This window comes from Rana temporaria, chromosome 1, assembly GCF_905171775.1.
Source record: "Rana temporaria chromosome 1, aRanTem1.1, whole genome shotgun sequence".
Classification (NCBI taxonomy): Eukaryota; Metazoa; Chordata; class Amphibia; order Anura; family Ranidae; genus Rana; species Rana temporaria.
Genome location: NC_053489.1, coordinates 103,769,209 through 103,906,322, shown reverse-complemented (window position 1 = coordinate 103,906,322; position 137,114 = coordinate 103,769,209). Strand labels below are relative to the sequence as shown.

General features: G+C 42.7%; 3 protein-coding genes across 4 annotated transcripts; 1 reads left to right on the top strand and 2 right to left on the bottom strand.

Moving 5' to 3' along the window:
* Nucleotides 1–12,688: 12,688 nt before the first annotated feature.
* LOC120929951 (low-density lipoprotein receptor class A domain-containing protein 1-like) lies at nt 12,689–41,209 on the bottom strand. The gene is made up of 7 exons (XM_040341449.1): nt 40,564–41,209; nt 30,150–30,208; nt 28,179–28,245; nt 23,058–23,177; nt 20,002–20,145; nt 15,868–15,990; nt 12,689–13,021 (listed from the first exon to the last, which is right to left on the bottom strand). The coding sequence occupies exons 2-7, from the start codon at nt 30,180–30,182 to the stop codon at nt 12,885–12,887; spliced, it is 624 nt and encodes a 207-aa protein (XP_040197383.1). The 5' UTR covers nt 30,183–30,208; nt 40,564–41,209; the 3' UTR covers nt 12,689–12,884.
* Nucleotides 41,210–71,490: 30,281 nt separating this feature from the next.
* Nucleotides 71,491–98,686, bottom strand: ANKRA2 (ankyrin repeat family A member 2). Of its 2 annotated transcripts, none has more exons than XM_040341447.1 (9): nt 98,509–98,686; nt 94,992–95,353; nt 93,875–94,033; nt 89,225–89,290; nt 88,694–88,791; nt 85,960–86,085; nt 80,859–80,925; nt 75,130–75,210; nt 71,491–71,563 (listed from the first exon to the last, which is right to left on the bottom strand). In XM_040341447.1, exons 2-9 carry the CDS (start codon nt 95,275–95,277, stop codon nt 71,508–71,510), a joined length of 939 nt encoding a protein of 312 aa, XP_040197381.1. In that variant the 5' UTR covers nt 95,278–95,353; nt 98,509–98,686; the 3' UTR covers nt 71,491–71,507. The 2 variants fall into 2 exon arrangements, with proteins under 2 accessions (XP_040197381.1, XP_040197382.1); XM_040341448.1 differs by having other exon boundaries at nt 98,560–98,686.
* Nucleotides 98,687–98,782: 96 nt separating this feature from the next.
* UTP15 (UTP15 small subunit processome component) lies at nt 98,783–136,354 on the top strand. The gene is made up of 13 exons (XM_040341446.1): nt 98,783–98,895; nt 104,095–104,251; nt 105,731–105,823; nt 111,408–111,592; nt 113,940–114,118; nt 115,207–115,332; nt 118,085–118,220; nt 121,868–121,952; nt 123,170–123,322; nt 124,796–124,897; nt 126,750–126,883; nt 135,809–135,867; nt 135,964–136,354. Exons 2-13 carry the CDS (start codon nt 104,162–104,164, stop codon nt 136,191–136,193), a joined length of 1,572 nt encoding a protein of 523 aa, XP_040197380.1. The 5' UTR covers nt 98,783–98,895; nt 104,095–104,161; the 3' UTR covers nt 136,194–136,354.
* The last annotated feature ends 760 nt before the right edge of the window (nt 136,355–137,114 follow it).

Below are 137,114 nucleotides of genomic sequence, written 5' to 3'. Positions count from 1 at the left end.
GTCTAGCTGTCTTACTTTGACACTTTTCTCAACTTTCCTTTCAGGACAACCTTGGAGAGAGCGCATCTCCGCCTTTTCATTAGGAAACACATGCTGATCCTTTAAAACCCTCCTCTTCCACCATGGCCTCAGTTATTGTGTTTCCTCCACCATGTTGGAAGTACATGTTGTGGGCCAGAGGAGCTGCGCTCTCTCCAAGGGGAGAGGCGTGGGCTTACCTTTTCTCTGAGTTTTCTGCCTGGTGTGCAGCGGCCATCCCAGTCCGTCCCCCCCCCCCCCCTGTGGCGAATGGGGGGGTGTTCCGGAGTCCTCCAGCCTTTCCATGCTCAGATATCTTTTCCTATCAAAGGAGACAGGAACAACAAGCGCCCAGAGGCGATTTAGTTCGCATGTGCCGCGCTATATAAGTTTTTTTTCATTCATTCATTCAGTGGTAGCCAAGGCTCTGCAGGAAGTCAGCGCTGTAGAGCCCAGGGTCCGCAGACTTGGGCTCAGGTGGCCTTTAAAGGAGCCTGTGCTGCAGGGTCCGAGTTAAACTTTTCTCGGTTCCCTGTCAGCTTGCACTTGTGGTGGTGATTTGTTATGGTGTTTTCCTTTGGTTTGGTGGTTTTCTTTCTTTTAAAAAATAAATAAAAAATTGTTAAGTGGGACATCTCTCCTCTTTATGTTTTCTTCAGGAAAAACTGAAAACAAAAAAACCACCAACTCAAAGGAAGTGTCCTTCCTGAAAGAACCCTCTTAGGGATACATGGCAGAAGGCAATGTGCAGAACCTGTATCAGGGAGCTGGTGGAGGAAGAGACATCCCAGCAATATAAGGATTTGTTTTCCTCGGTGCGAGAACTCACAAGTTCTGAGTTCAGTTAAATCCATGTTGGTTCACAGCCCAGCAGTACAATCTGAACCCCAGCAATCACCACCCAGCCCAAAAGCCTCCACCTCTTAGTCAGAATTTGGAGATTCAGGGGGTGAAGGGACAAGTACTCTTCGCTCAGTCAGAGATTCAGATGAGGAGGAAGAGGGTAGCAGAAGTTCCAGATACAAAGTCTCTTTAGACGAAGTGGACGATCTGCTGAGTGCAATTTATACTACACTTGAAATTCAAGAAAAAAGGTACAATTTTTCTCTTCACGGCAATGTACCAGGGGCTGGATGATTCCAGACACAAAGTGTTCCCAGTCCACAAAGTAGTATCGGATCAAATTAAAGAGTGGAAAGATCCAGGAAGGGGGGTCCTTTCTTTTCTAAAAGCCTAAAGAGATTTCCCTTTGAAGATAAGGATTCCGAAGTCTGGAATAAAAAGCCACGAGTAGATGCGGCTTTCTCTCAGGTGTCACGACGCACGGATCTTGCGTTTGAGGACATGGGGGTATTGAAGGATGCCATGGATAAAAGGGTGGACTCCCTGCTGAAAAAAGCATGGGATTCTACGCCACTCAGTTTTAAACCTGCTATGGCTTCCACAGTGGTGGCAAGAAACTTGGAGTGCTGGGTGGAAGAACTGATGAGCTATGTAGAAGCATGCACACAAAAAATATATATTGGAATCTTTTCCCCTGATTTTAAAATCAATCAGGTACATGGCTGGTGCATCAGCTGAATCAATCAAGATGGCAGCTAGATCTTTTGCCTCAGTAAATTCAACATGGCGTGCAGTCTGGCTTAAAACCTGGACAGGAGACATGGCCTCTAAAATCAAACTCTGCAGTAAATTCAGGCAGGCAGGCAGTCTGGCTTAAAACCCGGACAGGAGACATGGCCTCTAAAATCAAACTCTGCGGTTTACCCTTTTCGGGGGATTTACTTTTTGGGCCAGATCTAGAAAACGTTTTGGACAGAACAGCCGACAAAAAGGCTTTTCCTGACAAAAAAGAACCTGTTAAGAATTTTTGTGCTTTTCAACAAACCTACAAAAATAGAACAAAAAACGCTGGGTTCCACAAGGGTAGAATTCTTTTCAAACCCCAAAAGACAATCTGACTCCAGTGGGGGGAAGATTGTCCGCTTTCTTTTTTCAGTGGAACCAATTGGCCAAAAGTCCCTTTGTAAAAAAAAAAACATTATTGCACAAGGGTACAACCTGGAGTTCTCAGAATGCCCTCCATGCAGGTTTTATGTAACAGCCCTGCCAAGGGATCAGGAAAATCTGATACAACAGGAAATTATTATCCAGGTCCCAAAACAGGAGGGAAAAGGGTTTTACTCCCACATTTTTCTAGTAAAGAAGCCCTCAGGCAAATTTCGCCTAATTCTGAACCTGAAAACCCTGAACAAGTCCATAAGGTACAAGCACTTCTGCATGGACACTATCCACTCCATAACGAAGCTGTTAACACCGAACTGCTTCATGGCTTCTCTGGATCTAAGAGATGCTTACCTACACGTACCAATAGCTCAGGCCTCCTGAAGGTTTCTTCGCCTGGCAATCAATCTAGGGACTTCAGTTTTGGCATCTACAATTCAGGGCTCTGCCGTTCGGCCTTTCGTCCTCCCCCAGGATTTTCACAAAGGAGATGGCGGAAGCCTTGGAACCTCTAAAGCTGAGGGGGGTCTCGGTTGTTCCATATTTGGACGACTTCCTGTTTTTTGCAGATTCAAAAGATCAGCTGGTGGCAAATCTTCTGGTGTCCCAGTCTCATCTCAAGAACCTAGGGTGGCTATTGAATCTAGAAAAGTCAAACCTAGACCCTGCACAGGAGACAAGGTTTCTTGGTTACACCATCAATTCAGTCCTCCAGAAGGTTTCTCCCTCAGGAAAAGATAGAGAAAATCGTTACCGCAGTGAGTCAGATCCAGACAAATCTCTGTGTCAATACGGACAGCCATGGCAGTTCTAGGCCAGCTCACGGCTTCAATTCCTGCCGTCCAATGGGCGAGATTACATTCCAGACCCCTACAGAGGAACATCCTACAAGTGTGGTCTCACCAGGAATCACTGGAAAAACATTTCAAACCAACATCAAGAGTAAAACGGGCCCTCTGGTGGTGGAGAGATCTTTCCAATCTGACAAAGGGTCTCATGAGTTCTTCCTTCGGACAAGCGCCTGACAACAGACGCAAGTTCGTGGGGATGGGGAGCTCACCTGGACGGGCAAACCGCACAAGGGTCTTGGTCCAAAGTGGAGGCAAGGAGGTTTTCAAATTGGCGGGAACTAAAAGCCATTTTTATGGGTCTCCTGGCTTTTCAACAGATGCTGAAGGGTCGTCATGTACAAATCTTGTCAGACAACACAACAGCTGTAGCCTATGTGACCAAACAAGGCGGGACCAGGAGCCAAGGTTTGATGGAACTAGCCAACCAGTTATTGTCCTGGGCGGAGCAAAACGTGACCTCTCTGTCAGCGATTCACCTAAAGGGGTCCCAAAATCTGTTGGCAGACCTGAGCAGGAGAGTAGTAGAAGCAGAATGGAGTCTAAATCAGGAGATATTCAACATGATCTCCAAGGAATGGGGGCATCCTCAAGTGGACCTTTTTTCCAGCCAACAAAATTCAAAGGTCCAGGAGTTCTTTTCTCTCCACAGAGAGGACCAGGCGATAGGCATAGATGCTCTAGCCCATCCTTGGGATTACCAGCTGTGCTACGCTTCCCCCCCCCCTTTCCCCTAATCCCGTTGGTCCTAAGGAAATTCAGGGAAGAAAAAACAAACCTAATTCTGATTGCTCCCTTTTGGCCAAAAAGGCCTTGGTTCGCAACCGTATTGAATCTGGCCGTAAAACCTCAGTGGAAGTTACCGTCCAGGAAGGACCTTCTAACACAGGGCTCTGTGTGTCATCCAGAAACAGACAGGTTACACCTAAGTGCTTGGTTTCTGAAGAAGACATTCTGAAAAACAAAGGTTTGTCCGACAAAGTAGTAAGAACTCTACTGTCTAGTAGGAAGGAGGTAACGAGATTTATTTACCTAAAAGTATGGAAGAAATATAATTCTTGGTGTTCTTCCAAAGATTTTCAAACCAAGAGTGTGGTTTCAGTTCTAGAATTTCTCCATGAGGGAATGGAAAAGGGACTTGCAGCCAGTACCTTAAAAACGCAGGTAGCGGCTCTTTCTGTTTATTTTGAAAAAACTCTGTCCAGGGAACCCTTGATTTCTATTTTTTTTTTTTTTTTTTTAGGGCACTAGCTCGAAATAGACCAGTGACCCTCAAACGTTTTCCCAGTTGGGACTTAACAGTTGTTTTACAAGGATTAACGGGAGCTCCGTTTGAACCTTTAGAAGATACTTTGAAAAATGTATTTCTCAAAACAGTTTTTTTGGTGGCCATTACTTCAGCAAGAAGAGTTGGTGAGCTCCAAGCTCTGGCCATTACTGAACCTTTTCTAAGAATATTTTCAGACCGAGTGATCCTTCAGACGGATCCCGCCTTTCTTCCAAAAGTGTCATCAAAATTCCATCGGTCGCAGGAAATAGTTTTACCCACTTTTTCTTCAAACCCTTCTAACGCTGGAGAAGAAGCATTTCATTCTTTAGATGTAAAAAGGTGTCTGTTGCAGTTTCTTTCAGTCACCAGATAATTCAGAAAATCAAATCATAATTTCAGGTCCCCGTAGAGGGGAAAAAGTGTCCAAAAGTACGCTAGGAAGGTGGCTTAAACTCGCAATTACAGAAGCCTATAAAGCCAAAGGAGTTGTGCCTCCCTCAGCTATTGTTGCACACTCAATAAGATCAACTGCAGTCTCTTGGGCCGAAAGGGTCGGTGCTACACCAAGCAGATTTGCAAGGCTGCCACCTGGTCCAACTACTCAACGTTCCTAAGACACTAGGTTGGACCTATTGTCTGCCGCAGGTCAAGCCTTTGGCAGAAAGGTACTGCAGGCAGTAGTCCCACCCTAGGGTAAGTTACTTGTTTATCCTCTCCAAGGTTGTCCTGAAAGGCAAGTTGAGAAAGACTTAGTTAGACTTACCGGTGACGGTATTTCTAAGAGCCTTTCAGGACATGTTCTCTCACCCCCCCCCCCCTTCTCCTGTGGCATGCTCGGATAAGGGCCTGGTATGCATTTTTTTTGGGGGGGGGAGCAATTTTAAATGAATTTTTTTTCCTCTAGAAATTTTAATTAAATTTTGCTGCAATATTGTTATAAACATGGGAAAGAAATGCTACTTTACAGGCAGACTGAAACCCCCCCCATCCACGATATTTAAATGAATGTTTCACTTTAACCACTTAAGACCCGGACCTTTAGGCAGCTAAAGGACCCGGCCAGGTTTTGCGATTCGGCATTGCGTAGCTTTAACAGACAATTGCGCTGTCGTGCGACGTGGCTCCCAAACAAAATTGGCGTCCTTTTTTTCCCCACAAATAGAGCTTTCTTTTGGTGATATTTGATCACCTCTGCGGTTTTTATTTTTTGCGCTATAAACAAAAATAGAGCGTCAATTTTATTTTTTGCGCTATAAACAAAAATAGAGCGTCAATTTTGAAAAAAAAAAACAATTCTTTTTACTTTTTTCTATAATAAATAACCCCCCAAAAATATATAAAACATTATTTTTTTCCCTCAGTTTAGGCCAATACGTATTCTTCTACCTATTTTTGGTAAAAAAAATCGCAATAAGCATTTATCGATTGGTTTGCGCAAAATTTATAGCGTTTACAAAAAAGGGGATAGTTTTATTGTATTTTTATTGATTTTTTTTTTTTTTTACTACTAATGGCAGCGATCAGCGAATGTTTTTTTTCGTGACTGCGACATTACGGCGGACACTTCGGACAATATTGACACATTTTTGGGACCATTGTCATTTTCACAGCAAAAAATGCTTTTAAAATGCATTGTTTACTGTGAAAATGACAATTGCAGTTTGGGAGTTAACCACAAGGGGGCGCTGATAGGGTTATGTATGACCTCATTTGTGTTTCTAACTGTAGGGGGGTGTGGCTGTAGGTCTGATGTCTTCAATTGTGGTTCCCTATAAAAGGGAACACACGATCGATGTCAGCGCCACAGTGAAGAACGGGGAAGCCATGCCATTCTTCCGACGTATATCGGCGTGAATGGGTCCTTAAGTGGTTAAGCATTATTAAAATCACGACTCCTGAAAAAAACAACTTTCTTTTTTGGATTGATACAGTCCCCAGGACCCCAAACACTCTTTATGGTAACTTGCATATAAGCCTTTAAAATTAACACTTAATTTTTCACGTTCGTGTCCCATAGACTTTAACAGTGTTAGCACAAATGTTTTCTGTTTGCATGTTCTGGTGCAAACCGAGGAGGGGGGGTGTTCGGCTCATCCCTACTAGTGACTATGACTATGGTCCAGCTGCCTTGAGATCATTGATCAGATTATCCCAGGTAGTTCTGGGCTGATGCCTCACCATTCTCCTGATCATTGAAACTCCACAAGGTGAGAGCTTGCACGGAGCTCCAGACCGAGGGAGATTGACAGATATTTTGAGTTTCTTTCATTTGCGAATAATGACACCAACTGTCACCCTTTCTCCAAGCTGCTTGGCGATGGTCTTTTAGTCCATTTCTGCCTTGTGTAAAGCCTCGTATACACAATCGGATTTTCCGCAGACAAAGCCTTGGACTTTTGTCTGAAGGGGGTTGGCCAAAATCTTGTCTTGCATACAAACGGCACACAATTGTCGGCCAACAAACATGAACGTAGTTACGTACTACATAGTTTTTAAGCTCTTTAGCGCCACCCTTTGGACACCTGCTAATGTTGTGTTTTGAGCATTGCTTCCGAGCATACATGTACTTTTGGACTTTTGTACACACGCATGAAAAATCCGACAACGGACCTTTGTTCGCGGAAATTTTAAAGCCTACAGTCCAATATTTGTCTGGAAAATCCGACAATTGTACGATGGAGCATACAAACGGTCGGATTTTCCACCAACAACCTGTCATCGCACAATTCCTGTCAGAAAATCTGATCATGTCTACAATCTTGTCCCTGACATCCTTGGACAGCTCCTTGGTCTTGGCCATGGTGGAGAAATCTGATTAATTTCTTCTGTGGACAGGTGTCTCTTATACAGGTAACAAGCTGAAATCAGGAGTGCTCCTAATCTCGGCTTGTTACCTGTAGAGAAAAGACACCTAGGAGCCAGAAATCTTGCTGATAGAGGTTTAAATACTTATTTTACTCATTGAAATACAAATCAATTTATAACTTTTTTTGTGTTTTTCTGGAGATTTTTGTTCTGTCTCTCACTGTTGAAATAAACCTACCATTAAAAGTATAGACTGATCGTTTCTTTGTCAGTGGGCAAACGTACGAAATCGGCAGGGGATCAAATACTTTTCCCCTCTCACTGTAAGTATTAGGGGGCGCTGCACACAGAAGGCTTTTTATTTTAATGCATATAATGCCTTAAAGGGGTTGTAAACCCTTGTGTTTTTTTCACCTTAATGCATCCTATGCATTAAGGTGAAAAAACACCCGGCAGTGTCACTGCCCCCCCCCCCCCCGTTTTACTTACCTGAGCCCCGAGTTTCCCTCGGCGGAGACACGCTGTCCCTCTCAATGGAGTCCTGGCTCTTAATTGGATAGATTAATAGTGGCACAGCCATTGGTTCCCGCTGCTGTCAATCAAATCCAATGATGCTGGCACCGGGGGGTGGGTCCGAGTCATACATTTGGCGGCTATGGGCACTGAATTAATGCGCCCGGTAACCCCCCCCGGGAGAGTGCTTCTCCTAGGGGGCTATCTGATGTGGGAAGGAGCCGCCGAGGGACCCTAGAAGACGGTGTTTGGGGCCACTCTGTGCAAAACGAACTGCACAGTGGAGGTAAGTATGACATGTTTGTTTAAAAAAAAAAAAAGAACAATCAAACCTTTAGAGCCGGTTCACACAGGGGTGGCACGACTTCGGGGGCGACTCGGCCAGGCGACCTGAAGACGACTTCCAAGGCAACTTGCAAAATGACTTCTGTATAGAAGTCAATGCAAATCGCCCCGAAGTCGTACAAGAACCTTTTTCTAAGTCGGAGCGACTTGCGTCCCTCCTATTAGAACAGTTCTATTCACTAGAATGGGACGCGACTTGTCAGGCGGCTGCGTCGCCTGACGAGTCGCCCCAGTGTGAACCGGGTCTTACAATCACTGAAGACAAAAATCCTTCTGCCTTTAGAAAACCACTTTAATAGTGTTGTAAACATTGGGGGTTGTTAACTCAATGGTAAATGCGTTTTTCAGCGAGTCCACAGCAGTCAGATGTTAGGTTTGAGGGCATGGCAGCCCATTTTTATTTAAAAGGCAAAAATAAAGAGTTCCCACGCAGGGTTCTTCTCCAGTAATGTTCATAGAACCAAAATACCAAGCCTTCTGGCTCCCAGGCTCACTCAGCCTTGCAGTACCTGCTATACCTGGCCCAGTCCTGGCCTCAACAGGATTCTCCAGCTTACTGACTTCCGGACTTCTTCCAGCCCCCTTGGACTCGCTAGCCACCTTAGGTCTACCAGCCTTCCCAGTCCGCCAGGCACAAAGTCCCCCCACACCAGAGATGTAGTCTTCCAGGGCAGACAGCTTTCCACACACACTGTGTTGAGCCAGCTGCACACACTCCACCTTCCTCTCCACTCTGTTCTCACCAGTCCCTGATTATATTGGCTGTTTTCACCTGAGCACCCAACCTGCTGGCTATTCCCAAGACCTGGACACAGGGCCGGAGATCCCATCCCGCCCAAGTCTCTGCAGGATCTCCAAACCACACAGCCCCATTCAAACTTAGCAAAACCCGGAGAAAGCTGCCAAAACAGCTTTCTCCGTTTTAAAGTTATGCTGTGAAGTTTTGCAGTCCACTGACATGCAGACTCTGTGTCCGTTTTTGCTGCGTTTTTATGGTGACCGGGACCCTGACTATTACAGTTAGGGTTGCCACCTCATCCCTTTAAAACAGAACACATATGAATTACACAGGTTCTGTGGCTGATTAAGGTGGTAATTGAACTCAAGTGGAGCCTTATCTAAATCAAATTAGCCTCAGAACCTGTGTAATTCATATGTGTTCTGTTTTAAAGGGATGAGGTGGCAACCCTAATTACAGTGTATATAGGTATATATTGAAAATGGAAGATTATTGGTAATTTTATGTCATTACCGTATTTATCGGCGTATACCGCACACTTTTTTGCCCTGAAAATCAGGACAAAATCGTGGGTGCGCGATATACGCCGATACCCGCTTCTCGCGCTGTGTTTGAACCACTGCGCCGGCATATATCGAGCACAGTACACTCAGGTATAGTCAGGCAGGCTCGGCTCCTCTCACGGTCACGTCCTGTACGTCCTTTACGCGAGAGGAGCTGAGCCTGCCTGACTATACCCGAGTGTACTGCGCTCGTATATGCCGGCGCAGTGGTTCAAACTCAGCGCGGGAAGCGGGGATCAAGCAGGGAGGACACCACGATGGCCGCAGAAGGACGCCGGACCGGATGAGGCCGCCGATGGACGATGGGCAAGACACGATGGACGACGGGCAGGACACCGACGAGGGGCATCCAAACTGTAATTTTTTTTTTTTCATTAATTTTTCTTCAAGTTCGGGGGTGCGCGCTATACACCGGGGCGCGCAATAGGCCGATAAATACGGTACTTGCTTTCCTTTTAAATTGTGTGCATTTGCTTATTTTTTTTTCTCTGAAAGGCTAAACACTTAGGCCCCTTTCACACGTGCGGACCGTATGTCCGCTTTTTCATCCATCCGTTTGCAGATGAAAAAGGGACCTACATTGATCCCTATGAGATTGCGTCTGTCAGCGGATGAACATCCGCTGACACCCGATCTCGTCCGCCTCCGCAATGATCCGATTCTGCAGACGGAAGAAAACCCTATTTTTGTCCAGGTTATCTTCTACCATGCTGACATACCAAAGCAGACCTGGCTGTGTAAAGTAGTTTGTGAAATACGTAAAAACCTTACATGTGTATCTGTCATAAACCCACCTTTTGTCAAGTTTTTAATTCATTTTGATTTAGTAAGAATCTTTCATTCTCCTTGGCATGCAGGGCATGTGATAAGATTTCTCTTCTCAGACCCTAGCTTACGTTATCCACACTTTAAAAATGTATTTTAGCCCAAGAACAAACATTTAGTACATTTCAGTGCGAGTCCTTACAATTGGTGATTGCTTTAGTGTTTTGGTCTTTTTAGGTCTCTTCCCTTGGGGAACAAAACACTTTCTATTTTCTGTGTGAATATTTACAGTTGCAAGAAAAAGTATGTGAACCCCTTTGGAATGATATGGATTTCTGCACAAATTGGTCATAAATGTGATCTGATCTTCATCTAAGTCACAGCAATAGACAATCACAGTCTGCTTAAACTAATAACACACAAAGAATTAAATGTTACCATGTTTTTATTGAACACACCATTAAAAAATTGGTTTCTTTAACCACTTAAGACCCAGACCAATATACAGGTAAAAGACCTGGCCCCTTTTTGCGATTCGGCACTGCGTCGCTTTAACAGACAATTGCGTGGTCGTGCGACGTGGCTCCCAAACAAAATTGGTGTCCTTTTTTTCCCACAAATAGTGCTTTCTTTTGGTGGTATTTGATCACCTCTGCCGTTTTTATTTTTTGCACTATAAACAAAAATAGAGCAACAATTTAAAAAAAAAAATGCAATATTTTTTACTTTTTGCTATAATAAATATCCTCAAAAAATATTAAAAAAAAAAAATGTTTTCCTCAGTTTAGGCCGATACGTATTCTTCTACATATTTTTGGTAAAAGAAATCGCAATAAGCGTTTAATGATTGGTTTGCGCAAAATGTATAGCATTTACAAAATAGGGTATAGTTTTATGGCATTTTTATAAAAAACATTTTTTTACTACTAATGGCGGCGATCAGCGATTTTTTTCTGTGACTGCGACATTTTGGCGGACACATCGGACACTTTTGACACATTTTTGGGACCAGTCATTTTCACAGCGAAAAGTGCTATAAAAATGCACTGATTACTATGAAAATGACAATGGCAGTAAAGGGGTTAACCACCAGGGGGGCGCTAAGGGCTTAAGTGTGCCCTAAGGGAGTGATTCTTACTGTAGGGGGGCGTGGCTGGACGTGTGACGTCACTGATCGTCGTTCCCTATAACAGGCAACAGACGATCAGTGACAAGCCACAGAGAAGAACGGGGAAGGTGTGTTTTCACTCACCTCTCCCCGTTCTTCAGTTCCTGTGACCCGATCGCGGGACACCGGCGGCGATCGGGTCTGCGGGTCCCGCGGGCGTGGTCACGGAGGACATAACCGGGTCGCAAGCGCACCGCCGCCGGCGCGTTTGCGGCCCACGGCTGGGCATCTTAAAGGGGACATACCGATATGCCCATGTGCCCAGCCGTGCATTATGCCGACGTAAATAGTCGTGTGGCGGTCCTTAAGCGGTTAACATTTGATTTTGGAATGAATATAATTTCCTGAACAAAAACCATATACAGTGTTGGAAATTTGTTTGTTTGAGAAAAAATTTCCATTCCGTTTCTTTGAATTTTCTCATCAAGGCAGTGAAAAACGAATGTTAATATGAACCCATTACCAATTCAAAAATCGAGTGGCTGGAAAAAATGTTTAGACATTTCTGATAATGTATGGCCAGCTTAAAGCTGGGTACGCACTAAACAAGAATTGCCTGAAAACAGTCAGTTCAGCAGGAACTGGCTGACTTTCGTCCTGTGTGTATAGCTGTCTGCTCTACAGATGCTGGTCTTCCAACCGACTTCTGTTGAGCAGGCGTACTGGAAGACCAGCATCCGATCAGCACTGGCAGCCAATGGCTGCTAAGGGATAATTGGTGTGTTTTGGAAGAGGGCTGTCTTCCTGTCAGAATACAATAGCACAGCTGGGGAGATCGCAGCACTAACATCACTTTTTATTTTGTTTGTGTATTGAATGAAAAAAAAACAAAAAACTTTGTGTATCCAGCTTAAGATCAAACAAATACTCAAAAAAACATGTAATTTTAGGCAGATAAAGCTTTATACAAGTCTGAATGACCTTGTTTGTATTCTCTATTGATCCTGAAAAAGGAAGTAAACCCTTGTTATTTAATTTTTTTAAATACCTTGCACAGCATACTAGCTCATTATGATCAACTTACCTGAGAACAAAGCCCCCAAAGTTCTCCGCGCCCTCCGCCGCCACCGCCATGTCTCCGGCGATTTTCTTCCTGTAATCGCCGCTCCGGTGCAGTGATTGGCCCGGAGCGGCGATGATGTCATTCCTGCGAATGTGCACGGGAGCCGTCAAACACGGCATTGCCGTGTTTATGACAGCTTTTGTTAGTGCGCCTGCACGCAGTTTGCGTCGTAGACAACGGTCCTGTCATTCAGCGAATATCTCCTAAACCGTGCAGGTTTAGGAGATATTGCTAACACCTACAGGTTAGCCTTACTCTAGGCTTACCTGTAGGTGTAACTTGCAAAAGTGGGTTTACAACCCCTTTAAAGGGATTCACACTTGTGAATGGGGCCATTTGCAGTTAGCTGCAGGAGACCCAGCAGGGTCAGAGGTAAGCCCCATAGGTTGATATTCTGTCTCTATCATTTAAAATACACGTATGATAAAAATTATAGACCCTTCATTTCTTTGTAAGTAGGCAAACTTACAAAATCTGCAGGGGATAAAATTATTTTCTCCACTGTAGGTACATTGGGAAACATCTTTCCAGCGGTTTGCAAATCTGTGTATTCTTGACAAATTTTGAATAGGTAGATTGTCTTTATGTATGCATCTTGACACTCAATTATTAATGTTCACATTGTTATAGAGTACTTAGTAATGCAGGTCCAAAATCCCACTGCCCTAGTACAAAACTGTTCTTAATACTGGGCTATGTTTGGAGAAGCAATCATTGACCCCGTCTTCTCCCCATTGTTTGGGGGTTGCAGATACCTTCCGTAGATTCTCATTAGGCTCGATATCATCTGCAAGATATTTCATCACTCCAGTCTATACAGTCTTGGATAGTGTCATTGCAACGTGTTCTTGGAATACAGTCGCAGTCAGCAAAGAATACAGTGTTACATCTCCATCCTGGACAAGCAGGGCAGCGGAGAGCTGAAAATAAATTTATAAATAGATGTAAGATCAAATGATTTGCAACAAAGAAAATTGGTTAACTTATAATATAAAATAAAATCTTACTTTCCACCTATGCAAAAGAAAACAATACTGAACATGATCCTCTTCATGATTAATGATCCAGTCCACAGAGCCCGGGCAGGAAGGATGGCGCGGAGGAAGGTGGATGGAGCAGTAGGCTCCGCCTCCAGGAGATGTAGTGAGTGCGACCAGTCTGGACAATCACCGCCTGAGTTTTTATCACGGGAGCAGCTTTAAGACACAGCACTGGTGGGGGGAGACGTGACATGCTGCCAGCGGGCCGTCGCGGCCCACCGGGCATATGCCCGGTATGCCCTATGGCCAGTCCGGGCCTGCACAGCACTGCTGGGGGGAGACGTGACATGCTGCCCACGTGCCGCCGCGGCCCGCCAGTCCGGGCCTGCATCCAGTCCAGAGAGCCCAGGCAGGAAGGATGGCGCAGAGGAAGATGGGCGGAGCATTGGGCTCCGCCTCCGGCAGTTGTAGTGAGTGCAACCAGTCTGGACAATCACTGCCCAAGTTTTTATCACGTGGGCAGCTTTAAGACACAGCAATGCTGGGGGGAGACATGACATGCTGCCCGCGGGCCACCAGCGGCCCACGGGCCGCCACGGCCCACCTAGCATATGCCCGGTATGCCCTATGGCCAGTCCGGACCTGCTACTGGGACAGATCTGGGATCACTTCTAACTTCTATCTCTTACTGCAGTGCTGGTGGCTAATTAACTACACTTTTGGCGAGTTGATTGATCAACCTTATGCCGGGTACACACGATCATTTTTCGGGTCGTAAAAAAATTCGTTTTTTTTAATGTCATTTAAAACGATCGTGTGTGGGCTTCAGAGCATTTTTCGGGTTCTGAAAAACGGGCAAAAAAAATATTCGAACATGCTCTATTTTTTCACAACGTTTTTAACGTTGTCGTTTTTCGGGTTGTAAAAAATGCGCGCATGCTCAAAAGCAAGTTATGAGACGGGAGCGCTCGTTCTGGTAAAACTACCGTTCTTAATGGAGTAAGCACATTCATCACGCTGTAACAGACAGAAAAGGGCGAATCGTCTTTTACTAACACAAAATCAGCTAAAGCAGCCCAAAGAAACTTCCCCTTTATAGTGCCGTCGTACGTGTTGTACGTCACGCTTTGCTAGAGCATTTTTTTTAACGAGTCCAACGCGGTGACGTAAAACACAACGACGCGCTGAGAAAAATTAAGTTCAATGCTTCCAAGCATGCGTCATGGTTCTGAGCATGCACAGGTTTTTAACCGATGCTTTTGCATACTAACCGTCGGTTTTGACCTAGACCTTTGCGGTAATATCGTGTGACATAAAAAACGACCACTAGTTTATTGTCTGGGGATATCTGCTTTTAGGAAATATATAATGTTTGGGGGTTTTGTGTATTCTTCAGGCCTAAAATGATTTTTTAAACATGTATGCTAAAATGGCTCTGGCTAAGAAAAGGTAAATTAACATGGATGACAAAAGTGGGAGTTGGGAGGAGGCAGGGAAGAGGGAGAGTGTGGCAAAGTTGCTCCACCATGGGCCTCTGGGTTATACTTGCCCCTGGGGCAAAATATGCCAGTCAGCCCCTGCCAGGGTTTCTGGAGGGCCACATTGTCCTCCCCCCACCCCTGTGATCATGAAAAATCTTAGACTGTTTTCCTTGATCCATCACTTTTCCACGCTCTATGGGCCACTTGACTGGACTTGCCCCCCAGGCCTAAGGCTGACAGCCCTCCCCTGGGTACACCCACTGTGTAAACTTTGGTTATGTCGGTACTGTGCTGCTCACTGTTCTTGATGGTGGAGGCTCTGACAAGGGGAGGCAAAAACCTGCCTCCACCAGGAGTCCCAGCACAGAACAAGGCATGGTGGGTCAGTAACAGGAAATATCAAGGAAGACCACAGGACATGCTGGTGACCAGTACTTTGCACTCTACGGGCCAGATTCTCGTACATTTGCGGCAGCGCAACGTAACCCGTTTATGTTACACTGCAGCAAGTTTTCAGTGTAAGTGCCTGATCCACAAAGCACTTACCTGTAAACTTGCGGCGGTGTATCGTAAACACGTCCGGCGCAAGCCTGCCCAATTTAAATGGGGCGTCTACCATTTAATTTAGGTGCGCTCCAGCGCCGGACGTCCTGCGCATGCTCAGTTTCGAAATTCCCGCCGTGCTTTGCGCGATGTGACCTCATTTTTTTAGAACGGCGACATGCGTAGCGTCCATTCGTATTCCCGGATGTCTTACACCAAAACAAAAAAAAAATTGAATTTCGACCTGGGAACGGCGGCCATACTTTAACATGGCTCGACTAAAGTTAAGCCATGATAAAGCAGGTGTAAATTTGCGACGGGAAAAAATTACTAGCGTCGACGTAACGAACGCGAAAACCGTCGTGGATCGCCGTAAATGCTCATTAGCATACCCGACGCAGGAAAACGACGCAAACTCCACCCAGCGGCGGCCGAAGTATTGCATCCTAAGATCCGACAGTGTAAGTCAATTACACCTGTCGGATCTTAGGGCTATCTATGCGGAAATGATTCTATGAATCAGCCGCATAGATAGGACAGGAGATACGACGGTGTATCAGGAGATACGCCGTTGTATCTCCTCTCTGAATCTGGCCCTACATGCCTTTTTTTAGGCACATCTTCCTGAGTTCAACACCTCTTTAAAGTGTCTAGTCTAGTCTAAACACTCTTTTGAGCTTACTCAGCAATAAAAATATAATTCAAGTTTAATTTACTTTGCCCAACTTTGTTAATAAGTAATTCATTCAGTGTATACTATACCTGATTCATCAGAACAATCCCCACAGTCATTTTTGTTGTCACACAGTTTATCAGTATATGTCCACATTTTACCGTTTACACATCTGAATACCAATCCTTCTGGGAGGTTGTTAGGTAAATTGCCTGTGAGGTTTAAAAAACAAGATTAAAAGATAAAGGAGGAAAGCATTCAATATTTATAAAAAAAAGTGTTTAAATATAATAGTATTAATGATAACACTTAAAACAAAAATCTAACATTTCTCTTCCGTTCATGGACGGACACAGCAGCATCTTGACCTTAGGGTATTATCCTCCTTCTAGGAGATTGACTAGGTAGAAAAACAGCATGTTAAGTGTTAAACACTCCACACAGTACAGTACCTCCCAGGGGGCGGTTCCCCTGGGTACATCCCCCACTCTCTGCTCTGCAGCCTCAGTTTTTTTCTGCCTAGCAAAGGAGAATGACATGGCTCCTCTGGGCCCATGTGGCCTGAGGATTTTTTTGCAGTTTTCTTGCTTTTCTTTTTTGCTTTTTCTGCATTTTTGGATCCTGAGACCTTTGATCAACTGCCCACTGGGTGACAGGCTGGATCCTCGATCCTTGTAGTTCCCCCAGTTTGGCCATCGAGCGTGTGCCGGCCTTTTAGTTATGTGCTGGGCCGTCCAGTGCCGTCCTGGTTGCTCCAGGGGTGGCCGGTGAGCTATATGCTCCAGGGCACACATATGACCGGGCTCTATGTCTGTGTCACAGTGTGCCGGGCCGACAGCCATGCCGTAACTGCACGGACAATGTTTCTGTCCGGGATGCCTCCAGCCGGTGGTCGCAGGATGGGTAAGAAGCAGTCCCCTTGCTTTGGCAGGGCAATCCTGGGGAGGTCGATTGTGGGTCCGCCCTGCTTTCCTCTCTCCCTTCCTCTCCCTCCTTTCCCCACGTTCTGGGTGGCGGGGTCGGCCGTGAAGTGGGGGGTCCGCCTGGGGGGGGCTCCTTTCCGTTGCTGGGGGATGTGTCTGCTTTCCGGGGGTGCTGTTTTGCTGCAGTGTGTGCGGGGGGGGTCCTGCCCGGGGTACTGGGTGTTTGCTGCTGTGTATGGTGTTTTTAGTATTACAATCGCGGCCGCTATTGAAAGCCAGGTGCTGAGGGACCGAGGTCTGTCGGATTCGGTGATCTCTACCATGCTGCGAGCGCGGAAGTCTACTTCCCGGAAGATTTACCATCGTACGTGGAAGGCTTACATCTCTATGTGTGAGGAGATGAATTGGCACCCCCGTGCATACGTGATGTCCCGGATTCTGCTGTTCTTACAGCGTGGAGTGGATCAGGCTCTCGCCTTAAGTACGATTAAGGAGCAGGTTTCGGCCTTGGGTGTTTTCTTTCAGCGACCCTTGGCGGCGCACTCTCTGGTGCGTACGTTTGTGCAGGGGGTTCGGCATGTGGCTCCTCCGGTACGTCCTCCACTGCCTCCATGGGACTTGAATTTAGTCCTCTCGGTGCTTCAAAAGCCTCCGTTTGAGGGCATTAGGGAGATCCCTTTATTGACTCTTTCCCAGAAGGTGTTTTTTCTGGTGGCAATTACATCGGTCAGACGGGTGTCTGAATTAGCGGCCTTGTCTTGCAAGGCTTCTTACTTGGTCATTCACAGGGATAAGGTGGTGCTGCGTCCGCAGCCGTTGTTCCTTCCTAAGGTTGTTTCGGCCTTTCTCATTAAAGAGGACATTGTTCTCCCATCCTTGTGTCCTCGGCCGGCGAACCCAAAAGAGGCTGCTTGCATTCCTTGGACGTGGTTCGAGCCCTACGGATGTACCTATCTACTACGGCTCCGTTTTGGAGGTCAGATTCACTGTTCGTGTTGGTCTGGCGGCCACCTTTTCTAAGTGGATCAGGCAGGTCGTGCTTCAGACCTATGCTCTAAGGGGGCGAGCACCCCCCTTCCCCGTTACGACGCATTCGCCCAGGGCAATTGGTGCCTCTTGGGCTTTTCGCCATCCGGCGTCCGTTTTACAGGTGTGTAAGGCAACAACTTGGTCGTCAGTCCACACCTTCTCGAAGTTTTACAAGGTGTATGTGAGTGCATCCTCAGATGCTTCCTTCGGCCACAAGGTTTTGCAGGCGGCTGTTTAAGGTTGAAGTTCCTTCGTTGAGGAGCTCTGGTTTGTTTGGGGTGAAGTTGGTTAGCTGTGTTTTCCCACCCCTCGAATTTTTTGACACTGCTTGAGAAAGGAAGAAAAAATAGGATTTTTGTACTCTCCGTAAAATCCATTTCTCTGAGTTCATGGACGGACAAAGCACCCACCCCTCCTTTGTTTGTACTGCTTGTTGACGAACTGAGACTGCAGAGCAGAGAGTGGGGGATGTACCCGGGGGAACCGCCCCCTGGGAGATACTGTACTGTGTGGAGTGTTTAACACTTAACATGCTGTTTTTCTGCCTAGTAAATCTCCTAGAAGGAGGATAACACCCTAAGGTCAAGATGCTGCTGTGTCCGTTCATGAACTCAGAGAAATGGATTTTACAGTGAGTACAAAAATCCTATTTTTCTGTATTTTACTTAGTCACATAAATATGACATATAGCATGTTAATATTTTATGGTCTTCTATCCTGCCAGTATGTAGAGTCTGTTTATTACATATTAAATTATTTCAGCAGTTTACAGAACTCAGCTGTGACTCGTCCCCTTTCAGAGAGTTCAGTGAAAGGGTCAAAACAGACAAAGTGAGATGCAAAGCAAGCTTCCTTATTGTGGTGTTCCTACTGGTCTGTGTTTATGGGCTTCAGGTCGCTTCAAATGGGTTTTGTATTTCCATATAAGTCTATGGAAATGCAAATTGCACTTAAAGCAGGTCAAATGCAGATCAGAATGAGATCTACTGCAGGTATCTATCAATAAATTCTGAATGATCTCAGAAGTGTTGTAAACTGATTACGAACTGAATGCCATCAACACAATCTTGATAGCTAACCTATAGCACTTTGAGAATCCTTTGTCATGTATTAAATGTTTATTTGTAAAGCAAGGAATATATATATTCAAAAACATATAAACACTGAAAAAAACAACTAAAGTAAGTAATTAAAATTAACACTTTAGTTTAAGTAGTTGTAAAGGCTGAAGTTTTTTTTTATGCATGAAGGTAAAAAAACCTTCTCTGTGAGAGTACCTTTACAGAATGTATTTTGATCTCAGGAAGCTGAGTGGGGTGTTTTTCTCACCAACAAGCTACTCGCCTCATCTTACAGAGGCAGCTTGTGAATGAGCTCACACGAGTGCCCCATAGCAAGCAGCTTGCTATTGGGGCATTTGGCAAGGGGAGGGGCCAGGAGCGCCAGCGGGGGACCCGAGAAGAGGAGGATCGGAGGTGCTCTGTGCAAAACCAGTGCACAGAGCATGTAAGTATAACATGTTTATTTTTAGCGAGCCTTTAATATCCCTTTAAATGTGTGCAACACCGTCCATAAAAATGGTAAGCCAATGCATAAACAAGGTGAGGCGATTAATCACGTCTAACAGTAAACCATCCTGGTATCTGGTCATATAAATGAAGAAATAAGCAAGCACACCTTGGTGGGGGCCATTGGTAGATTCTCAATAATGTCCGTCTAGCTCAATGTGGGCACTCTGCCTGTGGCACATCTATACAAAAATATTATCAATGCCATAGTTTCCCTTCTGTATTCTACACACTAGTTTTTGTTGCAGCTCCACGTTCAGGTTTTACTATAAATTGATTCTGTTGATAAACAGATATATTTATGTTTCTGTAAAAGTGAAGTTTTACTTATTACAGGGGTGCCATAGAGAGTGACTGTGGCTATTAAAGGGCTAGTGCTGCAATAGAGACTCTCCCAATTTGTACAGGTACAACACAGCCATGAGTGATAGGATTATAATATGATCTAGGGTCTTTCCTACATATGACATACAGCTGCTGGGCTACACTGCTTCAATATTTTAACTGTATTTATTAGAAATGACCAATCATCATCAAAGGTTCTTTGACAGGCTTCCTAGCTGGACTTTAACCCAATTCCTTCCAGCGTATCAGTGCACATTTTTACAATTTGCATTATTACATGCCTTGGATCTGTTTTCTTCACTTAAACACATAAGATTAGTACATTGTCATTGTTTAAAATGTAATCTTTAAAACATACTACAATATGTTCTAGATTCATCTTCTCCATTGGCGCAATCCACCTGCCCGTCACAAAGTGCTGATGGTCCTATACAAGTTCTTCGGTCATCACACAGGAAGCCAGCCTTACCAAGGGAGGTTCTGCACTCTCGAGTATATACATCTGAAAAAAGATGATATGTGATTGTCATAAACCAGTAATCACATACACACATACTGTATCTATTTTTATTATAATTATTATTAATACTATTGTTACATAATGCTAACACTATCAAAACATCAGTTTGCAGTATTTAGTTCAGCCATATATCAGATTTCGACCTGTGTTCGGTCAATTCATCATCACATGAATATCCAAGCATATATTATTTTATCTTTCTTGTTGCCCTCCTTAATTTTAATGTTTTTTTTGGTGACAGATACATTTTTCACCTTAAAATACTAAAGGCCTGTACTATAAGCGTATGGGAGGCCCAAAGCTCTTGCTTTGTCTTGAGCCCCTAGTCTCCCTTTTTCTATCTCTAAATTTCTCCTCCTCACATCTGAGCTTCCTGTCACAAAATTCTTCCTGAACAACAATTACAGTGGAACCTTGGATTACGAGCACAATCTGTTCCAGGAGAATGCTCGTAATCCAAAGTACTTGCATATCAAAGCGAGTTTCCCCATTGAAGTCAATGGAAACGAAAATAATTTGTTCTGCATTGACTTCAATGGCATGCAATACCGCATGTGGCCAGAGGCACTGGAGAGCCTCAGAAACGGCCAGAAAGGCCCGAGGACAGTTCGGCTGACCTCTGCAAACCTCGGAAAGACTCCGTTTACAAGCCTTTCCGAGGTTTGCCGAGGTCAGACGAACTGTCCTCTGGCCTTTCCGGCCGTTTCCGAATGGCGCCGATCGTCGCCATTCGGCTCCGGCACCCCCCCCACTCCAGTGAAGGCCAAATGCGGTACTGCAGGCACCATTAGCTTGAATTCTGCTCATTTTGCGAGACAACACTTGCAAACTGAGTCCGTTTGAAAAAAGTTGCTCGTCTTTCAAAAAGCTTGTTAACGGAGTTTCTCGTAAACCGAGGTTCCACTGTACAGCGTACTTCTGAGAATAAAAAATAACCTAATTAGCTAATGATAGTGTAATAATCATGTCTGCCACCTGTATGGAGGGTAAGCTCTCTGCTCTGTTATTGTACTGATTCAATCTTTTATTAATGATTCTCAAATACTTAAGACAACATTTTTGAATTCAGCTTTTTTTTACTTTTTTTTGGGTGTGTGGGTCTCCATTTAAACTTTTTTAGTGTTTGTGAAGGATTTTTCTATCAGATCTACGGGACCGTAATCTTGCTTGCCTTTGGGGGTGTAAGATAAGTTTCACCTCCTCTGCTCTCAGAAGTCCATACTCCTCTAGGATATGAAGCTGTGGTAGACCTGTTCACACTCACCACCAGGATTGTAAATTTAGGATGTTCATGAATAACAAAAACTCCCTTTGATTGCTAAACACACATGTCACAGACACAGTAAGAGTATGCCCGCAATCATGTGCTGGTGCGGTGCACATGATTGCGGGCATATTCTGAGGCCGCATACACACGATCGGTCAAAACCGATGAAAACGGACTGAAGGACCGTTTTCATCAGTCCAAACCGATTGTGTGTGGGCCCCATCGGCCAGTTAACCTTCGGTCAAAAAAATTAGAACTTGCTTTAAAATTGAACTGACTGAGGTGACCAGCACTTTCTTAATGAAAAAATGGCAGATAATTTTTTTTTTTTTTTCATCTGCCATTTTTTCACAGTGACACAGTGAGGCTGCAATTGATATTTGTTTTGGTAGTCAGAGAAGGCAAGCATGGCTCAATAACACACAAACGTTTTTTTTGTGTGTGTTATTGAGCCATGCTTGCCTTCTCTGACTACCAAAAAAAACATTAATTGCAGCCTCACTGTGCCATCACATGCAGCCACTGTGCCCATCAAACGCAGCCACTGTGCCCATCAAATGCAGCCACTGTGCCCATCAAACGCAGCCACTGTGCCCATCACATGCAGCCACTGTGCCATCACATGCAGCCACTGTGCCACTGCCAACACATGTCGCCACTGTGCCCATCAAACGCAGCCACTGTGCCCATCATGTAAATGTAATACATACAATTATTGAAAAAAAAATTGAAATAGGGGGAAAACAAAGAAAAGTCATTTTCGGTTTCAGACTGAATTTTTTTTTATTTCGGTTTCGTTTCGGTTCTGAAATTTCCATTTCGGTGCACCCCTAGTCAAAACCGATCGTTAGTATGCAAAAGCATCAGTTAAAAACCCGCGCATGCTCAAAATCAAGTCGACGCATGCTTGGACCGTTCTCATCGGATGGACTGATCGTGTGTACGCGGCCTTACTGTGACACGTGTGTTTAGCATTTAAAGGGAGTTTTTTCAATATGATAACATAGCTCTTTGATCTAATCATAACATTCTAATTACATCAGTACATCACATGCAGACAGCCAAACTGTGGCAAGGTATATTAACTCCTCAATCACACGGACGTATTTAATTGTACACCTGTGCGAGGAACCTAGGGATTCACAGGTGGTATGAGCATCCATTGCAGGCAGTCCCATTCATGTCAATTGGGATACAGTGTCTGTACGGACACAACAACTGCTACCAAATGATAGCTGTGTGGGTGGATGGCCCCAAACGCACACTGCCTGCATTCTGGGCCGTGCACCCACACAGCTGTCAAATTGGCAGCAGCAGCTGCGTCCTTGCAGCTGCTGTGACCCAATTGACATGAATGGGACTGTCCGCACGGGGATGCATGGTACCTCTGTGCATCCTTGCCCAGGCGTATGCTTCAGTACACCATTCTGAATGAGACCTGACACTTTAAAATAGCTAGTAAGCTATAGATTTACCCTAGTTCCCCCTACTGTCTGGAGTTGAAATGTCATAAATAGCAGAAGTCATAAAAAAATTGAGTTGTGCTTTCTCGCAATTGCACCTTTATATGTTGGGCGTGATGTCCTGACTACCTTTTTTGAAAAGACAAATAATACAGTTTGCTTACTTCCATTCTTTGGAATTCCAAAGATGACTCCCAATGTGATAAAGGCGGAGATTGCTCCAAGGGTGAGCAGCACCATTCCACTGATACAGAAACATTTCCTCTTGAAACAACAGGTGCAGTCTGTAAAATATGCCATTCATTCCATTAGACATTAGTTACAAAGGTTACTTTTTTCCATGTTCCTGTTATCTGAGATGCTTGATGGTTAACACAGGTAATGGAAAATAGGAAATTGTTTTAATGTAGATTAGATCATATGATAAGCAAAATAAGCAAATGGAATGCTGGCTATAATTTGTTTTTATGCAGGTTCAAACAATTACCTAAATACAAGTGACATGTCAAGGTACATCAAAATTATTCATATGCAAACACCAATCTTTAAAATATATTACCAAACGATCATTAAATGTGCTCAAAGACGTTGGATGACGTCTTTTGATCTGTCCAATCAACTGGTTTAGGTGACAAGCTATTGTTTGGTGTGTCATCAAAACTGTCTAAAGCTATTTGTATCATATCTGCAATATAATGTCTATAGCCAGTTTTAAGCTGGCCACAAAACATAATAATTGAAAAATCGTATTTAGAACTAAAAATCAAATAATAAAGGGGAACGCACAGAATACCAATGTGTAAAAATTAAAACGTGTAAATCAGGCAAAATAAAACATGAAACAATAGTTAATTTCTCTATGTGCAATCTTCAATAGTAAATACATCCATCAATGTCTTCTCCAAATGCAATACCACCACATACTAGATTGGAGCTACCCGGTTAATGCCCCATTCACACTTCAGCGTTTTGTAGCTGGAAGTTCAGAATTCAGCCAGGAACTCGATCGGAGCCGTATTCTGCCGAGAAACCCGGTCGTGTGTACACTTTTGGCCGAGGAAACCGACGAGGATCTCGTCGGGCCAAATAGAGAACATGTTCTCTATTTCCTCGTTAGTCAATGAGGAAACTTGGCTCGCCGAGATCCTCGGCGGCTTCACAAGTAACTCGACGAGCAAAACAATGTGTTTTGCCCGTCGAGTTTCTCGGACGTGTGTACGGGGCCTATGAGCTCAGACACATGTAGGTGGATGCTGAAAGCTACATGAGTCTATTTGGAAGCAGATTTGAGAATTTTTGGCCCCATAGGCTTCAATGGGAATACCAGAAAGTGCCTGAATTGAGCATTTCCAAGCATTTTTTCAGGAATATATCAGGCATTTTGAACATGTCAGAGCTGGTCTTCTCCTCCTAGTGTTTTCCATTGGCTGAAAACAAGAATGCCTGAAGCTTGAATACACATGTAAGGGCTCTTTCACATGGGCGGCCCGTTCAGGTCCGCCTGCCAGTTTTTTAGGCGGACCTGAACGGGCGCTCCGTGCTCCTCTATGGAGCCACGGATGTCAGCGGTGACATGCCCACTGACATCCGACCCGCTCCGATCCGCCAAAGTGTGACGGAGGAAAAACCTACTTTTCCATCCGTCTGGCAGATCGGATCGGGTAAACACGGACAGACGGTCCGTGTTCATCCGATCCCCCATAGGGGAGAGCGGAGAAAAGACAGGGCAGTCCCTGCACAGTGTGTGGGGACCGCCTGTCCTCCGCCGGCTCAGCGGGGATCAACGGAGCGATCCCCGCTGAGCAAGCGGAGGTTTACGGGGTGGATCATTACTGATCCGCCCCATGTGAAAGGGGCTTAAGGTGCTTGTAATATGATTCTAAAACACTTGTTTTAGCCATAAAGCACTCAGTAATCCCCTCTCCATGGATTTCAAATTGCTTCTCTCTATTTTCTTAAACTCTGTATAGATGGAGATCCCACTGACAAATCAGTACATTATTGTTGTACTGGTATAGAGATTTGTACTGCACTGAAAAAAGGAAAGAGGCCGCAAAACATAAACTGGTAACAGATCACAGCCACAATCCAAAACATCCAAAGTGTCACATAATATTGGGCCTTCACCAGTGAGGTAGATTTAATAAAACTGTATAAAATCTGGTGCAGCTGTGCACGGTAGCCAATCAGCTTCTACCTTGTTCAACTAAGTTTTGACAAAAAAATCTGAAAGCTGATTGATTTCAATTCAGAGTTGCACCAGATTTTGTAAATCAACCCCAGTGTGTCCTCAAAAGCTTACTGGTGCATTTCATGTCCTGGAGTATTAAGCGATACCAATCAATGATTTATTTGTTAGTTAGCTTGCACATAATGATATGGATTATTGTTTCAGGTTTGATTTTGTTTGGTTTGCACATTTTATTTTTACATGTTATTGTGTGCGCTGTCTTTTATAAAATCTCTTTTAGATTTACTAATAGCTGTGTAGTGTCACGGACCCTCTGATTGGACATAAATTGACTGTTTGGGTAATCCATTGTTTTTAAAAGTTAAAGCCATGTATATAAAAAATGTACAATCAGGATGTAAAATGTGGCATCTTTAAAAATATAGCCAACTATAGTCTAAAAAGTATATTTTTTTAAAGTGCAAACTTAAATTTAAAGTGCAAACTTAATTATAAGAAATGTCCCATTACCCTAATAACAGAGTCACTTAAAGCGCTCTTAAAATATGATTTTTATTTATTTCCTTACAGTCGTTAAAATTAAGAATCTTTGAGGACAACCTAAGTTGGCCAATACATCGACAGAAATTGCCTTGGTTTGGGTAGCTGGAGGTAAAAAGTCAACCAATGCTTCATACTGAATCTTTTCAATAAAAAATTCCTGCCTGAAGGTGCCTATTGACATTAGAGCACTTACAGTCAGATCAAGGAATGTTCATACGTATAGTATGTAGGTCTCCCCAGTGCCCAAGAAAATTAACCATAATATTTTTTTTCCGTTAATAATTATTGTTTTCCTCTGTAGCAGCCATTTGCCTATAGTGCCGAACCTTATCTCTCAATAGGCAGAATTAAAGGCTAAGTTCAATAATGCAATCAATGCAATAATGTACATTTTTTGCAAAAAAAAAAAAGCTTTCCATTTATTCTACACACGCTTAATTCACTGTCCTCATGTCTGTTGGAAAACACGTATCTGTTACTGCTGCCTTACTTCCTGGACAGACCTTAGGTCATGACTCAGGAAGAAGTTGACCAGCTGACCTCATTAGCACACACCCTGCATCATCCACCCTCAGCTGGTCAACTCCTTCCTGTGTCATGACCTAAGGTCTGTCCAAAAAGTAAGGCAGAAGTAACGGATACGTGTTTTCCAACAGACATGAGGACAGTGAATTAAGCGTGTGTAGAATAAATGGAAAGCTTTTTTTTTTTTGCAAAAGAAGTACATTATTGCAATGATTGCATTGATTTTTGACTCCTCTGTAGTTCTGCTGCAAACTGATTGTGCCAATCTGCTCAGACCAGTGGCGGCTGGTGCTCAAAATTTTTGGGGGGGCGCAAACAAATGAAAAAAAAAAAAAGACAATTGCAGCCTCACTGTGCCCATCAAAGGCAGCCACTGTGCCCATCAAATGCAGCCACTGTGCCATACCATCAATTGTCGCCACTGTGCCATCAATTGTCGCCACTGTGCCATCAATTGTCACCACTGTGCCATCAATTGTCACCACTGTGCCATGCCAAATGCAGCCACTGGGCAATGCCATCAATTGTTACCACTGTGCCCACATCAATTATCACCACTGTGCCCACATCAATTGTCGCCACTGTGCCCACATCAATTGTCGCCACTGTGCCCACATCAATTGCCGCCACTGTGCCCACATCAATTGTAGCCACTGTGCCCACATTAATTGTCCCCACTGTGCCCACATCAATTGTAGCCACTGTGCCCACATCAATCGTCCCCACTGTGCCCACATCAATTGTCCCCACATCAATTGTCCCCACTGTGCCCACATCAATTGTCCCCACTGTGCCCTGTAAAATGCTGCCAGTCAGTCTGCGGATAAATGGGGAAAATCTATGCAGGAGGATTTGTTTCATCTCTGTGTAGCGCCTGAGGCTAGTAACTTTAGTGGGTATATCTGAGGGCTTACAAACATTTAAGGGTCTGGGTTGCATTTTAACTTCTCTCCCAGTGCAAAGCAGATGATTAAAGTGTCATTAATCTATTAGATCTAGTGATTACAGCAGCTTCTTGCCTTACAACAGCAATCTACAATTCCATAAAGCAAGGGTTGTTCCTTAATAAGCAAAGGAGAAAACAAGTAAAAAGCCATAGAAAACAATTAGCCATCATTTTTCATTCTCCAGGTGACCCCAAACTGATGAAAGTAAAATGTGCCTGTAAATGTCCCCGCCCTGGCACTTACCTTTCTGGGGTTTCGCCATGCTCCTTCCACGGTCCCTCGATGTCTTCTGCCGCCCTCAATGACGCTTCAGCCAATCAGGTTACTGATAACCAGAATCAGCGAACCTGATTGGCTGAGACGGCTGTCAGTCTTATCCAAGGGACGTAGCCCACCTACGTTCCCTGGATAAGACATCCGGGAGCTGAAGGGCTGTACTCGGAAAGCCTATCAGAGCCAGCGACTTCCGCACAGCCAACCAGCTGCCGTTATTCACATAGCCGGCGCCCAATGTCCAGGTATCTGAATAGGCTGGCCACAATAAACATACACTCATGCAATGCATGAGTGTATGTTATTTGCGCGGCGCTGCAAAACGAAATTTTAAAAGCCTTAAAGGGCCCGTTTTTTTTTTCTTATGACTACAGGAGGGGGGGGGGGCGGCGCCCGGGCGCCCCCTATGGACGGGCCGCCACTGGCTCAGACTATGATAAAATATTCTCTGGCAGGCTCATCATGTAAATGGTCCCATCTCTGCAGATGTTGAGCAAGGATGCTAATTGTAGATATATAAAATGCAGATTATCTCAGACAACCTTCTACTGTTCTTTGTTTATCACACAAAGATAGGCAAGCCAGACTTTGGAGGTCAACATCATTTAATCATCTGTTAATAATATATCCAAATAGCTTAAAGAGCATCATTAGGTGACCGTATTTCTGCATTATAGCTCTTCCAGGATTGGAAGGATGCGGCTACATGCATGTGTACTGCCATGCTTCCTATGCTAGGTCTGCATTTTAGCATGTGTATGTTGCTTTCTGTGCTACATGCAAATAGAAATTCTGGAATATTTTACCTCTGTCATGCTGAAATGTCACAGATCTTCTGGAATCAAATGTTGACACTGAGAAGGTGTCATAATCCTGTTAGGGATGCAACAAGTAAAAGTTTAGTGAACAAATTTAACATGGAAACCAATGCTGGTTTACAGTATAATCCTGTTTCATAGGTTTGAAAGTTACAGCATAACATAAAATTTATTCAGGAAAGAAATTTAAAGCTATCAGATACTTGTAGCGGCTGGGAAGCTGCAAAGAAAAGGGCTACCAGATAGGTAAGTATAGAACTTCTTCTATCACAGTATGTAGGTATACATGTGCTGCCAGTGTCACTGTTAGCTTTACTGATGCAACGGGTAAAATAATACATGACACTGCCCAGATGGATATTGAAATATTTGGATGTTTGGACTGTCAGTTCTCCATACCCATAACCAGTGAGATGCATCAGGGCCTGCAATGCTAGATAGATTCCAGATAGCAAGGATAACTTGCCACAAATTTGTGGCAGTGTTAAATTTTAAGTCTGTTAAAGGGTCACTAAAGGAAAAAAATTTTTTAGCTGAAATGACTGTTTACAGGGTATAGAGACATAATAGTTAACTGATTCCTTTTAAAAATGATTAAACATAGATAAAAAACAATCATATAATGTGCCTACAGTTTAGTTTAGTTTAGTTTTTGCTGTTGTTTCCTGGTTCTCTGATGTACAGAACCAGAGAGCCAATAGAGGGCAGTGATGGTTTGTAAAACGAAACTGGATTGGTGCTGAGGGGTTTTAGACACACAGTAATCACACCTCCTTGATTAGTCACCACAGAGAGAAATCTCCCAGTACTGTGGTGATCAGGAAACAGACAACCAGGAAGTGTCCAGAACAGAGAGGAATTACAGCAACATCAAAGCAAAAATGAACAATGAGGACATGAAACCAGGACTGCAGTAAGGTAAAGGAAGCTATTTAGCTAAAAAAAAAAATCCTTTAGTGACCCTTTAACTTGCCGCACATTTTCACTGGCAAGTTGTACACTTGCAGAGCACTTGAATCACAAGTTCTAGTTCACACCTTTCCAATTTGTAGCAAGAGCAAAGTTGCAGTGGTGGGTCTACAGCAAGAACTCTGCTAGTCAACAGCATTAGAATTCAGCCACAGTGACCCCTGTGGTGGGATGACTATTACACAACATAACTGAACCAGAACTTGCAGTAGACTTGCAGAATGTTTTCAAAGAAAGTTGATCTTGAGTCATGCAATCCGGACTTAGACCCTTTTCACACTGAGGAGTTTTTCAGGTGGTTTAGCGCTAAAAATAGCGCCTAAATAGCGCCTGAAAAACGACTGCCCTGCAGTCTCAGTGTGAAAGCCTGAGTGCTTTTACACTGAGACGATGCGCTGGCGGGACCGCTCCAAAAGTCCTGCTAGCAGCATCTTTGGAGCGGTGTGTTTACGGCTCCTTCCCATCGAAAACAATGGGAAACTGCGGCTATACCGCTGGCAATGCGCCTCTGCACAGGTGCATTGCCGGCGGTTTTAACCCTTTTTCGACCACTACCAGGGGTTAAAACCGCACCGCCAGCGGCCGAATACCGCCGCAATTCCGCGACAATTCAGACGGTATAGCGCCGCGAAAAATAGCGGCGCTATACCGCCACCGCACCTCCCGCCCCAGTGTAAAAGGGGCCTTACTGCAATTGTGCAACAAACTTGTGAAGCCTGGCAAGTCTAGCAATTTGGGATTGTCATTTACACATTATTTCTTGTCCATTTGTATATAAGGACTCCTGGAAAGCATTCTTATTCATGTTCAGTAAATGAGTGAGTAGTGAAGCTTTTGGAATAACAAACAGCTAATTAGAACATCAGGAGTCTGAGAACTACATCCTCAGCTATCAGGACAGTCTTAGGTCCTCCATCATTATGGGTTCAGTACAATTTCCATGGGGTTTGGAATGCTCCAGATGTTTTCTGTCGTACATGTATATCTTACCTGGCGCTCCGGGTGCACTCTGTTTAATGGCATTATACAACTGGCTCCAGGCTGGTACTCTAGGACAGCAATTGAAATAAATAGACATTGAATTACTATTTGCAGTCCTATTCTTTCTCTGGTTTACATAACTGACTTGTTTTTTATGACTAAGAAAAACCACAATGGAAAGACAAACATCACATTGTACCCAGACAATACAAATGTGACTTGGAGATATTGTTTTCATTGTAAATGCCATTGTGAAATGGTTGTGGTCAGGTATGCATATATCATCACTGACAGAAATCAGATCAACACAGCACAGGCAGAAACACGATTGAGGGCAATACAGGGAACTCAGGAAATGTATACGTAGTGGAAAGCACCATGTAAAATTAATTGGATCTTGTTTAATCAGCTAATATTTACTTATTGGACACCTCAGTCTGTGTTACACACTAATAGATATATAATTGCTCCACAAACCTAGAATTTCTACAACTGCCAACTTCTAATTTCTTGTTTATGCATGGTTCATTTCCTAACTGATACTTTGCTACCAAAACTCTACAGAAACCTTAAGAGCCGGTTCACACAGGGGCGGCACGACTTCGGGGGCGACTCGGCCAGGCGACCTGAAAACGACTTCCAAGGCGATTTGCAAAATTACTTCTGTATAGAAGTCAATGCAAATCGCCCCGAGTCGCCCCCGAAGTAGTACAAGAACCTTTTTCTAAGTCGGAGCGACTTGCGTCGCTCCTATTAGAACGGTTCTATTCACTACAATGGGACGCGACTTGTCAGGCGGCTGTGTCGCCTGACGAGTCGCGCCAGTGTGAACCGGGTCTAAAGGGTAAGGAAACGTTCCCACAAAGTGGGGTTGCTCTGAGGCCCGTGACTGGCTTCTTAATCCAACATTAAGGCTTGTGCAGTTTGGCTCTATAGACTTCCATGGGCTTGGTAGACAGAAAGGGGCCAATACTTATACCATCCCTATAGAAGTCTATGGGGCTAAACTACAGACATCAAATCAAGACATCGGCGTAAGAATGTAAGCAATGCTGCAAAGCTCAGAGTGATATTTGGGTAAGTATAAATATTATAAGGGGGGGGGCGAGTTAGACCCACCTGGAGGGTGGCAAAAGGGTAAGGAGATTTTATGGGAACGTTTTCTTACCCTTTCAAGCAGGGCTCCAAATACACTATTAAAATGCATATATTGGAGCTGTTTTCCATTCATTCCAGAGACATACACAGCACCATCAATCAGCACAGCCAAGCTTAAGGCCTCGTACACAAGACCGAGAAACTCGTCGTAAAAGAAACATCGTTTTCCTCGATGAGTTCCTTGTCAGGCTTGTTGAGAATCTTGTCAAGCTTTCTTTGCGTACACACTGTTAAGACAAAATCTCGTCGTTCTCAAATGCGGTGACGTACAACACGTACAACGGCACTATAAAGGGGAAGTTTGATTCCACTGGCACAACCCTTGGGGCTGCTTTTGCTAATCTCATGTTACTGCGTGTTAAGTAAACGTTTGGTAAGAGACGATTTGCGCTTTTCAGTCTGTTACAGAGTGACGAATGTGCTATCTCCATTACGAACGCTACTTTTACCGAAGGTGCGCTCCCTTCTCATACTTTATTCTGAGCATGCGCAGGTTTCTAAGCATACACACGAACGTGTTTCTCGTTGTAAACCAGCCCGACGAGAAACACGACGAGGAAATTGAGACTGCCGACGAGAAAAAAGAGAACTTGTTCTCTTTTTTTCTCGTCGAGATCCACAACAGTTTTCTCGATAAAAAGCATACACACGACCGTTTTCCTCGGCAAAAAAGCTCTGCCACCAAGTTTCTTGATGGATTTTGTCGAGGAAAACGGTCGTGTACGAGGCATGAGACCTGATTTTTCTCTACTGCAGTTTAGCAACATAGCAATGTTACCTCCCTGTCCCTGGACTGTGACTGGACAGAGAATAAGGAACACTAGACTGATGAGGTTATCCCTCTGCTGTCTCTTGCTGCATTTAAAAAAAAAACGCTTAGACCCCTTTTACACTGAGGCAGTTTTCAGGCCTTTTAGCACTAAAAATAGTGCCTGAAAAGCACCCGAAAACTGCCTCCCATTCATTTGATTGGGTGCTTTCACACTGGGGCGGTACACTTGCAGGGTGGTAGAAAAAGTCCTGAAGCAGCATCTTTGGGACCTGTTTGGGGCTCTGTAAAATGCGCTCAAAAAATGCCCCTGCCCATTAAAATGAATGGGCAGCACTTTCCGAAGTGCCTTAAAAGCGATTCGAAAGCACCGCAAAACACCCCAAAAGCGACCCACTAGTTCCCTAAAAGCGCTGCTAAAGCACCGCAAAAACGACCGGCGCACAAGGGACAAATCTCACTGAAGGTAAGTAATGTCCCTGTGCTGATTTTTTTTATTTTTTTTGTTTTAAGGCTTTAAAGTGTTCACTTTTGGTGCCAATTTGGGATAATGGAAGGCCCACTTGTTCACAATGGGATGGGTCATGCAATATTAACAGACAGAATTCCCATTTTGTGATTAATGTAAAATATTTCAGCCAATGCACTGGAATCGCAATGACATTCACAGAAGACATTGGCCCAGATTCTTAAACGAGATACGACGGCGTATCTCCAGATACGCCGTCGTATCTCTAGGTTGCGCGGTCGTATCTATGCGCCTGATTCTTAGAATCAGTTACGCATAGATTTCCCTTACATCCGACAGGTGTAACTGTGTTACACCGTCGTATCGTAAATGCATATTCGTCGAATTCCGCGTCAAGCAAATTAGGTAGATACGCAAATTCCCGAACGTACGCCCGGCCGACGCAGTAAAGTTACGCCGTTTACGTTAGGCTTTTCCCGGCGTATAGTTGCCCCTGCTATATGGTGGCATTAGTGCGGCGTAACAATGTTAAGTATGGCCGTCGTTCCCGCGTCGAAATTTGAAAAAGCTACGTCGTTTGCGTAAATCGTCCGTGAATGGGGCTGGACGTCATTTACATTCACGTCGAAACCAATGACGTCCTTGCGGCGTACTTTGGAGCAATGCACACTGGGAAATTCCACGGACGGCGCATGCGCCATTCGGGAAAAACGTCAATCACGTCGGGTCACAGTACATTTACATAAAACACGCCCCCCTGATCCAAATTTGAATTAGGCGGGCTTACGCCGGCCGATTTACGCTACGCCGCAACTTACGGAGCAAGGGCTTTGAGAATACAGCACTTGCCCATGTAAGTTGCGGAGGCGTAAGGTAAATCAGATACGTTACGCCCGCACAATTTTACGCGGAGGTACGAGAATCTGGCCCATTGTTTATGTTGATGTGTACTTCTACTGAGAGCTTGACTGTAATTTACTTTCCTGAAGAAGCGGTCCAAGTCCCATGAAACGTAACTGCGTCAGAAGTCGCAGCAAGCAAGTCTTTACCCAACCCTACAAGGGATGATGATCCAGTATTTTACTGTGTAGCACCTTAATACTATTTCATATATGTGATTTTTTGTCATGTTATGTCATTGTATTTTTTATGTTTTAAACAAAATTGTAATACAATACATTTTTTATATATTTTTTTCAAATTCATTGTTACCGTTAAAGTCCTTTAGTTAGCTTATAGAGTCTTTTTGTGTAATGCATAAAGTAGTTATACATCATATTAACATAAACTTGATAATTCATAAATAAGTCAATATTTATCTAAATCATTGTTATATTTTTAGCATGCTTTAAAGAATAGGATTTACATTCCCTATGTTGCAGTACTTATACCTTGCAATCTACATTTCTTTTTTCTCTATTACTGGATGCTGGACAATAGCACATGTTCAAGATTTAAAAGTTTTTCAGCAATATTTGGGGAGTAAGGCAAATAAGAAAAACTGTGTATAGGTGGGACATTTATAACATGTTGAGTTTCTTGCTACTGGTTTCTTGCTTCCTCCTCCTTGGGTCAGGTAATAGCCTCCTATGGCTTCCAATACCATCTCTATGCTGACGACTTCCAAATCTATCTCTCTACTCCTCAGCTCACTCCTTCAGTCTCCTCACGTATAAATAATTTACTCTCAGATATATCAGCCTGGATGCCACACCTCTTACTCAAACTCAATCTATCCAAAACTGAGCTCATGATTTTTTTCTCCCCCACGTGCCTCTGCCCCTGATCTCTCTGACAAAATAAATAGCACTACTATCAGCCCGTCCCCGCATGCCAAGGTTCTAGGTGTAACCTTGGACTCTGAACTATCCTTTTCAGCCCCACATCTAAACAATTTCCAAATCTTGCCGTCTCAACCGCGGCAACCGCGGCAATATGTCCAAACTACGACCCTTCCTAACCAATGACACCACTCCTAGTTCACTCCTTGATCTACTCCCGCCTCGACAACTGCAACTCCCTCCTCACTTCAGGTTCTCTGCTAATTTTGACTTTTATAGCGGATACAGCTCAGAGTTTCGGGATATATCTTTTCCCCGCTTTCCCTTTCTTTCTCATACCCTACACCTCCCTACCCTCCTTTTTTTTTTCCTTACCTATCCTCCTCCCGTACCTTTATAAGATTATAGTAATCTTACCGGTAGACTCACCGCACTTTCAGGCCATATGTGTTGAGCATTGTTTTTTCCTGTTTTCTACACCACTGTTTATAGTGGTCTACTGGTTAATTGATTTAAAATTACTTGGTTATTTATTTCTACATTTCTTAATGATATCTACCTGACTATGCTTATGTAATACATGTTCTTTTAGTGTCCTTCCGATCCTAATGTATACTTGTACACTCAATGGAAATATGTTATTCTCTGCCTATGTTTAATTGATATGTTTTAAAAATGCTTGAAACTTAAAAAAAAACTGATTCAACACAAATTGTATGCAATCAGGCAGGCCCTTGCACTACATAATTGAAGGTAAATCTAAAGGAAATTGAACAAGCAAATTGTATAATGTATGGCCAGCTTTAGGTTTGGTACCTCTTTCTCAATTTCAATCTTCCTTCATGAGTGCATACATGTCACGTGGGTATGTTTCTGATACACTGTATTTCATTATCTTCATATAACAGTCTTTTGGAATCAGGTGTTACCACTCCTTCAACCTTCACTGATCATAGAGCAACAGTTAACTTGACACTGATGATTACAACACCTTTCAGGCCATTATCCAAGTTCTTAGCAGGGTCCGATGTCAGTGTTAGTCTTTGACAAAATATAAAGCAGCTTTGAACTTGAGTTAAAAGCTTAGAGAGATGTTGTAACCATTATTTCTAAGTGCTTGAGAATAATTACTGATTGTGCAATGACATTTCACTTGTGACTCCGTCCCCTAAATACTTATAATACAGCCAGGCTGGTGTACACATACATTAGTGTTTTTCCTCTGACCTAATTTTGGCAAGCATTTATTACAAATTTGCAATAAGGAGCCTAAACTGTATCTTATAGCAGCGTACACTTGCGGTTATTGTTCTCTACCTATAGCTTGCATCACAAGCAAAGAAATTGCAGCTCCAGGCTGTTGTCTTTCTCTCAGGAACCGAGGGTGTCGGCAATGCACGTAGCAATTTGAACAAAGCATGTGTTGGACAGTCGCACTCCAAACCAACGTAGCTTTATTTTAAAATAGGAAACAAACACTACAAGCCACAGCAACTGAACTCAGGACAGTTGACGCATTTTACTCTACACTTAGTGTTTACTCATAGTGTCAGCTGTCCTGAGATCCGTTGCTGTGGCTTGTAGTGTTTTTTTTCTATTTTAAATAAAAGCTACGTTGCTTTGGAGTGCGGCTGTCCAACACATCCTTTATTCTTATAGCTTGCATCACATTGCTTTGTTTTTATCCTTCCACGCAAACCGATCTGAAACTGACCTCAAAATCATCTTAGACCGAAAATAAATGTAAGCCATCTTTCTGCATCTGACTTGTTTCTTTGGTACAGGCTCCGCCATCCGCCGAATCACAGGAACAGTTATCAGGGCCGGCGCTACCACTAGGCGGATTAGGCATGGCCAGTCACCTACTCATCCCCGCTGGATGTAACCTCTAGAGCGGTGCATTGCGGTCCCTGTGCGGTGTGTCTTTAGGAGTGTGCACTGTACTGGAGCGGTCCGGAGGAGAGGGAATGTCTGCTGGCGGGGATAGTGCAGGGGCGCGGGGAGGGAACTTTCACATCAACATGCAGTACACTGATAGATCCCTCCCCCGGCTCCCACAGCGGCAGAGTTGTTCGGCGGCTCAGGGCTCTAGCAATACACACCAAACTGAGCATGTGCAGCCTGATTCCATAAACTCAGTGTTATCATGAAATTGTTAGGGGACAGTGGAAGGAGGGGAGGATCAGAAAGACCAGGATCAAACAGCATGTTTACACAATGCTTAGGATTAACCCCTTAGTTTCCACAGAGAGTACTGTACTTGATTCTTTTTTTTTATTTACACTAATAGTTAATTTTCCAGGCCAGCTTTTGGAGGTCTCTGCCCTTCAAATATAACTAAAGGCAACATTTTGTTTTGTTTGTTTTGAATAAGGTGGAGAGGGATTAGAACGCCTGTCATTTCTATTACTGTCTGTGCCCCTGTTAAGGAGATTCATCCTCTCTATTTGTCCTGTTTACCATTATCATTGAAAGTGAAAGTAAAGAAAATCTCAAATTTTGGGTTGTCCCCAGAAAAGTAATAGAAGGGAAATCTTCCAATGGGGATACTAGTTCTGGGGGCCCCAAGAGATTCCCTTCATTTGCAGGGATTACCTCTCACTTCCTGTTTTGGCCATGGGATAGAAAGTGAAAGGAAATCTCTGAAATGGGAAATCTGACAGGGGTTATAACCCTCCCTTACTCTATCCAAAAAGAAAAAAAGTTTTACCTATAGTTCTACTTTTAGTACTGCCTAGGCCTAGAAGAAGGGGGTAAGACCCACTGAAAGCTTGTTGTTAAAAAGTAACTGTTGGTACAAAAAAAAATGTGTGCAGTACTGAACTGTGTTGTTACATATGCACTAATACAGCTACAACCACTGTACACGTCAATATACAAGAAAATTTGAAAATACCCACCCTGAACTGAGTTACAGGTATTCACAATGTGTGAGTGGCTTCCTAAGATTGAATTACCACCTTACAATTTCTTTTTATCGTGTCTTTCTAGTTATAGGACTTAAAGTTGATGTAAATCCGATTCATGAAATTTAAGCTGGGCACATATATCTGCAGTGTTTTCTTATCTCTCTTCAAAGCACTATGTCCCATAACTGTCTCTTGCTCCGTTCTTCTGTTATAAGCCTGATAACTCCTGACAACTTCTCTTACACATATGATAAAAGCAGCTGGCGTTTTGTGTTGGGGAGGATGCTATAAATAGATTAGCACAGAGCTAAACGAATTAACAAACAGAGACGAAAGTCTCTACCTATGAGAAGAGGGGGTGTGTGCCTTTCCTCCAATCAGCTGTCTTGGCTGTATGCCCAGGCTGCAGTGCTAACCAGGAAGAGAAAATCTCCTAACACGATCTGAACTTTCTAAACAGTATATAAAGTTGAAGACAACAGATATACATTTAAAACTTATGTAGGAGGATTTGTTTCATCACTGTGTATCACCTGAAGCTGTTCACTTCACTAGGTATATGCGAGGGTTTACATCCACTTCAAACCGATTAACCTATTGATAGGTAGACATCAGAAAGCAATACAACCCACAATGCCTACACATTTGTGAATCAGGTAAAAGGTGGATTTTTGAGCATTTAGTTCAGGTCCCTTTTTAGATAATATAGGAAAGGGATTATCAATTGAATCATAATGGATCAAGATCTAACAGCTCCATATATTTTTTTTATTAGGGTAATTTCTAATTAAACATATGCAATAACGTAAGAATATTTGAAGGAAAAATGTTCCTGCTAACAAACACTAAAATACACAAATAAAATAAAACAATACAAAATATAATATAGCACTTCACAGACTGAACAACTACGTCAGAATTAATGCTTAAGAAAATCCTACTACATATGGACTGACTCAAACAGCTCCTAATTTAATTGTCTGCAAACTGTCAGAAGACCAAAATTTAAAGCATAGGAAATGTGGCTAGGGTCAGTGTCACTACTGGTAGCACGAGGCGATACTTGGACCCTATAAAGGTTGCACAGGCAGTCCAATTCCTCCAGGATGGCACATCAATACGTGCCATTGCCAGTAGGTTTGCTGTGTCTTCCAGTCTCTCAAGAGCATGGAGAAGATTCCAGGAGACAGGCAGTTACTCTGGGAGAGCTGGACAGAGTCGTAGAAGGTCCTTAACCCATCAGCAGGATCGGTATCTGCTCCTTTGTGCAAGGAGGAACAGGATGAGCACTGCCAGAGCCCTATAAAATGACCTCCAGCAGGCCACTGGTGTGAATGTCTCTGACCAAACAATCAGAAACAGACTTCATGGGGGTGGCCTGAGGGCCCGACCTCCTCTAGTGTGCTCTGTGCTCACTGCCGGACACTGTGGAGCTCGATTGGCATTTTCCATTGAACACCAGAATTGGCAGGTCTGCCACTGGTGCCCCATGCTTTTCACAGATGAGAGCAGGTTCACCCTGAGCATATGTGACAGACGTAAAAGGGTCTGCAGAAGCCGCATAGAACTTTATGCTGCCTGTAACATCGTTCAGCATGACCGGTTTTGTGGTGGGTCAGTAATGGTCTGGGGAGGCATGGAGGGACACACAGACCTCTACAGGCTACACAATGGCACCCTGACTGCCATTAGGTATCGGGATGAAATCCTTGGATCCATTGTCAGACCCTACGCTGGTGCAGTGGGTCCTGGGTTCCTCCTGGTGCACGACAATGCCCGGCCTCATGTAGCGAGAGCATGCAGCCAGTTCCTGGAGGATGAAGAAATCGACCTGACCTAAATCCAAAAGAACACCTCTGGGACATTATGTTTCGGGCCATCCGGTGCTGCCAGATTGCACCTCAGTCTGTTCAGGAGCTCAGTGATGCTCTGGTCCAGATGAGAGGAAATACCCCAGGACACCATCCGTCGTCTCATTAGGAGCATGCCCTGATGTTGTCAGGCATGCATACAAGCACTTGGGGGGCATACAAACTACTAAGGACCATTTTGAGTTGTTGCAATGAAATTTCAGCAAAATGGACTAGCTTGCTGCATCATTTTTTCACTTAAATTTTTGGGGTGTCTTCGAATTCAGCCCTCTGTAGGTGGATAATTTTCATTTCGATCAAATGATGTGTCATCCTTTCATTCCTAACACATTACCCAGTCCATATCAGTATATATATCCAGCATGAGATTTTTGCCCGTTGAGATCTGATATGTTTTCAAAGTGTTCCTTTAATTTTTTTGAGCAGTATATATATATATATATATATATATATATATATATATAGATAGAGAGAGAGAGTAGTTAAAGGATATTGTATATCGTATTGAAAGGGGTAGTAAAGGAGGTAATAGTTTTTGTGTACAATGAAATTATAATAACAGGTAAATTATAAATTTAAAATAAATGAACAATAAAGATATGGCCTGATAATGGAGATTAAAAGGTTTAATGTTATAAGGATGTTAGCTTGTTTCCTTGCTATAGGTAGACAAGTGAGATTTATACATAAGCTTTAGTAAACTCATGAATCTCCAAACAGGAAGCACAGATAATGCACATGTATATCTGAAAAAAGGCAAAAAACTAATTTTTAAATTCTGGGTATTCCCAAGGATGGGTTTTCGATTAATGATCTTTATAAATCTTTCTATTGCTAACTTAAAAGATGCAAAGGGAGAAATTTAGGGCATAGAAGATCATGAACTTTGACTGACTGTGAGTAGCTACAATTCAGATTAAAAAAAGCAAAAAGAACATAAAATAAGCAAATTAAAGAAAAACAATTTGAAAAAATAAAAAGTAAAAGCTTGTGATGAAAAACATAATTTTCCCAGTTGTACAGGGTTCCAAAATAGGAGTGAAATAAAATTATAAGGCCATATAGTAAAAGCCAGTTTTTCTCCCAGTTGTTTGTTAAGATGACAGTCAAAGACCAGTAAGGTAAATAAAAATGGCAGACTGATGAATATCTGGTGGTCTTTACAAGGCATTTATTAAATATTATTATATTGGCATCAATAATATAATTGAATACATTAATAATAAATTAATAACAATAACATACATTTAAAAGAATTGCCAGACAATTTCCATATTAAGTGGAAATGAATACAAGTGGCAATGCACATAATTACTATTTAATAGAAGTGTGATGGAAGTGAATACTGTTCAATAAGAATAATTACAATTAATAAAAAGAAGGCTCACAAATTAGCTGTAACACAAGCGTATCACCCAGTTTACAGTCAATTTAGTAAAGTACATAACAATATTTACTGTACTTACAGACAAAGCACTTCTGGCTCTATTCTGTGCAGCATATGCTGGTTGCTGGCATGTCAGTGATATTAATGTGAACTGAACCTGAATGCCGTTTTATCCGCATTCTATTCTACAATGGTGCCAAGCTCCACCTTTTTCTTTATTCACTCCCTGTACCTGATCTAAAGAAAAAAAATCCATTCATAATTCTGTTTAATTGGCTGCCCCAGCAACCAGGCCACGTATTCAGTTCCAGTAAACTCTGTCTTTTAGAATTATGTTATTTTCAGATTGTAATTTAGCATGACAAATGCGCATAACGTCAGAAAATATATATTCTCTCTGACAAAAAACAACAACTGCACCTAGAATCCTCATAGTTGGCAGGAAACTTGGATTTGATAACTAGGTTTGAAGAAGAAATTCTTTTGAAAAACAACAGTAGAGGGACAATTTATGAATGTAGAGCAGCACACCATAGAAAGGGCATTGGAAGGCTGTATGACATATTAAAAACCTATATCAGCAGTTATTAGTAGATAATGCTTCACCTGCTGGATGACACACGGGGGACATGGGGACACTGCAATGAAAGCCATGGATGGTGGTTTCCTCAATGAAATGGTATAATGTGTTCACCTATATTACTGTTTCAAATCAGAGAAAATATAAAAAAAATCTAATTTGGGATTTTTGAGGCAATGAAAAAAAAAAAATGAACTTTTATATAAGAAATTTTATTTTAAACATATAAACATTATAGAAAAAGATTCATAGAAAAATCCAACACGTTGAAGATATTGTGCAAATATTAAAACATTACATACAATATGAAATAAAAGTGGTACTTTTTGGTGACCACCAGTAGATGAACCAATGTTTACGAGTAGAGGGGTATCTGTCTAATGTTTCAAATCATGTCAAGAACTGTGTAACTTAACCACTTGCCTACCGCCACACGCCTATTTACGTCGACAGAATGGCACGGGCAGGCAGATTGGAGTACAGGCAAGTCCCTTTAAATCTGCCGCCCAGTGCGCGCGCCACGTCCCTAGCGAGTGTGGCCGTGGGTCCAGGGAACTCGATGTTCCCAGGAGTCCGTTGATTGCGGTCGGCAAAGGGCAGAACAGGGAAATGCCTTTGTAAACAAGGCATTCCCTATTCTGTCTAGTGACACTGCTTCATGACGACACACGGTGGATTCCGAAACGCATAGAGGCTTCTGGGTAAACGTTGGACGTCACACGTCACTTCCTGCCGCTGACCCGCACGGTTACTGAGGCATGGAGTGCACGCCAGCCGAGGGGATCCATACACTATGGAGCGTCTTTCACTCTGTACTGCTAGAAAGACTTGGTGCCGGTGCATTGCCACGAAATGAGATTTGCCATCGGATGAGATGGTCCGCCTCCATCACATCCTATTGGCTCACTCCTGTCACGTGACATATTTAAACGTCAAGTATCGACGCGAACATCAGTCTCAGCTAGGCTATCATTGGGAGAGGATCTCCTCTCCCTGTGATAGCTGAAGCTGCACGGAGCTCATGGGCTTCTATGAGAAATCTTGTTTAGCTTGACAAGGTACTGGGGCAGACCATAGATGCCAATGTTAAATGTTACTGGAGCCGTGCCATGTCAAGCAGTCCAAGATTTTCCATAGACACCAATGTTAAATGTTACGGAAGCAGTGACATGTCAAGCTGACTAAGATCTCCCAGGAGCCAATACAAAACCGGAAATGACGTTCGGCGCCGCGGCCCCTAAAGGAGGAAGTGAAATTAGATACAGGCCTAAATCAGGTAAGTGAACAGAAAACATTTAAATAAATTGCCAATTTATTAGTGCTGCATGGTGAGGAGTAGGGATGAGCTTCGAGTTCGAGTCAAACTCATGTTCGTCTCGAACATTGCCTGTTCGGCGAACAACGAACAATTAGGGGTGTTCGCGGCAAATTCGAAAAGCCGCAGAACACCCTGTTAAAGTCTATGGGAGAAATCTAAAGTGTTAATTTTAAAGGCCAATATGCAATTTATTGTCCTAAAAAGTGTTTGGGGACCTGGGTCCTGTCCCAGGAAACATGTATCAATGCAAAAAAAAGTTTTAAAAACGTCCGTTTATTCAGGAGCAGTGAATTTAATAATGCTAAAAGTGAAACAATAAAAGTGTAATATTACTTTAAATTTCGTACCTAGGGGGGGTGTAAAGTCAGCATGTGAAAAAGCGCATGTTTCCCGTACATAGAACTGTCCCTGCACAAAGTGTCATTTCTGAAAGAAAAAAAGGCATTTAAAACTGGCTTTGCGGCTCTAATGAATTGTTGGCTCTGGCAATTCAGAGATGATTCATTCATAAAAAATAAAAATAAAAAAGCTGGGGGTCCCCCCAAATTCCATTAACAGGCCCTTCAGGTCTGATATGGATATTAAGGGGAACCCCGCCGTCAATTTAAAAAAAAAATGACGTGGAGTTCCCCCCAAATATCCATACCAGACCCTTCAGGTCTGGTGTGGATTTTAAGGGGAACTCCACCCCAAATTAAAAAAAAAATGGCGTGGAGTTCCCCCAAAAATCCACACCAGACCCTTATCTGAGCACGTTAACCTGGCCGGCCGCAGAAAAGAGGGGGGGACAGAGTGCGGCCCCCCCCTCTCCTGAACCGCACCAGACCACATGCCCTCAACATGGGGAGGATGTCCCCATGTTGATGGGGACAAGGGCCTCATCCCCACAACCCTTGCCCAGTGGTTGTGGGGGTCTGCGGGCGGGGGGCTTATCAGAATCTGGAAGACCCCTTTAACAAAGGGGACCCCCAGATCCTGCCCCCCCACATGTGAATTGGTAATGGGGTACACTGTACCTCTACCATTTCATGAAGGAAGTGTAAATAGTTAAAAAAAAAACACACAGACACCGTAGAAAAAAATGATTTATTAATAATAAAAAAAAAATAATCCAGCGATGTGACGGACGGGTGATCAGCGGTTCCGGTCCAGTGATGAGAAGATCCATCCGTTCAGAGCGCAGCAGGCGAGCTCCTCTCTCCGCTGGACACAGCCCAGCGGAATGACGCGCTGGAGCTGACATTTCTTATATAGGGGAAGCGGCCACCCGTCACGTGACCCCGTCCCCTCTGACACACCCTCGTACGTCACTGGGAAAGCCCGGGCCGAGAGTGGATTCACATCGCTGGATTTTCTATTTATTTTTTTATTAATAAAGGATTTTTTTCTACGGTGTCCGTGTGTTTTTTTTTAACTATTTACACTTCCTTCGTGAAATGGTAGAGGTACAGTGTACCCCATTACCAATTCACATAGGGGGGGCCAGGATCTGGGGGTCCCCTTTGTTAAAGGGGTCTTCCAGATTCTGATAAGCCCCCCGCCCGCAGACCCCCACAACCACCGGGCAAGGGTTGTGGGGATGAGGCCCTTGTCCCCATCAACATGGGGACATCCTCCCCATGTTGAGGGCATGTGGCCTGGTGCGGTTCAGTAGAGGGGGGGCGCACTCTGTCCCCCCTCTTTTCTGCGGCCGGCCAGGTTAACGTGCTCGGATAAGGGTCTGGTGTGGATTTTTGGGGGAACTCCACACCATTTTTTTTTTAATTTGGGGTGGAGTTCCCCTTAAAATCCACACCAGACCTGAAGGGTCTGGTATGGATATTTGGGGGGAACCCCACGTCATTTTTTTTTAAATTGACGGCGGAGTTCCCCTTAATATCCATATCAGACCTGAAGGGCCTGTTAATGGAATTTGGGGGGACCCCCAGCTTTTTTATTTTTATTTTTTATGAATGAATCATCTCTGTAATTGCCAGAGCCGCCAATTCATTAGAGCCGCAAAGCCGGTTTTAAATGCCTTTTTTCCTTTCAGAAATGACACTTTGTGCAGGGACAGTTCTATGTACGGGAAACATGCGCTTTTTCACATGCTGACTTTACACCCCCCCTACCCCCTGCTCCTGAAAAAACTTCAGTTTTTAAAACTTTTTTTTGCATTGATACATGTTTCCTGGGACAGGACACAGGTCCCCAAACACTTTTTAGGACAATAACTTGCATATTAGCCTTTAAAATTAACACTTTAGATTTCAAATGTTCGAGTCCCATAGACTTTAACAGGGTTCGAAAGTTCACACAAACATTTGGTGTGTTCGCAAGTTCTGATGCGAACCGAACAGGGGGGTGTTCGGCTCATCCTTAGTGAGGAGTGAAAAATGTGGGTGGAACGCTTTCAGGAGAAGAAAACTATTTCCAAGAGCAATCTCCCTACAAAACTTCAGAAGATTAAAAAGATCTAAACACATCTTCCAATTTATTTACTGAAGATTTCTAATCAGATCATCTAATCAGAGCAGTCATTCTGCCCAAGAGAAGCGTCCATCTCTTTTCGCTTGCTAAAGCCTTTTTTCATGGGGCACCTACAAACACCTAAGACTCAGGAAGGGCCACTGTAGATAGAAAAAATAAGCCCATCAAGCAGTTAAATACAGACAGTAATGCCATGTGCTCTGAGGCCTTACTCAGCCTGGACTGCAGGTCTGGTCTTTGATTTAAAGAGTTCCTCTATTTTACACATGGCATGGCATGGGGTCCCATGGTGCTAAAGCAGAATGGACAGACGGTTCTGTGACCCCCATGCCATGCCATGTGTAAAATAGAGGAACTTTTTAAAACACTGACCAGACCTGCAGTGAATCATCAAATATTATAAAGACTTTGGGCACACTCTACAGAAAACTTCTATTTACAATATAGATTAGCAAACAGTGACATACCTTGAGGAACAGGACATGAAGAAGTCAGCCTCGGGAAGAGCAAACTGGGGATGTCATAAAATCACATTCTAATTCACTTTTATATACAAGCAGCACCCAGTGGCAGGAAGGGAGAAGTGCACGTCTAAAGGGAAGCCAGGGGTGCTGTACATTTTAAAACACTGGGAAGGGAAGCAGATGTGGCACTGGCTGCGTGCCGCTGATGATTTTCAGCCTGATTTGTGGGCAGCACAGGGGCTTAACGGGTGGCTCTGCTTTGGGCCCCCAACAGTGACAGGGCCCTGGGCAGCTGTCCCTGTTTGCCCTATGGTAAAGACGGCCCTGCCCTCTGTTATATAACATTTTGTGTCCCAGTGTCCATGCTGTATAAAAAATATGCTGATTTCTAGCTTATATCAGAGTGACGCCTGGCGCTCACGTGACTCCTCAACTCTCTCCTCTCCCAGGCTGACAACTACAGTGGGTGGGGCCAAGAACTCCCGCTGATGTCACCAAGGGAGGAGGGGAGGAGAGAGAAGAAAAACGAGCGGCCACGTGACCGTGGGAAGACACTATGATATAAAGGTAGAAATCTGCATCTTTTTTATACAGCACAGACACTGGGACACGTATTGATTTAACAGAGGGGATGGGATGAATTTACTCTAGTTATTATAGCAGTAAGAGGGGAGAGGTGGACACTGTCATGAGCTGACAGGAAGGGAGGGGGAGAGGAGGACAGAGGAGAGCTGCGGATGACGGAGGCACGTAAACTGACCACAGTGTCAGCAGCGCTCAGCAGCCATGATAAACCGTGGTCAGTTTACAGGGGGGAGGGCAGAGCCAGGCAGGATTAGACAGATATTTTAGGTTATACAGGGGGCAAAATTACACAGCACAAGCACTGTGGTGTATAACATTCTTTAAAAATATTTAAAGTGGATGTAAACCCTCCATACACCCAGTGAAATTAACAGCCTCAGATGATACACAGGGATGAACCAAATCCTCCTACATATGTTTTACATGCATATCTGCTGTCTTCACATTTATATACTGTTTAGAAAATTCAGATTGTGTTAGGAAATTTTCTCTTCCTGTTTAACACAAAGTGTAATGTCTGGGCATACAGCCAAGATACCTAAAATTGCTGATTGGAGGAAAGGCACACACCCCCTCTCATCATAGACTCTCAGAGGTGTTTTGTAACAGCTCCATGCTAATTTATTTTAGCAACCTCCCCTGACAGAAGTTTCAGGCTGCTTTTATCTGATGTGTCCGCGAATTTGTCAGGAGTTATCAGGCTGATAATAGAGGAACAGTTCAGGAGAGAGCTACAGGACTTAGCTCTTTGAATAGAGATAACAAAACACTGCAGATAAATGTGCCCAACTCAAATTTCATGAATTGGGTTTACATCCAGTTTAAGGTAACAACCGCTTTACCAAAAGCACTTTTCAGGTCAGCAGAATTCTGATAAAAAGATACTAATAGGTAGATTCAGAGAGAAGTGCCTAAACCTGCGGCGGCGTAGCTTAGCCTGTTTAGGCTACGCCGCCGTAAGTTAGCTAGGCAAGTACATGATTCTCAATGTACTTGCCTAATATACGGCGGCGTAGTCTAAAGCGGGCGGGCGTAAGGGCGCCGAATTCAAATGTCTTGGAGGGGGGCGTGATTGATGGCAATGAGGCTTCACCTCACGTTTTTTACATTTCTTTTAACTGTGCATGCACCGGGCGCCTACATTTCCCAGTGTGCATTGCGGCTACGTACGCCGCACGGGCCTATTGATTTCGACGTGGACGTAAACGACGTAAATCCCGATTCGCGGACGACTTACGCAAACGACGTAAAAAATTTGAATCTCGCGGCGGGAACGGCGCCCATACTTTAACATTGTTATTCCACCTAATAGATGGAATAACTTTAGGCCTGCTAATGCCTTACGGAAACGGCGTAAATCGACTGCGGCGGCCGGGCGTACGTTCGTGAATTGGCTTATCAACTCATTTACATATTCTACGCCGACCGCAATGGAAGCGCCACCTAGCGGCCATCCAAAATATTGCAATCTAAGATAGGACGGCGCAAGCTATCATAGATATGTTTAAGCGTATCTCTGTTTGAACATACGCTTAAACATAAGTCGGCGTAGATTCTGAGTTAGGTCTAACTCTACCTATAAGAGCAAATTTGTACCTCCAGATGATTTGGCACAATTGATACGTACATTAAGACAATTAGAAATGATGTATGACATCTTATGAATGTAGCGCCTGTGTACTTTTCAGTACAGGTGCTATGTCGGATTTAGTTGGGGGATGAGAGAAATACCTTGCTCTCATCCGTGTTGATCTGTTAAATTGGGTTTCTGTCAGCCCTGGGCTGTCCTGTGGTGTCAGAGTGTGTTCCAAGGATACCTTCCCATCTTTGGATAGCAGTTGGCGCCAGAGGGGTCCAGGCGGAGCGCCCTTCTCCAGCAGCCAATGAGAGGAGTGTTTCCCTCGCGGGGCATGCTGGGGGAGGGTATTTCTGTGACGGACGCCATTGTGTGGGGTTTTTCGCCCGTTCCTGGTTCCAGGTGCGGCACCCACCTTTAGGGTGTGCGCACATCACGGGCCCCGGCGATATGGCCTACCAGGCCGGGGCGCACGTGCCACGCAGAGTTCCTGACTCTGGGCCCTCATGGCCTGGAGCGACTAATGCTGCCAAGGGGCCCCAGTGACTTACTGGGTCCCCTACCTCTTATTAAGAAGATCCCAAGCGAGTTGTGCTGTTCGGTGGGGAGTCGGTCTGAGGTGAACCCGGAGGCAGGTGATCCAATAGGGCTCAAACGATCCATCGGGGATCTGGGTGACCGGACACTGACAGGTTGTATGATGCAAACTGTCAGTCGGTGACCCCAAGCTAACAAGTCTACCTGAGGAAGATTTAGGCGAAATTGTGTTTACTGGGAGGATTCGCTCTATCGTCCATGTTCATGAGTATTGGGCCTGTGGCAGAGACCCCATTACTAATCCTGTCGGTGTCAGAGACTTGTTCCTTCCCAGAAGTTCTGAGTGACTCCCTGTGAGAGGGACCTGTCCAGGGGCACTACACCCACTCCGGCTGGAGTGGCGACGAAGCAAAAGCTATTATCCTGAAGCAGGACTGCTTCGCTTATCTAAAGGCCTGAATCTGCCAGTTCTCTCCTTTCACCAACCTATTCTATCTACCTTGAGTTGACTGTTGGTCATGTTGGACCAGTAATAAAAGCACAGAAAACGTCACCTTGCTGTTTGGACATTCCATCATTCGCTCTCATCACCATCCTCTCCTTCATCATCATCCCTAGACACATCACAGAGGTAACATAATCATGCCATCCCAAATCTAACCAGCGGCTCCTGAGGGGGTAGCGCTACATGAATAATAACTGTGCTTTCTCTAATCCAACTAACGAAAGAGCTGCCATTTCCTCATTGAGCAATGATAAAGAATTTATCTTCAAACAGTGGATAAAGGAAGTGATATAATAGTCCTTGATGATTCTGAATAGTGCCCTGTTGAAGAATGAAACCACACATACCAGGGTCTTCTCTCCGGCCCTAGAAACTCTATATGTGATAAGATCTGGTGTATCACGCAGAATCGCAGATCACTTTGGCCAACCAATGAATTTCAGATGATGTGGTAAAATATTTGGATGTTTAATATCCAATTTTTCCAGCTATTTATGGGGTTCCCAAAGTTCATAAAGGACTAAATGCATTAAAACGCCATCCAATAATTTCTGTAGCTAGAAGCAGAGCCACTCTCTCTAATTATGCTGATCAGTGATCACCAATGTCACCAGGAATGAAAGAGAGGTTTAAACCAAAGTTGGAGTTGCCACCAGAACAGGAATTGAGTCGAAATCTTCAAATAGAGACACTTGTTCCAGTGACAACTGTCTAAAAGGAGACTTCCCTCACATTGGAAAAACATCCTGCCACTTAAAGCGGAAGTCCGGCCAAAAAAAAATATTAAAAGCCAGCAGCTACAAATACTGCAGCTGCTGACTTTTAATATTAGGACACTTACCTGTCCTGGAGTCCAGCGTCGTCCGCAGCAGAGGACGAGCGATCGCTCGTCACTCTGCTGCCCCCCCGCCATCCACTGTGAGGGAACCAGGAAGTGAAGCGCCGATTGGCTCCCGCTGTGTGCTGGGAGCCGAGTGTTCCCAGCACACAACAGGGGGGCGACGGGATGTGATGCAATGCCCGTCTTTTGCCCGTAGCGTGTGGTCGGAAGTGGGTGCAAATACCTGTCTTTAGACAGGTATCTGCACGCACCTCCCCCCTGAAAGGTGTCAAATGTGACACCGGAGGGGGGGAGGGTTCCAATCAGCGCGAGTTCCACTTTAGGGTGGAGCTCCACTTTAAGTCTACAAGGCCAGAAGTGAACAGATGCCTCCCTAAGAAAACACAGATGGCAAAAAAAAAGACAGGGGTTTTTAGACCCCGTCTATCACATAAAATCCCAATAAAAATGTTAGTTTATTTTTGTCACAATGTGAATAAATATTGTTTTTGCAGTGTTTTTGGAATGTAACTTCATATCTTGGCCATTCTGAATAAAGATGGGCAGTTGGATTGTGCACAGAAATTTGACTGATAATCAGACCCCAACTAATCACTAAAAGCGAAGGTCCACCTAACAAAAATATATTAAAAGCCAGCAACTACAATTACTGCAGCTGCTGACTTTTAATAAATGGACACTTACCTGTCCATGGAATCCAAGCAATCGCTCGTCTCTTGGTTGCCCCCTCCACCATCCTCGGTGAGGGAATCCGGAAGTGAAGCATTGCGGCTTCACTGCCCGGTTCCCTACTGCGCATGCACAAGTCGCTCAGCGCATCCTCACTGGTCCCCGCTGTCTCCTGGGAAGTGTGTGTTTCCAAGAAAACGGCAGGGGGGATGGGCATGACTCCCGTGGGAGTCTATTTCCGGAAGTGGGTGCAAATATCTGTATTATACAGGTATCAGCTCCCCCCTGAAAGATGCCAAATGTGACACTGGAGGGGAGGAGGGTTCCAAAAAGAGGAGGTTCACTTCATGTGTGGACCTCCGCTTTAAAGGCTGGTTTAACATATCACACTATACTGTATGTTACTTAGCATTATGGTGCAAGGCATTAAAGCAGAACTTCACTTAAAAGTGAAAGTTCACACTCTTTCTCCTTCTCCACCCCCTCCAGGTACCAAACTCACACTTCCACTTTCCTTGCCTATGTGAGAATTATGTAAGCTTAACCCCCCTCCACCCGCAACCTCCAAGGACGCACGACATGTCCCAGGAGGTTGTTGGACCATTCTGAAAGCGTAATGCCGCGTACACACAATAATTTTTCGGCATGAAAAAAAACGTTGTTTTTCAAAAACGTCATTTAAAATGATCGTGTGTGGGCTTCACATCATTTTTCAGGTTCTGAAAAACGACAAAAAAAAAAATTCGAACATGCTGCATTTCTAAACGTCGTTTTAAACTATGTCGTTTTTCGGGTTGTAAAAAATGATCGTGTGTGGGCTAAAATGACGTAAAAAACCCACGCATGCTCAGAAGCAAGTTATGAGACGGGAGCGCTCGTTCTGGTAAAATTACCGTTCATAATGGAGTAAGCACATTCATCACGCTGTAACAGACAGAAAAGCGCAAATCGTCTTTTACTAACATGGAATCAGCTAAAGCAGCCCAAAGGCGAATGGAACTTCCCCTTTATAGTGCCGTCGTACGTGTTGTACGTCACCGCGCTTTGCTAGATAATTTTTTTAAAACAATGGTGTGTGGGCAACGTCGTTTTAAAGCGGGGGTTCACCCAAAAATAAATTTTTAACATTACATTCAGCCGAGTTGTCCTAATGACAATCGGCTGTTTTTCTTTTTTTTCGTACATACCATATTTTCACCGCCGCTTCCGGGTATGTCTTCTGCGGGACTGGGCGTTCCTAATTGATTGACAGGCTTCCGACCGTCGCATACTACATGTCACGAGTTGCCGAAAGAAGCCGGACTGCGAGTCGGCTCTATACGGCGCCTGCGCAGCGACGTTCGGCTTCTTTCGGCAACTCGTGATGCGCAGTATGCGACGGTCGGAAGCCTGTCAATCAATTAGGAACGCCCAGTCCCGCAGAAGACATACCCGGAAGCGGCGGTGAAAATACAGTATGTACGAAAAAAAAAAAAAAAAAAACAGCCGATCGTCATTAGGACAACTTGGCTGAATGTAATGTTAAAAATTTATTTTTTGGGTGAACCTTCGCTTTAATGATGAAGTTGGGAAAATGTCGTTTTTTGGACATGCTGAAAAATGATCGTGTGTACGCGGCATAACCCTTTTTGAACATGTGCAGTTGGGATCCGGCTGTGAAACAGCAGGAAGTCACAGTTTGTTTCCCACATACATGTTGTAGCGCTGGGTATCCGAACACTGGTGAAGAACAAGTCTGGGTGAAGACAGCACTAAACTCCTGGATTGGTCAGTGTCTTTTTGTTAAAAGTCGGCAACTATAGTATTTGTAGCTGCTGACTTTCTTTTTCAAAAAGATAATCTATTGATTTTGAATGGGCTGGTGGCACGCTTTAATCCGTCAAGAGCCCATTTACACCATTTTGTATGACTGCACTAAAACATGTTCATAAAGCCTCAAACTGCAGGAAGATAGTTTCCATTGTAACCTATGAAGCTCCTCCCATTGGTTGATTGCATATATTACAGTGTGTGCACCTTTCTACAAAAACAAGTGTGCTTTATTTTGAATGGTAACAGACTGAGGGCCAGATTCACATAGGTTAGCAGATCTTTAGATCCGCGTAACCTATGTGATTTAAGATCCGCCGCCGCAAGTTTTTGAGGCAAGTGGGTAATTCACAAAGCACTTACCTCAAAACTTGCGGCAGCGTATCGTAAATCCCCCGGCGGAATTCAAATTCCGTGGCTAGGGGGATTGTACTATTCAAATCAGGCGCGTTCCCGCAACGATCAAATAGCGCATGTGCCGTCCGCAAATTTACCCAGCGTGCATTGCGCTAAATGACGTCACAAGGACGTCATTGGTTTCTTACCAAATCTCTAAATGGCGTCCAGCCCCATTCACGGACGAGTTACGCAAACGACGTAAATTTTTTAAATCGCGACGCGGGAACGACGGCCATACTTAACATTGGCTGCGCCTCATAGACCCAGGGGTAACTATCCGCCAGAAAAAGCCGAACGCAAACGATGTAAAAAAAAAAAAAACGCCGGGCGGTCGTTCGTTTCTGAATCGGCGTATCTCCTCATTTGCATATTCGTCGCGTAAATAAACCGAAACGCCACCTAGCAGCCGGCCTTAAAATTGCAGCCTAAGATCCGACGGTGTAACACCTGTTACACCTGTCGGATCTTAGGCATATCTATGCGTAACTGATTCTATGAATCAGTCGCATAGATACCACCGACGAAACTCAGAGATACGACGGTGTATCAGGAGATACACCGTCGTATCTCTATGTGAATCTGGCCCTGAGAATGCAATAATATGACTGAAAGCACACTCATTAGAAAATGTTTTGCATTATTATTGCATTCTGTCTGTTACCATTCAAAGTCCAACATTTCATATTTTTGCAGGGAGGATGCATGTGCGTTGCCGTTGGTGCATTACCTGCTAATGTAAAACGAATGGCATCACAATACACCACTGCACATGCATTACTGTACATTGCGGTAACTCATTTTTACTGCACATTACAATGACACACCAATGTGAAGGCTGATTTAAAGCGGGGGTTCACCCTTAGAGGGCACTTTTCCCCCTTAGATTCCTGCTCGTTATTACTAGGGGAATCGGTTATTTATTTTAAAATATGTGCAGTACTTACCCGTTTACGAGACGCATCCTCTCCGTCGCTTCCGGGTATGGGCTTCGGGAATGGGCGTTCCTTCTTGATTGACAGGTTTCCGAGAGGCTTCCGACGGTCGCATCCATCGCGTCACGATTTTCCGAAAGAAGCCGAACGTCGGTGCGCAGGCGCAGTATAGACCCGCACCGACGTTCGGCTTCTTTCGGCTACGAGTGACGCGATGGATGCGACCGTCGGAAGCCTTTCGGAAGACTGTCAATCAAGAAGGAACGCCCGCTCCCGAAGACCCATACCCGGAAGCGACGGAAGAAGATGCAGCTCGAAAACGGGTAAGTACTGCACATATTTTAATATAAATAGCCGATTCCCCTAGACCGAACGAGCAGGAAGCTAAGGGGAGATTTTTTTATTTTTTTTAAATGGGTGAACTCCCGCTTTAAGCTCACTATGTAACATCAAAGTGCTTTAACCTAGAGCAAGCAATGAGAAATTATTTTTTATTATACAGGATATATATAGCGCCAACTGTTTGTGCAGTGCTACAATATGAGGGCAGACAGTACAGTTACAATACAGTTTAATACAGGAGGAATCAGGTGGCCCTCTGATTATAGTACTTGAAATCTAATGGCTTCTGCACCATTTTTCATTGCTATAGGTTTCTACAAGCTTTATTAATTATGACTTTTATATTTATTTATGTAGCCACCTGATTAATATAAAATTGCTCCGTTTAAAGAGTTAATAATGTAGTAGCCTTTGCAAAAGGGACTAGAGATTTGGTAAGATGGTAAAGGATGTAGCAATAAGTCAATCAAAGCCTTTGGCTAAACCTCCCAAACTCTTTTTGTTCCCACACAAAGGCACTTTCCTTGCAATGACTAGCCTTTCATTATGTAATCCAAAAACAAAACAGTCAACGCAAACAACATATATAAAGTACATTTTCCCAGAAAACGTTGATTCAGAAGTTTCAATACTTTCTTAATCACTGACCCGCACAAAGTATACAGATTGGGTATTCTTACTTGCACTTGCTGCATGCTTGTTCAGTGACTCAAAACTCTGCTTGATTAAAAGGAGAAGTATAGGGATATTAAAATAAAAAATAAAAACCTGTACATACGTACCTCAATGTTGCAGCGTTGATGTGATGATGCAGCTATTCCCCATTGGCTCTAAGATGGAGAACTAAGTAATCAAATGACTGCAGATCGCTCTGCCCTCCAGGGCTATCTGCAGCTCTGGACTGGAGAGGGGGCGGGCATACTTTGGACAGACTTCTCTTTTAAAAAAACTGCCTCACATTTTAAGAAGCAGATCTACAGTGAAAGCTTACCAGTTGATCTTGGCACAGGTTATCTTTGAACTACACATGAGCACGAGTTAATTTGTAGCCTGAACCATCTAGCTACTCAAGTGAGATAAGGCCAGTGATGAAGGTACACTAAGTATAATCATACATTCTTGGCCAATCAGATCAGGTGACCACTGTCTAATGCCTGTGGTTGGCATTATGTTTTATTTGTCTTGTACTGAAGCAGTTAGGATATAAAAGAAAACAGGTTTATTCTAAGGAGTAAATTGTTTACCATTTTGTACAGTGTACGGGCAGATTGGTTTTTATCTAGTACAACCAAAAATCCCAGCCAGTACTGGAGCCTGCCAATTGCCTGGCTTCCATTAGCAAAGGAAGCTGTCTGGGCAGAATCTCTTAAAAGTTGAAGTCCAGTCTTATCTTGAGTCTTCCATGATTTTACAGGCTCTTCATCTGTACGAAGACTGCTGTGATTTACGACACACTGAGAGTCTCCTTCAGAACGATACCAGGCCACATGCCTTCAACAAGGACCCCATGTTTTTGCTGATGTGGACAAGGGCCTCCAGCAAACCTACGCAAAAGTCGACATCAAAATTCCATATCAGATTATTGTTTGAGCATGCAGCCTGGCAGTGTGTGACACCTTGAACCATACCAGACAAAATGCCCTTAACATCAGGGTGGGGGTGGGCCCTGCCACATGATGATTTTGTTGCTGTCATAACCCGGTATCCTTTTCTTCAGCGAGCGGTCCGGTTTCCAATAAAAGTGGTCTCTACGACAGATTCGCCACAAGATCACTTTTATCAGGGCCATGCTCCGGTCGTCTCTGCCACTTACCAGAACTGCCGCTAGCGGCAGAGACGATCTGGTCCTCTTCCCTGCTTGGCTGGCTGCTGAGTGAGGGGAAGATGGCCCCCACTCGGCTCCATAGCATAGACTGGCGGAAGCAATGTCAAACGTCCCTTCCACCCAATGCTCTTACTGTAAATATATATTGTAAATATGAGATTAGAGGTCTTTTTGACCCCAGATCTTATATTTAAAAAGGTCTTGTCATGCTTTTTTTCTATTACAAGGGATGTTTACATTGCGAGAGCAATAATTCTAGTCCTACACCTCCTCTGCAACTTAAAACTTGTAACCTGTAAAAAAAAATGTAATGTAGCCTATGCAGTTTTTTAAGGGTAAAAGTTTGTCGCCATTCCACGAGCCTGTGCAGTTTTGAAGCTTAACATTTTTTTTATCAATTTACTCGGCGTAACATAATCTTTCACAATATCAAAGACATTGGGCTAACTTTACTGCTGTCTTATTTTTTAATTAAAAAAAGTGTATTTTTTCCCCAAAAAAGTGTGCTTGTAAGACAGCTGCGTAAATAATTATTCTCTAGGGTGTTAAAAAAAACAATATATAATGTTTGGGGGTTCTAAGTAATTTTCGAGCAAAAACTTGTGAACACGAAATCTCAAAAAGAGGCTCAGTCCTTAAGTGGTTAAGTTCTCTAGATTTGTTGGTCTCCTTAAATCCCAATCTTTTCATTTCAGTACAGAAAAATGAACTATTCATCATGATACATCACAAACATATTACAACACTGGTGCTAGGATTATGCCTCTTAAACGCATGAGAACATAATACTAAAAACTAACACGGACATTTACAATCTGTTTAAGTTTATTAGCAACAAAATCATCAGGAAACGATTAGCGATGATCAGAATAAACAATCCATTATACTTGAGAAGTGAATGGTTTATAAGAGTGTGAATGGGATTTCAGTTAAGGTTTATTGCACCTCCAAAAGTAACATCAGCACACCTGTAAAATTCCCTCTGTGTAGGAGTCTGTCTTCATCGCGGTTTGCTTTGTGTTTGTTGGGTTGGTGTTGTTATAAGTACTTATTAATGCTTCACTGACTGGCGAGAGACATAAGGAATGAAATATAATGAAGTGTTCTTACGCGTGTTCCTAACATGCCCAATAAGGGTGTATCTGTCCATTGCATCCGTTACCCTTTTGAATAGTCTTTGTAAACACTTGCAATGTATTTTTTTGTGCCAGATTGGCAAGTGATTTTCCATCAGAACCTTAAGGCTCATACACACTATAAGAAAATTGGGCAAACATTTTGGTCCAAAGAATTTTCATACGATTTTCGCATAATGTGTACACAACTTTGACAGCCGATTCCAACTTTTCATACGAAAATTCCGGAAGGGACAAACTCAACATTTTTTTTCTCATACGGAAACAGAAAGAAAGATTTTTGTTGAATGTGTACGGTTTTCATACGATCTTTGTACAAGAAAATGTTGAAAAGAAAGACTGTGCATGATCAGAAACAATAAACAACAAAAAAAGCCTTCGTCGCAAGAGAATTTTTCTGTAAAACAAGGAAAATTGGCTGAACGTTTGCCCGATTTTCTTAAAGTGTGTACCCAACTTAATAGATGCAGAATTATATACACTGTATTATAAAAATGTGACCCTAAATCCTGCTAGCTGTACACATATATGTGGTCTCTCCGAAGTGGATCTTGATTCGTAGGGCCGCATATATGCGTAGTTGTGTTTGTGCTGGGAACACGCTGCACAGCACAGAGACTGAACTGTTACTGAGAGGCCCGGGTCCCATACTAATACTCAGGATTTGGGAGGTCCAGTTCCCAATAAACTGATCGCTGTGTCAGGAAGTTTAAATGATTAATGAGAACAGCAATGCCAATTATTTAACTAATCAATATACAACAGTGCCTCCGGCATAGGTGTGCGCAGCCTATTGCATTAGGGTGGGCACCCAAAAGCTCAAACACATACTACCGATCACTCACGATGAAAGGGAAGGGGCCAGTAAGTTACATATTTACTGGCCCCTTCCCCCACTCATCCTAAAACATCCCTGCAGCAACAGCCAGAGGGAGAGGAGAGTAGGAAAGCCAGCAGCGCTGCAAGGGGACGGTGGGGGGGAACCTAGGCAGTAGAGCAGGGGTGTCAAACTTAATTTCATTGTGGGCCGCATCAGCATTATGATTGCCCTTAAAAGGTTCAGTTGTATCTGTAAGATTAGATGTCCAGCGCATGCCCTCCCCTTACATTAGATGTCAAGAGCCACCCCACCATCAGAAGTTGAGTCCCCCACTCTCCCTTACATCAGAGTGCATCCCCCTTTCCTTATGCTGCTGCTGGGAAGAAGCTGGATGCATTGCTTGAAAGCAGAAAGTAAGGGTCTGGAAAAGGACCAGAGGAGGGCTGGAGCTCTCCTGCAGCTGCAGGAGAGGTGCGAGTGTCCCGTGAAATGGCCTGGAAAGCCGGATTCGGCCCATGGGCCTTGTGTTTGACACTTGTGCAGTAGAGGGAATCTGTGCTGCACAGGGTGATTAGGGTGTGCCTGGGCACAGCTGGCACACCCTGTGCGCACGCCTATGGTCTGTTTAAATCTGTGAGATTTTTTTTAACACAACACAATTAAATCAATGAAAGTATGGATTACGGAACAATAAAATAAATAATTTGTTCACTGTCAAGTCACTGACAATCACACACACACACATATATATATATATATATATATATATATATATATATATATATATATATATATATATATATATATATATATATATATATATATATATATATGTCCGATTTATCGCAATACCATTAAATCAATGTCACGTTGTTAACACAGCTCAATTTATTTACTTGATTTGTTCAATGAAGATGACACCAATAAATAGAATTTAGTGGCACATACACTAAACTATGAATGTGTAATTCATAGTTTAGTTCTATTCAGTTAAATTCAGAAGCGAGATTTTTTTTGCAGAGTAGGTATTAAATTATACCTTACCAACAAAGATAGTTGTGGTGGAGAATAGGACCACACCCAGGGATTTGCAAGGACGCTTATCTGATGAACCTTAGGGAGTGTTCGGAGGGCTTCCAAGAGATTGATTGATGGGCGTCTGATCGAGAGATTGTTCAGATCAAAAGAGCATGTGTGTGTCTGAGAGAGTGTCTTATGGTTATTGAGAGCGTGATCTTTGCGTTGAGAAAGTGCTGATCCAGATGAGAGTGCATGTTTTTCCCACGTTGAACTTCACAAGTTGTGTATGATAGACTGGTGGTACTAAATCCTATGTATTGGTGTCATCTTCACTGAAGAAATCAAGTAATTCAGTTGAGCTGTGTCAGCATAGGTAGTACCATAGACTCGGTCTTCACATACTGATGCAAGGAATTTAGGAAAGGGGAGGGGGCGGTGGGGACTGATTGGGGGGGGGGGGACCTTTTTGTCTGCCGGTATAGTCCAAATTGCTTGTATTCTGAGACAGTGGTGATGGTGCCTACTGAATAAAAAAAATGAGCGCCTTGATTTACCCCAAGACTAAATCTATAGTTAAATCAATAACACGTTGCTTCAACAGTAATTAATCTAACGGTATTTCTGTATTGCGATAAATCGGATATATATGTGATTGTTAGTGACTTGACAGTGAACAAATCGTTATTGATTCTATTGTTATGTAATCCATACTTTCACTGATAATTTTATTGTGTTAAAAAAATCTCACAGATTTAAACAGAAGATTAATCAAGCCAGTGTGGGTTATCTTTACTAATTTATTTTATGCCAATTAGCACGCCGGAAGGCCAGAGGCACTGTTGTATATTGATCAGTTAAATACGTGGTATTGCTGTTCTCATTAATTGTTTAAACTTGCTGACAGCGATTACTTGGTTGGGAACTGGACCTCACGGTTCCCGATTGTTTGTTAGTATGGGATCAAGGGCTCTCAGTGACGGTTCGGATTTGACAACAAAACTTTCGTGTTTTTTTTATTTTTTTATTCATGAAAGTGTTTTGTTTTTACCCAAAAAATTGTGTTTGAAATACCGCTGCGCAAAAGTAAAACCTTGGATTGCGAGCATAATTCATTCCATAATCCAAAAGCACATGAATATCAAAGCAAATTTTCTCACAAGAAATAATGCATTCGTTCCACAACCATTTATTCATTAAGTCCTTTAGTCTATATAAAAAGATTATATACATTTTACCAGGATTGTGCAACCATTAAATGTCCATCCACAAAGGGATTAGAAGCAAACATCAAGCAGGAGCTACAGAGTATAAAAGAGAAGAGAGGCGCCTCTAAGTGTAACAATATGGTTACGTTTAATAAAAAGGTACAACATTTAGCAACTCACATGGTTGAGGATTACAAGAGGCACATCTAAGTATGCAGGCATCCGTGGTAAAGTGATCCACATAGACCAGGGATATGCAATTAGCGGACCTCCAGCTGTTATAAAACTACAAGTCCCATCATGCCTCTGCCTCTGGGTGTCATGCTTGTTGCTTTCAGAGACTTGCTATGCCTCATGGGACTTGTAGTTCTGCAACAGCTGGAGGTCCGCTAATTGCTTATCCCTGACATAGACCGTCCTCACCGCTGTCAGTCTGCAATTGTGACCAGGAAGACTACCCTGCAGTAGAGCGATCTGAAAGTGAGGCTTGAACTGCGCGTGGAAGTGATGACATCAATGGCGGAGAGAACGGTCTATGTGGACAGTTTTACCCTGGATGCCTTCATACTTGGATGTCCGTTTTAATCTTCAACCATTCGAGTTTCTAAATGTTGCACCTTCATTAAATGTAACCATATTGCTACATTTAGAGGCGCCTCTCTTTTATTTTATTCTCAGTTGTGACATGACGCTACTCTTATATCAAGACATTGCTTGTATATCAAGTCAAAATGTATTAAAAAATGTTGCTTGTCTTTCAAAATGCTCTCAAACCAAGTTACTCTCAAACCAATGTTTTACTATACTGTGTGACATAAAAATTGCAACACCTACCATTTTTTCTATAGGGTCTCTGTTTTCTATTGTAAAAGGTATGTGTATGACCATAGATATGCCTGTAAGGTGATGTCTATCTCTCAGATATGCGATACGGGTACACTCATCCATGTGAACACAAATAACCATTGATGTACCAGCCCCATCATATATCACCATATCCACAAAAGCTTCTCTCCTAAATCAAGACTGCATTGACACAAGGCATACCTCATCCCTTGTGGGGTGAGAAATTACGAGAGTAGCTTTTTTGTGGATATGGTGATATACAGGCATACCCCACTTTTAAGTACACAATGGGGTTTATTTACTAAATCTGGAAAGTGCAAAATCAGGCTCACTTCTGCATAGAAACCAATGAGCTTCTAACCTCAGCTTGTTCAACAAAGTTTTGGTAATAAAACCTGGAAGCTCATTGGATTCTGTGCAGACGTGAGCCTGATTTTGCACTTTCCAGCTTTAGTAAATAAACCCCATTGTGTACTTAAAAGTGGGGTATGCCTGTATGGGGCTCGTCCATCAGTGCTTATTTGTGTCCACATGGATAAGTGTACCTGTATCACATATCAGAGATGGACATCACCTTATAGGCATATCTATGGTCATACACATACCTTTTTTACGATTTACAATACATTTTTTAGACATGTGCCATTTGGTGCACAGGGTAGCACACCCCTGTCTAGTTGTTTTTGATTGTTGTCACAGTGAATGTCATTAACACAGGCACTTGTAGATTTGTAATTAATTGTTCTTGCATAGCAAGATCACTTGTTACAGTACCTTGCGAAAGTATTCGGCCCCCTTGAACTTTGCGACCTTTTGCCACATTTCAGGCTTCAAAAAAAAGAAAATTACAGTTTTATATCTTTTATGTTTGAAGAATCAACAAGTGGGACACAATCATGAAGTGGAACGAAATTTATTGGATATTTCAAACTTTTTTAACAAACAAAAAACTGAAAAATTGGGCGTGCAAAATTATTCAGCCCCCTTAAAGAGTCACTAAAGGATTTTTTTTTTAGCTAAATAGCTTGCTTTACCTTACTGCAGTCCTGGTTTTATGTCCTCATTGTTCCATATTTTCTTTGATGTTGCTGTAATTCCTCTCTGTTCTGGACACTTCCTGGTTGTCTGTTTCCTGATCACCACAGTACTGGGAGATTTCTCACTGTGGTCACCAATCAAGGAGGTGTGATTACTGTGTGTCTAAAACCCCTCAGCACCAATCAGTTTCGTTTTCCAAACCATCAATGCTCTCTGGCTCTGTACATCAGAGAACCAGGAAACAACAGCAAAAACGAGACTAAACTGCAGATACATTATATGATTGTTTTTTTTTTTATCTATTTTTAATCATTTTTAAAAGGAATCAGTTAACTATTATGTCTTTATACCCTGTAAACAGTCATTTCAGCAAAAAAAAAAAAAAAAATTCCTTTAGTGACCCTTTAAGTTAATACTTTGTAGCGCCACCTTTTGCTGCGATTACAGCTGTAAGTTGCTTGGGGTATGTCTCTATCAGTTTTGCACATCGAGAGACTGAAATTTTTGCCCATTCCTCCTTGCAAAACAGCTCGAGCTCAGTGAGGTTGGATGGAGAGCGTTTGTGAACAGCAGTTTTCAGTTCTTTCCACAGATTCTCGATTGGATTCAGGTCTGGACTTTGACTTGGCCATTCTAACACCTGGATATGTTTATTTGTGAACCATTCCATTGTAGATTTTGCTTTATGTTTTGGATCATTGTCTTGTTGGAAGACAAATCTCCGTCCCAGTCTCAGGTCTTTTGCAGACTCCATCAGGTTTTCTTCCAGAATGGTCCTGTATTTGGCTCCATCCATCTTCCCATCAATTTTAACCATCTTCCCAGTCCCTGCTGAAGAAAAGCAGGCCCAAACCATGATGCTGCCACCACCATGTTTCACAGTGGGGATGGTGTGTTCAGGGTGATGAGCTGTGTTGCTTTTACGCCAAACATAACGTTTTGCATTGTTGCCAAAAAGTTCGATTTTGGTTTCATCTGACCAGAGCACCTTCTTCCACATGTTTGGTGTGCCTCCCAGGTGGCTTGTGGCAAACTTTAAACAACACTTTTTATAGATATCTTTAAGAAATGGCTTTCTTCTTGCCACTCTTCCATAAAGGCCAGATTTGTGCAGTATACAACTGATTGTTGTCATATGGACAGAGTCTCCCACCTCAGCTGTAGATCTCTGCAGTTCATCCAGAGTGATCATGGGCCTCTTGGCTGCATCTCTGATCAGTCTTCTCCTTGTATGAGCTGAAAGTTTAGAGGTACGGCCAGGTCTTCGTAGATTTGCAGTGGTCTGATACTCCTTCCATTTCAATATTATCGCTTGTACAGTGCTCCTTGGGATGTTTAAAGCTTGGGAAATCTTTTTGTATCCAAATCCAGCTTTAAACTACTCCACAACAGTATCTCGGACCTGCCTGGTGTGTTCCTTGTTCTTCATGATGCTCTCTGCGCTTTAAACGGACCTCTGAGACTATCACAGTGCAGGTGCATTTATACGGAGACTTGATTACACACAGGTGGATTCTATTTATCATCATTAGTCATTTAGGTCAACATTGGATCATTCAGAGATCCTCACTGAACTTCTGGAGAGAGTTTGCTGCACTGAAAGTAAAGGGGCTGAATAATTTTGCACGCCCAATTTTTCAGTTTTTTATTTGTTAAAAAAGTTTGAAATATCCAATAAATTTCGTTCCACTTCATGATTGTATCCCACTATTGTATCCCACTTGTTGTTGATTCTTCAAAAAAAATTACAGTTTTATATCTTTATGTTTGAAGCCTGAAATGTGGCAAATGGTCGCAAAGTTCAAGGGGGCCGAATACTTTCGCAAGGCACTGTATCTCACATATATATATTATTATTATTCTTATTATAGCCAAATTTACCACCCTAACTCCTCCCACAGCTTTTACACTACATAGACAAGTAATATACCAAATCGTTCACGAAATATAGTCGTTTTTGCAGCAACAATTGTCCCATAAGAATGAATGGCGAAACTAGAGTGTGAGCTGACAAAAACTGAAAGATCAGGACATGATTTCTAAACTGCCACCACTCTCTCATTTTTAAGCCCACCTACACAAATCTTATATAAAAAAAAAAGGCCAGCTATCCCTGCTGCCACTACATGTGTCCACGGCTAAGCTATAGTCCTGGACAGTTTTTTACATTATGACCATTTGTTTTCAACTCACGGCGTCAATTGAAATTCATTGAAATTACACTGTAGACACCTAAAATTTGAAGGGCAATATCTAAACTGCGACTGTGCCTTCAATTTTAATATTTAGAGACATACTATGCATCAAAATGTAGGTCTGGGTCTTGTGATTCTCACAATATAAAGCTCTTGGGATTAATAGTTTTTAAAATACGACCGTTTAAAGAATGATAAGTATTTAGGAGAGGCAAAATACTCTGGACTGTGCTTAGAACCTGCATAAACATTGGTTTCCTGGCAACGCTGAGGGGAATTGTAGCTCCTCCCACACAGCTCTGAGGGGAATTGTAGCTCCTCCCACACAGCTCTGAGGGGAATTGTAGCTCCTCCCACACAGCTCTGAGGGGAATTGTAGCTCCTCCCACACAGCTCTGAGGGGAATTGTAGCTCCTCCCACACAGCTCTGAGGGGAATTATAGCTCAATGTTCAAAAATAGAGTGGGTCCTCCCCCATGGAGGCAAGAACACTTCACACAATTTCCCCAGAAATTGTAGCTTTTCTAGTTTCAATAATGTGTTTTTTCTGGGACCTGGCCTCGGTCTAATTTATTAGACCCCCTTTCACACTGAGGCGCTTTTCAGACATTTTAGCACTAAAAATATATATTATATCTATTAAGTGCCTCTCGTATCTCCCCAGTGTGAAAGCCCAAGTGCTTGCAGGACGGGGTAAAAAAAAGTCCTGCAAGCAGCATTTCTGGGGCATATGGGAGTGCTGTAAACACCACTCCTGCACCACCCTTATCCATTGAAATGAATGGGCAGCACTTCTGAAGTGCACGAAAGGTGCTTTGGAAGCACCACAACACTGGCTTTCAACCTATTCTTCAGCCGCTAGCAGGGGTTAAAAGCGCCCCGCTAGCGGCCAAAAAGCATTGCTAAACTAGCGGTGCTTTACTGCTAACCCGACTCCCCAGTGTGAAAGGAGTCTTAAGAAGGCGGGCTTGCTTGAAAAAGATGGATTATGATTTTCTCTCTAGAAGGTAGCCAGTTGTTCTCCAACGAGACACCTACTAGATCTACAGAGTACTGATTTTCTTGAAAAAGATAGATTTTGACAAGATCTTTCTAGAAGCTAGCCAGATGTTCTCCAACGAGACACCTACTATATCTAAAGAAACAATACTGAACATCCACATTGACGTCACCGCGTCCCCCGGACCAATAGGAGAGAGGAGCGGGGCCCCGCGCATGCACAGTAGGGTTCCCGGCGTGAAGCCAACAGGCTACACTGCCGGGTTCCCTTACCCGCAATGGTGGCGGCAGCTCTCGACAGCTGATGGAAACATCAGCTGCGGTGTCGACATCGAGGAACTCAAGGACAGGTAAGTGTCATATTATTAAAAATCCAGCAGCTGCAGTATGTATAGCTGCTGGCTTTAATTATTTTTTTGGCCGGAACACCACTTTAAGAGAGAAGCTTTTTTGTGGATATGGCAATATATGGGGCTCATCCATGAGGTTATTTGTATCCACATGGATGAGTGTTCCCGTTTCGTTTATCTGAGAGATAGACATCACCTTACAGGCATATCTATGGTCATACACATACCTTTTCCGAAAAAAGTTAGCTTACCCTTGTCTAAAAAAATAGAGAGTTTTAGGGGGTTCCAAGTAATTTTCTAGAAAAAAAGTAGATTTTTATATGCAAGAGCAAAGTGACCCGGATGGGAAGTAGTTAAGAAAAATAACAAACATTCCTTTATAGACCATTAAACTTCTAGAAATATACACATAGATAAAATGCTTGGGTCATACAAGTGCAGTTTATTCAGGTTTGTAAACATACACACAGAGTAGTAGGTCATATACATTATATATATTGTATACACACACACACACACACACACACACACACACACACACACACCAAATTATAAAGCAGTCATATATATCTATATATACACACACTTTACCAACAATGAATTGTTAGGTCTTCTTCAGCTTGTACCAAAGCAGTGTACAGAACCCTTGTACAATGCATTTGCAGAGCTTTTGGCAAGCTTTTCTTGAAGCCTTTTAGGAGTAGTTCAAAATAGCATTTGGGGGGGGCGGCAAAACCCTGTGGTTGTGCTGTGCTTATACTGATCCCCCAACCACTACCCAGTTTAGCTGTAAAGGAAGGGGTGTACACATGCCATAGCCGAGATGCCTTGCTTTGTGGTCGTGGCCGAGATGCCTTGCTGTATGGCTGAGATGCCTTGCTTTGTAACCATGCCAGGAATTTTACCCCCTGTCGCTTTCAGGTGAATGGGGCCACTAAGGTTGCACTGATGCAGCATTCAAGGGGTTAGAGCCAATGGTGAGGAGGCACAAAAGCACAGTTAACTAGGAACTGCTCAGGTTCAAGCAGCTAGCAATCACAGGGAAAAGGTAGGAAATGGGAGTGACTTGCTTTCTTTCAGTGGATGCAAGGAGACTTATCCAGAGTGAGAAGAGAGAGAAGCGTGCGCACACACAAGTGGCTCCATGGGTCCCTGCAAATGGACAGGTTCCTTGTACATGGAAGGGGAGAGGAAATAAGCGAAGAAGCAGCAAAAGACTTTAAGGCATATCAATAGCATTTGAAAAAAAAAAAAAAAAAAAAAAAAAACGTATAAACATTTGGGCTTTAAAATCATTTTATACTTCAGTTTGGGAATGTTAAGGACAGTTCTTAATGGGAATGCTGACTGTCATTTTAAACAAGCTGCCAGTAGGCTTCAGTATGCTCCAGCACAACTCGAAGCTTGTTGAAAGCCTGCTAGCAGCTTGTTGAAAGCATGCTTAGCTCTAAAACGCAAGGTCATCATAGGCGTTGATGAAACTCTGTGTACCCTTTATTCCATTTTGACATCAATTTATGTGTGGTTCTAATGGCATTAAGCCCCATTCATATCATAGTGTTTTGTAGCTCCAAGCATCAAAATACTTAACATCCAATATGCCATGCTTTTCAATTGTGCCTATTCACACCCGAGTATGGCTGCACTTGTAGACTTAGCTTAGAAGTAGCTTGGAAAAATTACATGAGCTTCTTTTGAGCTACAAGCATCGAGTATTTTCCACTCCAATAGGCTTTAATTGAAAAGCCTGAATTTTTTTTTCCCATTGACCACAAACAATTACCGTATTTATCGGCGTATAACGCGCACTTTTTTCCCCCTTAAAAATAGGGGAAAATCGTGGGTGCGCGTTATACGCCGATCACCTGTCTGAGCGCCGCCTCCGACATTCACCGAGCGCAATACACTCGGCTATGCTCGGCTCCGCTCACGGTCACGCCCTGTGCCGCCTCCTAACCTTTATGCGAGAGGAGCCGAGCGTTGCCGAACATAGCCGAGTGTACTGCGCTCGGTATATGTCGGCGGCGGCGCTCAGAGACAGCGCGGGAGAATCGAGGAGGACACCACAAAGGCCGAAGACGGACGCCGAAATGGACAAGGCCGCCGATGGACGCCGGGAAAGACAACGAAGAGGCTATACGCCGATGCGCGCTATACCCAGATAAATACGGTATACATCACCTCTGTAGTCTCAAGGGCTACCAACGAGTCTAAATGGCTCGGCTCCCGCAGGAAACAGCTGTCCGATGCTTGGTATAGCACAGACAAAAATATAACAAAATTAGAATGTGGTGATGTGCCTCCATCCCTTCATAACATCTCCATACAGCCAATTTTTTTGTTCTGGGGACTTTAAATGAGGCATTGCACATACGACCAATGAAGAGCTAGTTAGCAACATTGTTGTTTAATACGTGAATAAATATTGTACGCAAAAAAAGGATAAAATGGTAACAAGCCGATTTGTAGTGAATCCATATTATTGCATTTCATACACAATTAAATATTTAATTATATATGAAATGCAAGAATATGGATTCACTACAAATCGGCTTGTTACCATTTTATCCTCTTTTTGCGTTCAATATTTATTCACGTATTAAACAACAATGTTGGAAACTAGGTATTCATTGATAGTATGGGCTGCGTTTTATTTAAAGTCTCAGGACAAATAGATTGGTTGTACACAGGCAAAAATAAGACTGCAATGCAAGGAACAGTTATAATAAATATAGGATAACTAAGGGTTTGTTCACACTAGTGGTTGAGAGGCGGCTGAACCGCATTTTACCACCCCTCAATTGCGCCCCCACCCCTTTAGCTGTAGAGGCAGTGGCCAGATGTGTACAAATGCCACAGCCACAATGGCTTGCTTCATGGCGGGTCAGGAATTGTACACCCAGCTGATTTCGGCAGGCGTAATGCCCGCCAAGCATGACCCAGTCAAGTGAATGGGGCTGCTTTGCAAGCACCCCACATTGCACCAGTTCAGGGTAATACAATGCTTCCTCCCTGCCTGTCACATGCTCACTAAAGAGCGATAAGAACATGGAATGCTCTTCAGAAATCAAAGCGTGTGTGAACAGGTCCTAAGTGTCTGGTGACATCAGAGCACAATGCACTAAAGGAATAATTAAGCAGGTTTTTACTGAAGCATTCGTTTTCTTTTTTTAAATTGGAGTTATGCTTTAAAGGCTGGAACAAAGTTGCTTGCCAAAAGCTTTTCAAGAGCTTGCTGTACACACTGCTCTTGTACAAGCTGAAGCTCATGGGAAACAAAACCCAAGGAAAAAGCATGTGGGGCATATAAAAAACAAAACAAAAAAAGGATGTACATTGCACAGAAATATTTCCCATATTTAATTGGCTTACTAAATATGTACTATTCACTTACCACAATAACACATTCAGGCTTCAAAAAAAAGTGCATGTCTAGAATTCTAACATATTCAAGTAACCCTTGTGCAAAATCCAAATAAATAATATAATAAATGAATTATTTACATCAATTGCAAAAATTAAAACAAAAAAAAGATAAATACTCCCAAGAAAAATCTACCCACAAATGTGATCTCTGCTTCAGAAGGAACTCGTCAGAACAAAAAAGCAGAGACTGCCATTGCTGACATGTTCATGAAATTCTGGAGATGCACCGTCTAGTCTTTTACCAAAAGGGGTTCGCAGACCCAGAACAAGCAATTGTCCCGACACATCACTGGCTGGAATTGGGCTTAAAGGACAGATAAGGATTACCGCTCTGGAGCCTTCATCTTAAAGAAAAATGAAGCAATAGGGACTCCCAAACTTCTCTCCTGATACCAGTGGTAAGTGGTATTCCTGGATCTGATGAGCTGTCAGTATTACTGGCTTTTGGTTTGTATGGAGAGGAAGAGGGAGAGGGAGAGAAGTGGAAAATCTAACAGTTAATGCAAGCCAATTCCATTAGAAAGTGTATCTATGGTTAAAGTGAAAATCATACATTCATTTTCACATTGTATTTAAATTTTTTCTAGCCGACTCCTTTTAAGCCGGTGTAAAGGTTTGAATCTGTTCAGCAGGGACTGGCCGAGATTCAAACTGTGTATAGGCAGGCTAAATGTATCCAAGTTGATTGATCAATTAACTTAGGTACAAGCAGCCTGCCAGATTTTACATGTGATTATTGCTAGTGGCTATTATATCCGCTAGCAATAATCACTGTGTACTCCCTGCAGGGACAGCTTGCTCCACCTATGGCCGGCCTTATTATCACCAATCATGAGGATTGTAAATTGACCTTGTGAAGATCCCCACAGATTTACCTTGAATTCAGTGACACACATTCACTATACCCTGCGAGTATGCATTGCAGTATCACAGAATTCACAGAGTCTGCCTTCTGAACAAAAGAGGTGCTGAGAGGAGAATTTTCAGGCGGTGGAGTCAGCAGCCTGCAGCCAGGTTTATAGGAGTATGCTAGAAATAATTGAAATTCGATGTAAAAGTTAAAACATCATTTTACATTTTGATCAGATACACTTTAAAAACAAGCTTGACCACTGCGATGGAAACCCCGTTTCCCTGTTAAGGAGCAGCTCGCCATAGGCAATGAAACCCATCACTGTCCATATAAAAGATAAAATGAAGAGGTTTGGGTAAACTTAAAGCTGAACTCTATTCAGATAACAAATTCATCTTATGTTTACGTCACAAAAAGCAATTCTCTGGAAGTTTTAGAGATTCCATGTACAGTTTCCTATGCTGCTACTTTTACTTCCCACGACTTGGTAAAAGCAGTTTTAGTTGTCATGCCATCTTCTTTTATAAAAGTGAAAGATCTAGGACAGTAGGATTACTGTTAAATTCTTGTGGGAGAACTCGTTTGGTGACTCAATCTGGCAGCACATCTACTCAATGCAGAAGTATACATATAGTATATAGTTTATATATACTTTACTGATCAATAGAGGTGAAAGCACACAGAGCCGATTTGTGCATAGAACATAAACTACCTATATCCCTGGATCTACAGATCCTTTAGACATGGGTTTTTCACTGAATGTAATCTCTACCGTTGTCATAATATATGTGATTTGATGACAAAATATTGTGAAAGGTTCACTTTAAATGGGCTTTAGCTGGTAGTTACAAATGGAAAGGATAACTGCATTGTTAAATAACACTAAAGTACATTAATGTAATTCTGTACCTTGTTTGCGTACCAACATTGCTTACAGGGATGGTGCAGTGTTTATATCCTCTGTCACATCAGATATTAACATGACCAGACAGTCCACTCCAAAAGAAAGTGGAGGTGGGGTAGAGTATGTGTCATACTGACTCTTATTCATAATTAGAATACAGACCCCACTAAATCAACAGTCAATCTCCATGTGGGTGCTCATTCTCTATGATGATGTATGGAAAGCCAGTCCTGCACCAACCCCATATTGCTTGGTCAGTGGTTGAGAGACTTTACTGATAGATGTGATCACGGTACTGGATTAGGTTTACAGTTTTTGTGCAGTAACACTTCCATTGCTTCAGGCTTGCTGTGGTTTCAGCCATCCATTCAATATGAATGTACTCATTAACTATAGGACTATGTGTGATGACTGAAATGTGCTGAAGGCATTAGAATGCACATATGTGAAACATGAAATGCACACAGTATCAGCATTCCTGCAGCCTTATAACCCTTATTGTCTTTAGATATATATATATGGAGAGATTAACACAACTGATAAGAGTAGACACTACCTTCATACTACTATACTTCATGAAATGTCACATTTAAATAAAGGTAAAGTAGAATTCAAGTCAAATACTAACTACATTTAAAGTGGCTTCCACCTACATTATAAGCCCTATTCTAACTACCATGTAAAGGAAAGATGTCTATACTTAGGCAGACCGTACACGGTTCAAATCTCGGCCGGTTCAGCACGAATCGTGTATGGGCAGGCTGAATGTACCAAGTTCATCGATCGATCAAATTGGATACAACCAGCATGCCAGGTTTTACCTACAATCATCACTAGCAGCTGCAATCAATAATCACTGTCTTCTCCCGGCAGGAACGGCTTCCCCTGCCCTCCCCCGCTAGGAGAAGACAAAGGCCCGGCAGAAGTGATTCTCACATCAAAACGGTCTGTGTTGATGGGGAATCAAGCAAATTTATGGGTGCAGGAAAGAAATTTGCTTCATGTATGGCCGGCCCTACTTATTTTGAGGGTGCTCCGGTCTGGTCACATGATCCCTTTAGCGGCCGGCTTCAGTGAAGAGGAGAGATCAGCAACAGAGCCTGAGCAATGACATCACCCATAGGTTTACTATGGGGCATCCGTTGTCGGCGGTCCCTCCTCTATAATGAAGCTGCCGCTGGGAGCCAATCATATGACCAGACTAGAGCAGCTTCAGAATAGGTAAGTACAGACATCTTTCATTTGCAGGGTAGTTAGAATAGGCTTAGAATGGGGGTGGAAACTGGTTTAGGTATAGTTAGTAAATGACTGGAATGCCACTCTAAACAAATAAAACAGTACTGAAGAACACAAACTCAAAATGTTAGGTACAATGGTCCATTATTCCTTTATACTTTGGAGAAGCTGAAGGAGATGATTCTCAATGACTTGCTGAACTGGAAGAATAAAAAGAGAAAGACAAAGTATTAGGACATTTGTAGAATTTTTTTGTTCAGAAATAATAATAATAAAAAAAAAAAGTGTTTATTTTTTGAAGAAAAGGAGAGAAGAAGGGGAAGTCTTCCAAAGTCCTATAGCACACTGATAATTTTAGGAAAAACTGAAATGGAAGGCGCACACCTAGCGCATTACCAGAGATAATTTAATAATATATATTTTTTTTTGTGACATAAGAGATATCAGATAAAATGGTGGTGTAAAAAGGTATATATGGTATCCCAAAGATAGGTGGATGCTGCCTTCCTCAGTTGGGGTAATCCGAAAGGAACTAAAAGAAAAACGGAAATGGAAGATGCGCACACCTAGTGCATTACCAGAGATAATTAATAAAAAATGTTGGTACTCACAAAAATGCAACTGACAAAAGGCCATAAACACAGTGCATGGACATGCACAGAACACGGGTGCAACCAACGCGTTTCGGGGGCGCACCCCCGTCCTCAGTGCTAGCCTAGCTCTGAGGAAGGGGGTGCGACCCCGAAACGCATTAGAGGTACCCCGTGTTCTGTGCATGTCCATGCACAGTGTTTATGGCCTTTTGTCAGTTGCATTTTTGTGAGTACCCACATTTATACCAACATTTTTTATTATTAAAATTATCTCTGGTAATGCACTAAGTCCATTTCCGTTTTTATTGTAGTTCCTTTTGGATTACCCCAACTGAGGAAGGTAGCATCCACCTAGCTTTGGTATACCATATATACCTTTTACACCACCATTTTATCTGATATCTCTTATGTCACACCTTGGAAGACCTATTCGCGCTGAAAGTGACTGTTTTTTTTGTATTTAAACTGATAATTTTGTAGCAGCTGTGCACAAACAGTGTCTCTTTAGGCAATATTTTGTGTCTGTCGCCATGCCTATGCAAGGCAAAGTGACAGTGTGCCTCCAAACATCCATACTTTTTTTTATTTATTTTTTATTTAGTGGTATGCGACATACAATGAAATGGTAGCTTCACAGAATATGTTGTACAAACAAAGTAGCATACATATGAACACCGGGTAGTGGTATCTGAACAAAAGATAATAACACAGAAAAAAACTCTGTAAGTATACAAGATACCCAGATACCTAGGAGGTGTAAGACTAGGGCTTTGCCTTGACGGGACAACTGATCACTTACAATACACTAGGGATTAGCCCCGGTACCTATGGAGAATTCGGGTATCCGTGCATGGGGGGGGGGAAGAGTACAATGGGGTGGCCAACTGGGGTTGAGACATTTCAAGTTTGGAGTTAAATGGAAAAAGTGAGTTTAGGAAAGAAAGGAAAAGAGAGTGGGGGAGGGGAATTCATCTATTCTTCTTCTACTCACCTTACCTGTGCTCTCTTGCAGCTCCTTGCTCTTCTGCACTCTGTGAGAATATAGTGAATCTTTAGTGAAAAAAATAGTAGCGCTCTGTTTCATAAAACAGTACCAGTAAAGTGATTATATTAAAATAACATAAATAAACACATACAAATTAACAAGTGGAAGTGAATTAATAGTGCATGTGAATGATCCATTAACATATAAAGAAAGTTGAAAAGAAAATAAATTCATTTAAAAGTGTCCATAAATCACACCAATCTTCAAGTGATTAAGCAGTGATTGATCAACGAATAGTGTCTTTCTTGAAGAAATCTTGATACAAACCTTCCACCACAACTCACCAAAACAATATGCCTCACATTCACATGTTCGGCACAATAGCTTGATTACCCACCCGGGTTGATAGACAATTCCAACGGTGATCACAAATCAATCAAATCCACATGAAAAAATAAATAAAATGCTTCCAATGGTGAAGTATGTAAAACCAATTTATTAAAAAGTGCTCACAAATCCTCACTCATTGTACTCACATGTTATAAAATTCACACAGACACTTCAATCAAAAAAGTTCTCTAATGAAGGAGACTTGCAGTAACATGTGAGTACAATGAGTGAGGATTTGTGAGCACTTTTTAATAAATTGGTTTTACATTCTTCACCATTGGAAGCATTTTATTTATTTTTTCATGTGGATTTGATTGATTTGTGATCACCGTTGGAGTTGTCTATCAACCCGGGTGAGTTATCAAGCTTTTGTGCTGAACATGTGAATGTGAGGCATATTGTTTTGGTGAGTTTTTTCCTTTGGGAGTGGATTCACACGCACATGAGGTGTGGTGGAAAGTTTGTATCAAGATTTCTTCAAGAAAGATACCATTCATTGATCAATCACTTGAAGATTGGTGTGATTTATGGACACTTTTATATGAATTTCTTTTCTTTTCAACTTTCTTTATATGTTTATGGATCATTCACATGCACTATTAATTCACTTTCACTTGTTAATTTTTATGTGTTTATTTATGTTATTTTAATATAATCACTTTACTAGTTTTATGAAACAGAGCGCTACTATGTTTTTCACAAAAGAGTCACTATATACATTTCTATTTAAGTAGCAGCTGTAGGTAATCAAGTTTATCCTGTGCGCAGTGGTGGTTTAGAAAGTTACTAGGGGGCGTTAATTAGCTTTGTTTACCAGCGCTTACTCTGTGAGAATAGCCAGCACCTCCATATATATAGAAGCATGTGACTTGCTCCCCTATAATAATTCCCAAGCCTAGCAGCCAATTACTAGGCCAGAATGCAGTAATGTGATGGGGAGTAATGTCAACATTCACTCAGCTCACTGCTACAGGCAATTTGATCGCCAGCTGCAAAAGAAACTGCAAGGCAGTGCAGGTAAGGCAAATACATGTGGGATGGGGATGTCCTTTGCAGAGGCACTGCCACTTTGTCCTGCACAGGAAAGGTGACAGTTGGGTGGATTTACTAAAACTGAAAAGTGCAAAATCTGGTGAAGCTCTGCATAGAAACCAATCAGCTTCCAGGTTTCTTGTCAAAGCTTAATTAACCACTTGACAACCGAGCCTATTTTGGCACTTCCTTTGGCACTCTCCTTCATGTAAAAATCACAATTTTTTTTGCTAGAAAATTAATCAATACCCCCAAACATTATATATATATATATATTTTTTTTTAGCAGACACCCTAGGAAATAAAATGGTGGTCATTGCAACTTTTTTTCCTCGCACGGTATTTGCGCAATCATTTTTCAAACACCTTTTTTTTAGGGAAAAAACAGTTTCATGAATTAAAAAATAACAAAACAGTAAAGTTAGCCCAATTTTTAGTGGTTGATGCTAATGCTTTGTAAGAAAACAAGAGCCAGAAAAGTCCTGAACTATATGGCCCAAGACAAAATTACAATATTAACAGATATTTAACAATATTTATATAGACCTGCCCTCTTGTGATATTTATAACTTTTTTTTTATTGACTTTATTTTTTATTGGAGTGTGACGATATATATTTTCGCAATATTTACATGTTTAGATATTGTCAACATAATGCCTGATGCCTTGCTGCATGTGGTAGGAAATACAATCACTATTAAGTACACATTTTGGATGGAGTTGGGCATGAACCTAGGGCACTGTTTGCTGTAAGTACACAACTTACCACTCCTGTGGCCAAGAGCTACAGACAGGTCCATGGAGTTGTATCCAGAGTCTGTCTCAATGGTTGGATCTGCTCCATTTTCTGCCAAATACAAGTCATTGTTACATTACACCATCATAAAGAACTGCTCTTAGTCAAACATGCTTTTCTAGCAAGGTATTTACTTTATGCGTTTGCATTATCTGAGTCATAAACATTACACAATTGATTCAAGGAACCAGAATCAGGACAAGTATAAGGCCTTAGTCACAATATGTGCCCAAAACTTCTAACTGCCATTATCTTATTTATGGGCAACTTCATTTTCACTTGGTATGCAAAAAAAAAAACTCTGTCAGTGATATATGTAGCGCTACCCCCGAAGGAGCCTCTGTTTGATTTGGGACCAGCCTACCAAATTACCCTGGCAGTGTCTAGGGGTGTAACTGTGAGAATAGCAGCAGTGAGTGGAGGTCCAGACATCCAATAAAGAGTTTTCAATGCTTTATTGTCCAGGACAAACACGGCCAACATCAACACACATTGGGAAGGTTAAGGTTGATGAAGGAAGAAAAAGAACCATGCGGTATCAAGCCTGGATATAGAACAGAGCAATCAACACTGCTCTGTATAGAACCAACTTTGCTACACGTCGCCACTCTGTTTGGAGTGGGTAAAGTGCCCCCGGACAGACACCTATGATAGGCCTGGCAGCCGGAGCGCCACTTCTGGAAAATACTGGGAGGAACAGGTCTCTCACACAGATCCGACTCTGGGGCCCCTGCCACGGCCCAATTTCAATAGAAGACTTGGGTGAATAAGGAAAAGAGAATCCTCCCAGTAGACTTTTCTATAAAGGGTCCCCGGATGACAGCAAGCATACCTGTCAGTGGTCCGGACACCCGATCCCAGACTGGAATTCTGTCAACAGGCCTTGGAACCCAGTGAAACGCTGAGGTCCCTTCTCTCATCAGGATGAGGTTCGATGCAGAGGTAAGCTCTGGCCAGGTGGGCTGCGCGGCCGGGGTCCATGGATGCGCGTACCCTGAAGGTGGGTACCGCACCTGGAACATGGACCCAGTGAAGACTCCCGAACACATGACCCCTGTCCCAGATATATCCTCCCCCAGCATGCCTCGCGAGGCATAAACTCCTCCAATTGGCTGCTGGGGAAGAATCGCTCCGCCAGAACCCCTCTGGCGCCAACTGTCAGCCAGAGGTGGCATTGCACCCCCTGACCACAGACTGACCCAGTGGACTTTCTGGAACGACAGAAGTCCCCAAATTTAAGTAAACACTGAATGGGAGCAAGGTAACTCTCCCACTCCCCACTAACTTTAGGCGTAGTGCCCATGCTGAAAGCAAGAGGGGGCTACATATAAATAATGCAACAACTCGCCAGTCCATCAACCTTTGGGAAGCTGTCCCAATTCATGTTGCTTGTTCCTGGTAATTCAGATAATACATGAAGTATGGACAAGAATAAGATATGTGCTCTTGAAATATATTGCTTCGCAATAGGAAGAAAATAAATCATAACCAGATTTCAACCTCCTCCCAGTAGAAGTCTTCAATCCATTTCCCTTTCATGACCAGAGATTATTGAAGCTTAGATGCCCAGACAAAATATAGCTGTGCCAGTTACCTGGACTATACCTGTATAAGGAATTGTGCATTAAGGTCTTATAGAGGTGTATTGCAGACGCTAAGTGGCTAAGGTAGAAGTGTAGTTTTCTAAAACGGTCTTCTGTAAACAAAAGTAGCAAATACAATTTTGCTCCAATTGTTAGAACACAGGAATAATTCACTGTAAGCCAGCCTAGCACTTTCTGCCAAGGTATGAGCCCACCTTACTGAAAGAATGCCTGGTTCTGAAGGATGTAAACACTATGCCATACCCATTAAGGCTGGCTGTTAATGAAGCCCTTATACAGATACCAGCATTCATGTTCTTTCGCTTATAAAAGCCAAATTCCACCTAAAAAAAAAATTATTTGATTTTAGTCAATAGTGGATTTTTTTTTTTACTAGAGACTTAAGAGACAGCTCTTCCCTCACCACTCTGCAGCAGCTGATCCTATCGGGGAGGGACGGCTTAGAGAGAGCTTCTAACCCCTTATCTATGGTGTCTTTAAAGACCGGGACCTCATAAACTGGGACTGTCAGGGTCTTATTTAAGTAACAAATAGCTGGGATGAGTCCCATTTGTTGTACAATTCCTCCTCCATGGGGTGCTGGTGAGCAAAAAACGTTTCAGAAATGAGAACACTTTCTCTGGATAAGCCCAATCAGCAAACATCAAGGTTCGCTGTAAAGGACTTGGAAAATTTGGGAGCTGCCAGGACTCAAAACAACAAGTGACTTTTGGGAAAAAGGATTATGGCAGAAGTAACTAAAGGGTAGTGCATGCCACATCCACCAGGAAGTGTGGACTGTGGCCTTCTGTGCATTAGGCAACCCTGGACCTTGAGATTCCTACTAGAAAAGGAGAGTAACCACATGCATCCCATTTGTTCTAAGTCAGTGAAGACCCCTGAGAGCTGATCATGCAGTGCAAATATGGCTGCAGAAAATTCCTAACTTTGACACAAAGAAAATGGAGGATTGCGCCCCTATGGCAGTGGAAATACAAGATATGCAAGAGCATTCAAAGCCAATAAGACCCTTTGGGGGGCAATGCACACTGAAGTTTGTCAGGTGTCCTCCCTACTTAGTTGAGAGATTTGGGAGCCCACCACATAGTTACATAGTTAGTCAGGTTGAAGAAAAAAAAAAAAAAAAAAAGCAAATCCAGTTCAAGCATAAAAAAGTGAATAAAATAAAAAATATCGTACAATCCCATATACCCAATTCTATACCCACAGTTGATCCAGAGGAAGGCAAAAAAAAAAACAGCATAAGCCATCCCCTGCCTCTCTGCCTGCACAAGGCCATGGCTTGCTGAGGTTGGATAGTTTATGTGATGTGGCTGGGAATCCCGTGCTGTGTAAATTAGGTGCTGCAAGACACATGTACTTCACCCATGGATCGAGAGATACATGCTACGACATAATCAGACACGCACATTGTCCTTTTACCACACCGCCACTGCTGTATGTTGCCACAGTGTGCACCGCCCAGAAATTGACCTGACACAGGGAACGCAGTCAGGGGAACTTCCACATTGCTCCACTATAACAAAACACATTCACCAGTTCATAGCTGCCGGGCCAGTACACACAATCTTCACTCATCACAATGGCTTGCCCCTCAGGGTCTTGACTCCCCTCTATGGGGATCATTAGTCACAAAAAAGTGCAGCGCTCTCCTTCAATATAGTGCATTCAAATTATAGTGCATAAATAAAAATCTAAAAACAGTGTGAAAATCATCTATTATATAATAAATTTACGTGAGCTCATCTTTTCTTTTAAACATATATGCAGGCCATAATAAAACGATTCAATGTCCGTGACATTTATTTGTGGACTGTATATATGTTTAAAAGAAAAGATGGACTCATGTAAATTATAGATAGATAATTTTTACACCGTTTTTAGATTTTTATTTATGCACAATATTTGAATGCACTATATTGAAAGAGAGCGCTGCACTTTTTTTGAGGGGGGGGAGGGGGAGAGAGAGAGAGAGAGAGAGAGAGAGAGAGAGAGAGAGAGAGAGAGAGAGAGAGAGAGAGAGAGAGAGAGAGAGAGAGAGAGAGAGAGAGAGAGAGAGAGAGAGAGAGAGAGAGAGAGAGAGAGAGAGAGAGAGAGAGAGAGAGAGAGAGAGAGAGAGAGAGAGAGAGAGATTCATTGCATTTTGTACAGGTGGATGCATAGTGTTGCTAGCTGCCTCCTATATTATATAGAGTTGAGTAATAGGTGGTTTATACACAGGGGGCCATATTCTCAAAGAATTACGCCGGTGTATCAGCAGATACGCCGATGTAAGTCCGAATCTAAGGCCGTCGTATGTTTAAGTGTATTTTCAAACTGAGATACACTTAAACATGCCTAAGATACGACGGTCAGCGCCGTTGTATCTTAGGCTGCAAAATCTACGCTGACCGCTAGGTGGCGTTTCCTTTGCGGTCAGCGTAGAATATGCATATGACTAGTCACGCCGATTCACAAACATATGCTTGCCCGTCGTAGTGTTTTTACGTAGTTTCCGTAAGCGATGCACGGCGTAAAGATAAACATGCCCCCTAGGTGGCGTACTCAATGTTAAGTATGGCCGTCGTTCCCGCGTCGCAATTTGAAAATTTAACGTCGTTTGCGCAAGTCGTCTGTGAATGGCGCTGGACGCCATTTACGTTACCGTCAAAACAAATGACGTCCGTGCGACGTCATTTAGCGCAATGCACGTCGGGTAATTTTCCCGACGGAGCATGCGCAGTACGATCGGCGCAGGAGCGCGCCTAATTTAAATGATCCACGACCCCTACCAGGATCATTTGAATTAGGAGTGCTTGCGCGGGAGGACTTTACGCTACGCCGCCGCAAGTTTACAGGTAAGTGGTTTGGGAATCAGGCACTTGCCCGTTAAACTTGCGGCGGAGTAACGTAAAGGAGATACGTTACGCCGCCGGATATCTACGAGAATCTGGCCCAGGGATAGCGCAGAAAGTTTTTTCACATTTATATATGTGGATCATTGCCTTGGAACTGTAGATCTTCCTGCCAGCAAGGTCACTGGGTATACTGTACCCTGGAGATCATTGCCCGCAGGGTCCAGCATCAACTGCCAGACATTACAGGCCATTTCCGGTCTTTTATGCAGGGTCTGAATATAGTTTCCCTTGGCCTGCTGGCTGTATCGACTGATCTAGAGTCCACCTTTGCTTCATCAGAGGTGTAAGGAACAGGCCCAGATATATAGAAACCAAGTACACGAGAAAGATCTTCAGAGAGACACAGGGAGGCATATCCATCACCTTAGGACTCAAACAAAAAACTGATGCTTAGCTGAGATGGGAAGGGTTCTGCCTGGGCACTCCTGCCTTTTTTGGCCAGTATCTTTTCACCCGAAGGTGGTGGCATAAGCCAAGTAGTTATGATTATGAAGTCCTCTGGTCCTATCACGTTCAATAAAAAAAAATAAAAAATAATGCCAATTCTGCACATGGCTTAAAGGCGTTGTAAAGGTTCGTCTTTTATTTTCTAAATTGGTTCCTTTCAGCTAGTGCATTGTTGGTTCACTTACCTTTTCCTTCCATTTCTCTCCTAAATGTTTTTTTTTCTTTGTTTGAATTTCTCACTTCCTGTTTCTCCTCAGTAAGCTTTCCACTATCATCCGAGCGGTGGAAAGTCATCTAGAACAGCTTACTGAACACCTTACTGAGGAGGAACAGGAAGTGAGAAATTCAGACAAAGAAAAAAAACATTTAGAAGGGAAATTGAAGGAAAAGGTAAGTGAACCAACAATGCACTAGCTTAAAGTAACCTACTTAGAAAATAAAAAAACAAACCTTTACAACCCCTTTTAAGTGCATGTAAACTCTAATGCTATCTCCTTGATATCTGGACTACAATATCCTCCCTCCTCACACTTATTATTTACAGTAAATATTATGGAGAAGAAAGGGAGGCATTAGGAGGTCCCAAAAGATACCTTAGGACAGGAAACAAGTTAATGGTAGAATTATCAGGTTAAAATAAAGGAGAAAAATAAAAATAAATAAAAAAAAAAGAGAAGTAATGCATGTAATGCTTGGGTTTTGATAAATGGTAACTATTTCAGTAGTTGTAAGGGTTATTTCCTCAACTCACCTAACAGGATCTTCACACATTTCACGTGATTCCCATGTACAGCATACAGCAGTGGTGTTCCTCCATTCTAAAGATATGAAAGCACAAGATATATGGTTAGAGCAGCGACTTCAAGAAATCAGACTTGAGCTTAGTGTGTGTGTGTGTGTGTGTGTGTGTGTGTGTGCGTGCGTTTGTGGGGATAGGAAATGAAAGTAAAGAAAGGGGGTCTTTGTTGGGGGGACATTTCTGGTCTAACATTTTAGTGTTTATATGGTCAATGATGAACAGTCACAGTTTGAGGCAATAAGTGGGTCCCAAATTTTATACAAATAAAAGTAATGTCCTATTGAATTGTGGTTGTTTTTTATAAACCATACATGCATGCAGGACTTCCGTTCATCAAATGGGGTGGAGTTCTTTTTCAGGCCATTGAAATTGTTTGCTTCACTACGGTAATATATTTTAGTTTTAATTAGGGTTGTCCCGAATCCAACTTTTTAAATACCGAGTACAAGTACCGATACTTTTTTTTTTAATGTCATGTGTCAGTATTTTTTTTTATTTTACAATTTACATTTTTTACAATTTTTTTGTTGTTTTTTACAATGCTTTCCTGGGGGGGGGGTGGATGGTGTCAGGGTGTTTTTTATTTGAATTTGTAATATGTTTTACAATTAATTATTTTTTATTATTTATTGCAATATGTTTTTTTTTCTTAGCCCTGTTGGGGGGCTTTGGTGAGATATCAGAAGTCTTAACAGACCCCTGACATCTCCCCTTTGAGACAGAGAAAGGGACTAAGGACACGGATTCCCCAGTCCCTTTCTTATCTGCACTGAAAATGAATGGACAGGAGACAGAGGCTCCTACCCATTCATAAACTGAAGCATAACGATGATTCAGTTATATGAATGAACAGAGTCAGTGATCACTGACTCTGTTCGTTCGGAAAAGGTAGGAGCCGGCTCCTACCTCCGCTCTCCATCCTGACAGAGGGGGCGGAAGAAGACATGGAGGGTGACACTGAGCACAGAGGGGGACATGGAGGGTGACACCAAGCACGGAGGGGGAAAGCAGCAGCACGGAGGGGGGACACGGAGCATGGAGGGGGAGAGCAGAACGGAGGAGGACAGCAGCGGCATGGAGTATGGAGGGGGAGAGCAGAACGGAGGAGGACAGCAGTGGGACGGAAGGGGGGACACGGAGCATGGAGGGGGAGAGCAGAACGAAGGACAGCAGCGGCACGGAGGGGGGACACGAAGCATGGAAGGGGAGAGCAGAACGGAGGAGGACAGCATCGGCACGGAGGGGGACACAAAGCGCGGAGGGGGAAAGCAGCACGGATGGGGGAACTGGAGGAGGATACAGGGACAGTAAGGTATCGGGTGAAGCATCAGAGCATTTTCCGAGTACAAGTACTGGGGAAATGCTTGGTATCGATACCGATACCGGTACTAGTATCGGTATCGTGACAACCCTAGTTTTAATATAATTAGGTATTTTCCAGCACTGTGCTCGGAGCTCAATAGCTATAATGCACCCAAGATTAATAAAAAAAAAAAAAAAAAAAGTACCTCTTGTGTAGACATCTAAAACACCCGAGACTGCATGCACGGTCAGCTGCCCCGGCATACGCAGAGCAGCCACTCAAGTGACTCTATAGTATTTCTCTTTGCTCCATTTTCAGACACTACATATAAGGTTATATAGGGGGGTGAGGGCAGGGGTGGAGATGCAGGGCCAACATAGACAGCAATAAGACACAACAGAAGAGGAGAGGGCTCTGATGTGAAAGGAGGATGGGGGCTGAGCTAGAAAGTTGACTCTCCCTGGATTAATCAAATGTATTAGTAAATTCAAAAGCTTGTTGCAAGTGAATAAATGTTTATGGAAAGTAAAAAATGCAGCAAGCAAAGATTTAAAATACTTGATTTTTCTGTGTTTTAACCTGCACTTTTTTAAGTTAGTGGCAGGGCTTTACAGGGTCAATTCAGCATTCCATGGGTATAATTTGTATTCTACATATAGCATATTTAATTGGCCACAAACTGCTGGGACAGAGCTTGACATCTAACAGAGCAATACTAAAAAAAACAAAAAAAACAAAAAAAAAACAAAAAGCTTTTGGATTCAAATAAAAATAATATGGTAGCCTCCTTTTGGATACATTAGTATGCATATTTAAATTGATTTGGAGGTTAAATAATTGTAAAGCTCTTTATGGTTTTGCATGCATGACTAGAAAGCTACTGGTAAGAAGTAGTGGAGGGAAAATATTGATTTCTAGGAAATGACAGTATACTACCAAGTTAGATAAAAAGGAAAATTCCTGAGGATGACGTGACAACCTGCAGTGATAAAAAAAAAAAAAAAATAGGAGTTCCTCTCTAAACTGCAGCTGTCGCAGCACTCACTGGGTACATTATCTCCCTTTGAATCCTGGTGTGTGTGACCCTAAGACTCTAGACATTTGCTATCCCACATGTACAAGTTGGTGCTTGGGGCGCATTCACAGACAACCCCTTACTTTTTCAAAGAATGGGAGAGGGAGTTGGGGACTGAATTTTCTCCTCCACAAATTCAGAAAATTGTGCACCTGGCCCACATTTCCTCCATCAGTACTTGCATTCAAGAATCCTTGTATACATTTCTGACTAGGTGGTACAGAACACCCTCTCGCCTTACTCAGATATTTCCAGGGTCTTCTCCCAGTTGTTGGCGTGGCTACATCCAGTGTGGTACATTCCTTTATCTTTAGTGAGAGATTGTCCAAAGATTAGGGGGCTTTCTGGAATTTAATAATTCCTTGGATTCAGAAAACATCCATATGGCCAATTAAGTGTAGGCTTGAGGAAAGAAGGCTAGGACAGCCGCACTCCAAAGAAATCCTGGTTTATTAACCACTTCCATACCAGGCACTTACACAGCTTCCCGCCCAAGCCAATTTTCAGCTTTCAGCACTGTCGCACTTTGAATGGCAATTGCGCGGTCATGCTACACTGTACCCAAACAAAATTGGCGTCCTTTTTTCCCCACAAATAGAGCTTTCTTTTGGTGGTATTTGATCACCTCTGCGATTTTTTTTTGTTGCGCAACAACTAAAAAAAGACTGAATTTTTTTTTTTTTCTGTTAATTTTTTTGTAAATAAGCTTTCTCTTTCAATTACGGGCACTGATATGGCGGCACTAATGGGCACCGATGAGATGGCACTGATGGACATCGATGAGGTAGTACTGACGGGCACAGATGAGGTGGCACTGATTGGCGGCGCTGGTATGCGACACTGATGGGCACTCATAGGCGGCACTGATGGGCACACATAGGTGGCACTGATGGGCACACATAGGCGGCACTGATGGGCACACATAGGCGGCACTGATGGGCAGCACTTATGGGTGGCACTGATGGATACTTATGGGTGGCACAGATGGGCACTGATAGGTGGGCACTGGGCATGGATGGGCACTGTGGGGTGGCACTGATGGACACTGGGGGGCAGCACTGATTTTGCCAGGTTGCCAGTCAGTGCCCATTTGTGGGCACTGATTGGCATCTTTTTTTTTTAATGCTTTTTTTTTTTTGTGGTTTTTTTTTTTTTTTTTTTCACCCTGGTGGTCCAGGGTGGGCATCCCTGGTGGTCCTGTGTGGTGATCCGAGGGGGGGCTGCGCTGATAAACAATCAGCGCGAACCCCCCGTCAGGAGAGCCGCCGATCGGCTCTCCTCTACTCGGGTCTGTCAGACGCGAGTGAGGAAGAGCCATCGACGGCTCTTCCTGTTTACATCGTGATCAGCCGTGATTGGACATGGCTGATCACGTGGTAAAGAGTCTCCTCCGGAGGCTCTTTACCGAGATCGGAGATGCAGGGTGTCAGACTGACACCCCGCATCACCGATCGCCGCGATGCGCGCCCCAACGGGCGCGCGCGGCATGAAATCCTGCAGGACGTTCTCGAACGTCCTGTCAGGATTTCATAACCACTTCCCGGACGTAAATCGGCTATAGGCCGGGCGGGAAGTGGTTAAAAGTTGATCACAAAACAACATGCCACGGCCAAAAAACAGAAAAAGCTGACGTTTCGCACTATAACTCAGTGCTTATTCATAGCTGGTGTACAATCTGACAAAAGGAAAATATATACTCTCTACCAAACATTGAAAAAGGAGGTCCTGAGAACAAATCAATCAATCAACTGATCAGTTGATCAGAAACTCCTGTGAATGTGGCCATATCCCAACAAACAACCAAAAAGTGTCCCATGCACGCCCACCACAAACCTGCAATCGCCAAATGGTGTAATTATGTATGCATATGTTAACCCTAAAAGGTTGTGTGGTGTTGGCCCTAAAAGATCGGCCAATTAAGTGTACGCCCCTTTAGTTCCTCTTCCATGAGGTTAGGTCTTTGGTTAGGCGATACAAAAAGAGTAACTCCATATTGTTGATTGCTGCCAAATGCCTGATCCCAAGATACTGTAAACAAGCCGTTTGTCCAACACTAATTGAATGGAAGAAATAAATTACATCATAGTGGCTTAACACTGGGGGCTCACTGTTCAGAAACAGCTGTACTGTTTCCGTGATATTTGGTTGGGGTGGATCTACTACTCCGGGGAGATTTCCCGATGCCTAATTATATCCTTTTCAGACATGGTAGCTACCCCCCCCCCCCTAGGCCCTGACTTTAGTCCCTGTCGGAGTTAGAGGCCCTTACGCAGTTTTAGACGCAGTGGAGGCATCCCTAAATACTTAAAGCCGAGTTCCAGCAGGACCCATGTTTATTAAAAGTCAGCAGCTACATAAAGTGTAGCTACTGACTTTAAAAAAAAAAAAAAAAAAAAAAAAAAACACACACACACACTCATCTGTCCCTCGGTCTAGCGATGCGGCCACCCGAAGCCTCCATTCTCTCCCCTGCCGGTTCACAGCATTGCAAGTGTGTCACAGCCGACAGAGTAGCGATGTGCGCCCTGAATGGCTGGGCAATCTTCTGGGACCTGTGACGTGTATTGATTTATGTGCGTTTTTCTTATTATATCATTGCTTTGTACAAACCTTTAATAAATAAAGATTATGTATAAAAAATAAAATAGAGAACACATAAAAGCATGAAATCTTACCCAGTCATATTCATTGACATCTACTCCGCACTCCACCAGCATTTTTACTATATCCGTGTAACCTTTGCTACAAGCTAGTGACAAGGCACTTTCCCGTCCTTTTCCAAGGATTTGAGGATCGGCCCCCTAATGTAAACGAGAACCATGTATAAATGGTTTAGCTGAAAACAATAGCAAATATTACCAACAACAAAACACGTAAAATACACGTCTCTCCTATAGTTTTTAAAGTGCAGACAGTACACTGAGTGACCATATTACTAGGTAAGCCTGCTTCTAATACAAACACACAAACAGAAAATAAATGGTTACAACTTACATAAAACAAGGTAGATATGGTCAAGAAGTTCATTAGTTGCTTAGCCAAATATTTGAGTGGGAAAGATGTGTGAAAAGGAAAACCAAAGCAAGATGGATGAAGATTGATAAAGTGTAGCCTGATCTGACCAATGTAGCTTTCTACTATGATAAGCAAATGGTACAGTAAAAATTGATCTACGCAGCATAAATTGGGGATGCATGGATAGAACAGCCGAAAATTAAAAATATCAGCTGAAAATAGCGTTACTGGCGTTTTGCCGATTTAAAAAAAAAAAAAAAAAAAGTGCCCATAATGGGTTCTCTGTTGCGGGCATTCGGCCACTAGCAGCTGTCCATTGGGCAGTGTATGAAGGGAGTAGGTGTATCTGACATCTTGGTTACGCCCTGCCCTCTTCTCAATAGGGAGACATGGGACAAGTTGTCCCCTCCTCCTTCAGGGTGCAGGCACTGCTGCACAGTGAGGATGCCTGGGCTTTGCAGTTGCGCATGCGTGGTGGTGGCCGCGCCATCGGCTGAGGTCATTCGCGATGCTGTTCATGACAGCGAGCATGCACTCACCTGGCAGTTAGGAGCATATTTAGGGGGCTAGCTATATGGGAGAGTGGGCTGAGTCTCTCCTGGATGGATGGGTTCTACATGTTATATGCTGTATATTCTAAAGGTGAGCAATATCAGCTGGAGATCTTTCCAACTGCATACCTCTAATGGACATTGGGATGGTGCATTATATCAAGTGGTTAATTGTTCTGCAGTATATAAGGATGGACTTAGTGGGTGTCACTACTTCCTCCTCCTCAATATCTGAAACTATTTGGGCTTGCTCAGATTGTCTGGACTATTGTGAATGCATCATCTGGTGGGGATGGATACATTCCCACAAGCTTAGCACATGGTTTGATTGTTCTCTAGTGATCTTTTAAATATTCTAAAGCATTATATGAAAATCCTCCCCCTCTTTTTGCTCATCCAGATAATAGTATTTGGAGATTCTTAAAGCAAAAGTGCTGGCCTTGAAATCTTATCATATCTTACCATCTGGGATGTTTATATCCCCCCTTCCCTGCCTGGATTAGTAATTTTATGTTGCTGGATTCTATTTTTTAAATTCATATTCGTTTAAAGTGGTTGTAAACCCCTTTTTTGGACTTCTACCTACAGGTAAGCCTAGAATAAGGCTTACCTATAGGTAGTGAAAATACCGTTAAGGAGATATTTCACTTGTAGTCCGCCAAAAAATTTAACGGCGCATGCGCGGGGAAGAAACGAAACTCTGTGCCGTTTCTTCCCTAGCCTGTGCCGTTAATGGCGGCTCCGGCGAATCACAAAGCCAGAGTCCGTGGCCTGGAAGGAAGAGGGGCACACAGTATATATATATTGTGACAGGAAGTCAGGTAAATCTGTGGGTGTTGTCACTGATGGGAGATACATTTCTGCCTTGTTTAGACGATACACAGATGGTTATCGGGCGTCGGCTACAAACGTAGCCAGAGAAAGGCTAAAGGCCGTTGAAAAACTTCAGCTGTTCAGAATGAGGCAATTAAAGGCCTCTATAAGAAGTCCAGAGGGTTACCACTAATTGCTGCATCACTCCTAAGGCTGAGTGAGTAGGAGAGCAGTGCCAGAAGGTCTTCTGTGGAGGTGAGGAGAGGATTGATTTTTTTTGTGTGAAACAAAATCAAAAGACTATTGTTTTGTGCTGTATGACCAGCACTGTCTACCCAGCAGTAGGCTGTGTTAGACTTCATAGATAGGTTCCTGTGTGGAAGGTAGATGCCCAAAGTGGCTAGAGTTTATTTTATGTTTTGATTTTGTTTATGCTGTTTGAATGCTTGCAATTGTTTTCCAGCAAGATGGAAAAATAAACCAGAAACTTTGTTTTCAACCGTCTTCGACTGCCAGTCTGTATAATTTCAGTGTGTGGTGAACCTATCTAAGGGGTCACACACCCCGCTACTGAGCTAACCCCTCACAATATATTATATATATATATATATATATATATATATATATATATATATATATATATATATATATTTTTTTTACTGTCTTTTTTGGTGTCGGTTTTTGGCCAAGTGCATCCTGAATTTTTGGCTTCGGTACATAATTTTATTTTGGTGCACCACTAGCATGAATATATCTATTTTTATTAACAATTTAGGTTGATGGTGGGGAGCAGTTGAGCTTTTTTCAGCGCAACACAGCAAGCAAATACTTAGATACAGTTGCCGTCTTTCTTTGGGAATCCACTGGGGGTCAATGAGCACTGAAAACAAATAAATCAGAGGCAATATGCAAGACCTATATGACAACAAGGACAAAACAGCTGGCTGGCTTAAAAAGGACTGAGGAGAAGAAAGGTACCTTTTGCAACAAAACACATAATAACAATATCCACATCTAATTTAATGATTACATTTTGTAGAAGGAATTCCACCACTGCAATCTGCCCATGTGCTGCAGCCCACATCAAAGGAGTAAAGCCTTCTTCATCTGTGAGATTAATCACACTTTCTGTAGGAAAAATATCACTATTTGAGTACATCTTATGACAAGGAAACACATGCACAAACTGCCTGCATAAATACATCCACCCATAAGGTTTTATATTAACTGTTGTAAAGCTTATTAAAATATAATACAATACATATGAAAGACTAGGTATATGAAAGTCTTTTTTTTTTTTTTTTTTTACTAGAATATGCATATTAAAAACAGGGCTAGACTTATCTACATATGTTCTATATCCTCACTATGTCTACTATATTTCCATTACCAGTAAGCCAAATAAAACAAGCATTGACAACGGCAGCGCTCCAAATACCTGAATGATGGGAGGAGCTCAATATTACTTCATCACTGGGGTTTTCTAACTGCATAAAGAAACAGAGAACCACCGATAATGAAAGAAAGTGTAGGCTAAACTCTCTACAAGATCTTGCATTACCTTGTTCAAGTCGGCTTGCCAAATAGACCATCTCCCCTTGAGCAGCCAGCTGATGAACAGACAGGGCTGTAGAACACACATGAACACAAACATATTCAATATTACACAAACTGAAATGCTACAAATCTATTTGAGAGTGTTTTTAAACTAATCCTTTGCAACAAGTCATACAGCACATTTATACATTTTAAACTGAAATTTTGTATCTGTATTTATACTATGCATTCAGACACTGTCTCTGATTAAAATCAAGGAGTCCAGCTCACTTCTGGTCCATTCACATTGCGTTCAATTGTGCCCTGATAAAGGGAGCGTTTTTGGACCCCCAAAACATGTTGGTACTCTTTAGACCAGTGGTTCTCAACCTGGGGGTCGGGACCCCCTCACGGGTCGAAAGGCGATTTGCCAGGGGTCACCAAATCCTGGGCTGTTCCTGAAGCCCGCACCACTCTCCTAGCCTTTTTGCGACCGAGCCAGAAACACAGTGAGTAACACTACCTGTCATTAGAGTTGCCATTAAAAGTCCCCACTACAGTTCTCAGATCAGCAGATGACCTTGATCAAGAGCACCTAAGTTGGCTGATCAGAACTCTCCCCAGCATTGCCACTGATCTCAACTCCCTGACCAGCACTGTTACTGATCCCACCCCTCACCAGCACTGCCACTGATCCCACCCCCCACCAGCACTGCCACTGATCCCACCCCCCACCAGCACTGCCACTGATCCCACCCCCCACCAGCACTGCCACTGATCCCACCCCCCACCAGCACTGCCACTGATCCCACCCCTCACCAGCACTGCCACTGATCCCACCCCTCACCAGCACTGCCACTGATCCCACCCCTCACCAGCACTGCCACTGATCCCACCCCCCACCAGCACTGCCACTGATCCCACCCCCCACCAGCACTGCCACTGATCCCACCCCCCACCAGCACTGCCACTGATCCCACCCCCCACCAGCACTGCCACTGATCCCACCCCTCACCAGCACTGCCACTGATCCCACCCCTCACCAGCACTGCCACTGATCCCACCCCCACCAGCACTGCCGCTTATCTCATTCCCTCCACCAAAAAAAGGGAGAGAAAGAATAGGATGGGGAGAAAAAAAACAAGAAATTAGGATATAGAGAGATAAAAGGGAAAGAAAGGAGAACAAAGAGAAAGAGGGGTACAGCCTAAAATGTACCATAAGGGTTTTAATACTGTACGAGTGGAAGGGACCCAGGGAGCGCTAAATGCCCGTGAGTTTGGGGGCGCAAATTACTTGGCCTGCCTTGGGTGCTGACAACCCACGCTACGAAAATTATTTTGCTGTTAGGGGTCCCCACAACTTTGGAAAATGTATCAAGGGGTCACGGCACCATCACGGTTGAGAACCACTGCTTTAGACTATCATCCTGACTTTTATTGGAAGAAAGTTGAACCTCTTAGCAGTGGTGTGGCGCTTCAATTTCCATTTCTGTTACATTCACTACAAAGCCAAGGAGTCCGTGGAGATCCTGTGGGATGTAGAAGCTGCATGACCGGGAACCAGATTATTTATGTCAACATAAATACTTTACTATAAATACAATAAATATGTGCAGCGCATGAATCTCTTATTATCCACTATTGATACTATAAGTAAATAAACATATCACCATATGTATATATATATATATAACAACCAATACTTCAATAAATATACATCTCAATCAATCAGTGCATAAAAAACATTGGTAACCTTAAAGTAATATTAAATGCAATTTTTATTTTTTTAAATAACAGACATATTATACTTACCTGTTCTGTAATGTTATCTCACAGAGCAGCCCCAATTCTCTTTCCCTACTAATGCTCCTGCCCCCTCCCTCCTGCCAAGCGCCCTCAGAGCAAGCAGCTTACTCTGGGGGCACCCAAACAGACTTGCTCCCGAGCCACTGCTCTGCTTGCCCACTCACACACAGTGCCGCGGCTGGGCCCCACCTCTCGATCTCCTCATTGGCTGCGATTGACAGCAGTGGGAGCCAATGGCTCCCACTGCTGTTTCAGCCAAAGAGGAGGGAGAGTCCCCAGAGAACCGAGGCTCTCGTGCACATCGCTGGATCGCGATGGGGCCCTGGGGGGTTGGGGGCTGCTGCACACAGAGGTTTTTTTTACCTTAATGCAAGTATAAAACCTTCTGCCTTTAGAACCACTTTAATCCAAGTAATTAAATATGTATAACATTTTTGCTGTCATGTAAAAGATCAAAACCAATTTTAAACTCTCCAATCAATCATCTTCCCTCTGGATAGGAACGCCCATTCCCCGCGGGGAGTCGGAATCTTCACTATAGGATTAAACAGTGAGTACGGGGCAAAAAAATAAAATAAAGGCATACTTTAGCTCGCGCTACTATGCTTAATTTAATGCTAGAAAAAAATAAAAAAAAAATTATAGGGTGAACCCCCTCTTTAACTTCAAAGTCCCTTGTAAAAAAAAAAACAAAAAAACAATCCAATAAATCCTCAATCTTGTGATTTTGCCTCTTCTCTTTTACCACCACTCAGGTGTAGATAGATATGCGTTCACCCTTGTTAACTGACCCCTGACCTCAAAGGAGGTCAATACAGGCTTGTGATCTATTGTAGCAGCATCCAGCTTTCACAAGGCACAAATCCCTATTGGGTATCTTTTGGCTCCTAGCTTACAGGAATTGCTCTCTCCCATTAAACCTTTATGTGTGTAATCCTCAATAATATAAAAAAAAAAAAAAAAGAATAGCGATCTTGATTCTTTAATGTTTAATCATGCAGCTCTACACAGCACCAGACTCCATCCTCCCGGCAGCAGGTACGGCTCTCTCTTGACAGTGTGCTGATGTCACTGATTGACAGGCAGACCCAGTTTAATGCATATTGTCCTAGTTGGACTAATGCCCCGTACACACCATCACTTTATGTGATGAAAAAAAAAATGACGTTTTTAAAAACGTCACTTTAATTGACCGTGTGTGGGGGAAAACTTTGTTTTATGTCTTCTAAAAAACGACCAAAAAAAATTGAAGCATGCTTCAATTTTATGTGTCGTTTTTCAAAACGTCAACTTTTACTTCACAGAAATTGACCGTGTGTAGCAAAAAACGTCGTTTAAAACAAAGTTTTTTCACCCGCGCATGCCCAGAAGCTACTTATGCGAGCTTCAATGGAAAAACGTGGTGGAACGTAACCTCGCTTTGCTAGAACATTGTGAGAAAAACGATGGTGTGTAGGCAACTTCGTCTTTGAAAATTGAAGTTTCAAAAACATCATTTTTTACTTCACAGAAAATGTCGTTTTTTTTCATCACATAAAGTGATGGTGTGTACGGGGCATTAATCTTTACTTAAAATACTTTAAGATGGCAATAAGATAACCTTAAGGTCCAGCACTATTTTTCCCCTACTTTCATCAACTAGAAAATTACCAATATCAATACAATTCTAAAAAATATGCCATCACCTTTATGTCCTTCAGTCTCTGGAAATTTCTAGTCTGATCTTTTAGTACCTGAGCTGTACTCCTGCTTCTTCTATTAGGTTTCCTCCCACAGAAGATTATGGGAATCCCTGACATTAAAATATAAAGCCTGGATTGTACTTTGCTGCTCTGGAAGTGTGGTGTATGGTTTGATCGTAAGCTTGTTGGATATAATGGCTTCTTTCTTGCAAAAACACAACACGGATTCTGTTCCTTTAAAGCAGGGATAGGCAATTAGCGGACCTCCAGCTGTTGCAGAACTACAAATCCCATGAGGCATAGCAAGACTCTGACAGCCACAAGCATGACACTCAGAGGCAGAGGCATGATGGGACTTGTAGTTTTGCAACAGCTGGAGGTCCGCTAATTGCATATCCCTGCTTTAAAGCATGTTACACAGCTCAGTGCTTGTGCTGTGTAATTTGGCCCCCTGTAACACCTGTAATACCTGGCCAATCCTGCCAGTTTCTCCCCTCCCCTCTGCAAACAGACCAAGATAATCATGGCTGCTGAGCCCCTGACATTATGGTCTGTTTGAAAGCCTCCGTCATCCGCAGCCTGCTCTCCTGTGTCTGCCCCCCCTTCCCTTCTTTGCGTGTCATCTAGTGACAGTGCCACCCCACCCCCCTCCTGCTGCAGGAATAATGTTTATATACTATCTGTTCTTTATGCTAAAAGAGTGCACCGCTGTCTGTGTTTCATTACAAAAATACCTCCTTCACCGTATCTCACGGCGGCTCCCAGCAATCATGTGACCGGCCGTGTCACCTCTCTCCACCTTGTGTCCAGCTGACATCAGCGGGAAATTCTTGGCCCCACCCACTGCTTCTGCAGGACAGGCAGAGAGGAGACACGGCCGGGAGCCGCGGTGAGATACGGTGAAGGAGGTATTATTTTAATGAAACACAGACAGGATAAGGATAACAACCACTTTAAGGACAAAGGTTATCTGGGTTGAATAATTTTGTGCAATTGTTATTCTTTCCCCCACCAAACTGGAGAGTATGGGAATTCTCCCCCCACCCTCCAATCTGAGTGTGCAAGTTTAAGAGAATACAGTATAAATCTAGATCTTCCAGCAGTCAGATCATGCATTCATATATAGCTAATCTCTAACAGCATAAATTAAAATGAAAAGAAAAATATAAAAATAATACTGCTTACAATTCACTAGCAGCGGGGTGGTCGATATCTCATTGCCTCGATGTTTATTTGTCAGTGTAGTAGACTGCTTGATGGGAGAAAAGTGCTTTGTTGTTGATGGTGTGTACACATGTCTAACTTGTATACCCGGAGACGGTGAAGTGTGTATATTGCATTCAGCTGAAAAGAACAATAGATTTTATACATAAGATAAATTATGTGGTATATTTGTTACAGACACACTTTACAAGATTGTTCTAGGGGACAGTCAAAAAAATAAAATAAAATAAAGTTAAAAAGGAACTTGAGATTTTTCAAAGACTGTAAATTGGCGCCATGACATAGGTGACATTCTACTCTATGTAGAAAAAGATGCTTAGAAAGCCACTGCTGCAATTACATACACTTTCCAATTACTGCATCAGTGGTTTGTCTAATGAAGGAAATATGTTCCATAAATGGACTGTGAGTACTAATGGCATGCTAAACCATGCAGTAGATAGGAACCACAGAAACAGACCAAGCAGGTATTAGGAGCTGAGAAAAAAAAAAACAATAAAGATTGTTTTCACAATATCAGTTGTAAGCCCGAGAGCCCCTTTACCATATGTAGGTGAGAAACCTAGGTGACGCATACAGACAGTCCAAAATCCTGCCAGCCAGTGTCTCAAAATTGTTAGTGAACTCCCATTACACACTTGTACCTACAGGTAAACTTAGAATAAAGCTTAACTGTAGGTGCAAGGAATCTCTCCTAAACATGCACCATTTAGGAAATATTCAGTGACTCTGCAGTCGGTGACGTCACTGGCGTATGCGCGCTGAAGGAACGGCATGCTTGTGCTGTTTCCTCAGAGGTCTGTGCCATAACTGAAACTCCTGTGTATGTGCGCGGGAGTGACATCATCGCGGCTTGGCCATTTAAGCGGCTAGAGCCCGCGAACCCGGAAGGAAGGAAGACCAGGTGAAGATAGAAGCCCTGTCAGCAAGAGCGTCGTTCTAACGTACGTTTTTATAATGTGCCAGTATGCGATATATACTAGCACATTATGACATTACCTTGCAGGGAGAAGATTTTATTAACGCTTTAAATATTTAAAAGATGATAGACAATATAAACAAAGTAGACAAAACCAACCTTTAAATAAGACAGAAGCTACTTCCAAATCTGAATTGACTTGATCTTGAATATTTTTACTGTCTTCTTCATTTAGAGACTTCACAAAGCGAGAACAGACATTCATGTCAAATCTGTTTGGCAAAATGAACTTCATTCCCATTGCCACATTCTGAGCCTGGCCTTCTTCTGTGCTCGAGTCCATAACATGTTCTACTTTAATGTCAGGCATGGCAGACAGACAAAAGCTGACACAGTCCTCCCCCGGCAGCTCCGAGGGGCCCTCCAGACTGTTTAAGGTAGACATGGCGGATCTGCGGTTCTTGCACTACCACTCCTAAATCTGCATCGTAGGACTGGAATGTTCCAATTCTGTAATAGATCTGAAAAAGAATGGACAAAAGGTGTCTGAAACTGTAGAATTCATTTACATAATTTTTTTTTTCACTGATGCCACGTACACACGATCGGGCTTTTGTTCTATATTTAAACTCCGATGGAATTTCTCCGATGGCCATACACACGGTCGGAATTTCAGATGGACTTTTTCCATCGGAAATTTTGATCTTGTGAATGCGGCATTACTCTTAAAAACAGATTTTGCATGACCAATTACTTCTAAAAATCTATTATAAAGCATTAGCTGTAATGTGTAGAAACACTGGTGGAGCTTTGTTCTGGTGTAAAGCATTGGGCCAGCCCTCATATCTAAATACTAGACTGATAAGACAGTCAATAGTCCACTGGTCCTGTAATGTGATGACACCCATTTTCCTCTACCCTACCCATTGGTGCAAACAGAAATGTATATATGTTAAATCTTACAAAAGTAACTTTGCTTTTAGTGAACTTTACAACTATACACTATGTGGCCTCTGCTGCCATCACTTATCTCTGATCACAGATTTACCTACCCCCACTATGATGACATCTTCCAGGGAATAGCAAGTTGATGGCAGCCTATGGCCTTCTAAATAAAGTGACATTAAAAGGTTTTTTGTTTTCCAAAAAAACTAAATACGTCTTATTTACCTGCTTTGTACATTGGTGCTGCTCTGTGCAAAACCAATCTTCCTCTCCTTGGATCCCCTTCCGGCACTTCTCCTGCCTTTAAATCCCCCCCACCCCCATCAAAGCTGCACAGCACTGGACTGAGATTAGGCTCAGATAAGTATTTAGCAGGGGCTAGGGGGGAGCTGCTCCCAAGAGGGGTTTTACCATAATGCAGAGAATACATTTAGTCTTTACAACCTTTTTAAAGCTTAAATGTGACTGTAATATTACAGTCATTATCAAATCGCTCCTTGTATCCTGCATTATAAGGGCTTGTGTCCCTTTTTTCCCCATTTGTACAAATGGTGGCTGCTGTGTCTGCTCCTTCCTGGGCCACCAGTCACATAATATGCCTATTGAGTAAACTTTCCCAGCAACGACGTAATTAAGTCACAACTAGCTGTAATGGGGGGATCTGAGAGTCTCACACAGGTCTGTGCGTGGCATGCTGAGAGGCTCAGCCTGCTGCCAATCAGGAATGTGAGTGGATCCCAACATTACTTTTGGGATTCTTGCAGAAGATGGGGCAGTTCTGTGACGTCAGCTGACAGCGGGCTTTAGCCTGCTGTTTGCTGATTCCAGGTCACAGGAGTGCACGAATAATCCCTGTAACTCAGAAGAGAAGTATGGCCCGAAAAAGTTTAGGCCATACTTCTCTTTTAAGAAATGATAAAAGTCTTGCAAATACCTCATTCTGGATCCCTTATACAGAACTCACTGTACTTTTCATGCTTGCTCCCGGCCGCAGTGAAAGATCAGAATGAGAAGCAAGCAAGAAGCTGACAACGCATACCTGAATACAAAATGTGCATGCTGCTGCTCTATTGAGGCTCTCTGAAGTAGCTACTTCCAATCACAGTACTAAACACTTTAGCTTGAAACTGCCGCTCGCCATTACAGCAGATCATAGTATGGATGTATACATACGAAAGCCTCAGTCGCTTCTCGGGCAATGCCCCCTGACATGTTTCGCCCCACTTACTGGTCCCAATAATTAAGCCCCAGTGGGTGGGGTGAAACATGTCAGGGGGGCATGGCCTGAGAAGCAACATTGACTGAGGCTTTATACATCCATACTAGGATCGGCTATGGCGAGCAGCAGTTTCAAGCTAAAACGTTCATTGCTCACTGAATGAGAATCCCTACTATCCGGAGTGCCATTGGGGCTCTACACCTCAGCCTGGAGCAGCACCAAAGTACTTAAGACCCTATTGACAGTACTAGACAGGCTTCTCTAGCTTGTGTTGGGGTACCTGTACTGGTTAGTTGTACTGGTTAGGAGAAGGCCTGTGTTGGGGTACCTGTACTGGTTAGAAGGGGGCCTGTGTTGGGGTACCTGTACTGGTTAGGAGGGGGCCTGTGTTGGGGTACCTGTACTGGTAAGAAGGGGGTCAATGTTGGGGTACCTGTACTGGTTGGGAGGGGGTCGGTGTTGGGGTACATGTACTGGTTGGGAGGGAATTCTTTCCTTAATTTACATAATATAACTGGGTACTAATATTTATAGGTAAAGTTAATCCGGGGAATATTCAATTGCCTCTCGGGGGATCAGGAATGAATTTTTTCCCCTGCTGTAGCAAACTGGATCGTGCTCTGCTGGGGTTTTTCGCCTACATGTACTGGTTGGGAGGGGGTCTGTGTTGGGGTACATGTACTAGTTGGGAGGGGGTCTGTGTTGGGGTACCTGAACTGGTTGGGAGGGGGCCTGTGTTGGGGTACCTGAACTGGTTGGGAGGGGGCCTGTGTTGGGGTACCTGAACTGGTTGGGAGGGGGTCTGTGTTGGGGTACATGTACTGGTTGGGAGTCGGTTTTGGGGTACATGTACTGGTTGGGAGGGAATTGTTTCCTAAATGTACATAATATAACTGGGTACTAATATTTATAGGTAAAGTTAATCCGGGGAATATCCGATTGCCTCTCGGGGGATCAGGAATGCATTTTTTCCCCTGCTGTAGCAAACTGGATCGTGCTCTGCTGGGGTTTTTCGCCTACATGTACAGGTTGGGAGGGGGTCTGTACTGGGGTACATGTACTGGTTGGGAGGGGGTCTGTGTTGGGGTACGTGTACTGGTTGGGGTCTGTGCTGGGGTACCTGTACTGGTTGGGAGAAGGCCTGTGTTGGGGTACCTGTACTGGTTGGGAGGGGGGCCTGTGTTGGGGTACCTATACTGGTTGGGAGGGGGTCTATGTTGGGGTACCTGTACTGGTTGGGAGGGGGCCTGTGTTGGGGTACCTGTACTGGTTGGGAGGGGGCCTGTGTTGGGGTACATGTACTGGTTAGGAGGGGGCCTGTGTTGGGGTACATGTACTGGTAGGGAAAGGGTATATACTCGTTGGGAGAGGGGGTCTGTACTGGGGTACATGTACTGGTTGCGGTCTGTGTACTGGTTGGGATGGAGCACAATGAACATCATTCATTCTTACGCTGACATGTCATCACCACTACGAAAACATACAGCCCACCATTATGACTCTCCTCCTCACCAATTATTTTACTCCATAAACACCGGCCGGCTATTCGCTGCTGTCACTCACCTCTGCGGACTCCTATTGTTATGTTGTTGTCTGACGTCACATCCGGTGCGACTTTACCAGGACCGAGGGGCGGGGAGGTCGGTGTCCTGTTATTTGTAAACGAAGAATTCCCGGTGATCTAAAACACGGGCACTGGCAGGGCTGGTGACCAGGCTTCACCCCGAAATAAATCTTCAAAGCTGTGCACGCTCTTTCGTGACGTCAATTGGATGCGACCTTTCCGGAAATGCGTCAGGAAGCAAGATGGCGGCCCGCAGTGCTGATTCTGACGGCGTGACTGCCCGGTGGTGAGAGGAAGAGGAGGAAGGCAGCGGACGGGGAAGCCGTGGGAAAGCGGTAAGTGGGCACTGATGGGCTGGTGACGTGTTCCCAGTTCAGTCTGAGAGATCCCATCCATAGAAGGAGGAATACAGTATAACCGGAGGCACAGCTCGTCTCCACATTGGGGTCCCAGATCTGCATTGCTGTCTGTAGCCACGTTAGGACACCCCTTTAACCACTTCAGCCCCGGAAGATTTGCCCCCCCCCTTCTGACCAAAGCACTTTTTACAATTTGGCACTAAGCCGCTTTAACTGACAACTGCGCAGTCGTGCGATGTTAGACCCAAGCGACATGTGCTTCCCTTCTTTTTTCCCACAAATTTTTATTTTGTTGGTATTTGATCACATCTGCGGTTTTTATTTTTTGCGCAATAAACTTTTATTTTACCAGTTATGGCCGTGATCTGATTTTTTTTTTTTTTTTAAGCAGTAATGCGACATTGCAGCAGTCTGATCGGACACTTTTGACATATTTTTGGGAGCAATGTGTGTTCCCTAGTTAGTGGGGGTGCTTCGTCGCATATGGCGACCCATCACATTTGGCTACCCGCTGGAGTGCGCATGTGTGACGTGGCCATATGCGTTCCAACATATTTACAAATGCTAAATTCTCCTCGAAAAGCAATTACTAAAATGTTCACAAATTCTTTTCTGCTAAATTCTCTAGCTATCTTTGTCATATTCGACTACCCATCACATTTGTAAAAGTGTTGGCACGCATATGGCGGCGTCACGCATGCACACTTCAGTGGGTAGCCATATGTGACGAAACGGGCATAGGACTGACTGGGGGAGGAGACATATTGTCAAACGATCTGTCTCCCCTCCCAGAACAGGGATTTGTGGGTTTACACACACACAAATCCCTGTGCTGTCTCTTGTGCCAGTGATCGCAGATGTCCGCGGGCCACGCGCATCGGGTCCCCCGTCGGCTCTTAAAAGGAACAGCGTACCCCTACGTTGTTTTGCCCAGCCATGAAGCCGACATATATTGGGGTGAGCTGGCTGGCAAGCGGTTAATTTTTCTGGTCACTAGGAATGAAAGTGAGGGTACTCCCAAAATTCGAAGTTGTCACCAGCACAGGAATAGAGGGGAAAATCTTGTCCCTCTGACGGCTCTCTAATGAGAATATTCCCCCACGTTGGGAAGATATCTGTTACTTCCTGTTGCGTCTACAGGACAGGAAGTAGCGGGAAATCTCCCTAATGAGACAGATAACGCCCCCGCTTTGTCCACCATTTAATTGTGTGAAAGGTGAGTAGATGCCACATTATTGCACAGCGCACATCTCCGCTTATGTATGGGGTAAACCACCACCTGGTTGATGTCCTACTGTCTGGTCTGTATACACTGTTCACTTTGGTGACTTCAACAGCAAGACAGCCTCCTAATATTGAGTAGGCCCCCCTTTTCCAAAACAACACAGAGAGCTGCTGAATGACATTTAAGTATGAATCCCAAAAAAAAACATACATCTTTTAAAGCGGGTGTTCACCCTTAGAGGGCACTTTTTCCCCTTAGATTCCTGCTCGTTTTCTCTAGGGGAATCGGCTATTTGTTTTAAAATATGTGCAGTACTTACCCGTTTACGTGATGCATCCTCTCCGTCGCTTCCGGGTATGGGCTGCGGGAATGGGCGTTCCTTCTTGATTGACAGGTTTCCGAGAGGCTTCCGACGGTCGCATCCATCGCGTCACGATTTTCCGAAAGAAGCCGAACGTCGATGCGCAGGCGCAGTATAGAGCCGCTCCGACGTTCGGCTTCTTTCGGCTACGAGTGACGCGATGGATGCGACCGTCGGAAGCCTCTCGGAAGACTGTCAATCAAGAAGGAACGCCCGCTCCCGAAGACCCATACCCGGAAGCGACGGAAGAAGATGCATCTCGAAAACGGGTAAGTACTGCTCATATTTTAATACAAATAGCCGATTCCCCTAGACCGAACGAGCAGGAATCTAAGGGGAGAAAAAAAAAAATTAATAAATGGGTGAACTCCCGCTTTAAGTCTATAATTATTTTTTATTTTTTTTTCCATTTAAAAATAATAAACATGTTATACTTACCTGCTCTGTGCGGTGGTCTTGCACAGAGCAGCCCAGGTCCTCCTCTTCTCGGGGGTCTCCTGCCGAGGGCCCCCACAGTAAGCAGCTTGCTAAGGGGGCACTTAAACTGAGCCACTGCTCTGTGTTTCGATTACGACACAAAGCTGCTGTTTGGCCCTGCCTGCTCTCTCCTCATTGGCTCACTGACTTTCGCAGCAGCGAGAGCCATGGCGCCCCACTGATGCTTCAGCCAATCCTGAGGGAAAGTCAGATGGGGCTCAGGTAAGTATGAGGGGGGCTGCTGCACACAGAAGATTTTTTTTTATCTTTAAGGTTCCCGTTTAAAAAATAAAAATTACAAACATGTTATACTTACCTCAGCTGTGCAGCTCGTTTTGCATAGTGGGCCCGATCCACGTCTTCTGGGGTCCCTCGGTGGCTGTCTCGGCTCCTCCCCGCAAGAACTAACCCCCTTCATGGGAGCTCTCTCCCATGGGGGTTCGTTCTTGCGGGCGCGCTCTCGTAATGCAGCCGGACACTATAGCCACCAACTGTATCACTCGCCCCTGCCCCCGGTGCGCCGCGTCATTGGATGTAATTAACAGCAGCGTGAGCCAATGGCTGCGCTGCTATCAATCTGGCTGGCAAGCGGTTAATTTTTCTGGTCACTAGGAATGAAAGTGGGGGTACTCCCAAAATTTGAAGTTGTCACCAGCACAGGAATAGAGGGGGAAATCTTGTCCCCCTGACAGCTCTCTAATGAGAATATCAAAAAACTCACGGATCGGATCGATCCTCGGATCAGGAGTCACGGATCGGATCATTTTCGGATCAGCAAAAAAAAAAAGGGTCCGTTTTCATTGGTCCAAAAGAAAAAAAATTATATATATATATATATATATATATATATATATATATAATATATATAATATATATATATATATATATACACACACACACATTATATATATATTTTGTGTGTGTGTATATATATATATATATATATATATATATATATATATATATATATATATATATATATATATATATATATATATATATATATATATATATTTTGCTGTAAAAACATCAAGATAGTACCTTTAACAAGTCCCAAACAGCCTCACCTGCTTCCTCTTTATAATCCAACCCTGAATTTGCTCTTTTTCCCCCCCCCCCCCTCCTCTCACACCAGTGCTTCACTGTCTCCAAGTCTGCTTGCCAGAGCCCAGTGCACAGCGTGACACGCCTCCCCGGGGAGGCGTGTCACGCTGGGCTCTGGCAAGCAGACTGGGTGGAGCAAGATGCTCCGGAGCTAGGCCGAAGCCGGGGACTTTCCTAGGCCTAGGCTCCGGAGCGCTCCGCGGATCGCGGAGTGTGCCGATCCGAACGGGGTGGCCCGTTCGGATCACGGATCGGTGACGATCCGTTGCACCCCTACCACGTTGGGAAGATATCTGTTACTTCCTGTTGAGTCTAAAGGCCAGGAAGTAGCGGGAAATCTCCCTAATGAGACAGATAACACCCCCGTTTTAGCCCACTCGCCCCTGCCCCCGGTGCGCCGCGTCATTGGATGTAATTAACAGCAGCGTGAGCCAATGGCTGCGCTGCTATCAATCCAGTCAATCAACGGCCAGACTGAGTGGCAAAGAGGACGTCGGGGCGAGCGCAGCAGGTGAACAGGCTCAGGTAAGTAAAACAGGGGGCTGGGGGGGTCATCATTGACAGTTTTTTTTTTTTTTTTTTCACCTTAATGCATAGGATGCATTAAGGTGAAAAAACAAACCTTTACAACCCCTGTAATGGATAGACTGCATTAAGATCTGGCACATCCAACAGATGCTCAATGGATAGAGTTGTGGAGAATTGGAGGCCAATTCAACACCAGCAGTTGGATCTGGAATGGACACAACAGGCAGTAATTAACAGATCACCACTGGGTTGATTTACTAAAGGCAAATATGTGGTGTACTGCAAGTGTCGTTGCTGCAGAGCTTGGTGAATTAGGCAAAGCTTTACTTTGCAAAGAAATACCCTATCGCATGCAAGGGAAAAACAAAAAACGATTTTTTGCTTGCACATGATTGAATGATAGAAATGAGCAGAGCTTTCCCTCAGATCTAGAGCAACTGCAGCACACAGTATATTTGCTTTTTAATAAATATATCTCCATGTGTTTTAATCGCATTATCACTCTCAAATTTGTGATGCAACACGGAGGCCAGGCATGCATTGGATTCTATGTGACCCAGAACAAGGTGTTGTCCATCTGTAGGTACAAGCTAGGTGAATGAATACATAAACATGGGGGGGGGGGGGGGGGGGGTGTCAATCAGCTATGACACTACAAACTGCAGCTGGAAAATATGATTCCATCATTACAAAGTGAGGAATCGAACTACACTAATACCTAGTGAAAATAATGAATACAAGTTAAAGTGTACAATGCCTTTTAAGGTAAGACCAGTTCCTGTGACAACAATCCAAGCGGGGATGGCCCTCACATTGGAAAGATTCCTTTCACTGTCTCTTCAATCTACAGCAGGGATCTCCAAACTATGACCCTCCAGCTGTTGCAGAACTACATGTCCCATGAGGCATTGTAAAACTCTGACATTCACAGAGATGACTAGGCATGATGGGAATTGTAGTTCCTGAACAACTGGAGGGCCGTAGTTTGGAGACTCCTGAGCTACAGTACTGGAAGTGAAGGGAAACCAACCTCACGAGATTTAGCAAAATAAAATGGTTTCCATGCTTGAAAAAACAGAATTGGGTCGCTATAAACAGGACAAATCACAGAATGAAATGTGACATTTTGAGGAGGAGACTGATGACGCTTCCACCGATGACCCATAGATTTAATGTTTACAAATCTGTTTGACATTTTAAAGGCTTTTTGAAAGTACAAAGGACTACCCATGTATGTTAAGGGACAAGAGGTCCTTACAGCCTGATTTAGGTCCCGCAGTTGGCATCTGTTGGCGATCTTCTGTTGTTGGATAGGCATTTAATTCTTATGCTGGTTATATGTTAAAAAAAAAAACATAAGGTAATAATTTTAATGTATGGTCAGCATTGCAATCTTGTAGTGGTATTGTGTTCCGGTTTTATATTCCTTTCTCTGTTTTTGTTCTGTGTCTAAAATGTTATTTATATTTTTTAATCCTAGTTTAAGCCAGGCTTCTGCTCCTGAAGAACCTGAATTGCGTATATGTTAATATTGTAAAGAAAAGAAAATGTCGGGATACAAACCTGTTGCCATTCCATCGTACCCTAAGCTTGGGGAAAAGATAACACAAGATACGTTGTACTGGAGACGCTATAAGGTAATATATAACCAAAGATTTTGTTTTTTAACTAAGAAACTGGAAGATGTAAACCGGATCATGAAGCGCCTGCTGGCTCTAAATTTAAAGCGGGAGTTCACCCTAAAAAATTTTTTTCTAAGATTACATCCAGCATACGAACGACATTTACAGTATGCAGGTCTTTTTTTTTTTTTTTTTTTCGCCGTACATACCGATATAGTGTGATTTTTCTTTCCGGGTTCTGATTCCCACGGGACTGGGCGTTCCTATCCCTGGGTTAGATGATTGACGTGTTGTAAAAAAGTTCCCATGTCGCACAAGGCGCGTCACCAGTTTTCCGTAAATATACGAGCTGCGAGTCGGCGCTATACGGCGCCTGCGCAGTCAGCTCTACATGGCGGGCGCAAGCGCCGTATAGCGCCGACTCGCAGCTCGGCTATTTACGGAAAATTGGTGACGCGCCTTGTGCGACATGGGAACTTTTTCAAAACACGTCAATCATCTAACCCAAAGATAGGAACGCCCAGTCCCGCGGGAATCAGAAGCCGGGGAGAAAATCACAATATAACGGTATGTACGGCAAAAAAAAAAAAAGACCTGCATACTGTAAATGTCGTTCGTATGCTGGATGTAATGTTAGAATTTTTTTTTTTTTTGGGTGAACCCCCGCTTTAAGTATAAAATATTTGCATGTCATATTTTAAATGTGCCAGTGTTCTATCGAGAAATGTCCCCCCATCGAAAAATGCGCAGGAACCAACATTATTCCGGCTGATATGTGGATCAGCTGGTGGCATCAACACAGCGCATTCGCAGATCGTCTGAGTATTCGACCTGCTAAGCGCCGAGGGAGAATGTAATTGTCATATTCTGCCTTGCTATTGCGGGGCGGTTTTTGTGTGCATTTTAACCCACCCTTAGACACAGCCAAAACACATTGTTTATCACCCTGAACCCGCCATGCAACAGACAGAAAACACAGTGTTCAATACAGGCAAAACCCGCAACAGCGAGGCAGAATCTGACAAGTACGGTCTCCCTCTGCTGTTTGCATAGTGTCGGATAATGCCTCTGACAATGTGCACTGTTGGTGTCATGCCAGCTGATCAACATATCAGCTGGAGTGCCTTTTGTTACTGCCCATGAGCAGACCCATCGGAGGCATTTTTCGAAATGTTTTTAGTTTTTTTTTGTTTTTTTTTAATGCAAAGTATATTGCCTATGAGAATCTCATCAGGTAGTCCCTTCTGATGCACTTATGGGAGTGCTGCACTTTTTCTCCAGCTTTGTAATTGGTATGAGGAAATCTATTGCAGTATAGTCGATTTCGTCTTCTTTCCCATGAAGGAAGAATCTCTCTGACATAAACTTTACACATATTGTAGGTAAAGCATTATATAAAGACAGATGGATGTTTGGTTTAATCAAATAATACAAATTATTTTGTCTGGTTGAAAATAATGCTCATATTTTCTTGTTTTAATATTTTCCTCTTAGACTCCTGTTCAGATCAAAGAATTTGGTGCAGTAACGAAAGTAGACTTTTCACCTACCCAGCCTATAAATTATGCTGTCACATCATCCACACGGGTAAGTTATTCACCACTAATGAGCAAATATAATTAAAATCACCAAATAAGACAGTGACAATTTCTAATGGTGTGATTTACCTCTCACCTTTTTGTACATTGCATATTTGTCATCCAGATAGGATGCAGGGGGTGGATCAAAGCAACAGGGACAAAAAAAACTAAATCCCAGCGGTGCTTACCCTTTCCCTTGGAGATTAAAGGGGTTGTAAACCTTCCTGTTTTTTCACCACAATGCAATCCTATGCATTAAGATGAAAAAACATCTGATAATTATCAGCCCCCCGCTTTACTTACTTGAAAAGTCCTGCGTCTAAAATGAGCTGGATCTTTCCCCGGGCTTCTCGGCTCTTCATTAGGTAGATTGATAGCAGAGCAGCCATTGGCTCCCACTGCTGTCAATCAAATTCAGTGATGCGGTCGCCAGAGGGCAGGGCCGAGTCCGGTATTCGTGTCTATGGACGCAATTGCTGGACTCGGGAATGCGTCCGCACGGTAACCCTCTTGGGAGAGCGCTTCCCAGAGGGGGTTACCTGATGCGGGGAGGAGCTGAGACAGCCGCCGAGGGACCCCAGAAGAGGACGTTCGGGGCCACTCCGTGCAAAACAAGCTGCACACTGGAGGCAAGTATGACATGTTAGACATTTTTATTTATTTTTTAAATAACAAACCTATATTATCACTTTAAAGATAGTATTAGCACAGTGATGGAACATATCAGATTGGGGGAAATGTTATCATAACTATTATATACTGAAGGGGAGACATTAATACCATTTAGTTATTACACTTCCGCACTTTTTTGTGTCCCATGGTATAGATTTCTTTTTTACATTTTGTCCTGGAGATACAGCAGAAAGTGATAGAAAATCTGTTGAAAAGTGAGTTTAGTTCACCTTAAAATGCCACCAGAGCAATGATCACCAGGACAAATAGAGAGTTGAATATACCTAGTAGTGACAGACGGCAAAAAAACCTAATGAAAAATTGATACTAAAGCGCTAATATGGTGCAAACTCAAGTGGAAACCACAACAAAGGATAAACAAATGATGATAGCTGCATACATAAAAATAGTGTACTAAACCAAGAATTAATGATAAAATGTGATGATGCGCTGATATCAACCCTAAGTGAAATTGCTAAATAATGTATACTACTGCCGCAAGGAGCAGTGTCTGCAGGGCCTCCTCGTCAGTGTGCACAGTACAAAATAAGCAATAAAGTGTAACAAAAGGTCCTTGTGCAAATAAGTGCAATGTATAGCAAAGAGAGATAAATCCCAATCCATAAATCTCAGCTGCTATATTAACACAGGGATGATGGTCAATTCAATCTAGCCTCCAGCCGCTTCATACAAAGAGCTAGCAGTACCACTTTCAGTTCCAGGATAACGGCAATGGCTCATGTAGAAAAAAAAAAAACGCAAACAAAAATGTGCTCAAAACGCAGTATGTACAGTCATATAAGCGTGGCCACAGCAGTGAAATACTCGCATAACCAGGACAGATACACCGCCTGTAATGCAGCTCAGCGTAGCGAACTCCTCACTCGGTTCCTGTCACCGCTGATCGCGTCACTCGGCTCCTCTCCCTACGCGTTAGGTCACATGACTTAATCATGGGTAGCCATGTGACACAAGTGCCTGAGTTTATATTGCAGCAGCTACGTACTTGTTGTCAAGGTAACAGAGGGGTCATTTGACACATCATTGCTGGCAAAAATCTACACTTTATATCTTTAAGATACAATACATAACACTTCTTTAATAAGAAATTCAGAGAAACATTTAAAGTATAAAGCCAAGGTATTCCTGATTTTAAAACCATCATATTGACTACACACTTGAATAGTCATGCTCCCTCCAGTGGTCAATAATAATGCCAGACTAAAAACCACAATATTTAAAAATAGTACATATAGCAACCACCAGTCGGAATGTGATTAATCCCTCACATTGCCCTACTCACAAAAGGGGATTCCTACCAATTGGGAGGGGTAAATATAATATTAATATATATATATATATATATATATATATATATATATATATATATATATATATATATATATATATATATATACACACAAGTACCAATAAGATTATTAAAGGATAATAAAATGTTCATTATTAAAAATTAAAATCAATAATCCGATATGAAACCATTCAAATCAAAGTCGATGTTCAGGCCAATGGGCACAAGTGAACCCATTTCATGGATCCACCTTGATTCCCTTTTACTCAACTTCCTAACTTTATGGCTACCCCTCCAGTGGGGTTTATACTTGTCTATGGCCCAGAACTTTAGATCTTTCGGATTTTTTTCCATGACATAACGCAAACTGACGTGAAACATGCTTCGGAAAGCCTTTTTCTATATTTTGTACATGTTCCCTTATTTGTTTCCATAGAGGTCTTTTCGTGCACCCTATGTATTGCAATACATCTACAATATACATATGCTCCTAATCATTCCCAACTCTATCCAAAACTAAAAAAATAAATGTTTTCGATACACAATACACTGAAGGCTACACCTTATCAAATAACGCAACAAATGTGTGTATGTATGTGTTTTTTCTTATTTTATATACAATAGGTATAGAAAATAATTGCCCTCCTTGTTGCTTTACAGCCTGAAATTAAGACACACAGTTTTTGTTTTATCCAGCTGTATTTTCTCAGTGCAACTTATAACATTTGAGTAAAAGATATAACACAAATATGTCAGAAAATATTTTTATTCTCTTAAAATCAAGAACAGAATCCCTGAGTTGGAAAAAGGACACACCACCCCCCCCCCCCCCCCAAAAATGACTTGTACGCTCTAGAACAGGGATATGCAATTAGCGGACCTCCAGATGTTGCAAAACTACAATTCCCAGCATGCCTCTGGGTGTCATGCTTGTGGCTGTCAGAGTCTTGCTATGCCTCATGGGACTTGTAGTTCTGCAACAGCAGGAGGTCCGCTAATTGCAATTCCCTGCTCTAGATGATATAGCTAATCACCTTCTCAATGACGCAGAAAGCCATTTGACTTTCAACTGTGATCAGCTGTGGTAATTTTAATTAATGACTCATGAAAAAAGCTTTCCTGAAGCATTTCAGTCCCTGGTAGTGCAACTGAAGCAAACAACCAACTATGGGTGGTAAGGCACTGTCAAAAGATCTCCAGGATAAAGTTGTAGACAGGCGAAAGGAGATGGCTACAAAAAAATAAGAATACATTTCGGAGGCTTTATATAATAAGCACAGTGATGTCTGTTATTAAACACGCAGAGGAAGAGATGCTAAAACAGTGCTACCCTGGTACAAAAACCCTGAGTGTTAAAAAAGCCTAAGCAAAAAAAAAAAAAAAAAAAAAAAAAAAAACATATTTTAGGCACAAGTAAGTACAAAATACAATGTACAAGGAAATTCCCGCAGGTTAGGAATAGTGGATAGTGCTTTAATATGTCTCTGGTTGTCATTAATACGTTTTGAGGCTGCCTTCTCAGAAAATAATTGAGAATCCATGAACTGAAAAAGAGGGGAAGGGCAAAGAGGCACCAGGCAGGGTTTTATAAACAACAATGGCACCTGCATGATGAAAGGGGAGACAGAATATGGCTGGAGATGAATGGTCCAGGGCAATCCAAGTATGCTAAGGTAATGAAGTGGAAGGTATTTGGTACATCACAGACCCTCCCTGGATCAGGACGTTGCTCCATACTGGATGAAAGAGCCAGGAGGAAACTGGTCAGAGAGGCTACCAAGAGGCCTACAGCAACTCTGAAGCAGTTGCATGAATTTATGACAGAGTGCCCATTGTGTGGCTGTGACAATATCACAATTTCTCCACAAATGTAACTGTATGGGAGGGTTGAAGAAAAAAAGCCTCTTAAGAAAGGATACGTGCAGTCATGACTGAGCTTTGCCCAAACGCACCTTGAAGATTCTGAGGCCACATGGAAAAAGGCGTTGTGGTCAGATGAGACTAAAATTTTATGATTTGGCCTCCACACCAAACGATATGTCTTGTGCAAATCCAATACTCCTCACCATCCAAATAACACAATTCCTACAGTAAAGCATGAATGTGGTCCTATCATGTTATGTGGTGTTTCTCTGCAGCAGGGACTGGAGCACTTGTCAGGATAGGATACATAGATGGGGCAAAATAATGCTAACTTCTTGAAGAAAATCTGCTGTCCTCTGCCAGAAAGTTGTCAATGGGAAGGTTTACCCTCCAACATGACGACAATGCCCCAAAGTGCACAGCAAAAATGACCACACAGTGGTTGAAGGAGAAAAAGGTGAATGTTCTTGCATGGCCTAGTCGTAGCCCAGACTTAAACTCCATTGAAAATCTGTGAAATGACTTGAAGTCTGCAGTCCACAAACGGTCACCATCAAGTTTAACTGAACTTGGGCAGTTCTGCAAAGAAGAGTGGGCAAATATTGGAAAGTCCTAGGTATGCAAAGTTAATAGAGACTCATAAAAGTTGGTTCAACAAAATACTGACACAAAAGGGTGATCTTTTTCCAACTCGGCGATTGTTTTTTTTTTTTTTTTTTTTTTTTGATGTGTTGGTGTTATATCTTTCCCTTGGAGTAAATACAGCTGGATAAAACAAATGTATTTTCTATACTCGCTGTATATTTGTATACTGACCACTAAAGGAAAATGTGTTATGCTTTTTAGCATGGTAGGTTTAAAAACAGGGGTGTGGTTTTTTTTTTTTTTTTTTCCTTTTTCATACTCGTGCACCCCTTCCATAGACTCCCATATTAAGCGCAAGTCTAGTCATGGGCACAGAGAGGCACGGACACCCTAGACTTCTACTCGAGTCAATACGTTTTCCAATTTATTTTTTTTGTGGTAAAATTAGGTGCCTCAGCTTATACCCAAGTATATACGGTATGCTCTTAAAGATATATTTAGTCTTTGTTTTTATGTTCTGCATGTAGCATCCTTTCTCATCCAAGGCTGCCCAAAGGTTGCTAGAGATTCTTTGAGGAAAGAGCAGTTTCTGCATCTCGAATCAGTTAATACTGACGCCAATGATATTTTTAGCCATCTATAAAGGGGCACATTCTTTCTGACCAGCAGCGAATGGGGCCCTAATCTCACTGATAACCAATGTAAGGAGGGACTTCACTGACCATCTAGTAAAGGGAAATTTCTACTGACCACCCAGTGTAAGTGGGCATGTCTTCACTGATCACCGTGTGAAGAACACTACAATTTTTTTAACTGTCCAAAATCCTTATTTAATTTGATCTTTTATCAAATATTACTGTTCACACTTATGTACTGTAAGATTCCTCCAGTTTAAAAAAAGTTGATCAAAGCAATGGGTCATAGAATTCATGGCTCAATGGTGACCTGTTCTAAGAGAAATTATCAAGGTGTCCTTCATTGACCTCTTTCAATAAAAAGTCTAGCTGTATTGATTTTTGAGTCTCTGACCTGCTTATCTGGAGCAAGTGTGAGTTTTAAAAATTGGAGTAATGTTGGAACTCCTCCTGATCTGCATACCATGGTAAAAATGAAGGTATTAAAGCCATTGGAACCACTTGACAAAAACATTTTTTCTCCTTAGATCCATATTTATGGGCAGTATTCTCAAGAACCTATAAAAACCTTCTCCCGCTTCAAAGACACAGCTTATTGTGGGACCTACAGAGAAGATGGGAGATTACTTGCTGCTGGCTGTGAAAACAGCGTTGTTCAGCTTTTCGATATCAATGGAAAGGCCGCTCTCAGACAGTACTCCGGACACAGCAAGTAAGTGTTCACCTGGAGTCTCCATTCATAACATAGCTTATTCTGTTGTTTTGAATAATGGTAGCTGTGAGTTTAGACCCTGCTTGTTGTGTGTTTTTAGTGTGGATACCAATTTTATATCCGGTATTGTCCAAACGAATTGCTCTGTAATCTGATTTCTGAAAACCTCAAACTCTTCAATAGTGCAGACTATATAATCATTTGGTTGCTTATCAAAGTGCACCTGTTTTGGCAGTGGAGGTGTGTGTGTTACATGTGGCATGTAATGTGTAAAGTCTATGGAAATGTATTTACTGCACATCTTCATGTAATGGACCATGCATACAAGGGACACACCATCCTACCGGTATTAGAATTAAAGGGGTTGTAAAGGTTTATTTTCTAAATGGGTTTCTTTAAGCTAGTGCATTGTTGGTTCAATTACCCTTTCCTTCGATTTCCCTTCTAAATGTTTTTTTCTTTGTTTTCTTTGTCTGAGTTTCTCACTTCCTGTTCCTCCTCCGTAAGCTGTTCTGGCTGACTAACCCCCAGACAGAATGGCTCGGATGATGGGGGCAAGCTTACTGAGGAGAAACAGGAAGTGAGAAATTCAGACAAAGAAAAGCATTTAGAAGGGAAATGGAAGGAAAAGGTAAGTGAACCAACAATGCACTAGCTTAAAGGAACCTATTTAGAAAATAAGAAACAAACCTTTACAACCCCCTTAATATTCTGATCTCAGCATAAACTTTAATTTTATAACCTAAGCATCACTTTTCACAACTTTCTGGATTCCATGCATGCTTTGCAGCTGTTTTACTCTCAATTTCTGAAGACTACATATTCCATGGTACTTTGCCTGCAAGAAATGATTCCTCTACTGACTCTGCCTCCTAAAAACTATTTTCAGCAACTCTGTAATTCATAAGGCAGGCTTTTTGAAATGTGTGACACAAGGCATAGTGAATATGTGTCACGGAATTCAAGTAGGTAAATGTGTGGGGATTCTTCACAAAGTAAGTTTACAAACTTTGAAATCATTCAGATTAATAGAAGTAGGGTAGAAATAATTGAAATACAATGTGGAATCAATATATGCGTTTTTACAATTTGACTATAGATACACTTTAAGAGCATTAGAACATACATGCATCATTAGCTTGGGGTTCTCTTCCATGCGTATACGACTCCTTTTACTTTTTATTGAACCTATTCTACTTACGTGTTGGAAACCCTGATGCAAATTTTTTTATTATTACAAATGTATTAATATTTAAAAAAATGAGGATTACAACATCTATAACATACCTTTTACAAAGGATAACGGCTATAAACGGACATTCTCCTACATATGATTAGATTGAATGCGGGGGAAAGCTTGACCTCCTTTAAACCAATTTGTGCCGCCACTGCATGACGTAGTTCCAGATAGTGGAAATAGAAGATATTGTGAATCTTATATTCAATCTGCAAGTCTTTGAATGTTCTAAAAGTCTTGTTTGCGAACAGCTGGTGAACATATGTAATGCCATACTGTGCCCAGCATGCCCTTCTGGGAGCTTATATATTTCAACTAGCCGTGGGTTATACCACAGGGGGGGCATTGGGATGAGTATTCAGGGGCTGCTTTTTGTCATGTTGTTACACATGTGAAAGATCCTATAAGACAGGTTGAGAATGTCCGCCCCCTTTTTTCAGTGTATGGGACATTCCTTTATAATACATTGATGAGTGCTTCAAATTAGTTTACCAGGGACACCACTGAAGCAATGTGCAACCTTGCAAAGAACCACCAATGACCTGTGCTATCTTTTAGTAATGATTGCAGATTTGTAGTGAACTGTCAGGGGGTTCCTACACCAGTTCACATAGCAGACAGTGGGGGTGATGATGCTCCGTATAATTACACTACTACTACACACATGTGCACTGCCACCTTCAGAGTGCAGTGCCATCTTAAGGCGACTTGCAGTATTTTGTCAGTAAAGCTCTCATCTTAGCTCTCATCTTTCATGTGATCAGTATTTCATAAATGACTGAGTCAACATGATCAGGATGTATTCTGATTGGTTCCAAGTTGTTGGCAGCGACCTAAATGGTCAGTGACAAGTTTGAGGGCTGGCAACTGCGCAAAGTTATGTCTGCTAGCTCTCAAAGGAGGATTTTAATACAGGATTTGTGCGCAGGAAGGGGTTAAACAACCATTTTAAATCCTTCTCTTGGCTGTGCAGAAATGGCTTATCAGTAAGTACTAGTTTTATATTCCGCAGATCTGTGAGGACCCCCCAAATAGTATATTAGTAGGTGTACCTTGATCACGGCAAATACATTTTTTTTTTTTTATACATTTATTTCTTCTTTTATATAGAGCTGTACATGTTGTGGATTTCATGTCAGACAAGTATCGGATTGTATCGGGCTCTGATGACTATTCATCCAAGATCTGGGATATTCCAAACGGCACTGAAATCTCTTCCTACCAAGAGCACACAGACTATGTGCGCTGCGGCTGTGCTAGTAAACTTAGTGATGATTTGTTTGTCACAGGTGAGTAGTCTTTCCTCTCTTCCAGCAAATGAGAGGTTAGCTAACTCTGGATGATACATATTAAATGGGTTTTGTCAGTATTTGGGGTACAAGCACTGCATACCTCCCATCTCTGAGATGAGACATTCCCCTTTTTTTATCTCCTAGAAGGGCAGAGATCATCATTTTAATGTGTAGCTTTAAACCTGTATTTCATTTATAACTGTTATCTTTACTAAAAATCTAAATGCACTGGTTTCTATGAAATGTGAAAATCCCAAAAAAGCAATGCACATATTATTTTTTTTTTTTTTTTTTTTTTTTATGATAATAAAAAATGTATATTTTTGTGATGGAGAAGTTTTAAGAAGGCCCCTTTCACACAGGTGGGCCCTCTTTTTCGATCAGCAGGGCATCTGTCTGCTGATCGGAGTGGGCGGATCACAGGTCTGTGTCTGCTTAGTTTATGCTCTGCTCTTCAGGTGGTAACGGACCCCGCTGTCTGTTTTACACGCAACTACCTCCGATCTGATCCACCTGCATGGAGAACAGATCTCCTTCCATTTGTTTTCAGCTGTCTGGATCAAATCCGAGGTAGGAGAGTGTAAACGGACACAAGTCTGTGTTGCACCCTCCAGTCCATAGGGCTGAATAGGCTGTCCGATCAGGCCCACCTAAAATCCTAATAGTGACCTGATCAGAATGGTCATTGTGAAGGGGGGCCTTATAGTGTTGTTTTTTTGTGTGTGTGTGTGTGCTTGTGGAGATTTAACCTGGCCATACACTATTGGAATTTGGATAAATTCCTTATGAACTGACCATCACTCAGTGGGTGATCCTGTTGGCTGCCTCCTGCCCCAACATCGATCAGTTAGAAAATTGAAGGAGCCAGGTGGAAAAGTGTGCTTCCAATATGATGGCGGCACCATTTTAGGGGTTTGTACAGCTGACACGGCTAGCTGTCAGAATAGTTGCAGTGGGTGATTTGTTCATATCGTCTGTTTAGCACCTGCATTCTGTGTCTGTGTGCCCCTTTAAATGTGTAACCCATGGGGTTTCTGAATATTTCTTGTGAATGTGCTGATCTCACCACATGATTGTGATTGCAGGTTCTTACGATCACACAGTAAAAGTATTTGATACCCGGACAGAAACGAGTGTGATGAGCATGGACCACGAGCATCCAGTGGAGAGTGTTCTTCTCTTCCCTTCTGAGGGGCTTCTTGTCTCTGCAGGTATGGTGCAAGGAACAATACAGCTTATAAAAAAACTAACGTTGGATGATTTATTCATGAAATTATATGCTTTAGCCTTTAACCCTCTGACTGCCACGTGCATAAACTAATATGTTAGTGGCATGTAAGCACAACCGCATCCTTGTGTTTACTTTTTTTTTTTAAAGCAGACTGGAGGGCTTACCAGCCGCCTTGGGATTTGCAATAAAGTTTGGGGGGGGGGGAGACAGTGTAAGTAAAAGTTGGTTGTGCAACACTTTTAGTATCGTGCCCCATGCCGGAATAAGTCTAGGATCATCGTTTAACGCTAAGTTCATGACCTGAGAAGGCCTTTAATGCGTTGTCTATAGACAGATTTGGGTATCCTAGTTCGTAACCCTGTCACAGGTGCATGCAGTGTTGTGTCTTGACATATTTGGTAAATTGATCCAAGTTCTATACAGTACTGATCACATAAGCATATGCCTTTTAATCATGATCCTCCCCTTCAACAGAGATTAGAGATGCCAAGTTTCACAGCATCGCTTAGATGGAGATAATGAGAAACATTGTGGTGTCTGTTTTATGAAGCAGTGAAAATTTTTCACTACTTCATTCTCCGATATTCACAGAGGAGATTGTTCTCTGGATGCCAGTTTATGAAGAGGTGTAGAACACTTCTCCTTTGGAGGAGTGAAGCGATCTACTAACACTTCCAACAATGGTGAACGGCCCCTAATACTGGAATCTCGTGAGACTTTACGAGATTACAGTACCAGAAATTCACTGAAACACAGATGTCCGTTTTTATTAAGCAGTGATAAGTAATCACTGCTTAGTACACAGACATTCCCGGAGGAGACTGCCCACCTAATTAATAAAATCTGTCGTCCTACACTATATATTGTGTAGAGAGACCAGAAACATGCTTGTAATCCAAAGCACTTGTATATCAAAGCCAATTTCTCTATAAGAAATAATGGAAACTCGGATGATTCGTTCCACTCCATTTAGTCATTGGTCCTTCAGTTTATAGTCCATATAAAAACCTAGCAATGTGATAAGTTGTGTAAGCAATAAAAGGTCTATCCACAAATGGAAGCCTCCACGTGGATTAGAAGCAAAATCTAACAGGAGCTACAGAGTATAAAAGAGGAGAGGCGTCTCTAAGTGTAGCAATATGTTGCTAAATATTGTACCTTAATTAAATGTAACCATTTTGCTACACTTGGAAGCACCTCCCTTCTCTTTTATACTCAGTAGTGACATGATGCTACTTGTATATCAAGACATCACTTGTATATTGAGTCAAAATGTATTAAAAAATGTTGCCTGTCTTGCAAAGCGCTCTCAAACAAAGTTACACTCAAACCAAGGTTTTACTGTACACACATACCAAAGTGATTTGTAAAATCTTGTATTTTTATATTTTTTTTAGTTGAAAATAAACATGTTATGTTGTACTTGCCTGCTCTATATAGTGGTTTTGCACTGATCAGATCCTCCTCTTCTCGGGTCCCTCTTTGGTGATCCTGGCCCCTCCCTCCTGTTGAGTGTCCCCACAGCAAACAGCTTTCTATGGGGGCACCCGAGCCACCGCTTCCTGTGTCCATTCAGACATGGAGCCACGGTCCAGCCCCTTTCTCTCCTCATTGGCCGACTGCTGTCTCAGCCAGTGAGGAGGAGAATCCTAGTTGGCCGAGACATTCCTATCGCTGGATCTAGATGGGGCTCAGGTAAGTATTTGAGGAGCTGAGAGTGGCTGCTGCACACATGTTTTTTATCTTAAAGCATTGAGATAAAAAGCATCCAAACACCGATTTATATCTGGTAAGGCAACCGGTAAGCCCACTTGCGTTTGAATATGTGCATGGTGTCCATGAGGGTGTGGTGTACCCTTTCCATCAATCAAATGGATTCCATGCGATGGAGCACCTGTGACCGTGAAATGGAGGGACATTGCCAGTTTAGAGCAAAAGCCCAGTGGATGTCGCTGAAAAGTGTATGTGCCAACTTTTGATATGAGGGGGGGGGGGGGGGGGGGGGGAGAGAGACCTCCAGCAGCTCTGCAAATAAGATGCATATATGATAGGTCTAGGTCACGGGTACACCTGTTATTTTGAGCACCATCGAAGAGGTTTGTTGCCATATGGGTATCAACACCGAGCAGCTCCAGAACGTATGGAGACGAGTACCTTGGTAAAAGCAAACTTTTTTTTGCCATCTGTATACAATTGAGGAAATTTCTTTTTTTACTTCCTGTCCCATAGTTAAAACAGGAAGTGAGAGAAAATCCCCCTCAAGTAAGGGACTCCCATAGCGTCCCCGGAGCTAGTTTCCCCATTGGAAGGTTTCCCCTCTATTGCGGTTTTGATGTCAATCCTAAATTTGGGATTTTATTTTACTTTCACTTTTAATGATAATGGTAAACAGGACAAATGGAGAGGGTGAGTCTCCCTAATGGGGACACAGATGGCAATAAAACCTGATAGGGGCTCTAATCAATCTCCACTCTATCCAAAACTAAAGTTTTTAGTGACGCTTTAAAAAGCCATCTATGTACAGGTATGTGTTTTGTGTTTTTTCGCTGACATTTTGCTTAACATATTGAAGATCTGTATACTAAAAAGCAATCTAATCTTTTGTATTTAACAGAAAATTTTGAGATTTATATTTTTTGTGTGCGCCCAAACAATAATTTGAGCATAATTTACATGCTAGAAATCTCAGCAGTACCTTCCAGTTTGTTTAACTCTACCTGGTCCTTCCTTAGGTGGTCGATATGTGAAAGTGTGGGACATGCTGAAGGGTGGACAGTTACTGGTGTCCCTGAGAAACCATCACAAGACGGTCACCACTCTGTCTCTCAGCAGTTCCGGACAAAGGCTGCTCTCTGGATCATTAGACAGGTGTGTTTTGTAATAGAGAGATACATTTTTGAGTGAAAAGTTCCCTTTAAAGAATAAGTGCAATTTATCCTTTTTGTCCCTTTACCCTCACCGAAACGTTTGACCCTCCTCCCTTCTCCACAATAGTATGCTTAGAGATCTGATACCTCCCTCTCCTGGCTGTATAGCCACAAAGACTTGTCTTACCTCCATCTAATGAAAGGTAGACATCCCTATAAAAGTCTACAGGGCTTTGCTGGTCCTTTGCAGCCAGGAGAGGGAGCCTGTTTAAACAAATCAATGCTGCGACCACCAGATCTAAGTATTATTATACAGGATTTATATAGCGCCAACAGTTTGCGCAGCGCTTTACAACATCACACCTATGGGGGGCCTGGGGGAGGAGGGTGGGATCCTTTTAAGTCAGGGCAAAGGGGCAAAAATTAGAGCCTTTTGTCTGAAAGTGCCCTTGTTCTTTAAGTAGTGATTAAGTTGTTGTCTTCAGTTTTTCTCCACACACTAGTATGGCTGAAAATAAGTTTTTATACGTGGGATGGTAACTCCACTTTCATGGGAAAAATCTATACCGTGTACAAGTGCTGCACAAGCCATATTGTAATCTAGTGTTCTTGGAACATTGCCTTTTTATTTCAACCTGCTGCTCTGTTATTTTCTGTAAAATGTATTGAAATGGGGCAACCTGGAAGACTGTCTGTAAACCATTGGTGTACAGAAGTTTCCCCACAAATATAATTTGCTTCTGGTGTCATTGGTTCAATGATTTTCCCAGTAGTCTGCACTAAGACAAGTCAGATTTTAGGCATCCTCCACCAAAAAAATGAATTTTTTGTTGAGATACTTTCAAAGTGTTAATATAAAATAAAAAGAGGGGTGAAAGTGAGTGATATACCAAAAAATAAATAAACGTGCACAGCTGCTAGCAAAAACAGGCAATATATTCAGTCCTATAAACGATAATCATATAAAATGTGCAGCGCTGTAGTGAATTAATAAAGAGCAAGATATGAAAAAAAATGAAACCACAATATTGATTAAATGCTAATTAAACGTTCTCTTAAATATGTCCAATTGCAATTCCAAAAATATCTCCAATAGTCTGACTTTATCAATGCCAAAAACTATTCAGCCACTGATGTGAATAGAGGCTTACCAAAATGAATGGCTACACATTAAGTGCAGCACTCTCATTATGCCGCGTACAGACGGTCGTTTTTTGTGATAGAAAAAAACGACGTTTTATGTGATGAAAAAAAACGAAGTTTTTCAAACTTCATTTTCAAAAACGATGCATACACACCATCGTTTTTTTCCAAAAGCTCTAGCAAAGCGCGGTTACGTTCAGCACGTACGACGACACTCTGTTCCCTTCAAACTCGCGTCCTAACTTGCTTCTGAGCATGCGTGGGTTTAAAAACGTTGTTTTAAATGACGTTTTATCCTACAAACGGTCATTTTTTATGACACAAAAACAACGTTTTGAAAAACGGCACACAAAATTGAAGCATGCTTCAATTTTTTTTTTCGTCGTTTTTCACAAGACATAAAACAACGTTTTCCCCACACACTGTCATTTTAATTGACGTTTTTAAAAACTTCGTTTTTTTTCATCACATAAAGTGATGGTGTGTACCCGGCATTAGTATCATAGGGAATTAATGTGTCTTTCTCCTTTTTAATTCTTGATGGTAACACTCCGGATAATGATGTGACTAAACTCCAAACTATACCAGACACCAGAAAATTAAGGTTGTATGGAGTAATATGGTTAAAACAAAGCTACACCCAGGTGAAACATGTTTTCATGCAAGTAGAAAGTGCAACCCCACTCATCGGCCTTCACCAGACAGCCCTAAGTGTGATGTACACTCACCAGAAAGGTTATTTAAAACGGCATGGGTGAGATGGGGGATGTCCACCAGCTCCAATGTCAGGGATCCGTCACACTCTCTTGGTAGAACTCCAACCAGATGTCCCCAAAATATTAAAGGCAATCGGACGAAAGGTGCCTTATGGTGTAGTATTTATTTAAAAAATGGGGAACGTTTACAGTAGTAAAAAAGGGTATATAACGTATAGATAGCTAAAGATCAAACCACTATAAGTACATAAAAAAAACATTGCCACTTGGATCACCCATATGATGGTACGACGTGTCTGTTTTATAATTGCCCTTTGCATTAACAGGCATTTTCAGGGGTTGCACTTGTTTAAAAGATGTTTCACCTGGGTGTAGATTTGTTTTAACAATCTTGCACCATAGAAGTTTCTTTCCGTTTTCTGGTATAGTTTGGAGTTTAGTCACATCATCATTATCCGGAGTGTTACCAGCAAGAATTAAAGAAGAAAGACACAGCAATTCCCTATGATACTAATGCGAGTCTACTGCACTTAAAGCGGGGGTTCCACGGCCAATCCTTTTTTTTTTTTTTTTTTTTGCATTAAATGGTGTTTCACAAGATAACGGTACACTCAATTGTTCGATCTCTGCACATAGCCGATGTCTGTTTTCGGGTCAAAGAATTATTTATAAAATCCGTTGCAGTGAGTTTCTATTTTGCTTGTGGGCATTGTGAAGCCCACAAGCAATCACTTCCTGGAAGCGGTGATTGCTGATCTCCCAGCATTCACCCTCTTTCTCGCGCCTGCACAGTGTTTACGGCGAGTAAACTAATTGGTTGCCATCACAACGGGCGGCGTCATTAAAAGTTCACGCCCCGTTGTGATGGTATGCATCGCTTCTTTCTTGAAAATCTCGCAGGATTTTAAAGGATGGCGTTCCACAATGTCTCTTGGGAAGCATGACACTCTACTCCCAGGAGACATTGCAAAGAGCTCCCAGAGAGCACTGCGGCGCTGGGGAAAGGGAGTAGAGTCGCCTACTCCCGCAGGAGGAAAAAACAGAATTCGGATGTCAGAATGATATATTAAGGTAATGAAAACCTAAAAAAATAAATATTGCCATTGTGTATGTATGTTGTGGGATGGTGCCGATGGAAAAGTTTTTTTTTTTTATTTTTTTTATTTTTTTGTTTGTTTTTTGTGAGTCAATCTCCGCTTTAATGGTGTAGCCATTAACTTTGGTAAGCCTCCATTCACTCCACTGGCTGATAAGTTTTTGGCTTTGATAAAGTTGCACTATTGGAGATGAGGTTTTTTTTTTTTTTTTTTTTTTTTTTTTAATATTGCATTTGGACATATTCGAGAGGGCGTTTACATTCAATTAATTTTTTTTTCTTGCACATGTTTTTCATTCTGGCTGTATCACTAGAAACAACAAAAATTATTTCTGCACAACGGATATGGCTAAAATCTTTGTAATGTACAGTACATGGATCACCCAATTTTATTTTTTTCTAAACAAAACTGAAGTCTCTTTAACCACTTGTTGACTGCCCACAGCACATTTACTGCGGGCAGGCGCCATGTACAGGCAGAGCGATATACCCATACTTCATTTTGCCTGTACAGACACTGGGCATAATAAACTAATCCTATTGCTAAAACCTTGATATGTGGGGCCCAGACGTTGTTGTACTAGCTGAGGCTGGGTTTTCAATGCCAGTGCTGCTTCTATTTTAAAGTTTACCATCTGTGTTTTTTGTGTGTGTGTGTATATTAATGTAGAATGTTTTGTATCTCTTAAACAGGCATGTCAAGATTTACAGCACAATGAATTATAAAGTAGTTCATAGCTTTGACTATGCTGCCTCCATTTTGACTCTTGCATTGGCGGTAAGTACTTTGAAACCCGGAACTCGCTTCCGGTAGTAATTTTTCGTAAGAATATCTGTTCTTGGGGATAATCTGTGTACAGTAACACAGCCAATCAGTGACTGCTAAAGACTGTCTTGGATAAGGAAATGTTTCTCCACATTATTACAGCTTGCTCACTGTTACCTTAGTGAGTAAGCATGACTGAGTTACAGTTCTATAGTGCCTCTGTTTACTAAAATAAACTAGGCTCTGCAGGCATTGGTAAGAAAAACCATAGATTGGTATGTTGGCAGACAAATGGATACACAGGCCGGGATTCAGAGAGATCGGCGCATCTTTAGTTTGGCGTAGCGCATCTCATATGCGCTACGCCGACGTAACTTGGAGAGGCTCGTACTGTATTCACAAAGCACTCGCCGACAACGTTGTGCCGGCGTAACGTAAATCGGCCGGCCTAATTCAAAGCAGGTGGAAGGTGGGCGTGTTGTATTATAATGAAGCGTGACCCCATGTAAATGCATGGCCGATCGAATGGCGCATGCTCAGAATCATGTCGCAACTACTCCCTAAGATACGTCAGCTCAATGCTTTCGACGTGAACGTAACCTACGCCCAGCCCCATTCACGTACGACTTACGCAAACAACATAAAATACGACGCTTTTCCGACGTCCATAACTTAACATGACTTACCCCTGATTTATGAGGGGTAAATTTACGCCGGACGTACGCCTTACGTAAACGGTCTAGCTAAATTCAACGGGCACAAGTACGTTCGTGAATCGGCGTACCTAGGTCATTTGCATATTCGACGCGTAAATCTACAGAAGCGCCCCTTGCGGCCAGTGTAAATATGCACCCAAGATACGACGGCGTAAGGAGACTTACGTCGGTCGTATCTTGCAAAATTCAGGCGTATCACGGTTCCTGAATAAGCGCATTGATACGACGGCGCACATTTGGACTTACGACGGCGTATCTGGAGATACGCCGTCGTAAGTCCTTTCTGAATCCGGGCCACAGTCTTTTTCTATTATAGCTTATAAAGTCTGTGCAGATGCAACATCCCCTCTCCAATCATTTCATATTTTCAGTTCCAAATCTTCATTGTGATAAAGTGTAATGTTCTTTTGGTAAATTGTTCCAATAATCTTACTAAAAATGTTGAGATTTCGGTAAATAATAATCAGACAGTAGATCTTATGGAGAATATTCATTTAATGTTCTCTCTTGTAGCCTGACGATGATATGATTGTGGTGGGAATGACAAACGGAGTGCTCAATATCAAACACCGGAAGCCCGAAGAGAGGAAACTAAATGAGCTTCCAGCCAGGAAACATCCGAGATACAGAGTGTTTGTGAGGGGCAAGGACTATATGCCAAAACAGGTACAGAGATGCGGCCCTATAAGGGTTCATGGATTTAAAAGCTGTTTTAGTGTGTGTGTGTGTGTGTGTGTGTGTGTGTGTACAAGAAATAAATAAGATGTGAAGTTAGAGAATGGTTGCATGTAGTTGGGCAACTTGCAATACATGGACAATACAAAAATTTGCCAGCTCAAAAATAAATAAAAATGTATACAGTTTCTAGCTAGCAGCAGTGCAAACTCTGTTTTCAGAAGTCTGATCTGCAGTATATCTTTGTATAGCCTGTATGGGTGCATTTACATCATTGCCTCTGGAATGTTTGTGTGTGTGTGTGTGTGTTTTTTATAATTGCCCTAGTTTTTGGCATTGACAAAGTTGGACTATTGGAGATATTTTTTTGTATTGCATTTGGACATATTTGAGAGGATGTTTAATTGGCATTTAATCCAAAAAAAATCTTAATTTCTTGCAGTGTGTGTGTGTGTGTGTGTATATGTGTGTGTGTGTGTGTGTGTGTGTGTATATATATATATATATATATATATATATATATATATATATATATATATATATATATATATATATATATATATATATATATATATATATATATAGTGTGTGTTGTATTATTATTGACAGGAAGTCAGGTAAATCTGTGGGTGTTGTCACAGACGGGAGATACATTTCTGCCTTGTTTAGACAATACACCAATTATTATCAGGTGTTGGCTGCAGAAGTAGCCAGAAAGGTTTAAGGGTGTTCAAAATGAGGCAATTTAAGGCCTCTATAAGTAATCCAGAGGATTACTACTGATTGCTGCATCCTGAGGCTTTTTATGCGAAGGAGAGCAGTGAACAGAAATACTTCTGACGGGGTGAGGTGCTGTTGATTGTTCTGTGTGATAAAAATTAAAAAGACTATTTGTTTTCTGCTGTATGACCAGCAGTGTCTGCCCAGCACTAGGCTGTGCCAGACTCCATAGATGGGTTCCTGTGCGGTGAAGGTAGACGCCCCAAGTGGCCAGGGTTTATTTTATGTTTGATTTTGTTTATGCTGTTTGGATGCTTGCAATTGTTTCCAGCAAGATGGCAGAATAAACCAAATTCTTTGTTTTCAACCGTCTTTGGCTGTTTCTCTGTATCTTTCAGTGTGTAGTGAACCCATCCAGGGGGTCGCACACCCCCGCTACCGAGCTAATCCCTTACAATATATATATATATATATATATATATATATATATATATATATTTAAAAAAAAAAAGCTCTCCCATTTTATATTCACTCTACTTTTTTTATTTTGTTTTGTTACTTGTGATCACCCAATGGGAGGACTTTTCACAGCTGCTATGTAGAGACTGCTGGGGAGCTGTGGCTTGAAAGATGCAGCTATAAATTGCACAGCAGCCTCTATGCCTAGGTACTGGTAGATTGGATAACACAATGACTGTCAGAAATCTATTATGTCTAGTAACTTTTCAGTGTTGATCTCTACAGGACGACGTTGTTATCAGTAAGCCAGTAAAGAAGCGCATAAGAAAATATGACAGGCTGCTCAGAGGTTTCCAGGTATCTGCGGCACTCGATGCTGTTTTGGAGGTAAGAGGCAAGGTTGTTCCTCTCCTTTTTATTAAGAAACAGTGAGAAAATACTAATGGTTTTGAATTTGTATAACTTGAAGCAGGATTTTTGCTTTTTTTTTTTTTAATGGGATATGATCAGCAAAAATTGCAGCCATGGATGTAAATTGGGGTGGAATTCCGCTTTAAGAAATAACATGGCCTAAACATTTTTTTTTTCCCCTACTCCTTTTTTGACCATAAAATAAACCCTACATGGCCTTAAAGTAGCCAAGCTAACAATATTGCTGCAGGGCAATCCCAGAGTACCTACTAATATTCAAATCAACGTACAGTGGGAATAGAATAGGTTGCTTTGCAGCCTGGAATGAAGACAGACACCGTTTTTTGTTTTTGCGTTTACTTAGTGCAACTTCTAACATCCAAGTGAAAGATACAAGTCAGGGAAAAAAATCAAAAACAGAATCCCTCAGTTGGAAAAAGGATCCCCCTTATGTCAGTATTTTGTTTGAACCACCTTTTACTTTATTTACAACCTTTAGTCTGTTGGGATATGTTTCTTTGCAGTATTTGATATTTAATATTTAAGTTCAGTTACATTTTGTGAACGCCAGCATTCAAGGGATTCCACAGATTTTCAATGGGGTTTAAATCTGAGCTCTGACTATACCATGCAAGGGCATTCACCCTTTGTGTGTTTTGGGTCATTGTCATGTTGGAAGGTATACCTCCTTCCCATTTACAACTTTTCTGGCAGAGGGCAGCACATTTTCTGAAGAATTTGGCTGTATTTTGCCCCATCCATTTTTCCTTCTATCCTGATAAGTGCTCCAGTCCCTGCTGAAGAGAAACACCCCCATACCTGGATATTACCACCTCCATGGTTTACTATAGGAATGGTGTTAGTTGGATGGTGAGCTGTATTGGATTTAAATGATTTGGCCTCAACACCAAACAATATGTCTGGTGGAAATCCAGAAATTATATTATATTTGTGTGCACTAAAATTCATTAAAGTGTGTGTATATTTCTCCTAAAAATGTTCATTAGCTTAAACTGCTGCGCAAATATTGTGTAACATACATTTTTATTTATTTATATATCTCTCTAGCAAAACATTATTTTTGTTTTTTGAGACGTGTCCGAATTGGCCCGGACAGCAAGTTTTTTTTTAACGTGTTACTAAACCCACAACAGTAAAATCAGTGTGTATATGCAGTTAAGCGTGCTTGTTATACTCACTATGGAACTTGAGGGGTTAATCCTCTGCATTGTGCACTGTGTAAAAGTGCTGTGCGATCCTGTCTTTTCTGATCCTCCCCCTTCTTTCAGTGCCCAGTCTGCTGATCGAACAGAGCCTTGGGGGCAAGCTGCACATGCTCAGTTTGGTGTGGATTGCTAGAGTTTTTTTGTTTTGTTTTTTCTTTCCCTGGGAGTGCATGTGATCAGCACAGGGCCAATCCGCACTGTCCAGACAGAGGCTCAGGGGTCCTGCAGCCTCATAGGACAAAAAGGGGAGAATGCTACAAGCGTTAACCAGTGCTCGGCTGGATGCTGATAGAAGTTACAAGACTGCTATAACTGCTAATGAGAAAAGGTATTTAGCAGATATCATGAATGCAGGGTCCTGGGTCTAATTTAGACAGCAGCGGACAGACCAAACAACAATTTTCCCAAAGCGGTGTACCACAATGCAAAGTAGTATGTTTCAGTATATTGGAAAGCACTGCAGTACATTGTCTTGGGGTGCCATTTTGAAAGCAAATGGCCCCTTTGATGCATGTATGATATGTTGTGGTAAAGCTCATGTGCACCACTGCATGTATTTGTGTATAAGCCATTACAGTATGTTAATCTCTCCTTTGTTACAGACCAATGTTCGAAATGGAACCCCAGAGGTGACAGTGGCTGTAATGAATGAAATTCACAGAAGAGGAACCCTTAACAATGCTCTGGCAGGAAGAGATGAGAAACAGTTGACTTCCATACTGACCTTTCTCATAAAGTACGTATCAAGCTGCATCTTGTGGGAATATACTTTTTTTTTTTTGGTCTTCACACTGCTGATTGCAGTTACAGTGGGGGAATTATTATTATTTTTATTTTTTATTTTCCCCCCCCCCGTGCAGATTTTGCAAGTTTTGCCCATTTGCATAAAAATTAAGGTTCTATAATTTTTTATCATAGGTGTGTTTTTAAACGATGGACAGAATATCAACCTCAAATCCAGAAAAAAAACATGAAACAAATGTTATAAATTGAGTTTAATTTCAGTGAGTAAAATAAGTATTTGATCCCCAAGAAAAACATGACTTGGTACTTGGTGGAGAAGCCCTTGTTGGCAAGCACAGAGGCAAGACCGTTCTTGTAGTTGGTGATCAGGTTTGCACACATCCCAGGAGTTATTTTGGTCCACTCTTCTTTACAGATCTTCTCTAAATCCTTAAGGTTTCTTGACTGTCGCTTGGCAACACTAAGTTTCAGCTCTCTCCATATAGTATCTATAGGGTTACGGTCTGTACACTGGCTAGGCCACTCCATGACCTTAATGTGCTTCTTCTTGAGCCACTCATTTGTTGCCTTGGTGGTATGTTTTGGGTCATTATCGTGCTTGAAGTCCCATCCATGACTGTCTCTATCATTTTAAAATACACCTATGATAAAAAAATGATAGACCCATCATTTCTTTGTAAGTGGGTAACCTTGTGAAATCTGCAGGGGATTAAATACATTTTCCCCACTGTAAACCTGAATTCTTGCTCTGCTTTTTTTTTTTTCTCACCAATTTTTTTTTTTTTTTTAACCACTTGACAACTGGGCACTTAAACACCCTTAACCACTTGACAACTGGGCACTTAAACACCCTTAATAACCAGACCAATTTTCAGCTTTCGGTGCTCTCACATTTTGAATGACAATAACTCAGTCATACAACACTGTAACCAAATGAAATTTTTGTCCTTTTTTTCCCACAAATAGAGCTTTCTTTTGGTGGTATTTGATCACCTCTGCGGTTTTTATTTTTTTCGCTATAAATGAAAAAAGAACGAAAATTTTGTAAAAAAATGAATTTTTCTTCATTTCTATTATAAGATTTTGCAAAAAATGAATTTTTCTTCATAAATTTGGCCTAAAATGTATACTGCTACATATCTTTGGTAAAAAAAAAAAAAAAATTTGGATATTATTTAGTCTGGGTGAAAGTTATAGGGTCTACAAGCTATGGTACCAATTACTGAAAATTGATCAATTTGATCACATCTGAAGTACTGACGGCCTCTCTCATTTCTTGAGACCCTAACATGCCAGAAAAGTACAAATACCCCCTAAATGACCCCTTTTTGGAAAGAAGACATTCCAAGGTATTTAGAAAGAGGCATGGTGAGTTTTTTGAAGTTGTCATTTTTTCCCACAATTCTTTGCAAAATCAAGGTTTTTTTTTTTTTGTTTTTTTTTCCACAAAAGTTTCATATTAGCAGGTTATTTCTCACACACAGCATATGCATACCACAAATTACACCCCAAAACACATTCTGCTATTCCTCCCGAGTATGGCGATACCACATGTGTGAGACTTTTACACAGCGTGGCCACATACAGAGGCCCAACATGCAGGGAGCACCATCAGGCGTTCTGGAACACCCAGACCAATTCTGACATTCCTCTCCTACATGTAAAAATCATCATTTATTTGCTAGAAAATTACATAGAACCCCAAAACATTATATATGCTTTTTTAGCAAAGACCCTAGAGAATACAATGGCTGTCGTTGCAACTTTTTATCGCGCATGGTATTTGCACAGCAATTTTTCGAACGCATTTTTTTGGGAAATAAAACAGTTTTGTGCTTTTTAAAAAAAAAAACAGTAAAGTTAGCCCAATGTTTTTGCATAATATGAAAGACGAAGTTACGCCGAGTAAATAGATACCCAACATGTCACCCTTCAATATTGCACACGCTTGTGGAATGGCGCCAAACTTCGCTACTTAAAAATCCCCATAGGTGACGTTTTAAATGTTTTTACTGGTTACATGTTTTTAGTTACAGAGGAGGTCTGGGGCCAAAATGATTGCTCTCGCTCTAACGTTCGCAGCGATACCTCACATGTGTGGTTTGAACTCAGTTTTCATATGTGGGCGGGACTTACGTACACATTCGCTTCTGTATACGAGCACGCGGGAACAGGGGCGCTTTAAATATTTATTTTTTATTTTTATTGTTCATTTTACTTAATTTATTTTAGTTTGACACGTTTTTCCCCAAAAATAAATGTTTTGATCACTTTTATTCCAATTACAAGGAATGTAAACATCCCTTGTAATAGGAATATAGCATGACAGGTCCTCTTTACAGTGAGATATGGGGTCAATAAGACCCCACATCTCACCTCTAGGCTGGGAAGCTTGGAAAAAAACAAGAAAAAAAACAAGAAAAAAAACGATCCTGGCTTCGATCGCAGCGGTGAGTCAGAAGAAGCACCGGAGGGCGAAGGGAGTGGGGACGTCCCTTTTTGCCTCCCGTAAGAACGATCAAGAGGCGGAACAGCCGCCATGATCGTTCTTATGGTGTAGAGAATCGCCGGCTGAAAAAAATGATATCTGAATGATGCCTGTAGCTGCAGGCATCATTTAGATATCCCTGCACAAAGTCAAGGACCTCATATGACGTGGGCGAGAAGTGGTTAAAACACATTTTTTTTCCCCAGAGTATTTTCTGGGTATTGCAAAGTATTGGCCAGGGTATTGCAAAGTATTGGTGTGGGGGTATTGCAGAGTATGGTGCGGGGGTATTGCAGAGTATGGTGCGGGGGTATTGCAGAGTATTGGTGCGGGGGTATTGCAGAGTATTGGTGCGGGGGTATTGCAGAGTATTGTGTGGGGGGTATTGCAGAGTATGGTGCGGGGGTATTGCAGAGTATTGGTGCGGGGGTATTGCAGAGTATTGGTGCAGGGGTATTGCAGAGTATTGGTGCGGGGGTATTGCAGAGTATTGTGCGTGGGGTATTGCAGAGTATTGTGCGTGGGGTATTGCAGAGTATTGTGCGTGGGGTATTGCAGAGTATTGTGCGTGGGGTATTGCAGAGTATTGTGCGTGGGGTATTGCAGAGTATTGTGCGTGGGGTATTGCAGAGTATTGTGCGTGGGGTATTGCAGAGTATTGTGCGTGGGGTATTGCAGAGTATTGTGCGTGGGGTATTGCAGAGTATTGCGAGTGGGGTATTGCAGAGTATTGCGCGGGGGGTACTGCAGAGTATTGCGCGGGGGGTATTGCAGAGTATTGCGCGGGGGTATTGCAGAGTATTGCGCGGGGGGTATTGCAGAGTATTGCGCAAGGGGTACTGCAGAGTACTGGCAGGGGGTACTGCAGAGTATTGCGCGGGGGTATTGCAGAGTATTGCGCGGGGGTATTGCAGAGTATTGCGCGGGGGTATTGCAGAGTATTGCGCGGGGGTATTGCAGAGTATTGCGCGGGGGTACTGCAGAGTATTGCGCGGGGGTATTGCAGAGTATTGCGCGGGTGTTTTGCAGAGTATTGCGCGGGTGTTTTGCAGAGTATTGCGCGGGTGTTTTGCAGAGTATTGCGCGGGTGTTTTGCAGAGTATTGCGCGGGTGTTTTGCAGAGTATTGCGCGGGTGTTTTGCAGAGTATTGCGCGGGTGTATTGCAGAGTATTGCGCGGGTGTATTGCAGAGTAATGCGCGGGTGTTTTGCAGAGTATTGCGCGGGTGTTTTGCAGAGTATTGCGCGGGTGTTTTGCAGAGTATTGCGCGGGTGTTTTGCAGAGTATTGCGCGGGTGTTTTGCAGAGTATTGCGCGGGTGTATTGCAGAGTATTGCGCGGGTGTATTGCAGAGTATTGCGCGGGTGTTTTGCAGAGTATTGCGCGGGGGTATTGCAGGGAAGGCAGAGCATTGCAGAGTATTGCGCAGGGAAGGCAGAGTATTGCAGGGGTTAATGCAGGGATGGCTGAGCAGGGATGGATGGATCTGTGACTGCAATAGTCACAGATCCATCCCACACTGCTGCTGCCATCCGCGCTCTCCTCTCACACTGTACCGATCGGTACAGCGAGAGGAGGGAGGAACCGGCGTCATCAAATGACGCCGGTTTGTTTACCTGTGGTCGCGCCGTCATTGGACGGCGCGATCACATGGTAAAAGACCGGCGTTGCCGGTCAGTTACCGTGATCTGTGTAGCGCCGGGTCTCATAGACCCGGCGCGCACAGAATTTTCTGTGTGCGCGCCCGAGGCGGCGCGCATTACTGCTTCTGGTGGGCGCCGTTTCAGAACGGCGACCCCCAGTTAAGCAACCACCTTGCCGCCGTTTGTAGACGGCGGCTGGTGGTTAAGTGGTTAATAACCAGACCAATTTTCAGCTTTCGGTGCTCTCACATTTTGAATGACAATAACTCAGTCATACAACACTGTAACCAAATGAAATTTTTGTCCTTTTTTTCCCACAAATAGAGCTTTCTTTTGGTGGTATTTGATCACCTCTGCGGTTTTTATTTTTTCCGCTAATAATGAAAAAAGAACGAAAATTTTGTAAAAAAATGAATTTTTTTTCATTTCTATTATAAAATTTTGCAAAAAATGAATTTTTCTTAATAAATTTGGCCTAAAATGTATACTGCTACATATCTTTGGTTAAAAAAAAAAAAAAATTGGGTTATTTAGTCTGGGTGAAAGTTATAGGGTCTACAAGCTATGGTACCAATTACTGAAAATGTATCAATTTGATCACATCTGAAGTACTGACGGCCTTTCTCATTTCTTGAGACCCTAACATGCCAGAAAAGTACAAATACCCCCTAAATGACCCCTTTTTGGAAAGAAGACATTCCAAGGTATTTAGAAAGAGGCATGGTGAGTTTTTTGAAGTTGTAATTTTTTCCCACAATTCTTTGCAAAATCAAGGTTTTTTTTATTTTTATTTTTTTTTCCACAAAAGTTTCATATTAGCAGGTTATTTCTCGCACACAGCATATTCATACCACAAAATACACCCCAAAACACATTCTGCTATTCCTCCCGAGTATGGCGATACCACATGTGTGAGACTTTTACACAGCGTGGCCACATACAGAGGCCCAACATGCAGGGAGCACCATCAGGCGTTCTGGAGCACCCAGACCAGTTCTGACATTTCTCTCCTACATGTAAAAATCATCATTTATTTGCTAGAAAATTACATAGAACCCCAAAACATTATATATGCTTTTTTAGCAAAGACCCTAGAGAATACAATGGCGGTCGTTGCAACTTTTTATCGCGCATGGTATTTGCACAGCAATTTTTCGAACGCATTTTTTTTGGGAAATAAAACAGTTTTGTGCTTTTAAAAAAAAAAAAAACATTAAAGTTAGCCCAATGTTTTTGCATAATATGAAAGATGAAGTTACGCCGAGTAAATAGATACCCAACATGTCACCCTTCAATATTGCACACGCTTGTGGAATGGCGCCAAACTTCGCTACTTAAAAATCCCCATAGGCGACGTTTTAAATGTTTTTACTGGTTACATGTTTTTAGTTACAGAGGAGGTCTGGGGCCAAAATGATTGCTCTCGCTCTAACGTTCGCAGCGATACCCCACATGTGTGGTTTGAACACCGTTTTCATATGTGGGCGGGACTTGCGTGCACATTCGCTTCTGTATACGAGCACGCGGGAACAGGGGCGCTTTAAATATTTATTTTTTATTTTTATTGTTCATTTTACTTTATTTATTTTAGTTTGACACGTTTTTCCCCAAAAATAAATGTTTTGATCACTTTTATTCCAATTACAAGGAATGGAAACATCCCTTGTAATAGGAATATAGCATGACAGGTCCTCTTTACAGTGAGATGTGGGGTCAATAAGACCCCACATCTCACCTCTAGGCTGGGAAGCCTGAAAAAAAACCAAAAAAAAAAAAAACGATCCTGGCTTCGATCGCAGCGGTGAGTCAGAAGAAGCACCGGAGGGCGAAGGGAGTGGGGACGTCCACTTTTGCCTCCCGTAAGAACGATCAAGAGGCGGAACAGCCGCCATGATCGTTCTTATGGTGTAGAGAATCGCTGGCTGAAAAAAATGATATCTGAATGATGCCTGTAGCTGCAGGCATCATTTAGATATCCCTGCACAAAGTCAAGGACCTCATATGACGTGGGCGGGAAGTGGTTAAAACACATTTTTTTCCCCAGAGTATTTTCTGGGTATTGCAGAGTATTTTCTGGGTATTGCAGAGTATTGGCCGGGGTATTGCAAAGTATTGGCCGGGGTATTGCAAAGTATTGGTGTTGGGGTATTGCAGAGTATTGGTGTTGGGGTATTGCAGAGTATTGGTGTGGGGGTATTGCAAAGTATTGGTGTGGGGGTATTGCAAAGTATTGGTGCGGGGGTATTGCAAAGTATTGGTGCGGGGGTATTGCAAAGTATTGGTGTTGGGGTATTGCAGAGTATTGGTGCGGGGGTATTGCAGAGTATTGGTGCGGGGGTATTGCAAAGTATTGGTGCGGGGGTATTGCAAAGTATTGGTGCGGGGGTATTGCAAAGTATTGGTGCGGGGGTATTGCAAAGTATTGGTGCGGGGGTATTGCAAAGTATTGGTGCGGGGGTATTGCAGAGTATTGGTGCGGGGGGTATTGCAGAGTATTGCGCGGGGGGTATTGCAGAGTATTGCGCGGGGGGTATTGCAGAGTATTGCGCGGGGGGTATTGCAGAGTATTGCGCGGGGGGTATTGCAGAGTATTGCGCGGGGGGTATTGCAGAGTATTGCGCGGGGGGTATTGCAGAGTATTGCGCGGGGGTGGCAGAGCATTGCAGGGGTTAATGCAGGGATGGCTGAGCAGGGATGGATGGATCTGTGACTGCAATAGTCACAGATCCATCCCACACTGCTGCTGCCATCCGCGCTCTCCTCTCACACTGTACCGATCGGTACAGCGAGAGGAGGGAGGAACCGGCGTCATCAAATGACGCCGGTTTGTTTACCTGTGATCGCGCCGTCATTGGACGGCGCGATCACATGGTAAAAGACCGCGGTTGTCGGTCAATTTCCGAGATCTGTGTAGCGCCGGGTCTCATAGACCCGGCACGCACAGAATTTTCAGTGTGCGCGCCCGAGGCGGCGCGCATTACTGCTTCTGGTGGGCGCCGTTAAATAACGGCGACCCCCAGTTAAGCAACCACCTTGCCGCCGTTATATGACGGCGGCTGGTGGTTAAGTGGTTAAGAAGTTGACAGAAATGGCCGAAGGGCTGCATACTGTCTGATCACAAATCGTTTACTTGGGGATAATGGTGATTCAAAGACATAAATGTTAAACACAATGAGGCATGAAATGTCTAAAGAAGAAGATAAACAATTGCATGTCAAGAGTAGCCAGTCTGTATCTTAGATCAGTGGTCCTCAACCTCAGTCCTCAAGTACCCCCAACTGGCCATTTTTTGGGAACTTCCCTTAGATAAAATAGCTCTTATCAATACCATGAGCTCCGGCGTGTTCACTCAGTCCGCGTGCAGAGCCCGCCAGTTGGCACAGCGCTGCGCTAATCACAGGCAGGGAGACATTTCCCAATCTCTGCAGCCGTGGATCAGGACAATGTCTCCCTGCATGTGATTAGCGCAGTGCCGACTTCCTGGTGGGCTCTGCACGTGGACTGTGCGAACACACCGGAGCTCATCCTTAATGCCATGTCATTGATATTGATTTAAAGCAGCTGTACAAAGTAAAGTAAACATGGCCTGTTTTGGGGTACTTGAGGACTGAGGCTGAGAACCACTGTCTTGGCGCATACATTTATGCTGATGGCTAGAGGCTGTTGGGAATAAGTGACATTCAGAGAGAGAGATCTAGCGGTTCCAATAATTGTGCAGTGTGTCGAGAGAGCGGGGAATAATCAAGCCATAGCTGCCAAGTCAAAAGGAACCTATTGTGTTTGTCATTTGTTCATTTGAATGAACATGCACTGTATGCGGCTTTTAACTTAACCTGCTGAGCGGTATTCCCGAGTCTGGCTCAGGGTGAGTTTTCACTACCAAAAGCAGTAGCCCCGAGCCAGACTCGGGATCGCATCGCAGGATCCTTGCATAGTTACTTACCTTGTCCCCTTGATCCTGCGATATGTGTCTGCGTGCTGTCTCCTCGCTCGATTCACAGTGCCGAGCTCCATTCCCGAGCGTTGCGACGCATGGGGAAGGAGTTCGGTGCCAAATTCAAAAAGTGAAAAACGCAGTATAGATACAGTATACTTACTGTATCAAATAATTACACATCCCCTTTGTCCCTAGTGGTCTGCCCAGTGTCCTGCATGCAGTTTTTATATTATAAAAACTGTTCTTTCTGCTGGAAACTGGAGATTGTCCATAGCAACCAAAAAGTGTCCCTTTTATGTCAAAAGTTGTTTTAGATCAGCTAGAAAACAGCGATAATAAATTAGAAGATAGAATTGAGCGATGGTGATTTGTGGGGAAATTTGTCATCAAACACTGAAAGTAATGACAGCGACAATTCTGCAACTGAGCACATTTCAGTGTTTTTTGATTTGATTACATTATTGAATAATTTTTATTATAATTACATTATTTTTTATAATAATTTACAGTTATTATAATATTTATGATTTTGTGTTTCAAACTTTATTATACCCGAGATGTCTACTAGATTCTTGTTTGGACAGATTTAAGTGAGTTACACCTAAAATCTGACATAATCATACCGCCGGGGAGGTTAAAGGATGTTGGGGCATGAAAATGTCCATGCCTGGGCAGTGGACTTGTTTAGTGACTTATAAAGTGGGAGAGAAGTGTGTGGTCACCGTGAGAAACCTTTCAGTGTTTTGACAGACCTCCCAAGGGTCCTTCCAGAGATCAGCTCGGAGTATTGCATTAATCATAGTGTAAAGTATATAAAGTAACCATAATAGCTGATTTTTTTTTTCAACAGAAATGTGGTAGATCCCCGCTTCTCCACAATACTGATAAATGTAGCAGAACAAGTTATTGGTAAGCATGGTTTTTATTCAGTCTCACTCTCATATCGCCAATGCTGGTCATTGATGTTTCAATTCTAATGAGGTTATCTTGGTGATTTGTCCTTAGATATTTATTCATCTGTAATCAACCAGTCATCTGTAATCGACAAACTATTCCTGAGACTCCAAGACACTCTAGAAAAGGAAATCAATTACCAAGAAGAACTTCTGGAAGTGTTGGGAATGATGGACACTCTCTTTGCAACTATGACAAGTAAAAAGGAAACCATTTCTGGGGGGACCAAATCGTTAATTCCTGGGCAGAAAACCTCAACAGCCATAACCTCTTCATCTTGATGTGGCAGCTGCCAATGGACCTTTTTTTCTAACAATTTTTAAAACATTTTATATGCAGGGAAATGTGAATTCATATAATTTGTCAAAAAAGCTGTCAAATCCAATTCATGTGTCAGGTTGAAAAGGACTGGAACGCTGTTCATAAAATTTTAAAGAAAGTTTGACATTTCTGTGATTTATTGCAATTGGTGGCAGGTGAATGTTTTCCGTGATCACTCCTGCCTGTGATGGCAGCTGTACCAATCTGATACAGGCCTGGTCACTGCAATGGAGCTGCCAAGGCATTGAACATCCATGTTATTCTCTAACTAAAGATGGGGGATGCTTGGGCTGTTTTCATTTCACTTCCAGGTGGATTTCTCTTCTTTGCGAGTACAAATTACTTCTTGTGTACTTTTAAAATGAAATTGCTGTATGATAAACATCAGCTGGCTTTGGCCATGCATTATATTTTTATCTGTGTACCTAGTATTCACAGAATGAAGACGAACATTTCTAGTTTTACAGTCGAGAGCACAAGAGACAGGAATTGTTTTATTTTATAGTGCCATCAGACTGCTTTTCTTGTGTTACACTGGAGTGACTGAGGCCATTCCAGATGAGCATTCTGTAGTCATATGTGCCTGGAAATTACATGGATTTAATATGTGAGTAGTGGTATTGCAGGTATGTTTGCAAGTCTTTTTTTAGAGGTGTATTTTGATATACAGACAGCAGCTAGTCTGTAATCTAGAAATCTGTATGAATCTGTATCTTAATTGCCAACAAGTAATCGTCCATCTTCCTATTGCACAGATTCCTAGAAAAGGATCTAAAATAAAGGTTTCTGCAGCAACCACCAGCTGGAAACTGGAACACGCACAGTACAGTGTAAATATTTGCAGGACACCATGGATCTTCAGATTAACCACTTGTACTGTG

What these genes read in the sequence shown, in the direction of transcription:
- UTP15 (XM_040341446.1), top strand. Translation starts at nt 104,162, where the DNA reads ATGTCGGGATACAAACCTGTTGCCATTCCATCGTACCCTAAGCTTGGG. An exon ending in CACTCGATGCTGTTTTGGAG is followed by an intron (nt 124,898 to 126,749) that starts GTAAGAGGCAAG and finishes CCTTTGTTACAG; the next exon opens with ACCAATGTTCGAAATGGAAC. An exon ending in ATACTGACCTTTCTCATAAA is followed by an intron (nt 126,884 to 135,808) that starts GTACGTATCAAG and finishes TTTTTTCAACAG; the next exon opens with AAATGTGGTAGATCCCCGCT.
- ANKRA2 (XM_040341447.1), bottom strand. Translation starts at nt 95,277, where the DNA reads ATGTCTACCTTAAACAGTCTGGAGGGCCCCTCGGAGCTGCCGGGGGAG. An exon ending in AGCTTCTGTCTTATTTAAAG is followed by an intron (nt 94,034 to 94,991) that starts GTTGGTTTTGTC and finishes TGTTCTTTTCAG; the next exon opens with CTGAATGCAATATACACACT. An exon ending in TGGAATTCCTTCTACAAAAT is followed by an intron (nt 86,086 to 88,693) that starts GTAATCATTAAA and finishes CGTTTACATTAG; the next exon opens with GGGGCCGATCCTCAAATCCT.
- LOC120929951 (XM_040341449.1), bottom strand. Translation starts at nt 30,182, where the DNA reads ATGCCATTAAACAGAGTGCACCCGGAGCGCCAG. An exon ending in TGGAATTCCAAAGAATGGAA is followed by an intron (nt 20,146 to 23,057) that starts GTAAGCAAACTG and finishes ATCTTTTTTCAG; the next exon opens with ATGTATATACTCGAGAGTGC. An exon ending in TGAATCTAGAACATATTGTA is followed by an intron (nt 15,991 to 20,001) that starts GTATGTTTTAAA and finishes TAAACCTCACAG; the next exon opens with GCAATTTACCTAACAACCTC.